Here is a 120,287-nt window from a genome sequence, read left to right on the forward strand (position 1 = left end):
CTGACACTGGCCTTCTGGGGGACAAAAGACTTGAGCAGCCTCCACTGTCTCCTACCCACAGCAAAGCCCAAACCAGCCAGAGTCTCCTGTGGGTGGAAACTCAAATATGCAGATGTTTTCCTGTCCCAGGTGCCACCTGAGAGTGAACAGGGGGGCAGGAGCAGTCTGAAGGAGCTGGGCAGAGTGTCCGTGCTCTGCCCCAACCTGATGGACATGTGCTCGCGGGGAAGCACTCCAAGTCCACCCTGGAGCCCTCAGATATAAAGTAAACCCAGCAACAAGGAGCTTCCCCACTTCTAATTTTGGCAGCTAGCACTGCCAGGAACAGAATACCAAAGAGATGAGTTTCACCTGCTTATTACACAGCTGAGTTAACCCCACATTTCTGTTTACCTCAACCCTGTCACCTGGGGCAGTTTCGAGGTTGCACTGATGCCTTTGCAAAGCTACTACTGGAACAGGCATGAAACCATTGTTTTATTTATTGTGTGGAGCGATGGAAGGGAGAACTCCCTGACGCACTGCAGCTTGGCCCACGCGCTCCTTGTGGTCCCTGTGGCTTGGGGCTGGCCCAAAGTCAGAGCCTGGCCCCAGCCCCGCCTTTCTCCTCTTTTTAAAGGTTGTAAAAAGCAGTCGCTGTCAGTTTGCTGCTCCTCTGCTTCCTCTTTTGACTCTTTGCAAAAGGAGAAAGCGCTTCATGTCTTGGCGTGAACTTCTTCCCCCCTGGATGGTGATTGCAGCGGGACTGACGGGCATCGTTCTCCTTTGTGTCTCCACTAAAGATGTGCCCATCACCCCTCCCAGGACTCAGGTAAGGGCACCCGCCTGCCTGAGGGGTGGCTAAACTGGGGGTCAAGTGGGGCAGTAAGCAGAGGACCTTCTCCTTGTCTGTGGGGCTGCCTCTTAAGGAGAACCTGCCTGATTCCTCATGCAAGCCAGGCATTTAAATTAAAAGCTGGTGTGTTTTACTGCTTTTTACATTAGTTGCACTACTGACTTGGTTACTAGCCTGAAACTGAGGAGGGGACTAGAACAAGACCATGAGGATGGGTTTGCATCCTTCAACATGCTGTACTTTTTCAAACCAAAAACAAGCCAGCCTCTTTGGCTGGTCAGGGAAATACAGGCTGGATATCATCCAGCAGAAATGCTCACCACAGGCTGAGAAGAGGCAGCTCATGTCAGGAGCTACCCCCAGAGCAGCAAGCGAGCAGTGGTGTCAACAGTGGGAAAGACCTAGGTCCCTCTTGAAAATCAGTAGGAATTTGGCCCTGAACTGCTGCTTCTGTCTTTTAAAAAAAGAAGTTATCTTCCATGCCTTTTCCCCTTCTGTCCTCTCTTGATTTTAACCAAAGAGATAACCTGTTCTACACAGTGGGGTCAGATCTACCCAGTGACAGGGAGGTTAATGCCCATCCGCTCTGCCTCCTGATGCATGGAGGCTGAGGTGACACCAGCGGCACTCTGTGGTTTACTCAAACAGAATTAGGTTAACCTGTGCATTTAGAGATATTACGCCTCCTCCATGCTCCTCCTGGAAACAAAATTGGATTAAAAAACACCCTTATCGCTCCATGCTCTGCCCAGCGAGCACTCTGCCCTTCCCTGGTGTTGAGCTGGGGCAGAAATGCAGTGATCCCTTCTCCTCCCCTGTGCTCCCAGCAGCAGCCTCTCATTGTGTGAAGGGGGAAAAAAATCCAGGTTTCTCCACCAATACCATTCGTTTCTTCCTATTCTGCGGTAGCCGACGTGTCCCTGAGAGAAATACGAGCTGCCACTCGTGTGGGAGGATGCCGGCAGGCTCAGGCAGGGAGCTCCATCCTCCTTCCGCATTTCTGCTCCAGCTCCAGTCCCACCAGCTCCTGGCCCAGGAGCTGTGTCTGGTGCAGCTGGGAGCGCCCAGGAAGGCAGCAGGCAGCCAGCTTTGCTCAGAGGCTGTAGCCAGACTCTGTCTTGTGCTAAAATCCTTCTGATAGTATTAGCTTCAACCTCTCATGAGGCTTCTCCTCCCACTCAGTCACAGCTACAACTATTTCTGTACAAGATACAGCTTAGACCATGCACTACCATGTACCTCCCAGTTTCTTTCCCATCTGTGTAGGAGATGCCCCAGTTTGGAGTTATGTAATAGCGGGGAGACCCTAGACTAGCATCAGGGCTATTTTGAGTGTGAGGACATCAAAACAGCCACAGAGCTCTGCTGCAGGGTACCCCAGTGGCCTCTCATTTCCTAACCCTGACATATGAGGTGCGGCTCAGCAAGGCTCCATCAGCAGCAAATAGACCAGACACTGGGCTGCAAAGAGACTAAGAAAGCCTTCAGCTTCATTGCTAGGCAATAGGAGGACTGTCAGTGACAAGGCGTTGAAAAATCTTGTGCTTGCCGCTGCTGTTTCTGCTAAGGCATTTTCTCAGTCTCCTCAGGGCTGCTGCACTGGACAGCGTTTGTGCTGGAGGGTCCCAGCATGCTGCAGCTCCCACAGGTCTGGCACACACCGGGGCAAACCCAGCCCGTGTCTCACCATCTCTGCAGCAAGGCATCAAACACACGTGGGAGTCTTGGGTTCTTCAGAAGCAGGAACAAGCTGCAGCCCTCCAACCTTTCTCTCTTTAGCATGAAACCCTTCTCTCTTTAGCAAACCAATTCAGCAGCAGTTTGAGTCTTAGAATCAGTCAAGAGCCTGTATCTCCCACTGCTTCAGAACCTGTTTTTCCTGAGCTCCAGGTGGCTCAGCTCTCAGTGGAAGTCCTCTACCTGGTTTCAGGAATAGCTACAGAGCATGTCACTGTCGGTCTGACATGCTTCTGGGTGTTTCTCCACTCCTCCTGCTCCTCATGTATATTCAGAAATGCAGATGGTTCCCTGCAAATCTACATCAGCTTCTGGCTTCACCTTTTCTTTGAATGCAAAAAGCTAACTCAAAAACTGCAGTGCAGGCCCATGGGTTACCCCGAATACCTATGTAATGCTGAGTAACCCTACAATAACAAATCAGCATCCATTCAGTGGTGTTTATCTAAAATGTTTTGGGGGTTTTACAGTATGGCATTGTTCTGGACACTGGCTCATCCCGCACCATCCTGTTTATCTACCAGTGGACCACCACCAAGGCAAACAAGACCGGGGTGATCAGGGAATGTAGTTCCTGTCCTGTACAAGGTAAGGTGCCTGATTCGTGCTCAGTGGTCTGTGGGACTGGCATGGGATGGATGGAAACCCAGAGATCTGTGCATGGACCATTGCTGCAATTTCCTTGGCTCCTGTATCATCTAGCTGTACACTGAAATTGTGGTGATAGTGAAGCACAAGGTGCTTATTTTCAGCATGAGTCTTCTTGACATGGGCAGATTTAGCCATACAGAGCTGGACGTTGGAGCACTTGGCAGTAGTAGGTGACAGTTTATTTGGCCTGCTGCAGGCAGGGAAACACATGGAGAGGATGGGGCTCATCCTGATGTCCACATGGATCAGTGGCAGAGCCAAAGTTGCTGAGCTTCTCAACCAGGTGAGATGGTGAGCAGCAACGGAGACAAATCTGGCTGCAGGGTGACTCCTGGTATCTTCTGCCTCCTTCTGACTGAACTCTGGTCGTTAAGTGGTCTAGCTTCAGGACAACAGAGGTGCAAAGACTCCAAGCCCCTGTGTGGGGTATGACAGCAAAAGCACGAGTTCAGCTTGTTTTTAGGTGTCACATTTTGGAGAATATTGGGATCTTCCTCACTAGTTTGCGTTTGGCCCTGCCAAAGCCAGCTGAAAGGGCTTCATGCATTATCACTTGGGGTTTTTCTTCCCTATCTCAATCTTGCTTTGATGTTGAAGCCTGATTACAGCAGGATGCTGGGAAACCCTGAACTCTCAGTAGCAGTATGCTGTGGGAGTGCAGCTGCACAACAAACAGGGAAGAGGGTTTGTGCCCTTGCAGACTGTAAGCAATACAAACCACATACAGAAGATGCACTAAGGGCTGCCTGAAACCTTGCATGTGTCCCTTGATGGCTGCCACGTTCACTGGCTGGGTTAAAAACAGCAAATGTAGCATGGTGCAGCAGTTTGTCAGCAGCAGCAAGAGGGCCAGGAAGGTCTCTTGCCCAGATATGAGGAGTAGTCCTCTGTCTGCATGGCAGTGTGGTCACAGCCTTTCAGTAGCCATAGGCAAGTGCAGCTCAGCCCTAATACAGGGCCCAGGAGAGCCAAACACGTGGTGAGGGAGTCATGCAGCCAGGAAGACGAGTGGGCCAGAGAATGGGGAAGTGAGGCTCTTTCTGGGTAGTAGTTCAAAACCAGCATTTAAGACCCCACTGGATCTTGCTGGAAAGATGAGTCAGGGCTTGCACACAGCTTCTCTCCACACAGCATCAGCTTCCTCTAGAGCAGAGGTGTCTTGCTTGCAGGCGCAGGGCTCGGAAGCCACCTCCACCAACACAAGAGGAAGTGGCTGGAGGAGAGGCGGCACATCAGCCCCAGAGCTGTCTACATGGCAGTGTGTCCTTTTGCTTATCTTTTATAGCAGATAAAGCCACACGTCTTCTTCTGTGGGCTGAGAAAGCCTCAGCTGATACAGTAGTCACGTGGCTGATATGTGGTCATTTACAGGTTGTCTCAGCAGCAGACCCAGGGCTCTCAGCGCAATTTGGGATTTACATGCACATGTGTTTTCCTCCCAGTACCATATTTTAGCAGGACAGCTACCTGGAGGAACTTCTTCATTCTGCCTGTGACAGGTCCTGTCTCTAATCATGCCCTAGGACAGCAACCTCTTGGGTAACAGCTCTCACACTTCTCTCCTACCTTTCCTTAGAAAATGTCATTCTTTCCCCTGGTCCTCAGGTCCAGGAGTCTCCAGCTACTCAGATTCTCCTCAGAAAGTAGGGAAGAGCTTGGAGCCATGTTTGAACTGGGCCCAGAAAGAGATCCCAGCAGAGCAGCACAGCCAAACCCCCCTCTACTTGGGAGCAACCGCCAGCATGAGGCAGCTGAAGTGAGTGAATGTTGCTAAACCCACACCCAGAGATCAGCACACATCATGCGGATCATTCTGTAAATGCATCTCACCCTGTCTGCTCTGCAGTGTTTCATCCCTAATCTGCTAGTCAGGTAAACCTTCCTCAGGTCCCGATGTACTCAAGTGGAGTACAGTACAACTGTGTCTCCACACTGTCCCCCTAAGGAGCCATGAGGATGAGAGTCTTGCTACTGCTACCAGTCTGTGTAGTCTCCTTCACAATTAGTGCTTGGGAAAACACCTGTCGGTCTGGGTGCTAAAGTGTTTTCAGTTTATGTGACAACCCGCATGGGCTTGGAGGGGTGCTTCTTGTCAGCAGATTGGGAACGGTGCTGAAGATCCACCATATCATACACACGTCTGTGGACCCTGTTCTCGGTCACCTCACTACTGGGACCTTTATCTCCTTTCAGACACTGGGGAAAAGTAAGGTCTGGAGGGGATCGGGTCAGTGGGGCAAGGCCACAGGACTCCCTCAGTGGCAGAGGGCACTAAACTGCCAAATTCGTGAATGGTGGCACAACTGCTAAATCATCCCTCTGCTGTTCTTGCTCCCAGAGCCATGCGAGGGAAGTAGCAGCAGGAGTGGGACTGTCATTGTGTCTCTGTGCTGCTACCCAAAGTGGGGAGCACAGCAGAAGCCCTTCAGCTGTGCCCCCAACTGCAGGCTCTCCTGGCAGGGTCCTGTAACAACAAATGTGCCTTTTTTTTCTTTTCTTTTCTGTTTAGCCTCACCCATCCCATACTCTCTGACAGTCTCCTTGCAGCCCTGACTGTGGCCCTGAAGTCATCCCCCTTCAACTTTCAGGGGGCACAAATCCTGTCCAGTCCAGAAGAGGAAGCATTCAATTGGGTTGCTGTCAACTATGTCCTGGAGAACTTCTTCAAGGTAAAGGACAATCCTGCCTGGGGAGTACGGAACTGAGCTGAACAACCCCCATTAACAAACAGCCACAGAGACACGTGGAGGGATCATTAAAATCCTGTACTTCAAACAATGCTCAAGCACAGCTTCCACTGCCTTTCAGAGGAGGCAGGTTATATCCAACACCAGCTGGTTGGGGGACATAATGTGAGACAGCTATAACTAGGTTGAAGGACCAAGCCTCTAATATAGCTTTTCATGGACATGGTTATGCAGTTGCCCTAACAGATGTGAGGCTTTCTGGACAACATATCCAGGATGCTCACATAGATAACCTTGCGTAGCCTGGCCCTGGGGTGTCAACAGGAACTCTGCTGAACTGGGTCGCTGTAGCTCTAGCTCAGCACCACTATTAAACAGAAATTGCTGCTACCTGTGGGGTGCTGTGGGATTGCCACTGGAGTCCAGCTGTCCCACAGGACATCCTGTGGATGGTGGACAGAGAAACAGACTCTTTTGCTGCCAGAGCAAAAGCCCATCAAATTTCCTCTCATTGAGATGCTAGTGTGAGTATAGATGGCTGTCTGCAGCATAGGGGCCTGGTCTGTATTCAGAATGCAATTACTAAACAAAAAGAATACATTTAAGTTTCCTTGCTCTACCCATGGCTTCTCAAGACAAAGGGTCTCAAGAACAACTCAAAGGGTAAGAGAAGTGTGGGTTAGACTGAGTTATTCCACAACGGAGCAGATAAAGGCAGTTCTGATAACAAGCATGCACTGGTTAGGGACTTGATAGCCCTGCTGGCAGCAACACAGCCTCCCCCAGCCAGGCACAGAGTGTAACACCCACATACTTTCCTGTACTGCTAACTTCAGCATTGCCAAAATCAGTGCTGTGAGACTGCGGAAGATGAAACCACGGAGTTCTTCTGACAGGAGGATCACTTTAGCATCAAGGCAGCATTTAAAGCCTGTATCTGCCCACCTGGAAACCTCCCTCCCATTCCCCACCACCACTCTCCCCTTTCTCCCCTGCTCCTACCTGCTGACACCACAGCCCTCAACAGCCATCTGGGATGGCGAGCCCTGTTTGCTCTCGTTGGCTGTGGGGAGCTCTCTGTGCAGATGGCAGCGCTTGTACCATGGCCCCTCTGTTCCCACCAAAGCCACTAATTCAGCATCCATATGTCCTGGGGTGTGTGTGTGTGTGTGTGTGTGTGTAAAATAGTTGGGCTGTACTGCATCAGAAAGCTGCTTTCCCTCTCTGTGCACTAATGTTTGCATTTAACTGCAACCCAGATGTAGAATTCTTAAGAACTGACCTCTCTGGTTCTTTCTGGGTCAGTACGACTGGCGAGGACAGTTGGTACCCTCCGGAAAGGGAATGGCAGGAGTCCTCTCCGTGGGAGGGACCTCAACACAGCTCACTTCTGAGGTGGAAGAAGAGAACCAGACCTCAAAAGAGGGTGTGAGGCTGCAGCTGTATGGGCAGACGCACAACGTGTACACTCGTCACTGCCCCTGCCATGGCACAGACCAGCTCCGCAGCAGGCTGCTCTCTATGCTCATTCAGGTGAGTATCTGACAGAAGGGCAATTGCTAGGTTCCTGGATACCACATCACTAAACAACAGTTGCATGATGTGTAGCTTCTAATGGGCAAAATGTCAAGCACTGGTTTTAGTAGAGAGCATTGGCATACATCTAAAAATGCCCAGTGCATTTGTAAAAATACTTAATGCCAGAATCAATGCCCTCCAAGGAGACACACAGGCACCCATTCAAGAGTTTCCTACTTGCAGGCTCTATTTGGCTCCTTACTTAATACACAGGAGCACACAATTGCTCTTCAGACATGTTAAGATCACCTTCATGCTGAAGAGAGGCAAAGACTTCCCTTGGCTCCTCTGAACTGCTCCTCCATCCTAGAAGGAGAGTCTAAACAACAGCACTCAGGAACCAACTGGGACCTTCCACTGGGGGTATTTCCTTTGATGAATTTAACCCTGAAGCATCTTTAAAAGAGCAATATTTCATTTTGAAAGGTGTTTTTTAAATTATTATTATTTTGCAGGTGTTTTGGTTCTTCCAAACTTTATTTCACTTGGGGACGGGCTGGGGTGGGATGCAAACTCAGGAAGCATTTTAGTCTCCACCAAAACTGAATTTTTCAGAAATAAACTACCCACTGCCAATCCATTTGCCTCCCTATGAATGACACCTCCCCATAACTGAGACTTGAATGTCCCACGTGGAGACCCACTTCACCACAGTTATATTAGGGAATTCCTAGAGATAAGAAACACAGATTCTTGTGGGGTTGAGCCATTTGGAAGGTAAATCAGAACAGCCTCTTTCTCGCAACTGGAAAGAGTACAGGATTAATTGAAATTTTATTTCTGGTCTAAGAGAGAGCAGGTAGGGCTGGGACTCCTCAGGTCCCACAGCAGGTCCTGCCATCGCAGCTCGCCCTGAACTCTGCAGGAGCTGGGAGCCAGCTGCGTTAGCCTGGGCCTTGCCGGTCACTAGCTGAGATAAGGCTTGGCAAACCTTTTGCTGCCAGCCTGCTCAATTACAGCACCGTGATGCCAAACTGCTCCTCACATTTTATCTTCCATCATGAAGCCTTGGGATGCCAACCTCCTCTCTTGCTGCCTCTTGTCCTTGTTTTATTCTGCCTCTAGGACCAGAGAAGTGCTAAAACCGTGTTTAATCCCTGCTGGCCACTCACCTATTCCCGGGAAGTGCAGTGGCAATCAGTGCATGCTGGGCCTTGTGCTGTCAGTGATGACACATCAGACATCCCTGGCCCTGAGGAGGTCTTCAACATCACTGGTTCCAGCAATCCCACCACCTGCAAGAGTCTTGTGCAAAGCCTGCTCAACTCTTCCTCTTCCTGCAGCTTCTTCAAGCATTCCCTCAGCAGTGTGTCCAAGTCTCGCCGGACCAGGTTTCTGGTGGGTTCTCATTTACACTGGGATAGGCAACTGGTGTGGAAAACCCATGAAATGGGACCAGTTTGATCATTAATAGATACAGTGGGAACAGCTATGCTGTGCCCTATGCTAGCCAAGAGAGCCAGTGCCCTGGCTAAGGCTGTACACATGCACTCCTGCCCTCTCCCCCTCGTTGGCACCCAGCTCATCAAATATGGACCACAAGCTTCCCACCAATGACTGTGGCAGGGCTTTCTTCACCCATGTCTCAGAAACGCCCGCTTGTGAGACAAACTTTGGGGCTCCACAGAGCCAGCAGCAATAGGACAGCCAGGAGTTGCATGCTGAGCAGGTCTTCTCACATGAAGTCTGTGGTAAAGCTGAAGATCCTCTGCCACTCCCTTAGCACATGTCTGGGGATGCTCCACCACAAGTATGCTTATTTCTGAGACCCTGGGTCCAGTGTCCAAAGTCATTGGGTTGTTAAGCCAGGACCAGCTCAGGATCCTCAGAAAAACTGAGTGCATTTCAGAGGGAGGAATTACAGCAATTTCCCCAGCTCCCTGCTCCTGAGAGCCTCGAATAGACAGGGTGCCAAGCAGCATAAGGACAAATCTACTTACCCAGAAAGGCTGCTGCTGCATGCAAGCTAGAAACAGTCCTGTTTCCATCTCCAGACAGTAACAGATATGCTTGTCTTCCCTGCACACATCAGAGGCACCATAACTACCAACACAGGCACAGACAGGGCACCCTGGCAATGCACCCCACAGCTACTGCCACTTACTTTCCTATAGGCACTCTATGCAGTGCAAGGACGCAGAGCACAGTCCAACCTGATGATTATTTCTGCTGCTGTTGTAGGTGATTTCTGAGGCCATGGACTTCATGAGAGAAGCTGTACCTTCTCCTGACTTGGGTCAGGCAGTCAACAGGCTTTGTGGGATGTCCGTTGAAGAGGTAACCGTGGAATAACTTAGTGTACAGGGTGAGAAGCAAGGAACAGCTTATTGTAAAAGCCAATGGGACTCAGACTGACAGAGCCATAACTTAATGGCTCCCTCACAGAAAACCTTGGATAGACCTGGTTTTTGGTTCTGTTTTTTTTTTTTTTTTTTTTTGGTTTGGTTTGGTCTTTTTGTTTTTTGTTTTTTTTTTTTTTACTTTGAGGAAACAGGCTCCACTTATTTTCATTCCTCTTAAATCACAGCTGGACTTAATTAAATGAAAATCCACAAGTACCTTTTACTGCATATTAAGGAGTAAACAGGAAGACCATTTACTGACTCCTGTAGATCACCTTGGTTTTCCTGTTATCCTCCTCTCCTTAAGTGCAAGGAACACATCCGCTCAGACTGCAGGGGCTTTCCCATTCCACCTGGGCCCATGGAGACCAATCCAGGGGCAATTTGTAAGTTCTTTCCCTGAGTTGGTGGCTTATGAGGTCACCCTCGTTTGCACTGATGCTGACCATGCATCCACAGTAACATTCAAATTGGATAATTCCTACAGGGTTTACTAATGGGATAGCAAAGCCCTTAAGCAGTTTCATAAAGCTTTCTCTTCTGGATAGAAGAAAACAATCTTGTTAATGTTCATATTGAGAGAAAGACTGCAGCATTAGCTCAACCTGATTAGAGAGCAGAGAATTATACCAAGCAAGGCAACTGTAGGAGACCTGGCTGTCAGTCCTGCTGCTTTTGGAACTGCCTGGTCTTTAATAATGTTAACCCAAAAGTAGGGTTCTTTCATTGGGTATGCAAGCCAATACACACAGGGTCAAGGTATTTCTTTTATTCCATGTCTGCGCAGAGTGGGATGCTAGGTGGTAATTTCACAAAGCTAGCACACCACACAAAAGAACTTCAGTGTGTTTATACACTTCAAACTACACGGATACACATTTACTCTAATGACCACAGGTTTGTTTCTTATCACTTTGTCCCTCACTGGCTAACAACACGCTTCATCTCGATTTAAAATTACAGTGTCTTTGAATTCTTCTGCGCAAACTCAAAGGGTGAGGGGGGACACATTTTCTTGCTCTTAAATTGAGTCAGTGGTCAAGGTCCCTCCCTGATGCCTTTACTTTTCCCCCAGCTGCCACCGATTTTTGCTGACTTCATGCATCTCAGGCAGTCAACCAGCCTTTGGCACCTTCTGGGGCAGGATGTTCCCCTCTTATCAATCTTTTAGCTCCTCTTCAAGGGTGCAGTGTTAGCAAGGCCTGCATCATCCTTTATACAAAGTATCAGGCTTACACAATAGAGCCAGTGATTAGTGATCCTCCTTAAGTGCCACTATAGCATAGGCATTAACCCAAACAGTAAGATGGGAACAAAGGCACAAAGAGATGACCCTGGTTCCCAGACCACAGCCCAGTGGGTGCAGGAAACAGTTTCAGTCCACACAGGACAGGAACACCTCCTCCAGTACCACCGTCAGTCTCAGAGAAGGAAAAGAGAGGTTATAGCAGGCATGAAATTCAGCTACTGAATATTTACTTTTCTTTTTTTTCCCCATTTTCTTTGGGAAATGACCCCAGCTGGTTAAGGAGTCCCAAGCAAGCCTGGATACGCTTGCTGACTACTGTGTTGTGTCTGCCTTCATCCTTCACCTCAGTACAAAGGGATACACATTTGACTTCGACAGGTCTGTTTGGAATGCATTCCAGAAGGTCAGTTACCTACACTGTGCTATTTCCAGTTAGGAGGGAGGGTTGGTTTCAGTAAAGCCAGCTTGTCCACACTCCTACAAGCCCTAACCAGCTAGGTTTCTCCAGCAAGATGCTTTTGCAAATTCACAATTGTGATAAGCAAGAAAACCAGTGTCAGAGATCTAGAGATTACACTTGTCCCCACTAAAAACCAGATGGGTCAAAAACCTTATCTGAAGCAATACCACCTTTAAGAGTCTGTGCACAATAGGGAAGGAAGTATGGTTTGATCACCACTTAATGCTGAGGTCAAACGGTTGATAATATTTCCTGAGCCAAAAGATACTGCCCTACCTCTCTGCAATTGCCTTTATACTAGTGAGGGTTTATAACTGGCTTATAAGGTCTGAAATTGCTTCAGGATCCGGAGTCCCTAAGGAAAGGGGGATTCAATTCAGGTCCTCCCCTTCACAAAAGAAAATGAAGCCTATTCCCAGACCTCTTCACAAGTCACCAGTAAGGCATGGTTGCATGGTCCCACTGAGCAGGGCTGCATCAGCAACAGCAGTCCGGGCAGCCATGTGGTGATCAGACTAAGGCAAGGTAATGGGGTAGATCCAGAGTCCCCCCAAGGAGCCCAGCCTGGAAACTAGAGACAAGCAACCTAAATATAGGTCTGGGGTTCAACCAGGCAACAGGGCCAGATACAGAGCTACCCACAATCTAGACCTGAGATCCACCTGGGAAGCCAGTCAGTGAGCAGGAGAAGGAAGAGCACACACCTGCAGCACAGCTCGGGAAAGAGGCAGCTCCCAGGCCCCTGGGCAGAGAGGGGGGTGGAAGTGCCGGGTGAGACTGGTCAATGCAATTAAGGCCTATTAGGGCACTGAGAGCGGGAGAGCTCCTCATTTCAAGCGTAATCCTTCCATCAGTCTCAAAGTATACGAGGCCTTGGGTCTGTGCACAGAAACACAGCTGGGGTCCAGACTGCCTGCTTCTCTTCTGACCTCTCCTCCTTTTTATTTCAATAGATGGGTGATGCATCATCTGGCTGGACCCTCGGGTACCTGCTGAGTCTGACCAACACCATCCCCCAGGACAGCCCAAGCTTCCTCAAGGGGATTGAACCAGGGGTCTGGTCTTTGCTCCTTATCCTCTTTGTGGTGCTGCTCACTGGCTCTTTCATGCGCATCTCATACCGAGTGATGGTCAAGGAAAACAGTTTCAGTAACAGGAACAGCAGTGTTTTTGATGACAACTGACAGTTATTCTGGGACTCGATACACTTGCCAGAGGGCAGTTAACAGGGTACGTACAGAAATCACACAGGTGTAAGTCACTGGAGGATGATGTTCCTGCAGGACTCCCAGAGCCTCAGTACCTTATTTCAACTTACTAGCACTACTGTACTTTGAGACAATGGATCCTGCTCTGCAGGAAACCCGTGATTCCCGGTGGATTGCAAGCTCTTCGCTCTCCAAATGAGAGCAGCCTGCACAGCTCTTGCTTGGGTTGCAGCTGAGATTACTCACATCAACCTAATGAAATGACGCCTCTGAGCAGGCAGGCCCTGAGCTATTGTAAAGTTAATATTGAATAATCCTGTCTAATCAGGAGAGGTGGTGTCTGAAAAAAGTCCTCTGCCCTCTGTGCCCACAAGAAAGACGATACCTGCAGTTGCCACTAGGGAAGACTGGAACAGCACTAAAATACAGTCAAAATATAAGACCCAACTTGCTTCCATGTTCTAGTGAAAAAGCAGGTATTTTCTGCTTGTTACTATGGATCTGTCAGTTCTTCCGTCTCAGTGATGGTATCCATGCATCCCTTCCAACAAATGCTCCTGGTGACCAAGAATCCTTCAAAAGCAATGCTTTTTAGACTTGGTCTCTACAAAATGTGCAGAGCATCAAAGGAAAAACAAGGGGCACAGACACGCAGCCGAGTTCCTGTCTCTCAGCTGAGTCATGGGAACTCAGTGTTAAAATTGTCAATTTAAACTCTTTAACGAGGACTTAGATTAGCACATTTAATGTCACATTGGCTAAAACTGGGTGTGTGCTGGGCTGAGGTTCACCAGTTTGTTTATTTGCACTGAACTGCTTCTTTCACTGACTCTGAAAGTGAAGTTATCTCATCCAGTATTGTCCTTTAGATGAGAGCAGACCCAGGAACAGCTTGTCTAGTTGTCAGTCCAAGGACTTTCATATTAGACTGTGACCAGGGTTACTTTATAATCCAATACTCAGGATTCCTCTGGGACTTGGCACTCATCCCAGCTCCTCTGCTCTTCTCTGCTCGTCTAAAAGATGAGGTGCTGTACAAATTCTGTGTTATTGTGAAGAAAAGGGATCGATTCAGACAAACACTGTCCTTTGACTAAAGCATTTAGAGTTCACTTGGATTGCTTCAGACGCTTAAACACACAACCTGTTAAAAGCCTAAGGGACGAGTGTCTCCAACTCACTTCAGACCACTTTAAACAGAAATGTAAATGTTCACAGATGCAGTGAAGTGCCTTGCAGGATTTTTAAAGCTACCATGGCACCCAAATCCTTTAAATCTGATTATTAAACCCTTGTGCTCCAACTCATATATAGGACACACACCCTCCCCCATAATATTGGGGTATTCATAAATTTTCAGGCCAATTAATGAAGGTTTGGAACCTGTCAGTCAAGTTTGGAGGGGTGTGGAAACAGATTTAAACAAGCTTCATATTAATTCCTTTGAGTTGCACGTTAGATATTTTTAATTATATCATGTTATTAAAGATGTATTAATAGACTGTCTGTGTTATTCTTGGCAAGAGATCAAAGTGGGGCTTTTATTGTGAATACAGAGTGTTTCAGTGAGGAGGATGGGGGGATGCTGATTTTGCCTCTGTTTACTCAAGAGCTGTTATGCTGTGTACTTCTGTGGTACACAATGAGAACACCTGAAGGCACTTTCTTCCCAGTGGCAGGCAGGCAGAAAATTACTTCAGATAACCTGGCTGCTGGTATTTAGTTGATGAGAGATGTGTCTACGTCTTTGATGTGTTCTTTGCTCAAACCACCTGAAGAAGGTAGGAGGGATTCAGGCAAGCCAGCATAGTAAAAAAAAAAAAAAAAGAGGTTGACAGGGAGTCAGCAGTATCGGGGAAATTCCTGAGAATTAATTCCTCCCAGATCTGAAAATGCAATCATTAAAGAGAGCTCTGGCTCTGTGACCTGTCAGCACATAGGAGAACTGTGAGATTCCTGGCTGAGGTTTACAACCTGCCCAAGAAGAATCTTACCACTGTCAGAAATGGAAATAAACCAGTGAGATGCCAGGAACCCCAGGACTCCAGGTCTTCTGGCCTGCTCAGTCATTACACCTTCTTGATTTTGAATACTAGATCACAGGGTCCAAGAGAAAAGGACATTGGATGGAACTTGCCCAAGCTCTTCTTTAGAAGCTTTGGGATTTCCATGCAGAAAATAAGGGAGCAATTAGGCAGGAAGCTCAGCATGTCCTCCTGACACTTTACTTTTGCCTCACACATGACACTGAGCTATACTGAGTGATGGCACGTACAGGTGGCTTATCCTGCCCTATCAAATCCATGACAATTGAGCCACCACTTGACATTGAGCCACCGCTCTGCGATGTGAAGACAACCCACAATGACTTGATTTAGAGCAGATTCTAAACTCTGCTGTTCTCATCAAAGGCAAAAGTGAGAATGGCTGAAGTTCTTCCCTCCGTGGTCCGCACACTGCAGGCGGCATCTCCGCTCCCTCCTTTCCCATCACTCTTTCCAAATATTGCCACTGCTGTCATCTCCTGCGGGCAGGTCATGGGGGCAGGCAGGCACAGGCATTTCTTCTCATATGACTGTGCTGCCCATCCCAAGCTGCAGCCCCCAGCAGCTAGGGTTACCAGGCGATCTGGGCTTGGAACAGGCATTATTGACAGTGCATATCATTCTCTTTCAATCTGGCAGAAAAAAAAAACAAACCACTTCTAGATGTATTTACTAAACAATGAGATATACTGGTATTTTAAAATCCCTGAAGTGTGCTTTTAGAAATAAAAAAATACAAAAAATAAAAAAATTGTGAACCTAGAAGAAGAATGGAAACTAATAAACATAACATATGTCAGCACCATGTAAATTTGCAGAATTAATCCCCAGATTACCTGACATCAGAAATCTACTTAAAAGGAGATTCTAGATTAACGCGTTCACTTTGAAACAAAGGTACATGCAGCCTTTTGGTTACAATGCAATTGTGGAAATTATTATTAATAATGAGGATTTTCTAACTGTCCATAAATTCTTCAAATTTATGCGTAGCTTCCTTGTTTCTCGTCCAGCCTGAAACATGAGAATGCTTTTCTGGCAGGTAATGTCTGCTCACATGTAACTGCAGTTCTGTTGCTGTCAGCAAGTATCATTAAGAAGGAAATCAAAAGTATTAGATATAAAAATTGACACCAGAAAGCACTTCCTCTGTTTTAGCTCCAGAAACCCAAGAGGTTAGCTGACCTGCTGCTGGCTAAAGTGGCCTAAATTTAATTTCAGCATATTTGTAGGAGTATGTTAGCTCCTGTCTTTCTTCGGTTTATACCACTTCCAAAGCATCATGGAGTCCCAAACAGTACATCACATCTGGGATTTACCAACAAATTCCTATGAAAAATAAGAGAAATAATGATTATTGCCTGCAGATCCATTCTGCAGTATGAAGTTCACCACCACGGGACCAGACGCACTGAGGCTCCCTGTGGTTGTAGAAGAGAGACCTAAGCTGAGTCCTAACCTCCCTCTCGGTACTGGCTGTACCTGAGGCAGGGCTGTTGAGAAGCGCTGCTTTTTGAGACACGGGTATTTCACAGGGCGCTTATGGATGAAGCAGTTCACCAGGCTTTCTCAGAGCTGGACTCTCTACCAGGTGCTGTCACAGACTTCCTAGCTTATCTTGGCAAGTCATGAGAAGGGCATGCATGCTTCAAGGATTTTGCAAAACTTCTCAGACAGCTGAGCTCCAGCTTCCTATTAGTAATACAGTGACTGTAGCTTCTCCTCTCCTTGAGATACTGTCCTGCCTGGGGACATACCCAGTTCAGTGGATAAGGGAAAGCCTCTGGAATAGCAAGTGTAGAACCAATGTACAGCACCAGGCACTGCAGTACTTGCACTCATTTCAGTTGTTTGGGGCTGCTATAAGAAACAATAAAGAAACAACTTCAAATCCACAACCGCTGGTGGAGCAAATCCAGCAGAACATGAGAGGAATGCCTTTTAGGAAGGCTGGATTTAGACACCAATCAGTCCATTTTTATTCTGTTCTTATGCCACACCTATGATCATGTATCTGAATATCTTCCAGAGAAGTAGGAAGCCATATGATGTTTATATCCTACTTTATGGATTGTCACTCCTACTTTAAGCGCTAATTCAGAACACACTGAAATAGACGGAAATGTTAGCAGAAGAACGAACCCAAATGAATACTGGGATCAGTAAAACCTCAATTTTTGCCATATCAATCCTAATATAAAAGTCCTTTCATAAAGTCATCAAATCCAGACAAGTCAAAGTTTTTGCTGTTTTGCAAGTGCAAACATCACTGTGTACTCGTACACAGTGGAGACCAGGAAGAAGAAGTGTCTTCCACCTGGTTTCCACCATGCCCTCGGTATGAGATATTCAGAGGCTTCTTGCAGTAGGATGCTTTTAGATCCCCAGTTCATGTCAGATAAACACAGAATGTTGCTCCTCTGAGTGTGTAATGACAGGGATTAGTCACAAGAGGGAGGCTGGCAGAACAGTGCCTTAAGCGTCAGGCTATCTCCAGCACAGCTAGTAGATGGTCCCATCACACATCAAATAAATTAGCAAGCAGGCTTGTCTGGAAACTTGTCAAGGAGATTCCTAATGTGGACATAGATGAAAGACACACTGCAGTATGGAAGCTCTCTATGTGTGGGATGTGAAAGCAGCTCTAATCAGTGACTTAAGAAGCTGTGACATCAGTGGAAGGAGGCTTCTATGCATGGAGATGGGCACTAGCATGGAGTACGGAAGATTTCCCTTTTTTTGAAACAAGAGGGAGAAAGAATAGGAAGAGGACGGCACTGGGAATGAAGAAGAGGTTTGAGAGAGACAGAGAAATGATAAAATCAACTTTTGTGTGAAAGAAAGCTTATTTTTGTTCACAGCAGGGGGTGTCACCATATGCGCACCTCATGATTTCATTAGTCACCACTTCTTGGTGGAAATTCTCTGGAGAAACAGATCTCCCAAGTGAAAGGCAGCAATACCTGTAGGTCTCATCATGGGACAATGTACAGCAGTGGAGCTATGGAACCGGAAGAGGGAAACTTTATGGGAACAGTGTTCAAAGTTCACTGGTTTTAAACCAGAAGGAGATACAAACTGCCAATTAATGCTGAACCTTAGGTCAATTAAAAGCTGGTTTAGCATTGCCTTCTGTTTCATGGTAATCAGTGTCAATGTTTAGGACTCTCTTGAGTGCAAGCTGTGAAGTGGCAGGCTCACGGCTGCCTTCTGAACTGAAGAGCTCAGTGGAAATCATCAAGCCAAATGGAAGAAGCTCTTCTTCCACACAGCTTGTGGTTAAACTGTGGGACTCATCATGACAGGAGGTTGTTTATGCCAAAAGTTTACATTGCTGCAATAGGTGATTAGATAAATTCATAATAACCCATTGGGGCTATTAAAAAGTTACTTGCTTGTGGCTAAAGAATTGCCCGAACCACCTGCCACATCCATGTATGTTTGCCCTGTTCTTCTTTGGCAGCTGCTGTTGAACATTAAAGAGAAGATACTGGCCTGGATGGATCTGTGGCTTGATCCCATCCAGCTGTTCCTACTTCTCTCAAGCAGGAATCCCACAACTGCACATCTCACTCGCCAGTCTCTGGAAGCAAGCCCTCACGTTCAGTAACTTCAATCTCTCAGGAGCACTAATCTCTAGAAAACAAAGTATTGTTTATCCTTAGAAGTAACAACCAGAAAGACTAGAATGACAAAAGGTCTGCACATACCCACGTCATACTTCAGTGTTACCATAAACCTGGAACCACCCCAATACCAAAAGCTTTTCAGTTCTGGAGGCAGGCTTTCACCCACATTCATTCTGCAGCGTCCCACTCTTGAAATCAGGGCTTCAGATTTTTACCTATATAAAAATAATCAGTTCCGTGATTTCTCTTTGGGCTCCTACCAGCCCCAACATCATTCCTGCCCCAATTATTAGGCTCAGTTTAGACTATGATGCTTTTTCAGAGACAGACTGCCATCTTGCTGGTTAGGCATCAGGAAGAGAATTATAGCCGTTGTGTGCCTGCCTGCCAAGGGGAGGGATCATATCTATATATCCCATAGCACAAAAAGAACACTGGTTCAGTAAAAGGGGAATGCAATATTCAAAATTTAAAGAAAGTATTTCCCCACTCTGCGCAAAACAACTGTATTCACAGTAAAATCTGTTTCCATGCTGACAGCAGCACAGATAGTTAAAAAAAACCAACCAACCAACCAAAAAACAACAAAACAAACAAAAAAACAAATTACAATAAAAAAGTTAAAAAATAACTAATATATTGTTCAACAAAACAGAAATACAATCTCCAATTTAGTTATAATTTCACTACCATGTCTTTCTTTGGATTATACCTAGAGACTTTGGCATCATAATAGTAGCCCCTAATGTTTTCTAGTATCCCTGTTACAGCCATTAATTGATCCAGCAAACTTACAGACAGGAAATTTAGAAGCACCTAAATGAGATGAAACCTCCTTGCTTGTCACTTGCAGCAGGGCTTGAGGGGAGCTTTCAAAGAAATCAAATACCAGATAAAACAGATGTCTTCAATGAAAACATGATGTGGGAGCTACCTACCTCCCCACCTTGGCAGAGCTGTTCTCCTTTCTGCTATCTCAATTGCTTTCTAACTGGCCCCTGCCCTGGGCATCTGCAGCAGGGTCTGTGCAGGCTGTCCACTAAACCAGTGACAACTGGAAATGTACTTAAACATCTTGCTCAGGCAGGACCATGGAACGTGCAATTTTCTTCTCCCAGAACTTGCCCAGTTGTCACTGTTTCATACAGAATTTTGCCTTTGAAGGAATGCTTCCTGAGACAAGGTTCTGGCAGAAACCTGCCTTGTTACTTGCCAGCTCACCTTCTGGTACACACTAATTAGGTTGCCGGGCTGACACAGTGTTAGAAGTGGCAGGGCTATGATAGTCAGCAGCTCCAGCAGCTCTCCATGGAGATTCCTGGCAGCTTGGCTGTGTTCCTCCTCACAGAGAGCTTAGAAGTACTGGCATTTTACTTTAATTTAAAAAATGCAAAAATATTTAAAATAGAATTGTCATTTCCTGTGGATCTGCATGTAGCTAAGAACAGAAGTACTAGCTGACTGGGAGAGAATTAGCAAAAATGAATGTTGCACGAATAATGTGAAATGCCTCCTAACCCATAGATCTTTAGGTGGCTGAATCTCCCAGGAAAACCTCTGGAAGCTCAAACACAGGAACAAAGTTTTAGCTACCTCACAAGGTACTATCCTCTGCTCTGCTGGGTGCGATCCTGCTAGCGTTTTGGAGATAGAGATCAGAAGTCTTAACTGAGCAGAGTATTTCCACTTTTTTGCTGCCACTGGGAACACTGGGGGTGGCTACCATTTCTCACTCAACACATACCAGAACAGCTTCCCAAATGTTAAATGCAGTGAGGGCTGAAGCACAAGCTGTGAGAAGCATCGGCTACAAAGGCTCATGATTTCCAACAAGTAAGAAAATAGATCTTTTTCACTGATGTGCCGTCCTTCGCTTTCTGGTCCTGGCTGAAAGAAAACCAACCTTTATCTGCAAAAACACAAAAAACAAACCTGTATCTGCAAAAATACACCAGAACTTGTACCAGCAAACCTCCTGCTAGCCCTGCAGCTCCATTTTAGGGATGGTTTTCTAAGGCTTATAAGTGCAGAAGCTTGCTAATGCTGTTCTGAGTGTGCCTTGATGAGAATTTATGTTGAGTGTACTTTCTTAGACAGCAGAACACAGGCAAGACATTCTACATTGTCTCTTTTAAATCAGAAAGAAGACAGTATTCATTTTTCATGTTACTTTAAAGAGATGACATCACATCCTGTAAGAAAAGCTGTTTTTACTGATTATTATGGCCTTGTATGAAATCTTGAGCAAGTTTAATTTGGATTCATCCCAGCTCCCTTTGATACTTAAATGATACTGAGATTTTGGATTGGGTCACTTCACAAACCTTTACAGAGAACAGAAAGGTGTCGTCAGAGGGCTATTCAGAGCTGGAGTGGGCCGAGCCATCCCTTTCCACTGACTCTAGTGTGAATGCAGCCCAGAGTTAGCTATTCAAATCAATGCCTATAATTAGGTGGGATAAATCTGGACCCTAAAGCCTTTGCATTACTCAGCTATCTCAAAGCTAGCTGCATATACCTCCTGCATTCTGGCTTCAAATGTGGAGGATGAGCTGTATGTGTGTCTTCCTAGTTGTGTCTGGGCACCTCTGGGGCTGATAAATGCCTTGCCCAGGGCCTCACGGAGCTGCCCAGGATCTTCTCAGGTCACTCCTGATGCTCTGGGGTTCCTCTCAGGGTCTCTGGGACTGTTCCTGGTGCTCCTGGGCTCCTTCCAGCATCTCTGAGGGAATGTTGTTTACATGCCAGAAATACCAATCACCATAACCTTTTTATTAAGCCAACTCCTACAGGCTATTTGATCTCCAGCAAAAGTCTTCACAGTGTTGATCCTCCCCCCGTCACCTCCTCACCTGAACTAGTCACAGCAGCAGTTGGATTATTGTCACGATATATATACAAACCATAATGTACCTCTGCCTTATATGAATGCCTGGATGACAGATCACTGGCCTGATGTGCTGTTTGTGTAGAAAGAATTGAGGTCACCTGCTGCTTTTGCCTCAGTCCACTCCCACATCAAGGCAACAGTTTGAGACCAGCTAGGTTTGGAGAACCCATTAGAAGCCTCTTTCAAGTTTTAGCTACCTTATGAAACAGGAAGAGATGCTAGGACTTGTAGACCTTGCTGGCATCCTAATGAATACGTATAATCATAAAAATACTCTGCTAAAACAACAAAGTATGCTCAGTAGAAGCTGTGATCAATGTACGAACTGGTGACCAATATACGAACTGTCTCTGCAAGAATGTGCTAACAACGTTAGATGGTGGATGGGAACAGTTTGACCTGCTAGGAGAGGGAGAAAAGGACCCCTCGCGCCCCCGCAGGCTCCGGGGGCCGCCCGTCCCCCGCGGCTGCCGCCGCAGGCCGGGCCGCGGCCTCCCCCCGGTCCGCCGCGGTTGCCATGACAACGGCCGCCCGGCCCCCCGCTGCCGGGGGCGGCTGCGCGCCAGAAAGTGCTAGAAACGCGCCGCAGCCCGCGCCTGCGCAGACGGGCTCCCTGCCAGCCCCCACCGCAGCGCTCTGGGGCCGGCGGAGGCGGCGGGAACGGGGGATGGCGGCGGGGCCGGGCGAGGGACGCCCGCCCGGAGGAGCGGGGGCGAGAGGCAGGGGGGCGCTGGGGACCCGCGGGGGAAGCGGCCCCGCCAGGTTTCCCCAGAAACCGCCCTCCCCCTCTCCCGCAGTAAGGAGGAGCCGCCGCCTACGCTGCGCAAAGTGCGCACACGGCTTCGGGAATAGGCGGCTGTGCAGAGCCACCGCCCAGGGCCGGCTGCGGAGTCATTGCGACGGTTACTAGGACACTTTGTTTTCATCCAATCAAATGACGTTAGCTCATCCCTGAGACCGGCAGCCAATCGTGCTCGACATCAATCATTCAATTAAGCCAATCGGGAGTGTTCTGAGCGAGTAAGGCGGGCGCTCGTCGGCCCCGGTTGCCTAACAGTAAAACCAACAGACAGCCGGGCGGAGCAAATAGGAGCCACGGATTTGAATGACAGTGCTCCGGCCAACCAGATTTTCTCATTTGTAGAGCCTCGTTATGAGTAGCCAAAAGCTGCTGTGGATGGCTGCCTGGGAGGGGAAAAGAAGGCTGCGCGCGCATTCCGCTGCTATATAAGGCTTGGCGGGTGCCTCACGCAGCCAGAGTCGGTTGGTGGAAGAGCGGGGTTGGGTGGGAGTGAGCTGATCCGCCGCCATCATGAGGGAGATCGTGCACCTGCAGGCCGGGCAGTGCGGAAACCAGATCGGGGCCAAGGTGTGGGCGGTGGGCAGGGGGCGGCGGGGTGGGGAGAAGGGGGGGCACGCCCGGCCCAGCCGCCCCCTGACGCGATTTTCTCCGGCAGTTCTGGGAGGTGATCAGCGACGAACATGGCATCGACCCAACCGGTACCTATCACGGAGACAGCGACCTGCAGCTGGAGCGTATTAACGTCTACTACAACGAGGCCACAGGTAGGGCCCGGCGCGCCGCCCGCCGCCTTCCCGGGCCGCCCCCGGCGCCGCAGTCACGGCTTCTCCCTGTCTTGCAGGTGGCAAGTACGTGCCCCGCGCCGTCCTGGTGGACCTGGAGCCCGGCACCATGGACTCTGTGCGCTCCGGGCCCTTCGGCCAGATATTCAGGCCAGACAACTTCGTGTTCGGTGAGTGCGCCGGGAGCGGGGGAGGGACGTGCCGTGTAGCCGGCTCGGGGCGGGGTGGGCAGGGCAGGGACGCTGCACTGCGGGCTGCCGCGCCGCACATGCTCGGGGGCGAGCGCGGCCCCGGGAGGGGGCTTAATCCTGCGCTTCGGGACGGGCACGAAACGCATACCGGGGATCTGCGGGTGGTGCGTGATGGCAGCTGCTGGGAGAGCGGGTCTGAGGAGGCACAAGAGGTCGTTGCTCTTCCGATTCTCGTTACCTCCTCCATACTATCAGAACATTAAATGGCTGCTGTGTCACTGATACCGAATGCTTTCCCTGTATCTGCTGAGCCATTTCAGAGGTGCTTGTGTGAAACCACAGCTCTGTGCTCGATAAAATGAAAGCTTGTCTGCTTCTCGGTAGCCTGATGCCCCTAAGCTTTGCTTGCAAGCAATAAGCAGGAAGCAGTGACCGTAATCTAACACGAAAATGGCTCTCTTCCAGGTCAGAGCGGAGCAGGAAACAACTGGGCAAAGGGCCATTATACGGAAGGTGCTGAATTAGTTGATTCCGTGTTAGATGTTGTAAGAAAGGAGGCAGAAAGCTGTGATTGTCTCCAGGGCTTTCAGCTTACTCACTCTCTTGGTGGTGGCACAGGCTCTGGTATGGGTACCCTCCTCATCAGCAAAATTCGTGAAGAGTACCCAGACCGAATTATGAATACTTTCAGTGTTGTGCCCTCCCCTAAAGTATCAGATACTGTAGTAGAGCCCTACAATGCCACACTCTCGGTTCACCAGCTCGTGGAGAACACAGATGAAACATACTGTATTGATAACGAAGCCCTCTATGACATATGCTTCAGAACACTGAAGTTAACTACTCCGACATACGGTGATCTGAACCATTTAGTGTCGGCAACCATGAGCGGTGTTACCACCTGCCTGCGATTCCCAGGCCAGCTTAATGCTGACCTGCGCAAGCTGGCGGTGAACATGGTTCCCTTTCCCCGTTTGCACTTTTTCATGCCTGGTTTTGCCCCACTCACGAGCCGTGGGAGCCAGCAGTATCGTGCGTTAACTGTGCCAGAGCTAACACAGCAGATGTTTGATGCAAAGAACATGATGGCTGCGTGTGACCCACGTCACGGCCGCTATCTGACCGTAGCTGCTGTTTTTAGAGGCCGTATGTCAATGAAAGAGGTTGATGAGCAAATGCTGAACGTTCAGAACAAAAACAGCAGCTATTTTGTTGAATGGATTCCTAATAATGTTAAAACAGCAGTCTGTGACATTCCACCTCGTGGCCTGAAAATGTCGGCCACCTTCATTGGTAACAGCACAGCCATCCAGGAGCTGTTCAAACGCATTTCTGAGCAGTTCACTGCCATGTTCCGCCGAAAGGCTTTCCTGCACTGGTACACTGGTGAGGGCATGGACGAGATGGAGTTCACAGAGGCTGAGAGCAACATGAACGACCTGGTGTCTGAGTATCAGCAGTACCAGGATGCTACAGCTGAGGAGGAGGGGGAGTTTGAGGAGGAGGCTGAGGAAGAGGCAGAGTAAAAGCTATGTGGATGAACACCTGTAAATTTTGTTTAAAGCTGTATGAACTCTTTCATTCAAAATTTCTCTGTCTGTGTTGTGTTCCTCTTCCTGTCTCAAAGTCACTTCAAATGCTGTACAGGCACCATTAAAGCATTTTTCACAGTGCACAGGCTTGTCTCCTTTGTTCCTTTTGGTAAGCTTTTCGGGTGCTGTTTCCAAAAGTAAGCGCGTAGGTGTGGCGGAGGTCTGGAAAAGAAAAATGGACGTGGTTTGAGCCTTGCCGCCTTGCCCATGGCAACCACACTTCTCTCCCTGCTGGCCAACAAGGTGGATGCCTGTTGGCTGTGTCACTGGCTGTGGTGGCAGTCCTTTATAACAAGTACTGGTGGAGGGGGCTGCGCTTCACACAGGGGATGGAATCCAGCTCCAAGCTGTGGCTAAATTTAGGTACCTGTGTGCGGGCTCCTGTTACAGGCTTGGCAGCAGAAGTCGGGCGGCTCTGGACCGTATAGGTTCAACTGTAGGTGTCTGTAAGCTATAGCTCACCCCAGCTGCCTGGGCAACAAAATAGGGCAGGCAAGTTGCCTTCCTGGTCCAGGTGGGTGTTCTGGCCCGTCCTGTGGCCCCTGGGGGTAGCCCTGGCTGCTCCCCGGAGCGCTGGGGGCAGCTGTGACAAGCTGTGCTGCCCCTGCTGCTGAGGGCGAACGCTGCTGAAGAGCTCCTGGGTGTGCAGCTTGGCTGGAGTCACTTCTTTTAAGAATCGGTATGTGTAGGTTTTAAAACTAAATCGGGTGTTACTGCAGCCTCTGCTTCTGAAGAGAGCTGAACACCTGATAGCAAATGACACTGGTTTGTTTCATGAAAACCCTATATTGGCAAAGCAAATTTTTACTGTGGAAACAGTAAGTTCAGTGTTACCTAAAGTGACAAACCTGTCACACAGTAGCTGGACAGGAGATAGCCGACTGCTTTCCTGCTGAAGCAATTCTGTTCAGTGTTCTCAATTGTAACTCATTTTGTGCTAAGTTTCTGTCTTAAAAATAATTTTTCTCCTTCCAGAGTTGAACTGGTTGGAGTAGTTAAAATTGCTCTGACTGGGGGGGCTCCAGGGCAGTGGAAATCTGTCTGTCTACAGAAACCGGCGGCTGTTCCAAACCTACCCAGGAGAATACTGTAGGTGAAAAGATGGCAACAGATTTTTAAAGCAACACTTGAAGCAGTTGATTTTTGTCCTTGATTTTTAGGGTGAGTTTTTTCTTCCTCCTTTTCATTACACTGAAGCTGGTGTGTTCCCTGGCTGGCCAGTCACCGGGGGCAGGGCAGCGGTGTCCCCCCAGCACCCTCCGTTACCCCCTCCGTGCGTCACCCTCCCCTGAAGAGCTCAGGCTGCCCCCCTGCTTGCTGCAGCTTGTGGAGAGGACAAAGCACATGCGTGAGTAGTGCCACCGGAGGCCGGTTTACCCTTAGGTCTGTAACAGCTTTTCCCCAGGGGCTTTAGCTTGCAGGCTGCAGCTTTGCAGCGTGCGACCGCAGCCCTCGGGTGCCGGGGCCTGGCTGCTGCGCTCGGCACCTCCTCCTCGGAGCAGTGTGGTGACAGAGGCCAAAACGAACATACTTCTCTCCACCTTCGATCAGAAGGCCTGTCCAGCCTCGCCTTTCTCCTTCGGGGTGTAAGACACTTCCAGCCCTTCCCTTAGACCGTCCCGCCAGCTCCTGCAGACAGGCCCTGTGTTGAAGTTTGCCTTTTCTGCACGGCTTTCCCAAGCCCCTCATACAAGTCTTGCTAGAGCCCCGTTCAGCACCTCAACATCCTCTCTGGGCAAAACCTTGATAGCAGCTATGATCCAACCCTGCCAGGATAGTTGTTTTCCCTCTGTGCTTTAATTTCTACCACCTCTTGTGTCTTTAACCATTTTGCTCCTCTGCATTGCATTAAGTATAAGCAGTAAGTTTGGTTCTTTCTAGCTTATCTCCAGGATTTCCTATCCCACATTACTGAGCTGTGGGCTCTTGACTTCGCTGTGGCAAAAGATAGCAATATTAGTTGCTGATTTGTTGAAATTTTAGCCTGATACCATAATGCTTTCAGGTGCATGGGCTAATCTTCTGCTTAACATACACAAAATTACTTCAGACCTCTTGTTTTAGTCAGTACCAATAGCTGACTAGGATTGGGCAGACAGTCCGGGGTAGCCACTACCTGTCCTGATGGCTAATACCATTTCACTGCTTTTTTTGTGCTTTCTCAACTCCTTTGTATCATCTACCTTTTGCTTTTTATTAGACTTTAAGCTTTTTAGAACAGAATCACTGTCCCCATGAAGAAATCTAACACACCTGTGTAACAAAGGGGCTGTTACTGAGCCTCCTCTGCTGTAGCAGGGGGCTGGAAACCAGAGGAGCCTTCTGCACAAGTCCGGGCTGGCCGCAAGGCGATGGGCTCTCCTACACCTTGGCACAGACCGAAAAAAAATCTACTACCCATGTGGAACATTTCAGTAATTGTTCACTTCTACAACACTACAGCTAATAACAGCACTACTTAATGACAGTAATTAGTGACTTTCATTCGGCTGATAAACTTACCTGGTACGAAGCCTGTGTAGTAAGGTATCAGTCCTGCACTGGTGTAAATTCTGTTGTTAGGCCAGTATGTTTGGGGAAATCTCTTGCCAAAGCTGCAAGCTGGGTTTCTCTCCATAAACTGTAAAACAAACAGACAAAAATAAAACACCACCACAGCACAGTTCATTTTAAACCATACTATTGTTACCCGTGTGCTTTGACTCCTATCAGAGAAAATATTTTAAGCCAATGTACAGCAATTCTCTTTCCAGTTCTGTTTTCTTCTAACTAGGAGCTACGTTGCATCTTCCCCTTTTTCCAGCGTGTAGTTTTTCTCCTGACAGATGTTGGCAGCAGCCCTTGACAGCTCTGCCTCTGCTACCTCGTACCCAGGTGCATGGAGCAGCTCCTGGCCTAAGCGTAGTCGTCAGGATCTCTACAGACTGGACTGTGTTCATCACCTCTGGGCATCATCTGCAAGTCCCAAATGCCTTGTGCTCCTACATTGGATACACCGTGAGCCAGCACTACCTGCTGGAGTTGGATACGTGCCGTGTCTGCTCCTGTGCTATGACTCTGCACATCTGTGTTTTGGTTTGACCCCTTCAACTGGTTTTGTTTTTCCATGAGTCCCATGGATGGTGATTAGCCCATAGTGCCCAGGCTTGGGGGAACGGGGAAACTTAGGGGGGTGTTAACTGAAGGGAGAGTGTAAATCATCTCCTGGATGTGTCCCTGCCCCCGCGGCCAGACCCAGGCAAGGGGCTGTGCTGGAGGATGGATATTGCAGCTCTCCACGTCTCTGCAGCAGCAAAACCCCCAAAGGTGTCACTAAAGCTGCGCTGCCCTCCTCTCTGGAGAAGGGATGGGATTCACAGAGCCGAGCAAACCGCGGGGCCACTGAACCCTTTTGTGAGTGGTGAGGGAGCGACTGCTGCAATTGCTCAAGTGCAGCACTGAAGCGAGAGGATTGCATTATTTGCCTGATGCAGACAGTAAGCAATGATCCATGGCACATCCCAGGATGTAACCTAGGGCAACAGAGATTTAGGGCAGAAGATTAGTGGCTTGAAGTCAGAAGGCATCTTAGACAGAAATGTGGTGTGATTTTTTTTTTTTTTTTTTCCCAGCGTGCTTATATTCCTTCAGTGCCTGATATGCTGCAGCTAACCTCTGCTGAATCCTGCGGCGCAGAAACACCTCCCTCGCCAATATACTGCACGGCAGGCGTTTCTTAAGAAATCAGGGGCAGAAAGGCTTTGCAAACAGCACATTTAGTTTTGATAATGCCTGTTTTTTTGTTCTGTTTGCTTCATTTCAGTTCCTATTAACAGCAGAAGAAAAGGATAAGGAAGCCAGCACAGGGAAATACATTTCAGCCGAAGCATGAGGCTGCCGTGAGCACTGTCAGCCCTGCTGCCCTCCCCGCTGAGCCACACCTTCCCGGCTGAGTTTCTCTGAGCTGGGGATCCTCAGTCTTGGACTTTTTTCTACATCAGACCCATAGACTCTGGGACAAAGGCACTGCAGTGAATCCTGGTGACCAGAAAGGGCTAGAAATGTGGTAGCCTGCTTTTAATGAACTGATCAGCTCTCACCGGTGCTGGACCAGCAAGACGGCTGCATCCCAGGGATCTCACTCCATCCTGGTAGCGGAAAAAAATGTGTAGTTTTGAATGCAAATGATAACTGCTGTGGGAGGGATCTCATTTTGCCGTGTGGGAGGATTACATGGCATTATATGGGAGATCTTACATCAAGGGGACAAAACAGTTTTTCAGCAGGGATATTTCTGCATCTTTTCCAAAAGGAGGAGAAAGAAGATCTAGATCCCTTTAAGACAAATTATGTTAGTAAAGGAGAAATCCTTACAACCAATTAAAAAGGAGAAATATCCATCCAAGAAGCCCAGGAAGCTGTCCAGCACTGCCATCCAGGTAGAGAAGATAGATATGTTGCATAAGGGAGGCGCAGATAGTCGCATCTGTGCTTCTGTACCCAGAGCAACATTTTTAATAGCCACCTTTGACCTAACCCTCAACAGATTTGCTTAATCCTTTTATGAACTAATTTATTCTCCCTTAATGTCCCAAGGAAACAAGTTACAGAATTTAATTGCTCGTGATTTTTTCAACATATTACCTAATAGCATTTTATTTTGCTTGTACTTATAACCCCAGTTCTAATCCTACTACTGTAAATGAAACCACTTTTGGTGTTGCAGATGATTCAACACCAACATTATATTGCTGAAATATGATTTGTGCATATAATCTACCTGCTGTCTGTCAAATTCGTTCATGGCTTTCTTCACAGCCTGGACGTAGTTCACGCCATTAATCCAGGTGAGGCGGGGAATGAACCCAGCATACCCTGTGGATGAAGACAAGAGAGAACATTTTCTGCTTGAGATCAACCAGTCTGGAAGTGGAAGAAGCTGGGATAAATATAAAACCTTAGTAGAGTATTGGAAGGAAAAATTCATCCATGTAAATTGTAAAATTAACTCTTACATGTGAAGTATCTTTTCTGAAAGAGTCTTTTTCATGAGTCACAAGGAAAACTCAATGGGCTGAACTGATCTTTGTTGGTCTCCATGAGATGGAAGAAACATTTCAATTTCTTATAGCCTTTTCTTAACAGCTCTACCATGTTCTCTCCCAGTTCAATACACATTCACGAGCTAACAACTGGGTATCCAACCTTTCTTCCTCTTTTGCCCTGCCCATCCAACCAGTTTTCACCAATTATAATACAAAAACTATATAAAGACTAAAACTACGTAAAACGGAGAGGTACAACCCTAAAGCAGCCAGAACTCCTTCTTCCCAAAGGGGTGCTTTGCAGAGAATGAAATTTGTCTTCTGCAACCTAAAACACTGATGCTCTTTCACTGAGTCTGAAATATTTTGACATGCAACTCCTGTATCCTCGGTGGTCTGCCACAGAGCGAAGCATCCTTCCTGCTGGTGTTGTACCCTTTAGGGGGGAGTCCAGGACATTGCCCCTCGTAGTTCTCCTACTTGCAGAGAAACACTCTTCTGCAAGTGGAGAAGTTACAGAATATAACTCCTTGCAAGAGTTATATGTTTCTGATGTTTCAGTACACCACTGTTTAGTGATGTGATGATTCAGAAAAGCATCTTATTTCTACAAGAGAAGCAACTACCTCAACGGTAACAGACTCATCAAGCTGCTGGAGTTGATCCAGAGCCCATGACCCAGCTCTCCTTGCTTTTGGAGCATTTTCTAGCCTGGAACCCAGCTGTGGGGAGCTGAGGTGGCTCCTGCATCCCTTCCACCTGCCCATGGGCACGTGTCCCTCAGCATGAGATCCACGGGGGTGTCAGCATCCCAAAGAAACATCCGTGCGTGGAGAGGAGCAGGGGCATTTTCCATCCCAAAGTGTGGAAACGAGCTGGAGCAACTGGCCAATGTCTCTGAGATTTCCCCAGGGCGAACAGGGTGACATAAGTTCTTCTGAGGTGGACTCATGCTGCGCATGACCTCTTTACCTGGAATGACCTTCTGTTGGATCACATTTGGTATATCCAGTTTTGGGAACCGATAATCTTGCTCCACATGTGTGGTTTCAGCCACTCCTGGCAGAGTCACACCAATTTCTACAGGCTCAAAATAAAAGCAGAAATAACACAAACACTGGTAAAACCCACTTCCTCCTTCGGCTCCATTGCTTAAATTGCTCCCGGAACCTGGGAATGGCAACTGCCATTTCCATTTCTTCCTGGCTTTACACTAAGAGCTACTCCAAGAATTTTTGGTAAAGTCAAATTACTAGATGAGCTCTCTGTACACAGAGGTTTTGCAAAACCGCCAGGGAGACCAAGGGGCCCTTTGGGCGCTGAGCTCCTTTGCAAATCTGTTTCTTAGAGCAAGGAGCAGGAATGCCCCTTCTTGGGATTTATATCCAAGCGAGCTTTTGACTCGATACGTTAACTCTCTAATCTCTGCCTTCAGGGGTTTTGCAGAGCCCTGGCTGGCTGTGATGTGACAAACACTGTCTCTGGTGCCGGAAGAAATAAGGGGGTCAGACACGCTGGTCTCGAGTGCCACCAGCAAGTGCCGTGCAAAGCAGCACCCAGCTCCATAGGCAAATCCCAATGCTTGCGCTCCGATGAGCATTAATGATGGTGGGAAATTCAGGTGAGCAGTGGGAGCAGTTAAGGGGTCAGAAACCCGACACGTAACCAAAGGTGCCAGGAGCGCGCTCTCTGCAGGAGGAGGAGGAGGGCAGCAGCAGGGCTCCCCCTTCACCCAAAGGAAACACAAGCCTGGCTGCATAGCACAGCATAACACAAAATCTAGTAACTGGGATTTGAAGCTAAAACTCAACCAAAAGAGAAGTTAAGCCTCTTTGATTAGGAATAGTAATTAATGTTTACAACAATTTCCTGAAGATGCGGTGGATTTGTTACTGCTAGGAATGTTGGTGTATTTGAGATTTCTCTATGGGACACGCTAAACGTCACCCTTGCCATCCACGCCCATATGAAATTCCCTCTTCACACACCAAGGAGATCCCTTCTATGTCCACCAGTCCCCAAACCCCCATCCCCCTGCTGCAGCATCCCTTATACCTTGTGCCTTTTCCACCCAACACCACTTACCAGTTTGCTTCCCACCAAGTCACCGCTGAGCTGGCCGGGTCCGCACCTTTTTCCCTGCCCGCAGGCCGGGGCTATCGTGGGCAATTGCCACTCTTGCCCCTCAGATGCGGGATGACATGAAATCCTCCGTTGGTACCCCTGAGGCAGATGTGTCCTCGGGGCGTACTCACCGGGGTGGTGCTGGGGCTTGGGGTCCATGGGCATCATCATCAGCTCTTCCTCCGGCAGCCCTGGCCCCAGCAGCGGAGGTTTTGGCCCAAGGACCGGTTCAGAAAAGCTTGTTGCAGCCCCAGGTTTCTCACAGGGAAAGCACCCTGCGGGACAGACACCGAGTTAAGGGAAAGGAGTGGCTGAACAAGGACGAGGGATTCCCATCGCACTGGACCTCGGCCCTCCCACGCCCCTCTGTAGGACTGTGACCACATCCTGCGAGTGCCACCAGCCCCATCCAATAGCTCGGCCTGCACAGAAAAAGTGCACAAATAGAAGTTCGGCGACTTAAAATTTATTCTGACACCTAAACTGTCAAATATCATCAGTCAAGCTATAAAGAAGGGGAAAAAACCCCCAAACCGTATCCTTTTCTCCACAGGGCTGCGTCACCACACCCTAAACACAGACCACCCTGAGGAATTCTTGCACTGGCATCATTGCTGCTCATCAAGGAAAGAGTTTGCTGTAACGCTGGCTGGAAAAAAATGATCTTACATCCAGTATATGCTGAATATCTGCACTGTCAACTAGGGACAGAGCCCTGCAGCTCAAGGGTTCACAGGGACAGCTGAGTTTAGCAACTTACGTCTGACTTTCCCTTAAAAATATCCCATGACGTGGCTCCCCAGGCTGCCCCGGCCCCGTACGACACCTCCAGCCCAGGCGCTTCCTCGTGCTCTGTGCCAGAAGTGAAGCCGATTTCTCCCTCCTTGGTGGTTACAGAGGATGATCACCCTTATGCCCTGCAACCACCTTTTCTTTATTGGAAAACTGTTACTATGTCACTCTTGTCTTTTTTAAACAAACCAAATTCCTCCCATTTTTGTTCTCATTGGTCATTTTTTCTCAGTCCTCTGGCCCTTACTGCCTTCCCCTGACCTCCTCATGTTTGGCGGACATCTGCATCACAGTGCAAAGCCCCACAGATGAGATCCCATCTTCCAGCTAAGGCTTCATCTACAGAGTCCTGGGAAATAACTACCTGTCCCAGCTTAAACAGCACAGAGCAAAATTTACCCCTTTCTGCAAGAGTACAAGACTTTTGATGGGAATTTAGGTTCGTAATCTTCTTATAAGTGTATTATAAAGTATATAAACAGGATATAACTCTAAAAGGTATGTACAGTCTCTGTAATTCTATTATCAAATGTTGATAGCTAGAGACAAAGACAAATCCTTGATGAAAGTGATTTTTCAATCCAGCGTGCAAATTTTAAAGCAGGTTTGCCTTAATATTTCCTTCATTATTAATGAAAACATTGCATCTACTCTTTTCTTTTTAACCCACAAACCAAAGGAAAAAGAAAAATGAAGTTGTTTTGTACTTGAGAAATCCATATGAGCTTTTTTTTATGACCCTGAGTTTTGCAAGCTTATTGATTCAGGAAGGTTGCACAGTAAGGTACTAAATCAAAAGCCAGGAAAGCATCGTGCATTTGATTTGAGTAAATACCCACGCAGTTTCAGCCCAGGTTCCCAGGGAGCAGGCACCTGCACACTTGGCCTGTGCCATAACCCCCCTCACTGCCAACACGGCCACCTCTGGAGATCCAGCATAGCCCTGGGTGCTATCCCCAACCAGCTGAGCTGGACCTCACTTCTAGGAAAAAAACCATTATGGGATTCAACTGATAGAAACCAGCAACATACTTGATGCCCACCAACAAGGCTTTATTCAAAATAGACCTTAAGAAAAGTCTTCAGACTGAGTTTGCTAAAGGCAGCCACACACTCCACCAGTGACATGTCCCTTTTTTAATCTCCATCATGTAAAATACCCAGAAGGATGCCAGGCAGTACTAATGAAGTTTACAATGTGGGGTTTTAGGGATTGCTCACCGACAGCTCGACAGCAGGAGCTGTTGATGAAGAGTTACCCACACAGCAAGGTGCTCCCTGTGGCCACGTTGTTCAGCATTTCACCGACAAGCAGCAAACATGATCTCCCAACTGCGAACGTTGGTGGATGACGTAAAGTTGGTGAGAAGAATAATGAAGACAGGATAATGAGAGCGCAACTAGGTCAACTGGTTGGTTGGGTCCATCCAAACTATATTTTAGTCTAAGGAAATGCAAATTTAAATGTCCAGAAATGAAGCCTGTAAACACCACCTGTGTGGTGGAGACCTGGATCCTGGAGAACAAGGCTAGGATGAGCAGACAGGCCAAAAGTTTGCAGGAAGCTACACAGGGTGAGTTCATGGTGTGAAATGGGAAAACGTCGCTTTGGTGTGGCCATGGCCAGGGAAATGAAGACCCACGTCCTGCCTGGGCACGTTACCCCTGCGTCCAGCCGGGAGAGGACTCGCTCCCACCGAACGGGGCATCTGCAACAGCTACAGCCGAGACACGGCCCCTGCGTCCCCCGAGGAGACGTCCCTGAGAGGGGCTGGTGCAGGGTCACGGTGCGGCTGCTGCTGGGGCCTGATGTGGGTCTGCTCAGCAGGGACCAGGCACTTTCCCAGAAGGGCTGGGACTCAGTAAAAGATTCCTGCAAATTCCCCACGTTGGGAATCTACGTGAGCACGCCTCAGTGTCTGATGGAGGAGATGGACCCAGTTAGCAGATGTGGGGAAGGTGGGAAGGGCAGGGCGCGCGAGCCCTTCTGCTGAGCTGAGGCAGGAGCAGCAAGATGCAAAGTGAACCACAAGCTGTGAGTAAGAGCTCTGAGCACAATGAGCTCTGCAGCAAGCGGGTCAGCCCAGGAAGGGTTGGAAGTGGCAGAGCCAACCTTCCCCAGAGATCTCCAAGGACTTTAGCCCTTGGAACCATGTTGGTTTTGACTGGGATAGGATTAATTTACTTCATAATATCTAGTATGGGGCTATTAGATTTGTGCTAAAAATAGTGTTGATAACACACTGATGTCTTCATCACTGCTGAGCATGCTCGCACAGTCCAGACCTTTTCTGCTCCTCATCCCACCCCACCAGCGATCAGGCTCAGGGTGCACAAGGAGCTGGGAGGGGACACAGCTGGGACAGCTGACCCCAACTGACCCCAGGGACATCCAAGACCATATGACATTGTGCTCAGCAATAAAACTAGAGGGGGAGAATTTGGCGGGGAGGGACACGACACAGGGACACACGGATGGGACACAGACCAGTGCTCAGTGACTGGCTGGGCATCCGTTGGTTGGTGGTGAGCTATTATTTTCATTTGCAATACTTGCCTGTCTTGGGTTTTATTTGTCCTTTTTTTTTTTTTTTATTTTCCTTTTTATTACAATTTATAATTATTTGATTTTATTTCCGTTACTAAACTGTTTTTATCTCAACCCATGAGTTTTCTCACTTTTACCCTTCCAATTCTCTCCCCTCATCCCACTGCAGGGCAGTGAACAAGCAGCTGTGTGGCGCTTAGTTGCTGGCTGGAGCTAAACCATGACAGGAATATGGAAGAACTGGGAAATGAGTTCATAATATGTCATGAAATCATTTATCTTCATCTACCCAAAGATAACCTGGGAACTAAAATTCTCTCTACTCTACCGGATGCCAATGTGAGGAGCCCCGTGCTCACCAGCTGAGGCCGAGGGCTCCAGCTCCACTCCGGTGCTGTTCTCCGGGTGCCTGTGCTCCTACACCAGAGCTATGATTGCTCCGTGGAAAATCTCCCATTTCATCCCAGGAGCCTGTTGAGGACAGGCACAGCCCCCGCTGCTCATGATTAACCCTGTGCTCGTTAGCAGAGCCTGTTCTGGCGAAGGGAAGGAGACCCAGGGTCTGCTCACCTGGACGCCCAGGGAGGTAACCCTGGACACCATCCTTCCTCCTGCCGAAGTCTTCAACGCACTTCTGCCTCTGCAGCGGCGCCAGCAAGGGGCGAGGGCTCTTTGCAACACCAGGGTCCGTCAGCAGATGGTAAGTGGTCTTGCCAAAAGTGTCTCCAACCTGATACTTGAACTGAGGGATGAAGCCCTCATAGCTGAGGAGGAAACCAAAAAAGAGCAGTCACCAAGATGGCATTGGGAGGTGTCCACTGGTAGAATAACCTGCTCTAGAGCTTTTGGATGCTGGAAAAGCCACGGCCAGGGGCACACATGGCTCGGAGCACACGAGCCCAGGCAAGCGCCTGCGAGCGTGGGTGAGGTGATGCCGGTGGAGCAGCAGCGCGCGGGGAGCGCGGAGCTGATGTGTGTGGCCACGCATGAAGCCAGGCGGGTGTCTGTCTCTGTGTGTTTGCACATGCAAGCATGAAAAAACTGGCTCATAGATTTACAGGTGTGCATGGGCACAGGCGCGTGCTTCAGTTCGTGGAGGAATACGGGACAAGGTCAGGTGTGGGGCTGGAGCAGCACCCTCAGAGGGAGAAACTTACAGCAGGAGCACAGTGTGCACTTTGACAGCATTGACAGTGACAGCCCTCCAGTTAAAAATATTATTTCCAGTTAAAAATGCTTGATTAAAATTTTGCAATCCTTCTCTGTTCTAAAACAGTGCGTTACTGAGAATTTCCCAGTGTCCCTGGTTCAATATCAAAACTGAAAAATCAGAAAAATTGTTTGCTTGTACCTGCTAAACCTCTCCACACCCTTTTAAAAACCCATCCAGGCACTGCATCTCCTGGGAGAGGCATGGGCAGGCAGGTGGCTGCTCAGCCCCAGTAACAAACATCACTCAATAATTTTGGGACCTTTCTGTGGAGCAAGATGCTGCTTCTCTGCTCCCTGTGTCCTGGGACGGGCAGTTTGACTTCTTGGTGGCTCGGGGAAGGGCAGGAGCTGGAACTCTGGCTCTGCTCTCAAGTCCACCGGAATGGATCAGGAACTTTAGCTATTCTCAGTATCAAATTTCCTAATGGTGATGTTATTCCACCACAGAAGAAAGGTAGAGCTGCCAGTTGCAATGTACAGACAAAAATATTCAATCAATGAGCCCACTGCGTACCTGGGGATAAAGCCGGATGATGCATGAGGATCATAAGATGATGAGTAAGTATTTTCCCTTCCAAATACTTTAAACAACAGTGAGCAGAGCCACGCATTTACATTTGGCAAGTTTTCCCACTTTGCATGCAGGATCTCTCACCAGCAGCTGCTAGAGGAGCTTGGTGGCTCGTCACCATTGATTTTCAATAAGTCTTGCAACACTGGGAAGCTACGCTGGGATGATGAAGCTGAGCAAGAGCACAAATGACATAACCTGAATAATTACAGGATGGCTGGAGGGATTTTGATCATGTACAAAATAATGGTAGGGCTGAGAAAGGATTCAATTCATGAGCAATTAAAAGCAAGGTAATCTGAGGAGCTCAGGCAAGTCAGTCTGGGTTTATGGAGAAGGGATCTGCTGCACAGTGAATTATGAGTGCTGCTGATAAAAGCTGTAGTGCTTGGGGAAGAGACTGGTCTCAGCAGGGCTGGTTTTGTCCTTCTCCTGTTTCATATTTTGATTAAGAAAGCAGAGGGATTCCCCTGTCTCTGTAGTTCATGCTGAGCCAGTGCAGTTGCTGATCTCAACTGCTGCTGGTGAGCAGTGAGTAACCTGCTTTCCCAAGGCTGAGCCCCATTTCACTTTTCTCTTACTCACCCATATCTCTTCGATCGCCACTCCCCAGACTTGCTCTGCTCCGCACCCTTCCCAGCTCTGCCAAGCCAGGATGGGGCGGGCAGGGCTGTGCCCAGGACTCATGAATTTACCCCTTCCCAGACCGTCCCAGACGTTGGGTTTGGCTTCCCAACACGCTCGAGCACTGCAGTGGCGTTTTCAAAGCCCTGTCCCTGGCCATAACCCAGCCCAAGTGACAGCAATCCGTTTCGATGCCTTCGTTGTGTTTGCAGGTTCACCAGCACAGCTGGGCACAGCCCACGGGACACCGGGTGAGACACTGTGACACGGCACCTTCCTCCTCCTCCTCCTCCTGCCAGCACCCCAGCGCTGGGTGCACTGTCTGCCAGCAGCAGGGCCTGGGCTCCGGCGATGCCCTTCAGGCAGCTCCTCCTCGCACTCAGGCACCCAAACCAGATGCAAACCAGCCCCCTCACCACCCACGGGGGCTTCCTCAGAGGCTCCAGGTGACGCTATGAGCCTGCACAGCATTGCAAAACACAGTAGCAGGATTTGGTTCCTCCTGCCTTCGATGACTGAAGCACCAGCCCGGAGAGGAGCAGCCCCAGCTGCTGTGTCAGTATTAGGGCTCGAAGCTGCTTTGAGGGGGGCTGTCGGCAGGCAGGCACGAGCAAGGGAAGGTTTTGAGGCTTTTGGAGGTGCGAGTCCGGCCGCAGCTCCCTCCTTGCTGCCACTTATCTTTCCCAAGCTGCTGTCAGCACACAGCCTTGACAGGGTGACAGCATGCACAGAGTAACACAGCACATCGTTCAGACAACCCCAGCAATGCACCAACGTGTTAAAACCCCCCAAACCCCAGAGCTTATGTAAGTTTGGAAGATCCGGAGATCAGTAATGGAAAAATCCCGCACGCTGCTCTGGTGGGAAGGACTGGCGTGATCGTCACCGCAGCAGCATCACTAAGGGAGGAAGCGTGTTCCACCCTTTTTCTGCCCTTGGGACCCGCCTGCCTCCTGCCCCTACCTGCACTGCACCTGCAGCCCTGCGGGGCACGGCTGGTTTTCTCTGCGCCAAGGCTTGCAGCCCCTCTGAGCTGGGAGGTTGTCCTCACGCCCTTTGGGGCTGCCCTCAGGCTGGACTAATCCCAGTGATTTTGTTCCAACAGAAGCTTGTTTTCCCGCGGTGGCTGTCCAGCCCTTCCCAGCCCATTTACACGGGTCCCCAGGGTACCCCTCGCACAGCTTCCCTTCTTCACCCCGAAGCCTACCCTCTTACTTCTGCCATTTGTGTCTTAACCTTTCAACCAATAACTCATTACCCCTTATTCATAACACCTTAATCTCTTCTTCCTAAGCCTCTGGAGGGGGAATGTTGCAAAAACCTTTGGAAAAAGTCTAACTACTTGTCAACTAGATCACCAGCATCCACTAACTTCTTCAAAGAGCTGAGATCTGGCGGCAGGACTGTGCTCCAGCCAATTTGACAAGAGCGTGTGATGTCTATGCAAATATTTATTCAAAGGAGATCTTCAAACATTCTTGATGAAAAAGTTATTATAGCTTGGAAGCCAAACCCTGCACAGCAGCCCTGATAACTTTTGGCATCTTAAAACAAATTTAAAAAAAGGGGGAAAAAAAAAAAAGAACAATTTTGTTTTTACCCTCAATGAGCTATAGCATTGTCTTTAATTATGCCCTGCTGTAAGGTGGTGTTTCTTATACTGGAGCCCTGTCTCTTTCAGAGCGCTGTTACATGGAATATTTAAGTGTCTTTAAAAAAACCCCCAAAATATCATGCATCATAACTACTATGTGATCCCAACCGGAGCTATTTGCGTTGGAAATGAACAGACATTTTGGATAAACTTCAGAACTTACCCAGGGATATAGTAGGGATTGCGAGGGAAGAGGCTATTTTCCTTTGGGGCTGCCATGGCAATGTGGCAGCTCTCGGGGCCGGGCGTGGGAGGAAGGAGATGCAGCGCGATGCAGTCGCCCGGGAAACCTCTGTGATGCTGCTGGGAGCGATGTCAGTACCCAGCAGCACTTCCAGCTGCAGCACACAGCCTGTCAGGTTTTTCTGGACGCATTTTTTTTTTTTTTCCCCCCCCCACCTGGAAATTTTGGATGAGCATGGGAGATTTTATAGTGTTTGTCAGGTTTCTTGAACGTTCATAGCCCTTGGGACAGTAGTGCCAGATGTTCCCCAAAAGCAGCCCCCAGCATAAATACGTGCTCGTGCTGCAGTTCATCTCCAACACGCCCACCTCGGGAGAGCCTGGCTGGGCGTGCCCCGGCCACCAGTGCAGCCCACGCATGGCCAGCCCAGCGCTGTGTGCACACATGGCCGCACACCCCCCCACCCCCCTTTTTCCTCGAGGAAACCCCAAGGCAGAAGTCAGGGGACTCACCGCGCTGTGGTGGGAGGCCCGGCGCTCCTCGTCACCCTCCCGGGCTGCCCGGCTGAGGATGCAAGCCTCCCCTGCCTCGCTCCACGCAGGATAAAGGCCGTTCCCGTTCCCAACACCGTGTGGTCACGTTGTCGTGTGCCGTGGGTGTCACCCCCCCCTTCAGCTGAAGGCAGGCCCAGGACTCGGGTCTCCTGTTTACTGAACAGCCCCCGGGGGTCTTCAGGTCAAAGACCACCCCGCCTGTTGGCACCAGCCTTGCCTCCATCAGACACCAGCAGCAAGCCTGCTTCCCTGCCAAAGTCCCTCTGCAGCCTGCAAGGGCTCGGCCACACGGACACGTCAGGGACACCAACCAGAAATCACAGATTATTCAAGGGTTCTTCTCATCCGTTTAGGTGTTTATACTCCACACAAAATTGTACCCTAGGAGATGAAAATGCTTCTTTGACTCTTGCCCTTAGTGCTTAAACACTTTGGGAGATCTGGAACTTTATATAAATATACTTGAGCTTGCCCAAATACCTGAGCTCTAATCAGGGGTCCACCCCTCCAGCAGCCCAGGTCTGCAGGGCAGGTGGGTCTGCGAGGTGTCTAATGGCCCTTCTCAGAGACGTGCAGTGAAAGACCAAGAGGTAACAGGCACAAGATGCAACAAGGGGAAGGCCCGCTGGCCACAAAGTTCTCCCCCACAGGAGAGGCACAGCCCTGGCACACGGTGGCATCTCCATTCTTGGAGATCTTCAACGCTCAGCTGGGGAACACCCAGAGCACCCCAAGGCAGCTTTGACGTGGACAATTGGATTAGAGACCTACAAAGGTCCCTCCCAGCCTAGATCATCTTCTAAGGTTTAATATGAGCGTGGAAAAAAATTGCTTACTGAAACACAGCACTGTATTCACAGCACAGAATAATGATCCCAGGACCCATCAGCCTCCTCGGCTCCTGAGGAGGCTCAGGCCAGCATCTTCCCAGCATTTTCAGAAACTCCCTGCAAAGCTCACTCCTTTAAACAACCACAGCCAGTGGCTGCTCTTTCCAAACCTGTGGGTCACACATGCACTAAAGAGCTACTGAATAATCAGACCAAAATGTTGGTCCTCAGTGCAGACACCCGGGTAAAAAAAAAAAAAAAAAAAAGTAGAAATTCACTTTTGTCAAGGTTATCATTAGAATTTATTGATACGAGAGAAACTTCGTATGTCAACATGTCAATGGAGGAACAGCACATCCTGACGTAACAGAAGTACAAAGCCCATCCAGGTGACGTTACAGCGCTCTGGTATCTCTAAACTCTGAAGTACAGGAGATCACGCACACAGCTGTGCATTACTTGGGTACATTTTCTGGGACAGGATAGAAATACTCCAGAAATACAATCGACGCGTGGTTTGCCAGCCACCAGTGCCCGACAGGCTGCAGCAGGGACCGCGCTGACTCCCATCGCCCAGCTCCAGACAGATGGTGCACCCGTGTAACGGCAGCTCACCCTGCGCCTCCCTTGGCAAAGGAGAAAAAAAAAAATACCTATTTGGGGGTGAGATTCACCCAAGCCCGTGTAGCCCTCGCAGGGAGATGAGCTGACTTGGGCCCGCTGGCTCCTTCGCACGTGGAGGGGGCTCAGGGGACCAGCTCGGATGCGGCCGCCTACACGCGGCCAGGTCTGCAGCGGGACAGCCCGGGCACAGTCCCACCGTGGGAGCTGCAACTGGGAAACTTCACGACAGAGTTTGCTCTGCCCGAGGGGCAGACACGGCCATGCTATGCTCCATCCTGGCAGCTGCCAATCCATAACATAAGTTATCCTCATATTATAACTGTTCTGACATTCCCTCTCTCAGCAGTGCCCTCTTAGAGAGCTCATAGCACAGACAGCCATTCACACTATGCTTGTGGCGAAGATAAAAATTATCTTTATAACCTTTACTGGAAATATATGCTATGCTGGATGCTGCTTAAAAAAAAGCCAAGTGCTGAGCTTTCATCTTCTCCCAGCTTATGCAATATTTGGTTTGGTCCCAAGTATCTTGCTAAATGATTAGAGAGGGAATAGCAGAGTATTCCCCAGGCACCTGGTAAATCCACAATGGATTTATTGTAGAAACTAGCTGCATTCTCTAACTCACTCCAAATGGATTGCAGAGCCCTCCGAAACCCTCCAGAGAATGAGCCGTTTGTGACACGACGAACAAAAACCAGCCTCAAGTTCAATGAGTAAATGGTCTTGCATTGTGCAGGGAGCATCCGAAATAAAACCCCAACCCAAACTAAGGAGATATGTCGGTCCCATCTCCCGACGGGAGAGCTGAGCACGGCAGCAAAGGAGCCCGGGCTGAAGGGGAACCGCTGGTGCCAGACACGCGTACGCGAGCGCGCGTGCCGGGGGACGACCCGTCCTCTGCTCCTTTTCCTCTCGCGTGAGCTGTGACAAGTGACATAGCGGGTTCCGCTCTCAGCCATTCGCCTTCACCAAGTCTAAGTTCCCTCTGCACATGTAACAGCATTGACTTAGAGATCTCATATTAATGGGTACTTATACAGGATTAATTGCACATCAGTCCATTGTGGCTACAAGTTCATTAGGCTAATAAATCTACATAGTGACAGTAGTACAGTATCAGCTACTTTTCAATACAAACTCCCTACCCTAGCCTTAATTTGTAGGTCAAAAGAAGATCTTCTACCGCAGTGACCTTCCTATGACCTTTAACATTCATTTTCAAAACTTTTTCTAGAAAAAAATCCAGTGTGGGGAAAACGCACATATATAACAAAAGCAGTGCTTAACAACCACAGGAAAAAAAAGAACATGATCTTGGACTCTTGTATCAGCATCCTCCGTAGACCCCGGTAGTGTTACTTCCAAAGGGCTGCTAAAGGCTCCATCAGTTCTCAAGTCCATTAAATCATTTCCTAGCTCTAGACATTTCTAGTCTCTCACTACACATATTGTCTGTAGCAAGAGCATACAGAAACACTTGCTAATGTGCACAAGACTTCCATTTGATTTCATGGAATAGTTTCAGAAGACTGAAGTCTTTACTTCTAAAAATCTGTTCTGGAGTGGTAGCGCTCGCACCGACTGGTAGCTTTCTATTCCACTCAAGAGAGAGCTCCAAGTCCCTTAAAGTTTTACTCATTTGTTTTGCCCAAAGGTGTACGGGTATCTAACAAAACCCCTCTCACAGTATTCCCAGGAAATGACTCAGAAGAGGAGATGATTTTTCAACCAAACGAGATCCTCTGGTCCTGTGTGTCAGACCATGGCCAATAGAATGAGCAGCTGCCATGGACGTCTCAACTTAAATACGGTACAGTCAAGGGAGGAGAGCAAGGTGGCCTGTGAGGGACAGGCAGAGACACCAAAGGTACTCTGTTCTCAACAGTTTGTCTCTTTCTGGAGTCAAATGTTTGATTCCATTTGTTCTAGCAGGAAGTGGTGAATCATGTCAAAAGTGGGACGATCTTTTATATCCCTGCTCCAACATTTCAGCATCAGGTCAAACACAGGGTTAGGACACAGAGGAGTCTGGGAGAGATAGATCTGAAAGGAAGAAAGGTACAGCTATTTCAGTGGGTTTTTTATAAAAGAACTGAATCTTTACTAAATTAACACCAAAAGGACAGTTTCATTCTAGGTTTACAAGACACAGCCATCATGCATTGTTTGAAATCCATTCAGCGTGAATCTGGCAGTGAAGTCTGGATGGAGCTTTGACGCCATCTCAGATGGCGCTGCGGACACTTTGCCAACTTGTTTGATGAGCTGGTCACAAAACAGTCCTTTGTGCCTCAGGAAACATGAATGCCTCAAAGAGACTGGTCTTCCAAGTGACAGCAAAACACAAACCAAAACCAAATTTACCACAATAAAATCCAAATACTTTCACTCACCGTAGACAACCCATGAGGCTTTCTAAGCATCGTGACAGCTTGTTAGCAGAGACAGAAAAAACACCTTTTAGAGCTTATCTAAAGCACAGCTTGGCAGATTTTTTTTTTTTTCCCCCTCTCATTTCAATACATACCTTTTAGGCTCTTCACTAAATCACTAGTATTTGGGAGACAGTGAATAAAACCTCCCATCACTGTATTTCCCTTAATCTTTTAACTTGTTTGGTGCTAAAGGTGAATTTTGGGAGAACAGCAAACTGTTCTGAACAGGCACTCCCACTTTTTGGGGTACAGTGATCCTCAGTACTGAGGATGTGGATTGTCCTGCATCATCACTGGTACCTGCTGAAGGCAGCAGCACTGGAGGGCACAGTCCTGCCTGGGAGTTAGTAAGAGAGGACAGAATGACACAGAAAAGCCCTTCAGCAATGAAAGGTGGCCAAGGGCTTCTCTGCATATGTGGAGATATTGGAGATTATCTAACCCCTGGGAACTAACAACTCCTCCTTTCCCACCTCAGTAAGTGCTTCCTCATCTTTCAGAGAAAATGCTAGTGGGATAGAGATCTGACCAAGAAAAAGAGCAAAAGGATTGTGTAGGAGAGCCCAGAAAAGCTGAGGACAGTGCAGACTGAAATAGAAGTGGCTTATAATAAGGAAGAAGCACTGGACAGAGCCAAGAGATTCTTCCAGTGGGACTCCAAGAGAGGAAAGCTGGTGCAACGAACCTAGATAAGGGGGAAGAGAGGCATGACAGATTTGAGAAGATGAATAACAGAAGCAGAGACTTCTGCAGATGAGAGAAGGCCAGCAGAAAGGCCCTGGGGAGACCCACCTGGATGTGACCAGGTCAAGGGAAGGAAGGAGAGGTCACATTTGCTTTCTTACCTGCCTGCCCTGGCTCCGGAAGAATTCTCCTGTGTTCTCGATGACTTGCTCATCTGAGAGGAGGCTGTAAGGTTGCTCCTTACACAGTATGAACATCTCCCAGAGGGTGACCCCAAAGGCCCAGACATCACTGGCTGTGGTGAACTTGCCCTGTGAACAGAAAGAATGTTGTAAGCCCAGGTTGCTCACAGTGCACATTCAGCAAAAAACATTTCAGTCTACACCTTCTGCAGCTAAACACGAGGATGTAGAGTTAGTACCTGGGAAAGTGCTCTGAAAAGAGACAGCAGAGCGGGTGACCTGCTCTCAGCAATGCACAAAGGGACCGAGGAATGACATGGCTGCTTTTTGGGGCAGGAGCAGCATGTCTATGGGACCCAGGGGACAGAGCTCTAAGACAGTGCAGTTTTCACTGAGGCAAACCTCTTGAAACAGAGAGCAAGTCTCAGGGAAAGCTAAAAGGAATACTGTGCCTCCTGAGAAAGTCTGTATTTGCAGCAGTAGAAAAATGGTCTGTGGCCAGGGGGCGGATAGCTGCTGCCTACCTCCACCCAAAACACAGCAGTGCAGCACAGAAAAACCTTTGAACAGGAAGCAAAACCCTCAGGGTGAAAGCAGAGCCGAAGCAGACTCCAGACTCTTAGAGAAAGGCCACAATAATTTTGATCTCCGCACATGTAAGAAGTCTGTGACAGCCTGCTTGCTGTCCCTGTTTTCTGTCTCTGAAAAATGTGCCCAAACTGGCTGTGTTTGGAACAATGTGTTTCCGAAGAAGTAAAAAGCAGCTAGACTGCTCAGAAAATAACATAAAACAATTGGGGGCTGGAGGGCCTGTTTGAACAGAAAACATCCAAGACCCAGATTGCCCAGGCTTATCTGGCAACCCTAGCAGTCTGTCAATGTTTGGAAGATGTTCACACAAGGAATATGGGAGTGACTTACAGTTTAGATGAAGCTGTAACCAAGAAAATAGGGTGAATTTAGAAAAGCTTAGGCCTATCAGCTTTTATAGCAGAGGTAATTACAATTTTTTTCTGGGTACTCCGAGAACATGTTGTAAGAAAGCATAACCAGGTGATCTCACCAACTAGCTTGAGAAAGAAATATTGGGCTGAATATTAAGGAACTTGCTCCAGACTGGATGTGTTACACATACACGTTACTGTTTCAAGTGCACAGTGAAAATCAGACAAAGGGATAATGTTTTTGTGCAGTCCCTACCAGGAGGATGCTTTCCCAGGCCATCCAACGTATGGGCAGTACGGCTCTTCCCTGGATACGGTAGTAATCCCCACTGTAAAGATTCCTGCTCATGCCAAAGTCTGCAATCTTAATGGTGTAGTTGTTCCCCACCAGGCAGTTACGAGTTGCCAGATCTCTGTGCACAAAATTCAGAGATGCTAAATACTTCATTCCAGAGGCAATCTGAGTGGCCATGTACAGCAGGTTAGAGTAGCTGCATTAAAAGAAACATAACAAAGAAAAATCAATAGAGTTCCCCACACTCAACTCTTTCTTGCATTTGATGTGTTACAGTGACCAGTCATTTTATTTTCTGCCATAACAGTGAAATTGAACTGTTTCATTTCAGGGCACTAACACCCCCACCTGCAAGGCTAAGCCACACTCCTGAGCTGACTAAGCAAGAACAGACAAGCTGTCCCTGAAATCCAGGGCCCTTAGAATTTGACATCCTTTAGATTTTTAATATCAAGCATTAATCTCAAGATTTTCAAAGAGTTTATGCATCAAAGCATGAATTTTTTGCAGAGACACATAAAAATTAAGCTGTACCATCTCAGAATCTCGTATCTTAAAACTGCTTAGCCTGGTATTTCAAACACTGCTACTACTGCATTAATATCAGTATGCCTCTTAACATTAAAGATAGATTACTTTTTTAAAAAAAAGTTTAATATCACTGGAAGTATAAACAGATGCATTTTCCACCTAATATAATTTTAATTCCTCATTAGTAAAATGAATATTAATAAAGTTGTATGATACACAGACAGAATTTGCACCATCTGACTCTCAGCATTCTTCACACACTATTATTCTGTGATGCTCACCTTGTTTCCCACTGTGTGCTTAAATGCTTCACACAACCAAGCATTTGTCACAACAAATCTAACAAACTGTTCACAGTATTTCTCTGATAAAGATCAGAAAAAGAAAGGATTAGTCTCCTCCTCTCTGTGTTCTGGCGGCAATGAGAAAAGCACTACCATGTTATCTAAATTACAGTAACATAATGCATCTAACAATAACAGATCCAATCTAGCTATTGTCATCAGCAGCTAAGCTCTCGCTACAGCGAGGGAGAGGCAGCCCCTCGCCCCGCAGAGCGCTGGGCACCACTGCCCTCCCAGCCTCTCAGCACAGCCAACACCCCAACTCAGCGAGGTCCCACCATCAGCTTCATGTTTCTCCTGATCTGGCTGGACCTGTTGTGCCTCCATCCAGAGAAGGGACTCTGCCACCCACTTGTACCTTGTTAACCTGGTTGTTGGCTTTTCACACAGGAGCAGGCAGGCATAGCCGCCAAGATCCCACATTCTCCCTTCCCCCTGCTCAGCTGCAGCTGTGTCCTCCCTGGGGCTGTTGCTCTTCCCAGTTGAGAGGCCCCGTCTCTCCTGTCCCTCCTGCACCCCGGCAGGGTCCCATCAGCAGCTACTTTCTGGCTCCCTGCCCCTCTGCTCAGCAAGCTCTGCAGGGCGTGATGCGTGCAGCTCTGCACAGAGAGGGGCAGGACAGGAGACACTCCTCAGACTCATCTTCAGGATTTGCTCGATAGCCAGACAGACAGTAGGGAGATGCATTTCAAATACCAAAAAGCCCTAAGGACTTAAAAACACGTGACCTCTCTGCAAGAAAGGGCTGATCACCCCATTTGGTGCACCGAATATTGGGCTTGAGAGACAGGTGGGATGGGTGGACCTTGCCCTGTCAGACACCCGCAGCACCCCAGAGACAAGCTGCGTGCTTTGGCAGGGGGATTCATTTCACTCTCAGTAAACAACTCCTATAGACAGCTATCTGAGCTAGTCATACCAGCTTCCTTTAATGTGAAATTGTATCTGACTGAAAGGGACAAAAGGAGAGGCTGAAGGATCAGCTGGAGAGAAACAAAAACTAGAGGTAGAGCCAAGTAATGGAAACCAAGGAAGAATAATGTGAGTGACAGTGCTTAAGTCAGGTGAGCGGAGAGGAGATAAAGAAGAAAGGACAGTTTGAGGCTTTGGCCAGGAAAAAAAAAGCCACAAGTCTGAAGGTGAAAACTGTTTCAGATGTGCAGAAAGGGCAGGAGACTGGAAAGAGCTGGAATATGGTTCTATTCAGATGCAAATCCTCTCCCATCCTAGAGTTCCTGTGTGTGATAACTGCAGGATGCCAGTTTAACACCCCAATGGGACTGATGACCACTGTCAGCAACACTGGTGTTGTCCTGACATGGTAAGACCCACCCATCTCCTGTTCAGTCCATCAGCAGAACTGGCTCTGCCTAACTACCTAGTTCTGGAACTATAAATAAATCTAAGCCTTTGGGGAGGTACATGCCGAAGGCCAAGCAATGCAGTGACTTCTGATGAGTGCAGGTTTCTGTATAAGTTAGAAGACCAGAATACTTTAGTCCTACACACAACTCTCCTCTGAGGAAAAGATTTCTGCAATAGTAGAGATGCTTTTATGTTAGATTTAATCCTTTCATTGAGGAGGGAGAGAAGTGCCACCACTGACAGAAAATGGCTTTCTTTACCAAATATTCTCTTTCTGTTGGCTGATGAAATTTTTCCTCAGAGAAGCTCCACACTCAACTCCACTCATGTAATATTTTAGACATCCAGAGAACATATGAACCTTCTTAAAAGCCTAAGAGACATTCTTGATTTTCATCCCAAAATTTTTGCTGTAATGCAACTGACTTCCTAAATTAATGAACTATTTGATGCAAGCCCACTAACATAAACAGATGGTCATATCAATAAATGATACACCCAAGATGGTCACTGTGACCAGAACAGGCCACAGTCAGTGACACTTCACAGGAACACAGACCTCCAGAGGCCTCAAGAACAGCCTCCCACACAAAGCAGCACTAGTGTCCACAGCATGTGCCGTGGCAGTGGCCGCGCTGCAGGAAAGTCACTGCCTGCAAGGCACAGCAGATGAAACCGGTAGCTCTGTACTGTTGATTCATCCCAATGACGGGCAGTTGCTCTTACCTGACACAGGGAATATTGTTTGAAATGGCAAATTTGCTGTAGATTTCCCTCTGTGACAGGAACTGATTGAGGTCTCCATTTTCCATGTACTCTGTTATCATGCACAGTGGGTCATCACGCACACACACCCCCAGAAGCCGGATAATATTTGGGTTCTTCAGCCGCGACATGATCTTGATCTCCTTCAGGAAATCATTTCTTGTAAAACACAAAACACACATTTGAATCCTAAACTATTCCTTTGTCTAAGGAAAGCAGAAGCAGCATGCAAGAAAATCTCAGTTCAGAGCCGTTTACATTTCCGCACACTCTAAGTCTGAAAGCTGGTTCTGTGCTTGTGTTCAACATTGATCCCTTCCTCAGCAAACAGGATTAATACAGCATTTTAGCTTGACATGGTGTCTATTCCTATCCCCCACTCCCTGCTTATGTCCTGTTCCTTACATGAACACATAGAACATACACCAGGGACACATGACACTCTCTTACAGAAGTCACCAGGGTTAACCTATGTGAAACTGTTGCTTGGAGAGTATTTGCTTTCCTTCTCAGATGGTCGGCATTAGGGATGATCTTACCTGGCTGTTTTGTTGACATCTGATCTCAGCATTTTCACTGCTACAAGAACTGGCTGGTGCGTGAATTCTGTAGATGAGACTCCCAGGAATTCCAGCAGGCCGTCAGCTTCACAAAGGTGCACCTGTGGGGCAGAAGGCAGAGGCAACTATGAGAGTATGCACAGGCAGAAAATCAGAGAAAGGCAGCACATTGAGGTCATCACTTTGGTCACCACCCAAGTGAATGACCTAATGAAGGTGACACTGTTCTGATCAGAAATAGCCCACAGGTTGGCCCTAGATACTGGACAAAATGCGTACGTACACTATATAGCCCATGGCATAGGAACATGCATGGATTGCAGCCTCATGTGTCCCCAACACACTGAATTTACTGCACGTGGGCAGACTGGTGCAGTAGCCTACCGGGCCAGTCCAATTTGCCCAGCAAGTAGTGGAGATGTTTAGGAAGGCTACTGTACCTGAAGTTGTCTGCTTTACTCTGCATGTGCATGCAAACAGCATGGCTGTGCCAGGTTTGGCATGTGCAGCACATCACACCAGCCATACAAGCCCAGAACTTCCCTGCAGCCTGGCTTGAGTCACTGCTTAAACTTAACTGAGAAGCATCCAGGAACTACAGGCAGCTACCCAAAGCCCTCTAATTCCAGGAAAATAAAAAGTGGGGGGAGAAAAGTGTGTACATGTGTCCATGAGGCAAACACCTCACCTGTGAATACACCCAGAGATGAATACTCCGAGTACACAGAACTCCAAGTTTCTTCAGATAAATAAATGAAGACATGAAATTACTGCCAGAGTTGTATAAGAGGGATAACAAGACACTTGCTTAAGAAGTTATTAAAATGCATATTCAAATCCAGAACCTGGCAAGAGATGCTGGGGTGGGGAAAGCAGACAGACCTGAGTGTGTGGAATAGGAAAAAGGACTGGAGGAGGGGAGCAGACTACATGTATCTGTCAGACTTGAAGCAGTGAGGGGAAGGTAATGGGAACTTAATGAATTTGATATGAAGAAAGCAGCAAGAACTTATGTGACAAGCATGGTGAAGAGAAAAAGGTGGCAGCGTAGAAAATGGGACAAACCCACAGAATGGAAACAAAATTGCAAAGGTGCTGCTGCAATTACACAGAGAACAAAATCTGCTGTGGTGAAAGTACAGTCATGAGACTAGGAATAGGAGAGAGCCACTACTAAGCGCATGTATTACAAGCTCAGGTAATGTGTCACTGAGTCCAGGGAATGGATGGTTAGGAACAAGGAAGAAAAAATTGAAAGGGAAGGAAGATCTGGTTGGAGAGGTGAAAAAAGCAGTGAGCCATGTTTCTAGAACCAAGACATCACACTAAGCCAGAGCAGTGGAGCACAGCATATGATGACGACCAGTTTGGTAAAGACTAAGGAGGTGAGAAGGAGTACAGGAGAACGCGATGAGGCACATGTGCAAAAGTGAGGGAAGAAGCCTGTGATGTGAGGAAAAGAACAGGCTCTGATTAATCTCCAAGAAAAATGGAGATGGGAGAGTCTGGCTGCTGCTGTTTGACAACAAAAAGGAGGAGGAGGAGAAAGCTTTGACAGTTATTAGAAGGACAGGAACGAGAGGGAAGGAGAAACCAGAAGCTAAACAATGAGGAAAAAAAGCCTCTCTCTCACTTTTGAAGCACAGCCCAAGACAGGGCAGGATCCAGGAAACAGCAAAAGAGGGTTCACTGACAGCCAGGTAAAGAGGCTGAGGATGTCAGCATCTTCCCAATACAGAGTGATACAGAAAGAATTGAGGGGGACAGGAAAGAGGCTGGGGTAGGGAAAGCGTGCTGTCAGAAGGGAGGAACTGTAAAGATGGGCACATCACAGAGGAGGAAGCAATCAGTAAAGGGCTGTGCTTTGCCAAAATGTAGTAGACAGGTAGAATTTAAGGCTCTAAGTAAAACCTGGAAGAGAAAAAAAGAGACAGTGGAAGAGTGGGAGCAGGAGAGGGGAAAACCCACTCAGTATGGAACTAGGGATAGTGCAGAAATGAAGTAGGGAGAGAAGAAAAGGCAAGGTGAAAACATTTACAGCTTGAAAGGAGCTCAAGGAGTAAAGAAAAAGCTTGGCAGATGACAGATGCATGTATCATGCTGCCTGAGGCTTCTGACACAAACTGGGGCTTGAGCAAGCAGCAATGCTAGAGAATATGAGGGCATCACAGTGCTTGGGAAATGTCTGTCTGCTTGCTCAGCATGCAGAGAGAACGGGAAAGCTGTTTTTATGGCTAAGATCAATCTGTCTTGGCTGGAGTTACTGCTAGAGTTTTCAAACTCACATGCCTAAAGGCAGGTGACAGCCATCACATTTGAGATGTCCTTTGAAGACCATGAAACAGTCTGAATTCCCACCCCCAGGACTTTTCTATAAGGTCATAAACAAGGATATAGGCAGCAAACAGAAAATGTTTGCAAAGTTAATCTGTTGAGAGACACTCATGTGGTACCAAGCAGCAGCCTCGTAAGTGCAGAATGGGGCTCTCTGAAGCCTATCCTAAGGTATACCAGCTTTCCTCAACAGCAGACACATATTAAGTAAAATACTGGAATGCAGAACCCTCAGCCCTCAATTATGAAGCAGTGACAGAGGCAGATCAGAAGATTCAGCTCTGCCAGGCATCTCCTTTCTGTTGGAAGGAAAATGGAAGGGAATGGCTGTACCTCTCCAAACTGTCCTTCTCCCAGCTTCTCCTTGAGCCGTAGCTGCTGTCGTGGGAATTCACCCACTGAGATGTCCTTCTTGGTAAGAGAATCCACAGTGAGGGCTGGGACTGCGTACATGTTGTTACCGGTCACACCTTGCAGGTGGACAATATCTGTTTCGGCATAGTGAGGAACATTGTTCTGAAAGCCTTGGTGAGGGGTGGACTTGGTCAGGTCAGGCTCGGCATAGTCCCCACTGCACACTGAGAGGAAACCAAAGACAGATGGAGTCACACACACACACTCCCTTAAAACCAGTATGGCCCAGCTTCCACTCCTCTTGTCCTGCAGAACTCTGGGAATTCAGCCTCACTGCACCCCTACCACCTCATACCAAGGTACACCCGGATAGAAGACACTGCTTTGTTTTAACCAGGGCTAAAACCAGAACAAGCCACGCTTCTGCAGACACCAGAATTACTTGTGAGGTGCCAGTGAATTTGTGTTAAACAGCTGCCTGCTCTATCCAATTATGAGAGCTAAAGTTCTTGCCCAGACATGGAGGCTCGAAGCTGAAGTGATTTCCTGTTTCTGATTCATCCTAAATACAATCTGTTCCCTTCACCTGACTCATATTGTTTGCAATGTCCAACTTGTTCTGGATTCCCTTCCGCAACAAGAACTGATCAAGGTTTCCATGCTACGCTACCTCTTACCGCTTATTCACATAAGTATCATGGGATAACAACTCTTTATAATTGTATGGTCAGTATTAAACAGAACATTTTTTCTACTTCAAATTCATATCCTGACTCATTCCAGTCTCCCTGTGTAGTATAATGCTGGATCTTAGCAACTTGTCAGTGCTTGAGGAATGCAGCACTGCCCCTTCCATCCACTAATCAGCACTGCCATCACAGAGTACCAAACACCGTTGGAAACATTTCCTTCTGCCTAAGTCCAAAAGCTCCCCAGGGGCTGGAAGCCAGGGCACCACTAATACTTCTCTGCTAAATTTCCCTTTGCTTTTGCTAAGGGATTTGCAAAGGGCCCTTGCTGCAGGAAAAGGTGCTAAAGGTCTTCTCCACCAGTCTGGACAGCCCAACAGTGCTGCAGGCAGTGACTCCACTGCCAAGAGGCCGATGAGACAATTGATGTGTGATTGCCTTGATCACCAAAACCAGCTCCTAAAAGATGATCTGGCTAATGTAAAAACAGTCTTCAAAGAGAACAATAAAAGGTCATCACCCTCTAATGGGGCTGGTGCTCCATCTGCCAAAGTTTCAGAGTTCCAGAATGTTGTCTTAGGTCCCTGGGCTAGTACTGTATTGCAGGGGAGTCAGAGATTACTTAGACACTGAAAAATGGCACATTTTAAAATCTGAGAGAAGTAAGAGGATAAATGTGTAACACCTGACAATTACATTACCTGAATCCTCTGCACTTTGGGAGAGCTCTGGAAGCTTTTGAAGCAGCGTAGCTGGCTGATGATATTCCAAATCCAGTGGGAAAGCACGTTCATAGGTAGGATTTGACTGGTGGATCTGGGTCTGGTTGTTGGCAATGGTGTAGCTGTAGAAGGAGAGGCGAACTGTGGCATCCTCCTCCAGGATTCGACGTGGGGCCTGCAAAAGAGAAAAAAAATGCTGAGGCAATGCTCACTTGTTAAGTAATGTATTGGCTGCAACTGCAGCAATTTCCAGTAACATCTTGGATAGGGCTGGCATCCTCCCCTGCTGTGAGAACAGCTTTAGCTACTCTATGGAGCTGGAGAAACCTTGTGCTTTCCACATAATTCTGAGCTCATTAGGGTTAATGCTTAGTACTGAACTTCCGTCAGTAAAATAGCGCCATTTTATTACCTTTTCCAACCTTTTCTGAACATATTGCTTCCAAAGAATAATGAATATAATCATCAAGAGCAGAAGAATAATAGCCACAAGGCAGCCCACGAGGATGGAGGTATTGGAGTCATCTGCTTTCTCTCCTATCCAGGTGCTGGTTACAGAAGATGTGGTTTCTGCAATCACAGAGGTATGAAGAAGAATCTGGAGTTAAAGCGTAGGTTGTTATCTGTGCTGGCTAGCTTCCTACACATCCCTTCCTACTGTCTGGTACAGAAAATCTTTGGCAGCTTCCTGAGCTTTCACATTAGCTGTGTTCACATTTTGCTCTTACCAGAAATTTTCATTTTGGAGACTCACAGCTAAGAATTGTGCAGAGGACTTCTGCAATCAAAGACTGTTCTTAGCATTGGAACAGATTCCTGCAATGGATCCATATTAGAGCAGACAGTTTTCAGAGTTTCACTGGCTGCACGTACGCCTTCAGCCCACTTGCTCTGAGGCAGCCTCAGCCAGCTGAGGGAAGAAGAAATAGCTGAGGCTCAGAGGCCTGTAAGATGCAGCCCTGTGCATGAGGGCAACAACCAGGCCATACCTAGATCTCCAGAAATGGAGGGAGAGACCACATTAACTGGGATGTTACTGTGAAGTCCCCCAACACCTGAGCCCTTGGCATGGCTAAGTGACAGAAATCCTTACCCCAGGTCCCCTCAGTAGCATTGCACTCTGTTTCCAGGAGATCCACTGTGCTTGTGGCTACCGTAACAAAATTAGGATTCACGCTCTCCATGTCTGTGGAAGGGAAGGGAAGGTATCAGTCCAACAAGCGACCTCCCAGCTCCTGCCAGCTGTCAGTGCAAACCCAACCACCACCCCGGCCTTCCCAAGCAGGACAGCGCCCAGACCTACACAGCAGGTCACGAACAGCGTGAGCAGATACCTGCTCACTCAGGACTTCCCAGCACACCTGCAGGAATGAGCCTCTGTTGAGCAGCTTGTACATCCTGATCACAGCAAACTGCCAGTGTGTGCGGGATCCTTCCCTGAGCCTGGCCAGAGCAACACCTTTTATTCCACTTCAGCATGATTATAAGAATCACCATGCCAGGCTAGACCAAGAGTCTGCCTAGCTCCACATGTGACAGAGGGTAGCCAAGAGGGGCTGCTATCAGCAAGATAAGCAACAAGCTACAATCAGAGTATTCCTTCCCCAGGAATGTCCTCTCGCTATAACTGATTGGGGAACTTCAAGTAGGAAGCTACAGTCACATCATTTCACTGTCAGTGCTGGCTGTTTTCTCCAAGACTCTTGTCCACACCTCATGGCACTGACTTCTGTGTCATAGTTAAGGCTTGAGGGGAAAAAAGTCAGCCTTTTATTTTTCATAATCTACTAACTTGATCATCATCTGTAGATAAATTATTCATAACTAAATACTTGATAAGGAGAAGTAAAAAAATCAACCCCATAACCAGCAGGCAACTGTCTCAAAAAGGAGAAATGCTATATAATCCAATGTTTGGTTGCCTTGGTTATGCTTCTGCACATGTGCATCAGTATCAGCCTGAAAAGCATCCACTGCAGACTGGACCCCTCCATCCCTGCACTGCCTTTCCAACCCCTTCAGTGCTACTATTACCTCCTCCTTCCCACTGTGCAGCCCCACGGTGCCGTACACTTGTGTTAACCCCACGTCCTGCACCTCCACACCATCTCTTTTACTCTCTGTTGCACCAGATCTGCTTGACTGGAGGAATACTCACCTGACTGGAAGGAAATCTCGCTCATCATCATCCAGGTGTCAGCAAAGTAGAAGCGGCAAAGTATGGCTTTACCTACACGCTGATTGAGGGGGACAGTCACAAACCTAGCACTGGGGTTTTTGTCATCTAAGACAGTTGCCACTCCAACGGGTTCAGACTCCCAGTCTGCAATCAGGCGTGGTTTGAACAGACACTCCACCTTTTGGAAGATCTTTACCCCCTTGGAAAACATGTTGTTACAATGTACCTAGGAAGAGAACAAATAAATCAGGCAGGAGGAAGATTTACTGAAGCCTTAATCAAGCCTCAGGGATTTTCTGTTCATGAAGATTTTCTATTTCAAATACCTCCCTGTATGAATACTCCCTACCCAGACTGAGTGACTTGTCCCAGCTATTTTCAGTGTGCAATGAGAACATTTGTGCAGTTATTCTGAAATAGTTCGTAACTTTACAGACAAAAGCTACATTAATGGTCAAGTTTTGGCATGCTCCTCAAAAGGCCCATATCAAAATCAGTCAAACAAACCCTATACTAATCTAAAACCTCACAGACAAATTATCCTTAAACATATAACCTAAGAGGAGAAAGAAAAACCACAACTGGGCTCTACCTTCTTTTAAAAAGCCTTCAGCATCTGCTGTCTAAACTAATTTATTTTTTTCTAAAATGGTAAAAACTCAAGAAGATATTCCCCTGACATACAGCAGCTCTTCTGCTGTGTTTGCACCTTGAAGACAACTGAGGATCTAAGTTTTAAGAGAACTATTGTGTAAGCCTGCATCCATCATTCTCTCCTGGTGGCTCATCATCAGGCTGTCCCCGCTGCAACAGCACCACTGGTTTAGCTAATGACCCTGGAATTTAAACTGCAGTCGCTATGCTGCCAGGCTAACATCTCACTAAAACAAAGGCATCCTCTCATCTGAGCTACAGGTCCACATAGTCCACTTTCAGACTAAGTGGTTCACAAACTGCTTTCAGGCCAACTTTACCCCTCTGTATTTGGGAGGTTTGGTTTACCCCCTCAAGAGCTGGTAGCAATTTTCTCCTTTCCTGCTCTTGAGCTGCACCCAAACCATGAGGCTCCAGCATAAAAGTGACACCTCCACCTTCCTGGGCTGTGGCATTGCAGCCCCATCAACACCAAACACCTGGCAGTCTCCCAGGCCTCCAGCACTTCCAAGGTAGCAGACTTTGAGAAGAGGGACAAGGCTCATAAGGATCATTTATGCTGTGCCACTGCCTGTCTTCAGCTCAAATCTTGCCCTGGGCCTTTTTAAACAAACATGACAGTTTAAGTTCTGCCATGCAGTCCTGAAGATCTGGACTATAGTATCTTGGCACTGCAGCCAGTGACCAGAAGGAATAAAGTGACCCTTAAAGTCTTCAGTATCCTTCAGTCTACTCCACTTTCATAGCCACGGTGGTCTGACCCTCCCCAGCAACTCTAGAAATTATTTCCTAATGACTGAGGAGCATTAGCAACTGTGGCAACAGCAGTTTCCAAACTAAGAGCAGCTCTGAGCCCTATTAATTGCTTGGCCTCTGTGAGGTCTTGCAGTGAACAGCAGTAATGAGGACGACAGGCCTGATGAGGAGTAAAAAGACAAAAGAATAGTATTTGCATATAATTAGGAACAGATGAAGCTCAGACAATGTTATTCAATAAGGAGAGATAGTCATCCATAACAAGGCAGAAAAGCCTGACGCCTGCAATATACAATTTGTGCTGTATTTGGATAGGAGTTGGATACGTTCACATCTTGGACTGATACAGAGACACTTTCCATTCCAAGCACCACCTAAAGTCCAATTTTATAATATGCAAGCCTAAGTAATTTGCAATACAGTTGCAATATTTGCTAACATTTCTTTTGAATACTTTCTTAGATACTGGAGACATTCAGACGACTGGGATAAAGCTAACAGGTATGAAGATAAAGAAGTATATACAGGCCACCTAGCCTGTACAAAAGAAATGCAAAGCTGAAACAGGCAACATTTAATAAATAATGAAGAATAATTTATGCTAATCAATACAGCTTTGTAATTAAATACTAAATGAAGTAGCTATTTTTGAGCTATGTGTTTTGTTGATCAGGATGGCTGTGTTTACATGACAGACTTTTCTAAGGAGTTTGATTTACTCATTATAACATCTGACTCCAATTAGCATAGTATGAACTCATGAATTATATTAATTTGATTAAAAATTGTCGAATAGTAAGTCTTACAAATTTTAAGACAAATTCTTCCCCAGGCATTTTTCTAACAAGAATGTATTCCTAGCTTAAGGTTATTTGCTTTTTCAATGATCTCAAAAAAAAAAAAGCAGAATCACTAGCAATAAAATCAATTAAATGGAGAGAAAAAAAATAATCAGTTTCCCAAAATAATCTGAGGTTTCCAGGACTGACTCATTTCAGGATAGTGAGTTTGGGAACAAAATATAAGTGATGCTTTCTACACTGGACTTTTATGCTGAACGCCAATAACTTTGAACTGACTTTTAGCATGATACTAAAGTTTTAATGAACACTGGCTCCTTGTGCATTGGCTAGGAGGACTAATGTGATCACAAGATTCATAAACAAAGAAGAATTGTCCAAAAGCATGAAATTGGTACCATTCTCTTATGCAGTTTGATGGAAAGCCTGCAATCAGTTCCAGTTTCTATACCTCCAAAAGTACTGGCAAATAAAGAAAGGATTGGAAGATAGCGATAAAAATTACCCTGGATCTCACAGGGAAGGCATCGAGAGGTTCAGCCAACTTAGTTTACTGAAGCAAAGACTAAGAGAGTGGTTTAATCAGAGTGTAGAAGCAAGAAAATTTTTGAGAAGGCAGGATTCTTATTTTTGCCAGCAAAAGCAGGCTAAGAGCCAATGGTTGCAAGTTAAAAATAGACAAAATAAAACTAGGGTAAGTAACCACCAAAACAATTTACTTAAGGATGTGGTAGGTTCCCCTTAATTTGAAAACTCTACAAGAAAAGCCACCAATCCTTTTTAAAAGATTCTGCTGTTTACTACAGATGCAAAGTTCACTCATCCTGCTGGGTGTTTATGTAATTTCCCACAGCACAAGCACAGACTGAGGCATCCAGAGAAATCTTTCATCAAAATGGAAGCGCAACCACATTCCTTTACCTCAAGGGTCAGGCAGCCCCTAGACAGTAGTAAGTAGCCTACATCCTAAATCCATCTCAGCTGCCTTACCACTGCTTCAGGTGTCTGCTTTTTATTCCTTTAAGCCAAATACAGAGAGTGTCTGAGCTCTGGAAAGGCAAGTGGTCCCCTGCTTCACCTCTCCACATTGGTAAACTTGGGATATCTCCTGCTCAAATTCTGCCTATGGTGAACGCTGCTGTCAGGCACTTTGCATCCTCCTGCTTTGGGAAGATGACCCAAAGGGGCAATCTGGAAGCACCCAGACCCAAAGCCTGCTCCAAGTTGCTGGAGAGGGACAACGCCGACTACCTTCATGGAGGTGAAGTTCCGTGGTCGGTCAAACTGGAACTCCATTTCAACAGAGCCCGTGCTGAAGCTCTCATTCTTCCAGCCAACATAGTCATAGCCTGGCCACACACGGTACTGGTGGCTCTGCGTGAAATCGTCCAGTCCCAGCACACCGTCCGTCAGTTGGCCCAGACCGCCGTACAAGTGCCTAGCAAGAAAGAACCAACAGTCAGGCAGAACACTGGCCAGGAGAGCTCAAAAGCGAAAGCACACAGGTCCTTTAACTGGCACCAGAAAAACATTAGTTTATTTGCCCTTCCCGGACAAGAACTCACTCCCTGTTCTCAAGCAACATCCCCTTTATTTTGTTCAGGCGGGGCTTTTAAAATCTTTCTCTGCTTGGGAAAAGGCAGAAGTTTTTGCATTGATATCAAGCACTGACAGCAAATCCAAGCTACAAGCAAAGTCTCTTGAGATCGAAAACTGAGACTACAGAAAATAACACTGTATGCTCTCCAGAGAGCTTTAATCGCAGCATTTCACCATGGAGCTCCATGGGAGGAACACTGCTCCATCCTGTCCTGGGGGAACCAGTGGGGAAAGATTTCAGGCAGGCACAGAAAAGCAGGAAAGGGAACAGTGAGACCAAGGGCAGCTCACCCAGCCACAGCCAGTTCTAACTGGGATCATTTCTGGCATTGCTCCTTCTGCAAGAGAAGAGCGTTATCAGCTCCTTTTCTGAGGCTGAACAGACACTTTGCCCAAGACCCTGACTCATTCCACTTCCTATCTGAGAGTGCAGAGCCCGCTGTAGTTTTTCAGCACTGTCCCAGAATAGAAGATGCCAGATGTGGTACTGATACAGGGCCTAGACTCCAGACCCACCTGGCTCCTGGGAGCCATCCCTGGCATGTCCCTTGTCCTGTAGCAGGGAAAGTGCAAACAGTTCATGTGTGTAAGTGCCTGAACTTGCTCCCTGGACCGGTTTCATTCAGCTGCCTCTAGGCAGTCTTTGTCACCCAGGCTGGGCTGCTGCTACATACACTGAGGCTCTGCAAGTCCATTCCAGGTGAGCCCTCCTGCCACTGGAATTCGCACAGGTATGCATGCCTTTGAACTCCAAAACAGGATTAACAGCTGGAAGAGGTAGACTCCTGCTTCCTGGCCAGCCAGGCACATGACCTAGAGGTTAAGTAGTTTGAAAGAGTCCTTGCTTAGCATGTTGGGTTTTGTGCCTACATCTGTAGCTCCCTGACACTCCCCAACAGCCCCAGCTTACTAAGCTAGTGCTGAGCAGCTAAGTGCAACACCTACACCTTTCTGCACATAAAAACTTTGTTTGATTTTTAAATATCCAATTCCTACCATACCAATGCAGCTCAAAAGCATCAGATAATAACTTATAAAGACATTGTTACCCAGTATCATGCAATATCCTACAACCATGAAGAATGTACTTTCCACACCATTATTTTAACCTCCAGCATGATAAAAGACAAGTAAATTCACAAAAATCATCTCTAAGCATAAAAAAATTGTAGGCAATGGTAAAAATTTTCAGGAGATTAATGACAACTGAAACAGGACATATAATAAAAGCACCTTAAGTCAGCAGATATCACCAGGTCACCAAAGAGATGCTGTCAGATCACTTATACATTCCTGCACAGGCAGGGATATGCTGCCTCAAAAGGATACCAATGTCCAGATTTGTCTACGGTTTCAAGCCACTGAAACACACTCAAATCTCTGTTTATAGCAAAGAAAGTGGCCACACTAAATGTCTGAAAGTTCAGCCAGTTATTTGACAGTTTCAATACAGACTGTTAATGAATTCTCCTTCCATGAGAGTCAACTATTGGGTAAGCCAGACACACCTCAACATGTCAGTAACATACCACCCTACCTATCCTCAATGATGTGAAAAATTAACAGACCTTGTAATGAGCTGTCAAAATCCAGTCACTTTAGGCTTTTTGACTCCAAATTGGAAAAGCATCATACCCAAGAAATCTTTACAGTGAGTAATCAGCCACCTTCCTCTCATACCACATTGGCAGTGGGGCCTCTGCTGACCTGGAGCTTCTCATAGGGAGTGATGCAGTTTTCCAAGTTGTTTCAAGTCCATCAGAGCTTTGTTTTCAAAAACAATATCTCAAATCTGTCCAGAAGCTCACAGGTATCAAGTGCAGGCCTAGAGTTCAGGTGTTGCGCACTTTCTCGGATGCCCAGTTTACCCTGGAGACCTCCTGCAACAGTTTAAGATGCAGTCTGCTAGAGAATGCACTTCAGATATCAAACTGCAGAAGCAACAAAGGCAATGAAGAGGGGAAGGACCTTCATCTGCTCCAGGGACACTGGGACTGCAGAGGTAGAAGGTCCAGCCAGCTCTCCCACTCCAATCTGGGGCAACAGAAGAGTAGCAGCACCTATTGATCTGCAATAACTATGACAGCTTAAGGCTATACCTGAACTAACAAAGAAATCAGTGCAATGGATATTGTCACAATTAGAGACCAAGAGCAATGAGGACTTTAAGGCAATCAGATACACCAGGACTATGTCATCACATCATGTAAAGATGGCATCTGTGAACAAAGACAGCACTTAGCTGTATAAAGTCACACTCTTCTCTTTAAAGAGAAGCAGCAACAACTTCCATTAACAAAACAAGTATTTCTTTCCTGCCAGCCTTTGTCAGCTGGGGGAAATGAGTCTTATGCATCCTGAGCCCATGCCCTCCTTTAAAGGAGCAACTAACAACATGTCAAAGGGCCTGGAATAACAAAGCCATGATGCTTTGGAGAACTAGTAGACTAGCTTGCAGCTCTGGAGGTCTCAACGAAGTGTTTGGGATACTAGATACTAGTGAGAGGGTAAGTAGAAAAGAAGAGATAATTTGCATAGTGACCGAGAGAACAGGACGCCTTCTCCCACCTGCGCTCCTGGTAGCCATCATAGGTCGAGTCATTCAGATAAACGATGGGGAAGCCAGGAGCCGCTATTGTCCCTCCTTCGGGGATGCTATAGGATGCCAAACCATCTAAAAAAGAAGGCCATATACCTCAGAAATACAGCAGCAGCAGCCTTCCATCATCTCTGTCCGTATGATCCTTTTATTTATGATGTGGACCAACAGAAGCAGTTCCATGGGCCTGGGATTCCCTCTGCACACGTGGGGACGCAGGTGAGTCCCAGTCAGCATTGTGTAAGGACTACTTTCCAGTGACAAGCATGGAAATTGCTACTTACCATACCAGACACAGCCATAGAGCTCCACTCTCATACAGACAGTCATTGGCATCTCCGTCACAGGAATCACCCGGATAAAACGTGCAATGATGGGAGGCCGAAGATCTTTCAAGACCACATCGTAAGTATCAATGTTGCCTTGGATCACCTGGAGAAAGAGAGCGCCTTAGCAGCAACTTCTCCCTATCGTGCTGTTCATTTGTTCAGTGGTGTACTTGTATCCTATCATTTGAGACTGGGGTGGCTTTCCCCATGCAGTTTCTGCAGAGGTTAGATGCTGCTGCTCCCCTCCTCCTACCTGGCAAATGGCTTACAGGGCGAGGGGTGCTGCCATCTCACCTCCTGTCCACTGCAGACCCATACCAGGCAGTACTCCAAGGGAGCACAAAAAGACAGGTGGGAGATGAACGTACGTGTGAACCATACATTGCAGAGAGCTCCAGTTACTAGTACGTAAACTCTTTCAAGTGAGTCTCCATGTACATTCTAACAACAGGTAACTAGGCACTTGACCTCATCACTAGTTTCCTGGAGGGTCCTGATGTCCTTTCTCTAGAAGCCAACAAAATTCCAGAGGTGTTGCAGTGTTTGGGGTCTGAAGGTGCAAGCAGCTGCACAGCAGATATCTTGAACTGAAGTGATCAGCACAGTCACCCCATCCTGATGAAGTGCAGCCTGATTTGGCAGGGGCTTTCAGCCTCCCCTTCCCCCCAGTTTCACTTTGGTTTTGGGAACCATCCACTTTGACAGTCTGTGGAAACAGCTGAAGCTGTCAATCCCTCAGCAGAGGACACAAAGTGCCTAAGATATTTTTTTGAAAGGATATTGACCTAGGGAAACAATAACACTTTTGACATCAGAAGTCTGAATTACAAGTGTGAGGGCTCCTGCTCAAAGATACTATTGGTGGGAAGGATGAATCAGAGGCTGAGGTTACCCCAAAACAACACATCGGTTGCAACTGTTGATGTATAGGCAATTTAAAGATGAGGGAGGCCAACAAGGGAGCAGAAAGGTGGCTTTCCTCTTCATGGCAGCAGGGAAGATCTCCACAGATTGTGTGGCTGGAATGTCCATTGAGAAGTGAAAGACCTTATTGTATCACAAAAAGGAAACCACTCAGAAGACTGCATCTCCCTGAACAGCCAGCTACATCTGGTTGTCTACTGGACTGCACCAGGATAGCTGTAAACGTTTCCTGCACCTGGTCGGACAGCTCTACAAAGGCTGTCCCGGGAGTTGATCAAAGAAAACAGAAGGAACAACAAAAAGTAAGATCACTTCCTCATCCTCTGCAGATTAAAAGCCTGTTGAGGAGCTGAAACCTCTTAATATCTCTCTTACTAGGAAAACCACACATGAGTTCTTCCAACAAAGTAGGAACACATAAGTAATCCTTGTCTTCTGGAACAAAGTGGCAGTAATTAACCCTTTCAGCTGTCAGAAGGCCTAAAACAGAAGACCTGGAAGCCACCTAGGCTGGCTCCACAACACCTTGCTGATAGGAGATAAAACCTAAGAGGAGACAGCACATGGCAGACTATCCCACATCATCATCACAGAAGTTGGACAGATCCTCTGGAGCTGACTGTTTGTCAGGGCATCTCTGAGATCACAGATACATCAAGCCAAAAAGTCCTAGACAAACACAGTGCTGGACAGAGGAAGAAAGCTGCAGCCATCCCCCTCAGAAAAAGCTCCATAGTGGAAGAACTGAGTTTTGTCTGTCCTGTACAGACCTCAGAGGCAAAAGAGAAGATGCACTTTGCGTAGCACTTCCACAAGGTGGGGTTGCTGCTATTGAGTTTGTCAGGGACAAAAAACCCAAAGTGAATCAGCTGTGTGTGGAACAAACTCAGCACCAGTTTCCAGTCCCAGCCATTACTGATGCCAATGTTCCCAACATCGAGAATGATGTGGAGCTGCTGACAAAATGCTGCAAGTGATTGACGCCAGAAGCTGATGAGGGAACAGGACTTAACAACACTGTGCCATGCAACATTAGTGCCAATGGAGAGGACTGTCCTTAGCTGGTGTCAGAAACATGGGGACAGCAAATTGACTCTGCCTTCACTGGGCAAATTCAAGCTGGAGATGACTTCCCTGGTGAGGACCAGCATGCGCTACATGTTTGAAACTCAGCGGCACAGTGAAGGGATTGGTTTGACTGAAACCATTTGTGTGATCCCCTTGGACAGAGACATGCCAAGATGGGCTCACATAGTCACGCTCAGAAATATCAGTGATTGGGCATCTGTCAACTGCAGGACCGGAAGAGGCCTTCCTAATGCATACAAATAAGTAGATTAGGATCTTGCACTTCATTCCAAGATTTGTATGATTTTACAGAACATTTTTACCAAATTATTTGACCAGACAGCAGTGCTTCTGAAATATGGACTCACTAATGGAATATGCCCCTTACTGGTGACACATTCCAAAGAACGTGTTTTATGGAAAGCCATTTCTCAGAGAAGCTGAAATGGCAGGAATTGCACCCATTGTGTATATCCAGAGCTGCAGGAACAGAGGAACAGAGGCATCTTCTCTAAGGATACCAGGAAGGAAAACTTTTTGGTCTCATGTGATGGGGAACAGGTACACACACTGACAGAATATATGTGGACTTCCACATACACAGAACAGAATAAAGGATGGCTCAAATTACAGCATCATACACAGCTGAATATATACTTATTATGGCCTAAAAAGGAGATCTTGCAAAAACTGACCCATACTAAATTATAACATCTGACACTAATACAGTCCTGAGTGCCTGAGAGCACTGCTCTGCACAGGACTGGGATGGGAGACAAAAAAGCACTTAGCTGCTTGTGGACAGTGTAACCAATTGAATTCTGGTGTAGCTCAAGATGCAGACAGACTTCACCTAAGAAAATACTGATAATGAACAGTTAGGTCCATGGAGTTTAAACTTCTCCTCCCATCCTGCAAATAGTGTTTGTAGCACACACCAGAATGTAAGGGATGGGCAAAATAATAGTAACGGCCAAATAGCTGATCAAAGCTCTGAGTGAGCAAATCATTCGTTCATAAGCTAGAAGCTATTACCTAATACTGCAATACAGACCGCACTGCGACTTCCAAAGCAAGAGAACACCACCACACCCAGTACCCTTCTAATCTGGCTTAGGTCTTCAGACTCCACAAGCCAGGCTGAGGCAGGGTGATCAGGTCAGATGAGCTGCAGATGAGAGAAGGGGACTCCTTCCGAGGGGAAGTTTAACAAAGGCTTGTGAACAAAGCCCATCCAGTACTGAGCTGCATGCTCAAGTCTGAAGATAGCAGGAGATAGCTGTGGTGAGCTGGGAAGCCTCTTTGAGCATGTGTACTCAGCACATTTCCTACCCTCTAAACTCCTTCCTCCTCAATGCTCCAACACTGCACAATGCTATCAGACATCCAGAAGCTCATCTTCATTCCCTGCCACCCCCTCCCTTTTTTTTAATCACAAAGCAGGCATCTGCTTTGCAACTTCCAATTTAGAAGTAAGTGTCTGGCTGGCAGAGGGACATGTTTTGACCATGTACAGAAAGGTAGTGAAGAGCCAGAGTTTTCAATCATGGCAATGGCTGAGATTTGGGGGATCAGGTCAGGGGAATAATAGTCCAAGATCACAGCAAACACAGGACTAAGGCAGAGGATGCCGAGTGCCTGAAAGGGAAGAGTCAGGATAAAGTACGATGCACTAGGCAGTACGTAGAGGACGTACCTTTTACAGTCTAGTTCTCTATGACTTGACTTGTGGTCTGCTCTATGATTCTATTCCTACTACACTCACCTTCCTGCCCTGACGATCTTTCCAGGAGATCCAGCGCTCTCCATTGCGGCTATAGTCAAGTCGGTAAGCACGAGCAAATTCTTTGCCTGTGGCACGGGCATGCCGTCCCTGAGTCCCAATCAAGGTGATGAAAAAGAGCTTGTGCAGGTCAATTTGAAGGAACTGTACATCTTCGGGTTGCAACAAGCCAGCCGGACACCAGGCTCCATCCCCCTCTTCCCTTTGTAGCCTGATGGGAAAACCACACACATTAAAAAATGTCACTTCCAAGCATCCAACCTTCCCAGCAACTGAGGAAACACCTTGAAATTGAGAATTGTGAGAAAGAAACAAAATCAGCAAGTGAGACCTGATAGCAGACTACCAAATACCTCTCCCTCTCAGGGTGATGGTCAACTGAGTCTTAAGTCCTGTAGCCAGTTTTGCCCTGTTCTGAACAACTCCCTCAGTTTCAGATAACTTTCATTAACTGTTAGAAGTAACTTCTTTCCCAGTCAACATACTTTCATGTTGATCAGAAACAACTATGCTACTCAGTAGGTAATTGCATACTACAGGCTTTTTAGCACCTTGCTGGTATAGTGCATACTCACTTCTAAACCCCATACACTAATTTCTGAGCCTCTGCCTGACCACCTCCTACAGCTCTAAGAAGCACAAAGAGGAGCTATCTTAAAAATACATTTTAGAAAGAAAAGCTCTGCTCACCTACAAATTATTCTGGGTCATCTTAACACACCTTTCACATTTCCTTAATTCAGAGTTGCTTGTGCAGACACTGCTGGGTGTACAATATGAAGATCTCTGCTCCAAAGTTGAACATTGTGGCACCAGCTGCAAAGGTTAAGGCTTTTATCCTCAGAGATTGCATGCCCAGCAGAGTGCTACAGATATCAGCAGGTGGAGCCACTCAAGGAAGCACTGCCTTACCTAGGCTTCTGAGCCTCAGCTCGGCTAGCCACAGGGTAGTGAGCTTTAAACGTGAAAAATTTATCCAGACACAAAAAGACCACGTGGACCTTTTAGCAACAGGGACTTCTTAGCAAGCAGCAAGCCCTTGAAGTGCTCTCGTCTGTCAGATAGCTATCCTGTCTCTAATTGATGGGATCAGTGAGTGCCAAACTCTGTTCATCAAGGAAGGCAGCACCCACAAGACAACAGTGAAGGTCAAGGCACAGGCTACAGATTTTTGTCTCAGGTTGGTCACCTGTTTGTGTAAGACATTCTTACAGCGAAGTAGTAAGCAAAAGAAGTTATTAGAAAGGCAGGAAGGGTGACAGAAAGAAGAGGGACAGAAATCTGCATAGGACAATTATGACCTCTAACCAAATGCAATCAGCTAGAGGGTGCCTTTGTGTCTTCACCCTGTGGACATCCAGCTGCCCTAGCAAAGGGATGATGGTAACAGATGGTAAGTGATGCCTGAAATATTTGCAGAACTAGAGATAAGCCATACCTTGGAGAACAAAGTCTCCCAGCTTTCAGATCCACAGGCTTGTTCAAACTCCATTAAAACACATGACACTCAGCATCTTTGCTCTACCACAGACTGAAATTTTTTAAAAAAAAAATCGAGCAGTAGGAGCATTATGATTTTGGACTGCCCAAATCCATCATAAACATATATGTAACAGTTAACCTGAAATTCATATCTGACTTGCACCAAAACTGTAGGACTGTTTGATATCATCATTATAAACAATTCTAAGGGAACTTACGTTTGTAAGTATTTTGTGAATCATCAGTTAGGAGTTTTGAGTGAAATGACAAAAAAGAGAAGTCAACCTTATGAAAAAGACTGTAGAACTACTGTTTCACATTGAAAGAAAATCCTTTAGCTGCTTTTTAACAACTCCTTAACTCTGCTATTTCCAGTATTTTGAGTCAAAGTGGACACAGCCCATTTCCTCAATAAGATGCTGTTGAAAATCTCATCCTCATAAATGATTTCCTACGATTTATTTTAAAGCACTCTACAAGAATCCCAGGGGCACTGTACCTGGCGGACCTGTAAGTCACAAATCCATTAGAGATTTATTCACAGAACTACAGGAAGATGAGGGTTGGAAGCAACCTCTGGAAGTCTCTAGTCCAACCTCCTGCTCACAGCAGGGCTAACTCTAAAGTGACAATGTGTTGCTCAAGGCCTTGTACAGCCAAGTCCTGAAAGCCTCCAAACACTGAGATGTCAGCACCTCTCTGGGTACCTGTCCCACCACTTCATTCTCATGGGGAAGGATATTTTTTTTTCTTAATATGGAATCAGAATTTCCTGTATTACAGCTTGTGATCATGACCACTGTTCTCTTGATCTTTCACTATGCACTAGTTAGATTTAATACAGAAGCAGTGAACAAGCTAAGTAAACAGGTTTCTTCAAGGGTGAAGGAACTTACTCCTTAATCACATACTGGATATCTAGAAGAAAAAAGGATTATATTTTTTGCCAGAGATGAACCTACCGTGCATACTGGGGTCCTGTGGAATCGTACCACTGGCTGGAAGCAGTGATGTCTTCATCTCGTATCGTCCCTTCATGCATACCCAAAGGGTAACGGCATATGGCTGAAAATGGAAACAAACAAGTAAAAAAAAAAGGAAATATCAGTACCAATTCTTTCTAAAACACCAGGTAAGTTTTAATTAAAAGGCTATCATGCATAGGGAATAAACAAAGTAATGATAAAATAGAGAATGCAAATAAAAAGGATGAAGTACTTCATAATTACCATAAACTGAAAATGCAAGTAATGAAATACACTCAGTATCAGAGTCCTGACGAGTCAAAAAAACCTTTTAAAGAAACATTTTAAGAACATGAAATCCAAAACCATACTAGTGTTACTGGTTGCATGGATCTATTTTACAATGAAAAAATATTTATCAACAATGATGCTACATAAAAAGGAAGAATTTGTTAGATGATTTTTCTTCTGGAATAAAATGAATGCTTGACTTCCATTCAAACAGGAACAACTTATTTTCACCAGTCCAGTGGCAAGAAGTTAAACAGCTTCTATGACAGGTGACTAGACTAGTTTATGAAACATCTGCTCTGTCACTGCAGGTTAGAGCTTATATTTGAGCACAAGCCCCTGCCCAGCCACACTGCCCCATCCTGGTCTGTTCCCTGCCTACAGCCTCAAGCAGAGCAAGCATCTCCCTCCAGGCACAAGAAGACTCTCAAACTTGGTGCCTCCAGGGACTACAGACACAACTGGCTCAAGCCACAGAGCTCTGCAAGCTCAATACAACTCAATGCACCAAAGACAGTGCAGGTATATCTTACAAATCCAAGCTGGACAAGCTTTCTCCCCTGACAAGTTTTAAACATGTTTTGGAATATTAGAGATGTTTCAGAAAACTCAAAATCTTAACATGTTCATTAAGACTAAGTACTCAAAACAGGCAAGATATTTTTGTCAGACTGACATCAACAGCAGATTAAAAAGAAAGTTATATGGGATTAAATCATTAAACAATTAAAAGACAAAAAACATGGTCAATGGTAAGTCCCAGAAAAAAAGGAAGTGGACTTCCCTATAGATTTTTGGTCTGTGTTCTGAGCTCCCAGACTCCCCGCCATAAGAGCCCCAGCTCCTCCCCTGCCCGCAGTGACACAGGCAAGTGCCAGCACATGCTCCAGTCCCCCCAGTGTCGCGCGTCCCGGCTGGCATCCTCACCACCATGCTGCCGTACCAGCAGGTCTGCCTGCCTTTCCCTCAGCGAGGGCCATGCCTTCCCTGTCTTCCTCATTTCTGTATCTCAGGACTGTCACCCCTGTACCAAACCTGAATAAAGCTGTTTGCCAGGTTCAGAAACTACAAGAAAAGACAGAGGCGTGAAACCCACCTTGTTACCACCACAGAGAATAAACCACCTCAGGCCGAATAACTGCCTGCAGCTTTCAATGTAGCACCATTTGCAAATCGAAGTTGTTTCAATAGGGTTTGGCTGCAGATGTTCTCAAGTACAGTATCAAATGAATATGTGATGTTCTGTATTCCTAAATAATCTTGTAAAGGAGATGAGTGGTGAGGTGACAGTGTTTGCTGATGATACCAGAAAAAAGCAGTTATGGAAACATACAAAACAAACTAGAAAGCACCATTACACCACTGTGTGTATTAATGGTCAGACACCAGTCAGATATGGAATAGAGCTCTTTATCCCATCAGAAGGCAGAGAAGGCAACACAGATTATGCAAAAGGACAGTAACAGCCTCGTTACAAAAGAGATTACTGAAGTATGATAGATTTATATCCTGAACAATTACTCACTATCTCTCAAAATACAAGAACCAGGAGGCATCAAAAGATCAGGTAGCTGAGTTCAAAAACAATATATGCATCCTTAATCTATTAAACACTCTACATGCCAAAGGTTCACATGGATTCAAAAATCAGATAGACAACTCACAGCTACCACAAGCAAATACACAAGTGCTAGCTCAGAAAGCTCCTGAGCAGCAGACTGCAGCGAGCTGAGAGCATACCTGGGGTAAAGCACTGCTGGGTGCCTGTCCATCTGTGCATTCTTCCAGAACCAACAAGGATGGGACCCTGCTGGAGCCACCACACCAAGCTGGATGGGCCTCAGATCTCACCCTGAACATTCATTCATACATCTGAGGTTTCTTAAGAGGCCTGTTTACAGAAGAATTCACCAGGAGGCAACTGGTGTCTGGCTAGGATCAAGCATGATGATTGTGGCTGCTGAAAGCCAACCACGAGATCTAATCCTGCTCTGATTCTGAACAAGCTTAGTAATCTAAACTAGCCTCAACTAGTCTTCACTCTTACCTGTCCCACCACAGACCAGTACATTCTGATTATTGCTGGAAAGAGAATAAAAACACTGCAATATCTGAAGATTTTCCAACAGGGTGGGGTCATCATCTGAAAGCAACAAGTGTTTCTGCAGTGGAGTCCTGTCTGGTCACACCTTATTTAAAGGTCAAGTGCAAACTCTACAGCAATCCCAGATGGTGAGCTAGCTGGTTGGGAAGGACTCTAGGGGACCAGGACTTACTGCAGACCTTAACAAAACTCATTTATTCACAAAACCAGGGCTGGCAGATAGACACCAGAGTGTCCCTGGCACCAAGGGATGCACTCTGGGTGGCTGTTGCTTTCACCAAAACAAGCAGCATGAGGCTCTCACCAAAATGCACATCTTTTCAAGCAAAGCCATCCTTGGGTTCTGTTTTGATGCCACCAGGACTCCTCCTTAGATATCTCTGACCCTTTACTACGCATTCAGGGGACACACTCACCTGCCAGGCAGACAGGATACATTGAGGCTGAAAAAAATGTCACAGCTCATCTCTGTTAGTGAGGTCAAACAACTGATGCCAGGCAGGACTCCACAGGATCCTTCTGACATAGGTCTGAAATCATCCATAAATCAGCCCCTTTGGTTTAGAAGGCAATGCAGAAGGTGCTTCAGACCACTCCTGGAACAGATCAGGAGGTCAAGATAATCCATTGAGCCCGTGGGCATTGCTGCCAAGGAGCATCAGCTGGGCTATGGGTGTGCTAGAGTCTGGGTGGGAACAACAGGGCACAGACCCCTGGGACAGAGAGACAGCTGAGCTGTGGGACCTGGGAACGAAAACTGCTTGAGGAAGTCACAGGCAGAACTGAGAAGCATGAGCAAAGCTACATGCTTACTTCTTGGTGGAAAAGACTACTGCAGGAGGGTGGGACCACGGCCCTGTGCTCAGAGCCCAGCCCACCTCCCCGGATCTGGTGACCAGGGAGCTATTCCTGCTCCTTTGAGTGTGCTAACCTCTGTGCTTACCACCACCACCAAAAGGAATCTGGGTGACTGACCCTCTATCCACTGTCTTCCCTCTTCTTCCACTAGGTTTTGATATCCTGAACCAGATGGCAACCCCAGCTCAAAGTTGGACGTGTAGGGGACACGCAGTGCAGAGAACAGCTGAGTAACAAGGGGGCCCAAGAGTGCCTGCTGAGCTTCCCCACGGGCCTCGCTTCACCCCAGGCTGGCTGCAGCACCACCTCAAACCTCTGAAAAGACCCACAGGCCAGTGCAGGGTCAGAGCCAGACCCAGCCAAATGGCTCCAGAGCCAGACCCAGCAGAGCAAACGAAGGCCCTCAGGCTGCTTCACCACACCTTCAGCCAAGCTGGAAAAGGATTAGTCTCATTTATTTCACAGACTGTCTCCAGCACAAACCATCTCGCTATGGGGACTTTTGCAATATATTGCAGACCATTATCTCACTCATCTCCATCATGATTATAACTTGCCAAATCCTGTAGGATAAGACGTCATGCCCTCCACAGGGACTCATAGGCTCATATCCCTGTCTCCACCCCAGCTTTGGGCCAGGTAGAGTTTTCTACCTTTCCTTCCACACTTCTCTCTCCAGAACCCCTCTTGCTGGCTGGAGAGCTGTGGCTTATTCTTTGCTGACTAGTAATTTGCTTTCCAGAGTGAGCACAGTATCTCTGAGCCAGTCTAGACCCAGGTTTGTTCTGCAGGCCACATGGTCAAAGTGATGAAGGAATAATCAGAGCTCAAAACAGACCTGCTGAAAGCACAGACCTTCTGAGTGGGCAGAGAAAGGAGTATATCCATGTGCCTGAGCCCTTCTGGGACTGTCAGGAGAGGTATCCCACCCCAGCACACCTTTCAAGGAAGACTGACCATCTCAGCGCAGAGGAAGGCATTCAGGAACTACATTAGTGATTATATTTATGTACATTCATATGCATTCACCATGAGAGTCAAAGAAAGGCTGAGAACAAGCATATGAAAGTTGGGCAACCAGATTCCTCTCCCAGCCTGGCAGCTCCCTACCAGGGTTGACTTCGGTGCCAGATGGCTCAGGCAGTGAGGCCAACAGCAGCATGCAGAAGATCATGGTAGCAGTCGGAGGTGCTGCGCAGGGTCAGATGGGTGCGAGTCCTTCAAAGACAGTGGCTGCCATCTACATTTCTGAAAGACAAAGCAAAGAGAGAACATGAGAGTCCCCCAAAGACAGGACTTCTCGGTGCTGCAGACTTGCTATACTGTCATTGCTTTGTGATGGGTTAGGCAATCTTCCATGCCTTCAAGAGTGTCTTTACCTCAGCCCTACTCTGACCCATTCCCCTGATCAGAGGCTTAGTGAAGAACTAATGATTGCCTGACTACCCATACCATCTCTACAGCTATTAATGAAATTCAGCTTTTAGGAGCTCAGCTACCATGACTACTGTGCGGACATACTCTCTTAACTGCTCTTAAACAAGTCCACTGCAAAGTAATCTCTCCCCCCACTGATTCTTCATTTTCCTTATTATATTAACAAGTACTGAAGCTGTGCCTACAGCTGGACAGTCCAAGCAGACTCCCCAAGTGGGGCTTATCCACCCAACACACACCTCTCTCTGCATGAGCTGCTTACTCCAAGTAGCCAAGGGGGCACTCTGTAACTTGTCACGCAACCTTAAGATAAGTGTCTAAAACAGGGTGAAAATAATCTCTACCGACATGTCCACATTTCTGCCAAAAGACCATGTGCACTCACATGCAAGCACACTTAATTTCCTGTTTGGAAACAAGGAAAATAGCAAAGGGCTTAAACATTGGCAATTTCAGTGGAAAGCCATGATAACACCTAAAGGGACACAAGGTCATATCAGCAGTTATGTGAATTCTTTGTGTCCTACAAAGAGCCTTGGGAGGTTCCCATCCTGGAAGATAGCTTTACAGAAAGCAGGTTAGAGGCTCTGTCTCATATCAAAATGTCAGAGGAAAAGAAAACAGAACAAATCAGTAAATGACAAGTTGCCAGGACCAGAGGGTGTTTGCTCAAGAATCCTCAGAGTTGTAGTAATAAAGGCAAAATTGAACGTTAGGATTTGTTAGTAAAGGAAGAGAAGATAAAAAAGGGACGATCACTATGCCAATGCGCACATGCGTAGAAGAGCATCAGATGCCATTATCTCAGAGATCTGTAACAAAAGGCTGTATTTTTTTCCACCCAACATAATTAAATTGTACAAGTCACAGCCGTGAGTTGCCATGGATACCAAAACAACTGACTACATTCACAGCAGAAAGATACACCATGGCTTCTTAAATCTGAAGGTAAAACCTTTGGCTCAGGAAATCCCCCAGCCACAGATTGCTAGACACCCAGAAGCTAAATCGGGGTTAGAATCACTGAGGCTTGCCCTGTTTTTATTCTCTTTCCTAAAGATTTGCTACTGGCCATTGTCCCTGCCGGATTCCATCAGAACAGATGGCTCTGAGCCTGAAAAACAACTAAGTGCCTTCTTGGGAAAAGAGCCAAATACACATGCAGGAGGGGAAACTAATGATGAGTGGATGGTGCCCAGCTGTGCTGTGCCCAGCCATGCAACAATGCAAGCAAAACAAAAAAGACCTTAAAATTACCAGAACCCTTCCCTGCTTCAGTCACTTCTTGTGCCCCATGTGAGCACCTCAACCAAGGCTGGGAGGAAGGAGACCGCAAGGTTCTGTGATTTTGTGGCACCTCAGGCACTGCGTACGCAAACACAAAGCACTGGAGAGAAAAGGCAGCCCATATCTCAGCAGGAGGGTCTGGCAATCAGAGGTTTTGCCCAAGCACTCTCAAGCTATGTGTGTATCCAAGGTTGTCTTTCACCCCTGAAATGGGGGGGGGGTGTGTGTGTGAGTGATCTCAGATACAAACATACCAATTCCCACCATCCCATGATAGACTGCAAGTACCATGGTGCAGAGAATTCTTGCAGCCATGCAGAAGGACATTTTGTAAAGACATTTTTGCAGCAGAATCTGAAAACAGGCCTGGTGGATGTTAATCTATACAGGTGATTTGTTAGGGTGCCCTGGAGGCTCCCAAAGCAGGACTGACAAGGGGAACTGCAGAGGGTCCAGTACAAGAGGAGACTGTCCTCCCACAGGACATGAGAAAGTGCCACGCACATCAAGGCTTTAACTTTAACCACATTCCTGGAGGAGGTAATGGGAACAGAGAGCTGTTTGGTGGTATATGGAGTGCCCTGACCATGACCCAGGTGTCTGCCCAGATCAGCTGGGCTATGTGGGTGTAACCTGGGCTGGAGAAGATCCTTGCCTTGGGTTCCCATGCCGGACCAGCCACTGAACAGAGCTGCAAGTTGCTGAGGAGACCCTGGCAGGAGAACAGCAGCTTGGAGACATCTCCCAGGTGGCTTCTCAGCTGGAGGTTTAAAAGCTGCCAGCTGTACTGGAGGCCTCAGATGGCAAAGGGCAAGCACACATACAGTCCACACCCTTGTCACCCCGGCAGGGCCTAGTACAGAGCCTGGCAAACAGGGAGGGAGGATCAGGCATCTGTAAAAGCACAGGCTAGCTCCCACCAAAACACACACTCAGATTTCCCTCTAACTTGGCCAGGGTTAAGGGAAAGGGTGGCCAGAGAGTACTGAAAGTGCAATCATACATGGCTAGGTGAGGACCAGAGCCCGCTACTGAAGCGGAAAAAAAAAAAAAAAAACATGAGAGCAACCCTAGACATCACTAAGTGTTCAAATGCTCTGGCTTCCCATTTGATCCAAAAGCCCAGCAAAGAAGGATCAACAGCAGCGAGGCAGACACCTGCAGCAGAGCACTGGGATGAAGGAGCACCCATCCTCTGCCATCAGCACAGAGCTCACAGGCCAGCTTAGATCAGCAACTGCCCTGAGTGAAAAGCACTAAGCTGAGTCTTAAGTGTAAGGACTTTGTCTTTTGACATGGGTAGTTGTGGTAAGTTTATCATGCTCTCAAAATGACATGCAAGTTATGACAACAGACACCAATGTCACAGCAATATAATAATGTGATGTGTAACACAAAGAGCAACATTATCTCATTCAACCAGGTACAGACCAAATACCATAATTTAAGTACCTATTTGCTTTATACAAAGCTCACACCATGTTCTAAATCACACCGATTGTATTGCCACACAGCCAGTCACATCACCTAACTGCTTGAATACAGCGATCAGAATGTAAAAGATAACAGGAGGGAAGAGGGAATGAGGTGGGGACATGGAGAATCACACAGAAATGCCCCAAGTACCACATCAGCTCCTGCCACTGAGCCAGCAACCAGCACTGGAGGAAAGCCATGGGCTGGGGTAACACCCTGCTGCAGCCAGCACCCTGTGAACCCAGGGCTTCTCAGGGCTTGATGGGCATGTGGAGCTCAGCAGGTCAAGCAGCAGTGGTGCAGCTTGTGGGAACTGCAAGCCAAAACTGGAAAATGTGACCAGAGACCAGCCTGACCTGCAAGAAAGACAAGGAAACCTTCAGTGCTGGCTCTAGAGCTCGCCTGGCTGCAGCTCTATGCTGACAAAAACTGGCTTTCAATTTGGCCCTTGCCTAAATAGCATCCGTGATGAGCCGGATGAAGCCTCTCAAAACGTGTCTATCTTCGCTGATGACAGAGGGAACCTAAATGACTGGTCTGGACTAGCATCAGTTCCATGTAGCCACAGCTTGGCAACACAAATCTCACCTCTGTATGTGAGAGTGGATAAATATTTACAGCAGTTCAGCCCTATACAGGGACCCCAGAAGCTGGGTTCAGACTGTGCTGGGCTTGTTCCTCCTACCCCGCTTGGTTCCTGGTCCTAGACCACCAAAGTGCATGTTTGTGACTCCCAAGAGAAGGGCTGCACACAGGGAGCAAATAGTGTCATTTCTCATCTAGTACTCTGCAGCAGCTGTTATTCCCTTGAGCAAGGTCACCATGAGTGTTTTTCACTCATCTCAATCTAGAGGAGCCTCAGCTCTGCTCAGGAGCTTGTACTACTGGAAATCACTGTTTGAAGAACTACTGATGTTGATTTCTGCTGAGTCTAAATCTCAGCTAGTAGTAGATTGGATTTCCAAACTCAACACTTCCCAGTGCTAGAACACACTGGAACATACTACTAGATAGAAGCCTCTGCACAAACTGCTTGGAAATCATCATCTTAATGTTTTTTTCTGGGTAGACAACTTGGTAACTTTTCTTTGTAGCTCTTTCAGTTGCATTAAGTCCCTTGCTGTACTCACACCCTTCTTCCTGACCTGCCCACACATACACAGAAAGTGCCAAAACTACAGCACAAGCCCAAAACCAGCAAAAACAGGATTAGCAACATCCTCACAGAGGCAAGAAAGTGTTAAACTCTGTTCTCAGGACTGAATGGATCAAGTTGCTAATTGCTAACAGCTGGCTGCAGGAGAATAAAATCCTGTTACAATCATTGTAAGAGTGGAAAAAAAAAATCTACTTGCTGAAAAACTCACTAAGAAATGCAAAAGAGGGCAGTTTTTCCCAATATACCCAGTAGATACCATGTCTAAAAAGTCAATCCATCTCTCTGCAGAGAAACAGCTTGCTGTGACCCAGCACTGTCCCCAGCACAGCATGGGGCCTGCGAGCAAAAGCACAGTGGGCACAGGAGGGAGCTATTCTTTAGTGATGTGCATGAAGAAGGTGGGACTTGGAGCTCCTCCAGGTACTGTTCTCCCTCCAGAGATCCATTATGGAGGTCTGGCATGTTTGCAAGCCTCTCTAGATCCCAACTGAAACAGGCATTTGTTTTAACTGGTTCCTTCGCAGATCATTACCCTGGAGTGGGACCTTAGGGTTTGCTGCTGGAATCCCATTACAGATGCCCAGCACTGCGCCAAGAAACTCCAGTCATGATCAAGACTCACAGCTGTATGATGCACTCTATGTATTACAACAGGATCTACCCTAAATCAAAGTATCCTCAGAAGAGGTTCAGGAATGGTCAGGAGGACTGGACTGTATCTCCTAGCATTCCTAAAGGAATTCAAGGAGGAAAGAGCAAAGCAACTAATCGAGACAATATCTGAAGTAATAAAGGCTGGAAAGCATGATTTCCATTTCTGTGGCTCCACACCGATGGTGGAACATTTCTTTGCCTCAGAATAAATCTGCAATACCCCAAATGCAGCAGTCTTCCTCTGCAGCACACGCTTACAGCCCATGCAGCTCCAGTTTGGGCCAAAAAATTTCCTGATGAAAACACTCAGCAGAAAGGATTCCGATCACATCTTCAAACATTTTGCTTAGTTTACAATTCAAATACTTCTTTGCTGCTGGTATCAATTTTGTTTTAAGTGGGCTTTGAAGCCCCAGTCATCTCCTCCCTGTACATTCCTATTTACCAGTAACAGATTCTGCCATTGCAACTCAGCTGGCATCATGCTAAGAGTGCATGGGGACAACAATCTTAAGGACAAGCAGTAGCTTCTAATGAAGCCAACTTTCATAAGACGGGAAAAAGCAGAGCAGGGATGCTAGCCTGACAAGACAGCTACCCACTCTCGGGTGAACAGATGGGACCAGTATCAGAACAGCTATGCTGCCTGTGCGGGAGCCTTCAGAGAAGGCAGCAAGTTTTCCCTTTGGTGAACTCCGAGCGTGGTCTCTGTGGCCTTCACTAGACTCAAGTCAACCAGGTAGCATGGGGAGAGGTCTCTGCATGCCACACAGGTGGCACCTGGACAAACCAAGTGCAAACACCGACACCAAAAAAATCAGCACACTAACCAGTAACAGGGGAGCTGAGCAGCCCCAGCAAGATCCTGGCAATGAAGCACGAGGCTGCAACTGGAGATCTTGGATATGGGCACCAGCAGAGATGGCTTGAAAGTTCAAAACCCCATGGCACTGTCAGGAATGTGGTGGGGGATGTAGAGAAGGAACAGTGACACCACAAGCAATAGCCAGAGCAGCAACATGGCTGGACAGATAAAAGCAACCAGATTTTAGATGAAAAGGTTAGGTTAATCACGATGCATGTGAGAAGACAGAGACAGCAACAGGAAAAGTGAGACAGGAATAGGCTCCAATGTGATCTTTGAGGTGGTATTAGGGGACTTGTCACCACAAGAGACAAAAAAGAACACATGGGATTAAGAAAGGGACCGCAAGGCAAGGGAGTGGCACATGGGATGGGCACAGGGACACCACGGAGCTGGGTCTGAGGCAGTGGCAGAAGAATGGGAACACTGAGTTACTTTGTGGTCACCCTCTTGAGGTGTGGGTAATAGGATTGCCCTGAGGCTGAGGAAGGTTTGAACCTTGTTTTCCATGTTGTAGCCAAACATCCAATTTAATAGTGCTATTCTGAAAAAAAGTGACACCTCAGTCTTGCTGCATTTTAGGAGAAAAATAGCATTGCAGTCACCTATGACACAGCCATTTAACACTGGGAGAAGGTTCAGCCCATGGACTCAAACATGAAATGCCTTACCTACAGCCCAGAGAAAGGTGTGGGTGTTTTTGCAAATGAGTTGGAGACCCACAAATCTTCCAGCATTTTCCCACTGCTTGTTGGCCAGTCCCACAGGAGTGGAGTGCCCTTGGTTTGTGAAACTGCACAGAGCACTTGTGTCACAAAATCAGATTTAGGGATAAATGAACAAATGTAATTTAATCCATCAAAGTAACGAGGCCAAAATTAGAAGCCATTAGAAAGGCAAAGCTAAAGATAAGGAAATGCAATTAATTGTACTAACAATGGGTGGTTCTTAGATAATCCAGAAACATAGCTACCCTTCCCCACCAACCCTAGGGCAAGGCACTTCCCAAGACCCAGGCAGACCTGCCAGGCATGTCCCAACTCTACACAGGGCATGAACACACCTGTGCCCAGGAACCCTAAACCCAGCAGCAGGCGAAAGCAGAGCCTCATGCATTTCAGCAAGCCCTCCAAAACACAGGTCCCCTCAAGTCAGGAGCAGCCTCCAGGCTCCAGTCACGCTGTTTCTGTATGACAGATGATTCAGGGAAGGCAGAAGTGGCAGGAGAACAGATGTGCACAAACAAAAAGCTCTGATTATCCTTCTTGCCCAAGCAGCAGTGATCACTGTCCCTTACCAGAGCTTCCTTCCCATGCAGAACAGGCACCCGAGAGTATGTGATAAATAGATGTTTTCACTCTATTCCTTACACTGGCATCTCTCTTCAGCTTTTGAAGAGGTTGCTTACGCTTTTTTTTAAAACTGTCCTTAAAACATATCAACTACAAGTTAGCAATAGTCCTCTCAAGACCTACAATCTTCCACTGTGAGGGTCTCGCATAGCAACCATATATATGACATGTTAACCACACAGATGACAGATGGAGTATTAAGAGCACTCAATCTAAACCACCTTCCTCCCTCCCCATTCTCAAGGGGCTCCGCCATAACCTATTACTTAACTATACTCAAACTTGCATTCAAAAGGAGATCAGGTTACTGAGTCATAGAATTATTTGGGCTAGAAGAGATCCTCAGGAGAGTATCTAATCCCACCTCCTGCTCCAAGCAGGGTTAGCACCAATTTCAGAGCAGCCTGCACAGGACTTTGCCCAGCTGGGTCTTACAAACATTCAAGGACAGACACTCCCCCACCTCTCTGGACAACCCCTTCTACTGCTTGACTGTCCACAGAGGGAAAATTTCACCCCTCCTTATGCCAAGGCAGGACCTCCTGTTATTTCAGTCAGCAATCACTTTCACTCTTCCTGCTATGCATCTTAGTAAAGAGCCTGTTTCTGTCTTGATAATCTGCTCTTTGGTATCCCAAAGACTTATCCTGTCCCAACTAAACCACTCTGGCTCCATCAACTTCCTCAGTGAAGCTAAATTTCAGTATTAAGTTACTTAATATTTTCTCCCAAGTCACCACTGGTGAGACCAAGGCTCTGTCCAGGCAGTGGGACAGCTCTGATCAGATTTTGCTACAACTCTTGGCTTCTTCATGGGCAAACTTGGGAATAACCAAGTTTATCCCATACTGATGCCAGAGCATGGCTGGATCACTACTCCATGGTCCTCTGTTTAGGGACTGTGTGGATCAAATTCCCACTGGTAACTATTTTTGAGGTATCAGGTGGCACTTGTTTTAAAACAACTTATTCAACACAGTACTGATCAGCAGAACGGAAACTGAGACAGTGCCACCTTAGCACAGCAAGAGAGCAGGGACTGGTTAAACTAACAGCAAATAAAGACCAGATAACACCAAAACTGCTCAAGAGGGTGTTTCTCAGTTCAGTGCCCACCAGCAGTGGTGAGGCACCCTAGTAGAACATGAAGGACACGCCAGACATCAGACCCTGCCCAGGGCAAGGGGGAGCCAACACACTCTGCTGCCACAGCAGAGCCTCTTCTGCCTCCCGGGAGCAGCAGCCTTGGGTGAACAGCAGGGAACTTAGTCAGGATCCAGGTATATGATGTCACCACACTTACTTTTGGCAACCGATACAGGAATCTCATTAAAAACCACAATCTGAAGACTTTTCGGACATGATCTGCTTCCCATCAGAGCACACGGATCACTGAGCATGTTCTTTCTTTAATTTGACACCGATTTACAAATGCACCAGCTTCCCCAGATCTTGCTCTGGATGGAGGCTAGTCTCAACTGCCTGTTGGTTATGTGCTCCCCACTCTATTTTAAAACACTGCTACAACATTTGTGTTTTCCCAAACTTCTGGAACTCTTTCGCTCTTCCCAGATTTGTTACACATCGGCAGCCAGGATTCAGAAAGTTGTTTTGCCAATTTGTTTTAAACAAACAGGTTCCAATCTTGCTCAAGTTTCAAAGACTTTAAAATGTTATCTTTTGTTTAACACCCTCCCTCGTTACCAGTGCAACAGAAGGTATTTAGATGTCCTCATAAATGAGAGTACATCATCTAGCTTCTCCCCAAACACAGGAAATGTTTTACTTCTCTGTATTGTTATTAGCAATCAGTTGGGGGTTTTTTTAAACCTCTTAACAATATAAACACCAGCGATTAAATTTGTTATACATATATTAAAATATTTCTTACTGCTCTGAGATATATTTGCCATGTTTTTTCAATCATCTTTAGCTTTCCTTACTAATTGCCTACCTTTCAAAATACCTACTTTACAGTAACAGCTACTTATCCACAAGGTTTTTTGCAAATTGCTCCTAGTGAACTCTTTAAAAGATAAAACATGATTACTGAGACAGACTCTGAAAAACCAGAAGGGAAGCAAAGTCACATACAGCAGCAAATAGTATCCAGCACCAAGCTGAGAAGCTGCTGTTTTTTGCAAGGGTAGAAGCCAAACTCTAAGAGATGGTTCAGTGAAAAATCAAACCAGAAACACTATTTTGGAACATCCACTAATTTAGCTGGCCATCTAGTTTCCATCAAACCACCACAGAAATGCTGATACTACCAAAAGCTACATTTTATGAGTTTTGTAAAATGTCTCTTCACGTTCATAAAACAAAAATTCAGTGCACCTGTCACTGGCACAGATCTTGCCCTTAGCTTGAGGAGCACTACTGGCTCTGCTATAGTCTTACCAAAAAATGTTTATAAATGAAAAGCCATAAAGATACAAAACTTGAAGCTTTTCCAGTATCAGAAAGAAGCAAAAATTATCACTTACAGCATTCCACAGATTGAAATAACTCCAAATACCAAAATGCAGTAAGTGGAAAGTGTTACTGCCCTCCCACAGCACACTGGCCTGAATCAGAGGGCACAGGCCAGGTCGTGTCCTCGGTGGGTATCATTTCTTCAGAGGCCGAGTAGAATGTGCATCAGTGCATCTAACCAAGAACGCAAAGCCTTGGTACACACAGCTGTTACATTCTGCTTGAGCAAACTTTGTTTACTACACAAAGTGGTTTTAAAGTTTAATTTATGAAGTGCCTGGCAAAGATGGGAGCAGTGAGTGGCAACACTGAGGGATCAGCTGAAATTGCTACATCAAGCCTGGAGACTCCAGCGAGGATTTCCAGGCAGGTCTAACCATATTCTGCTGGGTTTACTATTTACTAGAACAACTCTACAAGATAAATTTTAACTTCTCATGTACAGAGATGAAATTTCAATTAACTAAATGCTCCAGCAAAATACCTAACATGACTATAGACAGTTCAGAGAAGATCTTTGCTTACCACAATGCATTTCAAGCAATCAAAGCAAATGTTTTGCTTATAAACAAATGAAAAAGACAGGAACACTGAAAAAGCTCTAGCAGGATTTCACAGCTATGGAAAGACAGAACAGCCGATTCTGATAAAATTTTCTCAGGACAGAACAGAAAACAGGAGCCCAAAGAGAATAAGTAAGATTTAGCAATTACACAGAAGGCAGGTAGCCAAAGAAAAATCCTGGGACTGTTTGAGGCAAAGAGGAAAGACACAGGAGAGATGAGGGGAAAAAAAGAAATACATAAAATAATGATGCTTAGACCAAAAAAAAGCGTCCCATTTAGTTCCTTCTCCATACTGAAAAGGAACTTAAATTAAAAAACAACAAATTAAAACTGAGGAAATTAAATTCCATAGCATACCATGCACATTAAGCCTCTGGGACATGCTGCCAGAGAGCAATGTGGGAGTAATTCAATAAAATATTGGAAGTGGATCTACATAATAAGAACATCTGCGATTTCATTAGCAGAGTAGAAGAGTACACTGGATATAAATTTTCATCTAGCCAGGCATAAGCAAACCAATAATTAATGTGACCAGAAAGTTCTCCTACACGGGCAGGTTATTCCACATTTGTCTGCATTCGAGCTCTTGGGCTTTCATGCGTGATGTGCCAAGCAGCCGCTGCCTGAGATAAGATGGGTGCCTGAGTAGGTGGGCTGTGATCTAATCCAGTTTGGCAAGCTTTGCATCTGTGTATAGAGATCGCATTTCAGTTTTCAGCAGCTTATTGTGCAGCCTCTCAAGAAGAGAAACAACATTACCCACCTTTTTTTATTAGCAAAAATTATCCTCTGACACACAAAAAGAGGAGATGAAATTTCAGCCAAACCTATTAAGTACCGGAGGAGCAGTGAGCGACCCTGGAACACTCCAGTGCAAATGGCTATTTTAGAAAGTTCTCAGCACCTGGAACGAGGGGTTTACCAGGGAAAATAATTCTATTTTATCTGGAGGGACTGCTACTGGAGAGCCCCGTGGTTAACCCTAACAACAAGGATTCTCAGGAACAGCTTCCTGCATATTCATACTCTTGTGTTTTGGGCTAATTGCAGCTTGAGAAAGTTTGACAGTGACAAAAATTGCAGTAGGTGCATCAGGAGGGGACGGTGCACCTCCTCGGAAAGAGAGGTGAGGGAACACAGGCGATGCACAGCCACAGAACTCACACAGGGCAGGAGCATGTCCCCCCCTCCACCTTCCCACCATCCACAAGTAACTCGCTGCCAGCCCCAGTTTTTGTGTATCTGACTCAGCCTTAGCCCTGAAACATTTCAGGCAAGCATGTCAGAGATCAGACACCATGGGCTTTCCCGGAGAGCCACAGCCCCAGAAACCACTTCTGTCCAGGAGAATTACACCAGCCAGCTTCACATTTCTACCCAACAACAGATCCCGCAGGTCCCAGAGGGCCCCGGGCATGCAGCGCTGCGGGAATATCCATGATTTGTCAACCCTCCCACAGCCGTGGGATGAAAAACAATGTACAAAGAGCCACCATCTCCCTCCTACTCGCCCAGGGAGAAAAGTCTTCACCTCTCAGCACTGCCACCTCTACAAACCCCCTCCACTTCCAGCAAGTCTCCGACGGCATTTGTGCTTTAGCCAACACCAGAAACGCGCGGGGGGCGAGCTGATCGCAAGCTGAAAGCAGAGTTAAGCTGGAAGGACCCTACCTGCCTTGCCCGGGGCCTGCTGAGCACAGGGAACAACTGCCATGTCTCTTTTGAACTCCATAGGTTGAGCCAGGCTGTAGTTTCGACATTCCTTGCAACTTTCCACCAGCACACATGATATGTTCAAACTTGAGTAACTCCTCCCTCCTCCCTCCCTCCGCACACACAGACAGGCCCAGGAGATGGCCCTGCCTCTATCATCCCAGTTCCTATAGCAACTCCTGACCCAGCAGATGGAAACAGAGCTGTTTTCTAGGCAAATCTGCCTTCTTGGATTCCTCTGCTCTTCCCTGCTGTTGGCCCCTCCTTGCTCCAGTGCTCTCCCTAGGGGCTGCTCCGCTGGCACTTGGCCCAGACTTCGCCTGGAGGAAGGCCAAGCTTTGAATTCATTTAGTAAAACCACAACATAAAGCAGCTCTCCTGCTCAGGAAGCAGGGCCCATGTAGTCCCAGGGGCAAGCCAGGCCCCGGCACAGCACCACAGAGCCAGCTTGCACCTTCTTGTTTAACACGGCGGCCTGTGCTCACAGGAAAAATCCCGGTAAAGGAATCGCCACGCCATGCTCCTCACATTCACTCTTCACCAGTCTGTGTTGTCCATGGGGGAAAGGTAAAAAGCAAAGATAGAACTAGTCATTTATTAAGCAATTCCAGCCAAAGGGATTATTTCAACCAGAGAGCAGAGCAGGGCACTTCTCAGTTGTCTGGACTTTCCAAGTCTTTCCTGGATGAGGGAGAGACCAGCAGTGACAGTGGGGCTCAACACATGTTCATCGCAACATCTGACCCCTGTTAGTTTTCCTCATGTTGGGGTCCCACAGGAGTGAAGCTCACTACTGCAACTTTCAGACAGCTGCATGACATCACGTTCACTTCCTTTTCACTTAAAAATATAGAAATAGAAGGAAAATGCAAAACTCAATACCAGAATGTGGCACTTGTGGGGAGGTAATTACCCGGGGTGACAGTGGGAACCTCACAGGCAGGTGACATTGCTAAGGCTCTATAGTGGCAGGACAAGCAGGACCACTGCAGATGGAGCCACAGGGGCCGCTGACATAGTCACAGGTGGCACCACCCACACATGCCAGTAAGGCACCTCCGCAGGGCACAGCCACAGGGCTGCAAAGCTGTTCTTGAGCTGCACAGCCCTGCAAAGCCCTTCCACACCCAGCACCGGCTGCCGCCCCTGCCCGCGGCTGGGCTCTGCTGCAAAGCTACTGCTGTGGCCACTGGAGAGCCCTGGAGTGGGGCAGCCTGGGGCCACACTCACCTGGTGACAAGGCTACTGGCATTTGGGAAGAATGTCACCTGGGGTCACCAGTATAAAGCCCCAGTTAGGGGACCAGCACAAGGAACACAAAGAAGGAGACTGAAGAGCAGAAGCACTTTGCTGACTTGCCAGTTGGGAAACGCAAGTGCTGGCCTGCCTGCTGCAAGAAGGATGCTTGGCAAAGGAAGCGCTGCGATATCCCATTCGGACATCGAAGCATCCTCCTGGGGCCAGCAGTGCACGGCTGCGAAGCAGTGCCGGGGTAGGAAGTGGATGCCAGTGTTGTACAGGAGTGACACTCATGGGGACTCTGCAGCAGGAGGCTGAGAAGTGGGGACAGCAGCAATTCAGCCCATTCTTCAGACTCCCATATGCTACACCAGACTTCAAGCAGGAATCACAGCAAAGCATCAACAGAAGCAGCAGGTATTTTGGGTGTTCACAAGAAAAAAGGAAGCAGACATGAACCACACTGTGCCCACACTAAGTCCCAACTAGAAAATACAGCTGTAAGCTCTAAAATACGGTCATATGTGCATGTCAGATGCTACCTTGCTCCCATCTTCCTCCCTGCCTCTGTACCCAATCTCAGCCACACAGCTCACCTCTGTACCAAGAACAGAAAACTATTTACTTTTCTCCCCCTTGAGTAATTTTTCCACGTTTAAGTGTGTTAATCAGCTCAGAGGGATGGGGCAATCCCTAAAGCTAGTATATGGTTTGGGACAGAAACATGACTAGCAGTAGGGTGGAGGTGGAAAGACATGAGACCTCTTCCTGCGTGGGAAGCCCCACTCCAAGAGAATGTTACCAATTCAGATAACATAAGGTATTCTCCTGCCAAAAAAAGGATGCCTGCTCTGTCAGCATAATGGTGCTCAGGGACCAAACTGGATACAAGCCCCTGGGTAAGCTGTGATCAAAACGATTTCCTTTGGAGGACACAGGGCAGTTTGGGGCAGAAGGTACCTGTCGACATCCAGGAACAGGGAGTCCAGGGGGGACATCAATAAAAGCATCAAAGATGCACATCACAGAAGCAACATTAAGGGTCTAGAGAAAGCCCCCCATTCCCCCATGGCACTGGGAAGAGCAGTGGCCCAACTCAAACAGATTTGAGAAGCTCCTTTCCCTGGGGAAAGACGGTGCCATGGAGGCACAAAGCACTGCTAGAAAACTGCTGATCTTGCAGTTAGACTCACTGTTGCCTTCAGCACTTCAACACAGAAATAGGCTCTCTGCTGGATGCCCTCTGAAATGTAACTTGATCCCACGGTATACATTCACTAATCAATCTAGGGATAAAGCAAAGCAGAAAACAGTCCTTTTCTCACTGGAATGAGCCCAAGTATGCACAATAACAGATCCCACTCAGAGCTATTACAAACTACAGTACTTGAGAGAGTTTTGCGTCTCACATCGCAGAGGGAGCATACTTCTGCAATAGCATCATCAGTTCTCAAATTGTGTATTTGAGAGACATCCTAATGACCTCATAGCAGCACATGTGACCAGTAAGTCATCTTCTCAGAGGACTAGAAATAACATCAACAGACCCTGTTTTGGTTTTGCACACAACAGCTTTCTGCAGCATGAGCAGGTTTCCAAACAGCAAGCAGAACCAGCTCAGGGCAGGGCTGGCATTTTTACAGTTTCTCCAAGAGACTGTGTTCAGCTTTGGAAAATTTCAGGCCAATTAACAGATGAAGTCCCATTAGCAGATACTAAATTCCATCTAAAAATTTAGACATAAAAGTTTGTTTATCCCAGTGCAGGATAATTCAGCTGTTTTTAAGGCGTCCATCATGAATCTCAGAAGTATTTCAAAAGCATTCTAAGAAGACATAAGAGGTGGTCTCAGAAAATAGAAAATAATACCTTGAAAGTGTTTCAACAGGCTTAAAAGCAGGGCTTTTTTTCTTCCAGTGCTTAAAAAACAACCTGCTATGCTGAGCAGCAAAGCAGAAATTTTAAATTTGTGGGTGAAAAACTGGTGAGCTGTTTGTACTGGAATCAGGAAGTTGCCTTTTGCTGTCCCAGAGCCCCTGCCTGATCAGGTGGCACTGGGAGAAATAAATGAACACCAGTGAGCATGTTGATGCTAAAGTGAAGGCAACTAGACAAACAGCTGAAGACACACTGATGGCCTTGACCACCTGAGCAGATACCTCCTCAGCACCGAGCACAAGGTTCTTTACAGAGGAAAAGCTACATAATCCCACTGTAGAAATTAATGCCAAAAGACATGCACCAGACCTGCCACCTGAGACCAGAGAACTGTCTGTTATCCAGTGAGATGGGGATACACTTCTGAGTGAGAATAAGGAAAACACTAATTAGAACAGCACCTAAAAGCTGCTTCTCCCAGGCCTCTCCTGCACAACAAGCTGCTCCAGACACACCTCCAGGCCACCCATCCTACAGCAGCTCTGCTCCACAATCCTTACACCCCTTGTCTTCCAGCCACCCACCGAGCCCAGCTATGGCAGGACCTCTACCTGTGTCTATTCGAGGAGGCCACGAGAGCACCCGATGATCCCAGTAAGCACCAATGTCTCATGTCAGACAGGACCCAGATACCACCTGAGCCTTTGGTTACACAGGGACAAAGGGGTTGAACACAGCAGACAGTCCCACTAAGGAGGCTGGACCTGTACAACATTCAAGCTTTTCAGTCTTTCAGTGAGAGGCAGTAAAAGCCAGTTCCCACCTTCACCTTTTCAGGGACTTTTGATTCAACAGAGAAGCCTGCTGTAAAAGTGCTTTGTTTATACCCTACAGCCGTCTTCTGCCCTGACCCACAGTGTAAGAGCATGTTCACCCTACCCCAGCTGAAACATCTGCTCAGCCTAGCTCTGCTGGTACCATCCTCCCACTGCAAAGAAATCCACTTCCAGCCACACACCTGGGAGAAGGAAGCAAAGCAGAGCTTGGCATGGCAAGGAGGGCAAGTTTGGGACACGTGTGGCATCCTCCAAGAAATACTTTACTGTGAGGGTGGTGAGACACTGGACCAGGTTTTCCAGAGAAGCTGTGGCTGCCCCCTCCATGGAAGGGTTCAAGGCCAGGTTGGACAGGGCTTTGAGCAACCTGGGCTGGGGAATGTGTCCCTGCCTGTGGCGGGGTGGGACTAGGTGACCTTTAAGGTCCCTTCCAACCCAAACCTTTCTGTGAAATACTGAAAAATCAGCCCTACATACAAGGTCCTGACTAGGACTATTCTGCAGAATAAGGGAAGAGGGCTCAGAGGGGACAAGATAGTGCATGCAGTGGTGTATACAGACACCTGATGTGAGACAAGCCCTCCCCAAGCAGTGTAGGAGACAACAGGGCACAAGGGAAGCACTCACACTCCACTACACACCTCCCACTCCATGCCAAGGAAGCCTTTCCTGCTCTGAAAAGACATGACAGAGTCCTGAACAGCTAATACCATAGCAGTATGGGGTCTCCCTTGCCCCTCAGTGTCTTCTTAAATCACCAAAATAAGCACAACCTTTGGGTCAGCCATGGGATAGATACATCCTCATGTCCCCAACAGATAAAGTTCTGCAGCTGAGCCAAGCTACTTGTTTCTGGGTGCACAGGCAGCTACCCAATGAAGCTCTGTCCTGCTGGGACACAGGAGCAGAGGAGGCCTCAGCACCACTCTACCACCACAGCTCCTTCACCCAGGGATGAGAATGGCTGGGGAGGTGACAGCAAAGGAATAAGAACTCCTTTGCAGCCCTGCAAATCTTGCACAGACCTTTAATACAACCAGGAAAGATCCAAACAGCAGCAGCCTCCTACTTGCTCTGGCTTTTAAACAAACATGGTCCCCAGCTGCTATATCCTGGGCTGCTTCAAATATGGGAATGAGAGAATAGAGAAGTAGTACTTATACGCCCAGGTAAGAACAAGTGGAGTGAGATCAATTTAGCTGTAGTTGTTGTAATGACAAAGCCCCAGTGAATACGTCATCCAAAGAGTAAATTCCTGGCATAGAGCAGCGCTCAGCAAGGACACACTTGTAAACACTCTCCCTGGCCATCTTTGCTGACACAGCTGTGAGCAAGGGGCAGAGAAAACCATTATCTGCAGACATCCCTCCCTATCCCTGGACACCGGGACCAGCCCAAGCAGGCCATCCCCAGCCTCTCTGCCTTGCTCTCATCTGCACAATGAGCCAAGTACCCTCTGGTGTCCTGCAACAGCAAGCGCTGCAGATGAGAATCGCTGCCACTCCAAGGAAGGGCTCAACACACATGAGCTAGTAAGCCTCTGCTCTGGGCTTCTGACATCTAATCCCTGGAAGCAGTTGAAATATTCAGCAGGCACAAGGCCTCTTTCAAAGCTGACCTTTCTTCTTGAAGTACTAGATAGTATCTAATGTCCTGTGCACTGTCCTCCACACGTTCCTCCCACACCACTGCAACAGACCAGCTCTCTGCCCTCCATCCCTGCAACGCATTTGGTGCAAGGGAGGCAGCGTAAGGAGAGTTCTGGTGAGCAGAGAGCTGCAGTCCCAGGACTGCTGGGGACAAAACCCTGCTACCTCATCTGCAGTGATACTACCCAATGTCTGTTCCTCTCTCCCAGAAGTTTCCCAGGTGAAATCTGTGTTGGCATATTTCACCTCAAAAACTACATGCTGTGAGGACCTGAGCAGACCAACGTTTGAGTATGAATTCCTAATCCACCTCAGAGAAAATCTAATCAGCTTCCTTCACTGGAGATTTTATTCCAGAGGCGTGAAGAATATGAACAGAAAGCCAAAGGAAACCATAAGCACTGTCTATAAGCTTCAGCGAAGAGGAACAGCACATGGCAAGCAAGGTATTTGGCACCAGCCATTTGCTTTTCCCAGCAAGGGACACCAAACCAACTGATCCACCAAACAGGCAGAGCTCAGCTTATGGCAGCGATGCTGTTACTGCTCCTCCACCCGCATTGCAAAGACCCATACAAAAATAAGTGGTGCATGGAAGAACTGGTGTTAAAACACAAGCTGTCAGCCAAAGTCAGCCTCTAGCTGACATCCCTGAAGCCCTGTACATCTCTTGCTCCATGACCCTCTGGCCATACAACCCCAAACCTGACCTCTGCACTTTTATCCGAAGCTAGCATGCAGAGAGCAGCTGACAGCAGTAGTCACCACATTTCTGTGATTCCTCAGCAAGGACTATCATCTTCAAACAACCAGAAGAATGCAGAAGCCCACGGTCCCAGCTCTTCTTGCTGGCTCTGGTATGGCAACAAAAGGCAGGAGTGTGTTCTTGGGTGCACAGCTCAGATGGGCAGGATACCAAAGGTCTCCTCTGCACTGCCTGAGTGAGAATTTGTAACCCACCCAAGGACACTGCTGCTTTCTCCACACCACCAGACTCATTCGATACAATGGCTGGTTTACACTCAAGCAGGAATACAACATGAATCTCCAGAGCAGAAAGTAGTGCCAAGCAAGATCACAACCAGCCCACAGGAGCTCTCATTTTCAGTGCCAGTGAAGCGTGCACTTTATTTCTGAACCTCCCCATTACATGAGGGGATGTAGAGTCCAGGGTTGCAGCCAGATTTGAGTCTAGCAAAGAGGCCTTGGCTAGGGAAGCTTCCACCTCCTCAGCAGCTCCTTCCATCTCAGCTGTTTCCCTTCCAAGCAAGGCCTCCTGGCCTAAGTAAGCATAAGGGTGTTGCAATCTGCAGTTTTGTCTGAAGAAATCCAGCCCAGCCCAGAAGCAGCAGCAGGCCTCTGGTCTGGCCTGACTACGTGCCATTCATGGACACCCACTGCGTCCAGAAGCATGTGGCATTTCTGAAGGCAAGCTTACTTCTCAGATGTAGAGAGCTGTTCTGCTCCCATTAATACTCAGGACCATGATGGGCAACTTAGATGTGCACTCCAACAGGCACACTCATCTAATGACCTGGTATTTTTTTCTGAAATAAATGCAGCAGACGCTGGGGAAAATCCTCTCCTTCCATTGCAAGGGGCTAAGGAGGGTAGATAAAAGGCAACAGCATGCCTAGTGTATGTGAGGCCTCAGCCTGGGCACACAGCTGGCCAGCACCGATCCCACACTCGGCCTCAGGGTGAAGGATGCTCGCAGTGCTCATCCTGTGCCTCCTGACAAGCCCAGCTCGTATCTCGGCAAACACCACAGCTAATGCCGAGAGGAACACACCCATATTCTCATTCCAACAACAGGATATGTCCTACAAGCACTGCTTCACCTGTAATGCCCTGTGCAAACATGAGAAAACCACCTAACAGGATCCCTGCCTCTTCCTGCAGAAACAGCACTGGGGTCTGCTCATATTTCCCACACTACCACAGGAAAGACAGAAGGATTCAGATACATTAAACATTCCATTACTAGCCCTACTGGAACATTTCCTAACAGTTCACTTAAATGTTTTTAAACCTGCAGTATGAGGTCATTCAAACCTAAATGCATAACCCACACTATAAGGTGGTTCACTAGGTACAACTCTCAAGAGAAAGCAAACAAAAGCTGATCCGGCACGGTACACTGCTCCATCCCTGGACATTTTCAAGACTTGGACAGACAAAGCCATGGCTGAGGCAACCACATGCTGGAGACAGTCCCACTTGAAGCAGGTCAGGCTGAAGACCTCCAGATGTCCTTTCCAACCGGTATTTCCATCATTCTGAGATAGCAAATGAGAAGAGGAAGACTAATTATTGCCAACAGTTTCACGAAAGGCTTGCATCAAGTTTCTCTGAAGAAATCTTTCTAGATCATATGAAAAGCTTGGTTAACAAAGATGTTGGCACTGACACAATCAGGGCTACTTCTGTACTGGCAGGGATATCGAAGTATCAATATCCATGCCTTGACGTACTACACAGGTCTCAAACAGGGCCAGTACAGTGCATCAGACTGTCCTTGCACAAATTAACACCCACCATAAGAGATTTATTTTTGGCATGGTATTCAAATTTGGCTATGTAATAAAATACAAAAGCTTGCAATAATTCCAAGAATACAGGTTAAAAGCAAGACAGCAAATAGCTCTCAAGATGTTAGAATCAACTAGAAAAATCCCACTATAAGTCTTTACTCTAGGGAGGTCTCAGAAGCACTGCTGCTATTTGGTGTTCTTCCAGTGCTGGGAGGAGACAAAAATGCCATAGCAGAGACAGAACCACATCTAGTCACTGGTGGGTTTAGTCCTTGGGAAGAATGCAGCATGTCTACACAAGGTGCTGTCTGGAGGGAGATGAGGAAGGAGCAGCAGGCCCTGAGATGAAAGAGGGTCTCTGGCCACCAGAGAAATTGCCATCAGTGCCACTCCTGCCAGCCATCTGCTCATGGTGCTGCCAGGATTGAGCCATGGTATCTGCACATGGCACTGGCCAGCAAAGCTCATTTTCTCAGCATAAAGCACCATCTAGGTTGTCCCAAAATATGAAAGAAAATGTAAGATTGCTGCTAGCTAAGTATGTAGATGGATGGCATCAAACTGATGGAAAGAGGAAGGACACTTTGGGAAGATGGGTTATTTGAATAATATCCATCGCAATCCGGACAAATGCAAAACACGTGCACTTAAAAACAAAGTCCATGAGATGAATTTACAGCATTGGGACCCTTGTCCAGGGAAACAGTGAGGGAGCTCACTGCATGGCTAGCTCTGTTAGTCTGCTGATTTGTTCTCTTCAGCAGCTGAATCATAGCGCACATGGCCAACACCTCATCCCAAACAATAACATGGCGTTGGAGGCTCACACTGCACATGTTCTCACAAGCACCCCCAGCTCAGCTCCACTATAAATTCAGAAATGAAAGATAAACATTCCTGGAAGATCACGTTATCCAGCATGAAGATGTGACAGCTTGTCAGGAACAGTAGAAACAGCCTGAGCTTAGTGAAAAGTACTCATTATAGGCCGAAATCTTCATATTGGAGAATACTGGTACTCCAGCTATTTCTGCCTTATTTTTTTTAACACTTTTTGACAGGCAGAAACAAACAAGCACAAGTGAAATAACAGAGCAGTAATACAGATGGACAACAAAACCTGACACTTGGTTAGTTTAGCTCTCCATAAGAAGGGAACACAAATGACTGATACCACTACCAAATGATACATGCAACAAAAACATATCCAGATTCTCATCCTTCAAAGAAAAAGAAGAGCTGCAAACAAACAGTGTGCTCCACAGGCTCTGTCTCTGTATTTGCTCGATCTTCAGCAGCTCTTTGTTACTGATGGGTGGGACCTTTTTACACCTTAAATGCTATTCCCAAAGAAACTGAACTAACTTCTCATTTTCACTGCATAAATTCATCTGGTTGGAAGAAAATACCCCACCCTATTCTTCTGGCCTTCAAATTGCAGCTGGCAGACTCAGGACATGCGACAGTCCTGGGGAAGAAACACAACTGTGTACTTTGTTTGTTTGTCCCTCCTCTTGTCCTCTCGCCCTCTCCTCCATTCCCCATGGCACATACGAGCAGATCATCTCTCTACCACCTCTGGACAGGAGCTGACTTGTTTCAGCTTCATCAGGCATCAGAGCTCTGCACTGCACAGCGCTGCCGACAGATCTGGGCAGAGTACCCAAGCATCAAGAAAGAAAAGTCAAATCAGGTCAGGAGAGCATCATCCACGCTGGGAGCCCTTCCAAGCAAACACCCAGAGCTGCTGCATTAGGAGCGGACAGGCCCCAAATCCAAATTTTGGAATAACTCCACCCAGTTTAATTCCTTGCTCATGCATTCTGCAAGCATTAGTTCTGAGTGGGCTGGTGTTTTAACAGCTCCATACTTGAAATTTCATGGACAGAAAGTTTAGGCAACACTCTTCAGGGTACAGATCATCACCTCCCATGTGTACACACTGCTCAATCCAGCCAGTGGCCCCAGGACCATCATCAGCCAGTCTCCAGGTGGATAGACAGCCCGTGAACAGACCCAGCAGAATCCCATCCAGGGGCAGGGAGCAGTGTGAAGAATTAAATGGTTGAGCTGCTACAAAAAATATACAACCTCACTGCAATCCATCAGAGCAACAAGTGTTTTACCAGTGCTTTTCGTTCAGAGAAGGATCCTGGGATTATCAGCCAATGAGTAAGGGCATGGAACCAAGGCAACTTATGTTCACAACTAGTTTACCTAGGGGATAAAATACTACAACATAGAAAGATATTTTAACTTGCATTACAAAGTTTGATAAGCCTGCATATACGTGTTTTCCACTTTCATGTACTTGACTTTCCACCTCTATAAAATACCTGTGTGAATTTATGCACTAGAAAGAGCTTCTGATAAACTCCCATCGAGCAGACATGCTTATGTGATAGGCAGCAGAGTGAAAGGAAAAAAAACAATACCACCAAGCCTGTGCTTCCTTTCAACTATTTGTTTCAGAAAGCAAGCTCACAGGAGGGACCCACAATTAAACTCCCCTAGAGGCAGGACACTGACATGCAGTGGCAGAAGGTTTAACACATCTTGCTTTGTACATTCCTGTCTTCAATTTACATAAAATGTTGGTACATTTCAAGTTTGAGGTTTGAAATTTGCCCCACCTATTCTGACTCCAATTTTTATTTTTTAAAAAGAGAGAACAAGTGGCTCCTCGGCTCCTATCTCCATAATCAATATTAGTAAAACCTCCCCCCGCATCTGTTCTTGTGTAACTAACGCCTTCTTGATTTGGAATAAGTAATTTTAAGCAGAAAGCAGCCCTGGCATCAGGAAGGTTCCTTTCTACCTCACCTGCAACAACAGGCTGTACTTTAAAGCTACTGGCAACAGAAGTTTTTAGCTTGCTTCCCTACACTGGGAACACCACCCAACATCACCTTAGAACAGCTCTGCTTAATTTTCAACATTCTTAAATGATGGCTGTGATTATTTTGGAAGAGGCCTTTCTATTAAGGACACTGTAACCCAACAGCCATTAAGAGAAATAGAAAACAGCATCCCTTTTGAGAGGGACCAGAGATCAGTGGGATCCTCTGCAGCAGAACATTAGCATCCAGTCTTCCCTGCTCAGAATGTTCTCAGGCATTAACAGAAAAAATATCATCAATTCTACATAAATTCCTTTGCTGAAGCCAGCAGAAAAACGTCTGTGGAATTAAGGCAGATGAGAGCCTTCTCTCACTTGGGCTTATCCCAACACCGCACACACTGAAGAGAGAAACAGAGCTAAGGAAAGATGAAATACTTCCTTACTATCTCCTGTTGCTGTCCAAGCAACAGGACCCAGCACTCGAGAGCATCCCTTGGTATTCTGTACATTCAGAGAGCTCTTGTTGGAGCACAGAGCCGCCCCAAAGACGGATGCTTTCACAGTCTCTAGTGTTTTGTATGTGCCATGAGGACACTGGGCATGTGACTTGTATGTTAAAACTTTCTGGCTCACCAGTCTAAGTTCAGATTCTTTCCCTGCAAAACACACTGCATGATCTCATCTGCAAGCAATCAGCCTGAGAAATCAGCTTGTTAAAGGAAGCTTCTAGGAAAGGAGAGCTGTCTCTGGAGAATTTGGGGGCCTATATAATTTTAACCAGTTTGTTAAACCCCAGCTGCTCTTCTCCCCATTTGGGTCAAACAACCACGAAATTGTTACTCTCCTACACAATCCCAGACAGCAGGACAGTTTGCCAACACCTAACTGGAGCATCACATTTTAATTCCCCACAGCCTGAAAGCACTCACATTTTCATTCAAACTAATTTTAAGCAGGCACCGGAATAGGACAAGAACAAACTCAGAGCTGCAAGTTGAGTAGCATCCGGAAAAGCAATCCATTAAACATGTAATAGTGGTGACCTGAATGCATAAAACTGAATAATTTCTTTATTTCTGGATATGTATTTCAGTGTTTCCCCACAATTAGCACTTAGACCCTAGACACAGACACAATGAGAGAAATAATCAGTACAGCAGGAACTCTGAAGAGGAGTAAGGGAACATACAATAAGCTCCCTGGAAAGCCAGCGTTACACTGAGATTGCTTAAAGTGATGTAACAGAATTTTACCCAAGTTTCTGGTGATGCTGCAGGAGTATCCAGAAGCCCCACGCTCCTCCCTGTGCTACATCCCCACAAGGCAACATCCTTTCCTTCCTGGTGAAATCCTTGGGGAAGCCTGAGCACTGCAAAGAGTGTAGGAAATGAAGTGCAGCATTTGATCCCCAGATTACACTCTCAGTTTGTTTTTGCAGGTCCAGCTGCACCTTATTCCTTTAGAAGGAACACTGTGGTGAGTAGACCAAGCAGCACAACTCTTGTGCCCACAAACTCAGTCACATTTGCATCCCCTGAGCTTTCAGAAGGACCACCACTCTTGCACCCCAAAGGGGAGGTAGGGAATCCTGCCCTTCTTCACTTTCTTCTGTGTAAGCTGTCACACTCTGCATTAGCTGCTCTCAAAAGCATCTCCCAGGCAACGCTTTCTTAGCTGCCCCTAGTTGGTCATTCAAGTACTTTGAAAGACTCTTGCATAGAAATCACTGTTTAATATTCACCACAGGACACAGCAGGGAGAAAAAAAAGCTAGCCTGACTCTAACAAAAGAGATCAGGAGGACTGAACCCTTGGCTCTTCCCGGCCATGGTTTATTCCAAGTGAAGTGATTATTCATCACTTCCAGCACCTATTTTCAGTTCAACTTGCAAAAGTAACTGTTATGAAACAAACAGAAGGAAGCAAAGATCAGAGTGGAAAGGCAAAACACATTTATTACCATAAGAGCAGAGGATCAAGTTAACCGCACTGGGTTCTCCCTCAATTTGTATCTAGACACTACTTTTTAAAAAAATTACCTACACCTCAACTCATAGTTCCTGAACCCACTATGAGAATCACCGTGAGGGACTTTGCCCTGTACAATGCTGGATGAGAGACTCACGAAAAAAACTGTTTTGGTCAACAGTGGCACCTCCTAGCTCAAAGTGTGACTCTGAACCTCACAGCAATTTTAAATACTGTCCTAAAGAAGCTTTTTGCTCTGTGTCTTTAAGAAGCACATAGCTCTGTGACTGCAAACGTTCAGGCTAAACAAAATGTTATGAGAAAAAGAAGTTTCCTTCAAGCTTTTTACTCCCTAGCCAAGTTCCTAATTTTACTAGATTAAGAGCAGACACCCCCCTAAACATATGTCCACTACTAAAATCAAGGTATAGGACAACTGCCCCTGAATCCCTGGGAAACCACATCTCAGAAAATTCAAAGCATAAGGGGGGAGCAGTATTGAAGGGCTCAGCCGCTACCTCCTATGGTGCAGCTTCTCAACCAAATCATGAAGAGGAAGAAGAAAAAGGAGACTTTCCAGCTCAAGTTCCAACTCCTTTTTAAAAATCAGTTTATAACCACTAAAATAAACACAGTAAGAACAACTGTGCAGTAACTGGGAACCTGCAAAAACAGCTGCAGTTTAAGAGCAGCTCAGGCAATGTCTGGGAAACACCAGCAGATACAAATGGCCCAAGGGGATGGCAGGACATTTGGGGAATGAAACAGTGAATTCCAACCATGGGCTCCTCAAGAAAACTCCCTAAAGTTGATCCAGCCAGGACATGCCAGGCAGAAGCAGTTATTCTGTCTGTGCTGTGGTGGGCTCCCTGCTAGAGCTGCCTCTCTCCTCCTGGATGTCCAGGTCTCTCCCAAGCCCCTAACTTTGAGCCCAGCCGAGAGCATCCCAGTGCGTCTGGCTCGCCATGGGGAAGAGAGTCAGAGCACAGTGCACCTTTCCCAGGTATGTCCCTTGGGTGGGCATGCTGCTCTCTGCACCAGGGGCTCGAGGCTACTGCTCTGTTACCCAAAAGCCTTCTCACAGGACACTGCTGGTCCCTTCCAGGGCACAGACCCCCACTGCAGCCAAACTCCCCAGGAAACAACCACCTCAAAGGGAAGGAAGGGCAGGAAACCTGCAACAAGCGGAGTACTCCAAGACACTCGTTCTTGAATATTTCAACTGTTTTGAAGCCACTCTAGGACATCTTCAGAAGAACAGCAACCATATCACATGGTACAGAACTGCAACAGCAAGTAGCACCTCTGAAAAGCCACCCAGAGTCCGACTGCCATTTCACCTATGGACTCCAGCCAAGATAACTCCCCAGTATTTTGACACTCTGAAGACTTTTCAACACTTTCTCCTCAATAACTGCTTAGAAGTGGAAGATCCAAATCTCCACTCAGTGTTATCCAAGTAGCTACCTCATGCCTTGATATGCAGCCACATACTCTGAACATCTTCCTTCGCTGAAAAGTTGACAGTTTTCAATTACACCCAGTTCTGGTTGTTCTTGGCTCTCTTTTCCTCACCACAGACCTGTGCTCTCCGTGGCCAGGCTTGTCATTGTGCACAAAAACCAAAATCAGGAAAGATGCAACAAATAGAAGTTTTTCTGGACAGTTGACTGAATGAGAAAGATGAGTGCTTCTGGGAAGGGCAAGGAGCCAACTTTGGGGGAGGAGGCAGGTCACCTGGGCAACTCCAGGGAAGGGACAAAGCCTCTCGGTCCCGCATGGACCACTCCTGAAAGTTTAAGATGCTGCAATTTCCAGACTGTAGCCTACAACCATCAGGAGGCCACACATCACTTCCCAGCAGCAAAAGAAAGTTCACACACCCTGACATCTGCCCAGGGGAGAACAACACACCTGGGTAATAGATTTAAGTCTTCTTAAAATACAATTACTTTCCTCAATTATACACCAGAGGCCAGAACCCACAGGCTGAGCAAGCCACAAGCGGCATGGCAGCTAATTCACAAAAAGCTTCTCTTGATTTCGACGGCCCACATTGCCCAGACAATTAGACTAAACGGACATCAGAGCCTTTCTAATTTTATGGTCCACAGAGAGAAGGCAGGAATGGCTGATGGAAGAGCAACAAGGCCTCCCTGCCCACACATGCCACTACTTCTGGCTCCACAACTGAAGAACTGCTGCTACATTTTTAAAAACTTTTTTTTTTTTTTTTAAATGGAGTCACAGTTGAAGAGAAAAAGAAGAGCTTGGCATTTTAAACTGAAGCATTTCAAAATGTTGGTTTATCTTTCAACCTCAAAAGAAGAGAAATAAGTGAAACAAAATCTCAGTCTCTCCTTCATAACAATTTTCCCTTTCTGCCTCCAACAAAGCAAATCACCCTGAGCTCCACTTGATCACTTTTTCTCTTCTTTCCTCTTCCCCTTTGGCTTACAAGATTCCACTAGAGAAACTGACACAAAATAGTCCCAGATTCTCATGTCTTATCTTTTCCCAATTCCCACCCCCTCAAAGAAAATTTAGCCAGACCAGCCAAAGAAGCAGAAAGCCAGCTCATCCAGCACAAAAAGGGAAATGCACCAATGAATAAGAAATTGAAATACTGAGTATCAACCAGAAAAGGCCAAAATAAAAGTTTAAAAGCAAAGCTTTCCCACAGAGGTCTGCCAAAAAAAAAAAAAAAAAACCCAAACAAAACAAACAAACCCAAACAAATGAAACCATCAACCAGTACATGTGTCTGACGCCCAAGCTTGTGAGGAAAAACTGGATCTCAAGACCTGAACATAAGGAACACCATTGTTCCACACCGTAGCTGCGCAGTTTACTCCCTCCTGCCTGCTTACTCCTACCTGGCCCAGCCCCAGCAGCTGCTGGCAGGGCCACGAAGAACCTGCCCAAAACCTGACCCAGCTGCTGGGGAGAAACAGAGCAACAAAAAGGCTCGGTGGGCTTGCAGGTGGCCACTGCCCCTGCTGCGGGCCGGAGCTTGGCCACAGGGACAGCGGTGCTGGTGGCCCCGAGGAGCCGAGGCAAAACCCAGCCTCGGCTTCTACCTGCGGAGAAACCCTCGAGCGGAGCGGTGCTGCAGCCTGCCCTGACCACGGCTGGCAAAATCGCCTCATAAAGAAAGTAAATCCCGTAAGTGCTACTGGCAGCGTTAATTCGAAAGGTGCCTCGCTGCGTGTCACTGCCCCCAAACACCCCACTGTCCCGAGCAGCGTTTGAACGCGCGTCCAGACTCCTGCACAGACCACCGAGCAAAACCAAGTGCTGCAGCTCGCAGCGGTAAATGCAACCAAGCGCCAAGCGGGGTGTCCCGCTTTTGGGGGGGGGGGGGGGGGGGGGCTGGGGGGAGCCTCGGCGACCCGGTCGCACCTCCCTGCCCACCGCGGGCTGCCCCGGGCCGCAGGAGCGGGGGGGGGGGGGCGGCCCGGCCCCGGCGGCGAGCGGCGCCTGGGCCCCAGCGACCCCGCCGAGCCCTCCTCGCCCGGACGCCGCCCCCCAACGCCCGCGGGAGGCCGAAAGCCCCGCGGCGTTTACCGCGAGGCGCCCCGGGAGCGGCCCCCACAGCTCCTTCCCGCACCTGCGCCCGAGCGCCGCGCGGAACCGCGGCAGCGCCCCGCCGCCCCCAGCCCCGCCGAGCCGCCGGCCGGGCCCGCGGGCGCCCGGCGGGGCGGGGCCGGCGCCCCGGGCAGCGCCTCCCCCGGTGGCGGCGGCGGGCGGGGTGGGGCCGGGCGAGCGGCCGCGCTTACCTGAGAGCCCGGGCGGCGGCGGCGGGCGCGGGCGGCCGGGCGCGCTGCATCACGGCCCCCTTCCGGCCGCCGGGCGGGCGGGGGCGGGGGCGGCCGCGGCCTCGGCGCTCTTAAAGCGACAGCTCGCCGGGGGGACGGGGCTTTGGGCGGGGGGGCGGCCGCCGCTGCGGGGCCCGGCGGGCGCCGTCGCTATAGCAACGCGGCGCGGAGGGCGGGAGCGGCGGCGCGGCGGGCGCTGGGGCCCGGCACTGGGGAGCGGCGAGGCGGGCTGCGGTCAGCGCCCCGGCCCCGCGTGCTCCGTGCGCCTCAGTGCCCCGCCATGTCACCTGTGCCTCAGTGCCCCAGTGCCCCGCCACTTGCCTCAGTGCCCCACCATGTCCCCTGTACCTCAGTGCCCCGCCATGTCACCTGTGCCTCAGTGCTCCGCCGTGTGCCTCAGTGCCCCGCCATGTCACCTGTGCCTCAGTGCTCCGTGTGCCTCAGTGCCCCGCCATGTCACCTGTGCCTCAGTGCTCCGCCATGGGCCTCAGTGCCCCACCATGTCCCCTGTACCTCAGTGCCCCACCATGTAACCTGTGCCTCAGTGCTCCGCCGTGTGCCTCAGTGCCCCGCCATGTCACCTGTGCCTCAGTGCTCCGTGTGCCTCAGTGCCCCGCCATGTCACCTGTGCCTCAGTGCTCCGTGTGCCTCAGTGCCCCGCCATGTCACCTGTGCCTCAGTGCTCCGTGTGCCTCAGTGCCCCGCCATGTCACCTGTGCCTCAGTGCTCCGCCATGGGCCTCAGTGCCCCACCATGTCCCCTGTACCTCAGTGCCCCACCATGTAACCTGTGCCTCAGTGCTCCGCCGTGTGCCTCAGTGCCCCGCCATGTCACCTGTGCCTCAGTGCTCCGTGTGCCTCAGTGCCCCGCCATGTCACCTGTGCCTCAGTGCTCCGTGTGCCTCAGTGCCCCGCCATGTCACCTGTGCCTCAGTGCTCCGTGTGCCTCAGTGCCCCGCAATGTCACCTGTGCCTCAGTGCCCCGCCACTTGCCTCAGTGCCCCACCATGTCCCCTGTATCTCAGTGCCCCGCCATGTCACCTGTGCCTCAGTGCCCCGCCACTTGCCTCAGTGCCTCGCCACGTCCTGTGTTCCTCTGCCCTGCCATGTCCCCTGTACCTCAGTGCCCCGCCATGTCCCGTGTGCCTCAGGGCTGAGCCATGTCCCCATGTACCTCAGTGCCCCGCCATGTCCCCATGTGCCTCAGGGCTGAGCCATGTCCCCCATGTACAACAGGGCCCCACCATGTTCCCAAGTGACCCCACATGCTTCATGGCCGTGCTGTGTCCCCATGTCCCCCCGCTATATCTCATGGCTCTGACACTTTCCCAGGTTACCTCCTGTACCTCAGGGCCCTCCCATGTCCCCGGGTGCCTCCCTGCACCCCAGGCTGCCACCATGTTCCTGGGCCACCACGGCACACCCCATGCTCCCCAGTCACTGCTGCCCACCCCAGGCCCCCACCATGTCCCCTAAGGTCTCATCACAGCGACGTTGGCCACAGTGGCACTTGGTGGTGTTGGGCCACCGGCCAGCGTGCGCTGGTGGTTGCCTCTGAGGACACATGGAGGCTCACTTACAACTGCCTCTCCCACTCATGCCTCTTTTTAACAAACTTGGCATCGTTTCAGCTGCTTTTTAGGATGATGTCAATGAAGATGGGTGCTTCCTTAGGGCTGTCCAGACACATGGCCACAAACAAGATGAAGAAAGTGAAGGCAAGTGGGAAGGAAACTCTCCTAAGCGGAAGGAAGGAAAACACTGGTTAAGAGGGAAGGGTGTGCTCAGGGGAGATTTTCAATACACCAGGCGAAAGCACAGGCAAAACACTAGACTAACTACCAGCTGGACAGAGCTACACAGTCTCTGGGTGTAAAGTAGATGGACATTTTGAAGATATTTTTTAAGAGCAAATAATGGTGAAGAACATTGCTTTGCTCCAGGAAGCAGAAATTCTGGGTGTTAGGGTAATCCCATGATCCTTATAATCAAACTTTCTGTCTCCTGTAAAGAATTTTCAGTCGTATTTTTCAGTGTGAGGGAACATAAATCAGTTTTCAATTTCACGTCTTTGAGCTCTGTTGAGTGACTCTTTAATACTGTGAGGCAAGGATGGCTACAGCCCCTGACATGTCTTCACCAGATGGATCATTGATTTATTGATTTCTTATCATTTCCCCTGATTTTTGTCTTCATTTTAAGTCTTATTTACAGTAGTCTTTTCAGGCTCCCAGTTCAGACATCCAGTTGTGCAATGGAGTTGTGCAGAACATAATATCTAGGTGAGGCAGTGCAACAAAAAAACATTTTAATATTTTCTTCATTATGGTCCTGAGACACCATCAATCCAACTTGGAGTGAGCCAGAGGGTGAATAATGCGCCTAATGAAAGCAGCTGTGTTTACAATTCCCATGGCACGCCTCCACAGGGAGCAGCATCGGTGCCCTTTGCGTCGCAGCGAGGGGAAATGGTGCCGGCTCCTACATTTGCTGGAGAGTTGAAAAGCTGTGGCAGAGCTTGCTGTTACAGTGTGGGAGAGCAGATCTCTGCTAGTGAGGTTATAAGCAGTCTTCTATGGCTGCCTCAGAAAAATACTGAGCAGCTCTGTGTCTTCTCTGGATGAGCATAGGGACAGGGGGTCAATAGGGTGTTCACGTGGTAGGATCGGGGAAATATGGCAAGAGATTCCCCTTTACAAGCATCTTTGGAGTGCTGCATCTCTCAGTGTGCCTGGTCCCATAGGACAAATCTTTAGTACTAAATTAAGCAGCTCCTGGGGACACTGCTGGGTACAGGAATGTGATCATGTGTAACAACAAACTGCCAGAACAGCTCCTGGCCTGGGTTTGGGGTAGTGCATTCGTCACACTCCCCAGGGACTGTTCCCAGGAAGGTGACATGGTGGGAATGTCCCAGGGGCTGCTCCCAGTCCAGCAGCAGGGCTGGGGGACTCTGGGGCAGGAGGAAGGATGGGCTGAGATGCCCAAGGAGACTTGGATAAGGACAGCAGTTAGAAGGAGGGGTGGTATGAGGAAAGAAGGGGCTGAAGCTGTAGCGTGGATCTGGAAGGCTCTGAGTGGACAGAGCAGGGAACTGGGAGCTCTGGAAGAAGAAGGAGTGAGACACAGGCTCTGGCCCCAGGACTTCAAGTGACAGTAGAGGCCTCTGGGGCAATAGAGCTGGGGTACAAGGGGCTCCCCCCACAGAAAAGGCAGCTACTAGCAGCAGCCACAAGCCCTGTGTGGGGGTGGAAATGCAAGTGCAGGACTGGGTCCTGGCATGCCCCAGCTACAGAGCCTGTCTAGATACGTTGCTCTGCCAACTGTGGTATACAACAGATATATTATCCCTCTGGGGCACCACAGGGCTCCCAAAACCATCCTGCCAGGCTGCCTTGTGCCCTGTGAGCTCAGCTGGAGCTGGTGCACATACCTCTATGCTCTGGTAATGCACAGTCCTGGGGGTAGCTACAACAGGGCTGGGGGAGGGCTGGCTGTGGGACATCACTTAGAGTGCCATGCTGTGGAGCAGGGACATGCGCTCCTAGCAGTATCCTTCCCTCCTTCCTCAGCCAGAGCTGGTGCTGTCCGTGTTACATCCTGCCAAAAGCAACCATTGCAGCAAACAGGAACATAACAGACAGGAGTAGGGGCTGACCACATCATGAAATGGTGGACTTCATGCAACAGACTGATTGTAATGGTCCTTTTTGTATTTAGCTTGTTCAAGCCACCAAGTCTGAAAGGAATTGTCAGTGGTTGCATTGGTTTAGGCTGTCAGTGTCTGGCTTGGATGTTGGTTGATGGTGGCTTCTCTTACATTTGCATTACCATATATCTCAGCTTGCTGTCCCGCACCATATGGAACAATAAAACGTCTCACCTGTAAGACTCGGTGGTGGTTTCTTCTATATTGAAGGCATCTCTGTATACATTTTGATGGGTTATGCCCCAGCACGCTAGTTTGTTTTGATAGATTCTGTTTTCCCACCATATCAGCTCTCTGCAAGGTACTCACAGCATCCTCAGCAATTTATTGCATATGCGCCATTGCGGTTTCGTATTTGGGTGTCTGAAACACTGCAAGCTGGCTGCCGTTTAGGTCCCGCTCAGATTCCGTCTCTGGTGCCCTCTCCTGATGACTTTGGGAGATGCTGGGCTTTGAGAAAGTCACTGATTACCAAGTTTACAATCAACTGAAAGATTTCAACACCAACACCACCACTGTTGAAAGATCCTTTTATTTTAAACGATCTTTATAATTACAGAATTTTTCAAAAATTCACACCCAGTTATTCCTTGTGACTGCATGTCCTCCCCTGCCTACACAAGGGATGTAGAGACCCTCTGAGGGGCTTATCCTGGACCACTCACAGAAGTCATATCCCAACTGCTCCTTACTCCTGACAGTTCCCTGGCTGCACACAGACAGATTGCTCAGGTTTTTTTCAGTAGAAATCAAGTAGCTAAATTCTGTTAGTGATTCAGCTTTTCCAGCTCCATTTTTTTTTTAAGTGAGTTTCTGTAGTTGCCGTGGGCTGCAGTTCCCTGCTCTTCTCTGTTGTGGCCTGCAGTGCTGCACTTGGCTTTTCCACACCTCTTCTGCAATCACTGCATGTGCAATCCAGCTTCCTTCCATCCTTGGGTCATGTGCGGCTGCTCTAGGTCATTATGAGACATCTGAGTTTTGCTCTTATCAGGGCCTGAGGAACTAATTGATGTTGCCATGAAAAGACCTGCTTTCTGAGACACATTGCTCAGTGGACAGCTATGCGAGGCACATCAGCTGACTGTCATGATGTGGCATGGAAAAGATCTGAATTAAGTCCCAGGCAAGTGTAAGGGGTTGGCCAAGGAGGTGGTGAAATCTCCGAGCTTGGAGATTTTAAAAGTTGGGCTGGACACAGCTGTAAGCAATCCAGCAAAAGTTTGAAGTTGTTCTGCAGAATGGGAGGGTAGACTGGAGAGCTGAAGGGCAAAGCTGGGAGCTGCAGAGGCATAGCATGGCCTTTTGGGACTGGCCCTCATGGCGAGGAGCCCTGATACATGAGATACATGAGGCCAGAGTGTGGGACACGGCTTGGAGAAGGTTTTCCAGGTGGCCTTTCCCCTGGCACGCTTGTCGCAGAGCGATGCGCTGGGGAAATCCTGGTCAGACTTACTCAGACTTTCCTCAGAATGCCTAAATTAGGGCAACTGAATCCCAACCTCAGGGACTAGGTGATAAAACATCCTAAGAAATTCAGTAAACTCAAAATATCATCCACTGAAAATCCTGGACTCTGTTTTCAGCAAGGAGCCATGAGTGGTTCTGTGCAATAAGCCCCATAGCTGGAAAAGCAGCAAAAGCAGGTCCTGAGCCATATTTCTTTATTCCTAACTCAGGAAGCCTTCTCATGTCTGGGAGGCAGCAGCCCCGCTCTGAGCTGCACCTTGCTATGTAGTTCCCAGACATCATCACATTCACTCTGTTCAAAAAAGCCCTACAAACATACTGCCTTGGACCAGTGGCTAATCCCATATTTCAGGCACAGAACACAAAGTGCTACTAAAATCCCAGTAACCCCCAATAAACATAGAAAGGGTAGAAGGTGTTGGTTAGAAGGGACCACTGATGATCTCTAATTCAGCCTTCCCCTTGACAAACCCTCTTTCACAGCATGTCCCATGGTTTCCTTTAGGGGCCTCCCAACTTTTTCCCAAGAAGATACCTTAGCCCGGTGCTGTGGCTCATGTTGTGTCCCATCCCACGCCTGACCCAGGTCCTTGAACCCTTTCCCCATGCTGGGCACCAGCGTGTCGGTGTCCGGGTCCTGCTGTGGCCCTGACCCCACTATTCTTGCTGGTTGGACAGTTTTATTTCCCCAGGACTGTCAGCACTTTTCATCATGCAGCAGAGTAGAAAACATTAATTTTAAAATCTTAGATGAAACACATTGTGAAAGTCTGATCTTAGCAGTTTTATTCTTATAGTGTTACAGCAGGAGAAAAGTGCACAAGGATCTTTGCACTCTCCTCGGTTTAAAAGGTAAGCTACTTTCTTCTAATTTGTGAGAACTGACAGTAAATTACAACATGCAGATGGAGCCACTGCAAAAAGTTATGCAACAGTGACAGATAGGTTATCACAGTACAAACACGACCCAGGAGTGTAAATCTAATTCCTGCAGCCTTTTGTTACAGCTCTTGGAAACCCAATCTCTAATCACAGTCACAAATGAATCAGCACAGCTCTTGCAGAAGCCCTGGGCTTTCTTCAATGCTTCTGGCCACCGCTGACCCCACATCACCATCCAGAGTCCTCGTGTCCCCTCAGTGGGTCACAGGAGCTCACAGGCCACCTCTGCTCTGATGATGTCCAAGAGCAGGAGTAGGAGGGCAGCTTCTCACACACAGTTTAGTGCTCTGCACGGGAGAAACTGGTCAAGCATTGCCTGCAGAAGGCGTGCGGTTGTCTCCTTGCTTGTTGTGGCACATCTGCTGTGGTTCGCCCAAGAGGTTGGTGCCCATAAGTTGATGAGAAAATTATTGCCGGGGCCTCTGAGATAGCTCTGTCTTCTCTGGAGCGGTTCCCTGCAGCCCCGAGCCATGCAGCCGTCAGTGATGCTGGTGCACAGAGCGGCTGCTCTCTAAGGCTTTTTCCCCCAGCCAGTCTCTCTTGCTCAGGATCCTCAGTGAAGACCTGCATGAGGATGATGCCGGCAAAGAAGAGCAGCCACCGCTTGACTAGGTCTTTCTCCTGACGTGGCAAGTATTTTCTCACCTGGGCTGGGTACAGCACCTTCCTGGCTTTCCTGCTTCGCTTTGTTGGAAGGCCTGGAGGTCTCCTGACAGTTCGGACAGCAAACATCGGCCTGGACAGACTTTCTGCATTGTTTTTCAGCAGATCTGTGCTGGAGAAAATATTTTCTCCAGCGCAAGACAGCATGTCCTTAGCAGCCTGCTAGAGTAGCTCTGAAAGCTGGGAGGACTCTATGGAAATATCTCTTTGCTCAAAGATGGTCTTAATTAAAAAATCAGACTGATGAAATAATATTAAGAAATATTAGTAATAACAACAGCATTTTTATTCATTCTTGTTAAAGCAAAAAATGCAGAACCCCAGAGCTGAACTCTTGGAGTGATTTATGCATCTTTCTGGGGAGCTATTCTTTGATTTCTCTCCCTACTCCTACCTGTGCTATAAATACTTGCTTTGATGAGTGAAGTTGTGATGGGAGGAGCTCAGCTGACTCACAAACTGCTCTGGAATGTCTCTACCCCCAGCACCACTTATCTGCCCACGGGCACTCTCTGCTAACAGGAGTGTAAGAGCATGCTGCAAATTTTCTCCTCCTCAGTTCTGTTTTCCTTTATTACAGTTGTCTATCACAAGACCGCCTTGAGACATTTCAGTGCTTTGCAGAGTGTATCCTTCATTAAAATTCACCTATCTGCTATAAAAACCAGAAACGGCGGCTGAGGACAGGCGTGCTCTCACCTTCCTCCCCTGCCCTCCCATCCCACCTGCCAGTAACTCTGGCCTTGAGCTGGAGGGATGGAGGTGGGAGACCCCAGTTTCTGTTATGACACTGTGCAATCTCAGCACTATGCCCCAGAAAATGAGCAACCTCAGCACTTGCTGTGGCAAGCTCAATCTCAGATATGCCCAGAAAAGGAAAAAGCAACACTCATGTTCAAATTCTTTGGGCCTTATGATGACTAAACAGAGCCTGAAAGGGCTGAGTGCCCACAAATCTGCAGGAGACGTCTCCAGCTCTCTGGGATCTTTGTCATGAATTTAGATGATTTAGCTGCAAACTTCACGTATCTTTGTCAGTGTTTGGCCCTGCACACCTGCACCAAGCAGGTGAGAATGAAAGATGGACTTCTGTAAAAAGGCCTTTGGCAACCAGCTCTGGATGGCTGATGTAAAATCAAATATAATTTGATCTCTCCTAAGTCTTCTCAGGCAGCCTTTAACCACCACAAAGCAGCAAAGGGCAAAAATTCAAACTTTAAAAGTATTATTTAACATCTCCTCTTGCCCTTTTGGCTCCCTAACATTGCTTGCTTTCTGCTTTTGAAAGAACTCAATGATGTTGGCATTAAGTCACAAGGCATCAAACTTCTGTGCTTTCAGCATTGTAAATCACCTTCATGTCACCTGCTGTCACAATGTGAAAACTCTCAGTCATCAGGCTTATTCCACTGGAAACTAAGGTTTGGGCAAAACCAAACTTTAGCTACTAACACAGTGACTACAATACATGGAGTCCCACTCCTAGGTATGTACCACCCAGCCCCTCCAAGGTGATGGGTCATTAATTCAAAGCGGCAACGCCGCTTATGGCTTTTGCAATCATCCCTAATCCCCATTTAAACCAAGTGCTGGCGCCAGTGGCTCACCTCAAGACACTTGCTGCTGAAAAACACCTTCCTCAGGGCAGTCTCTTATGCTGCACAGATGAATGCTTAAACCTGAGACACAGCCAGGGCTTAAGACAGAACTTTAGGGTTCATGTTTTTCCTCCACTACAAGGCAAAGTCCAGAGGGCTAGGAGACAAATTCCTGCTTCCAAAATCACCTACTCATTGCCAACTCATGGCAAAGCAACTCCTAAGGTGTAAGGAATTGGCTCAAGCAGCCTTTTTAGTTCCCATCTCTCACAGAAACAAGTCAGAGTGGGGTAAAATGGCCCGTCCCTTAACCCTGATGGCTAAAGCTGTGCTCAGTGGCAGTGTCCCAGCTGCACTCCCTGCTGGGCACCCACCTCTTGTGACTGGTGAGATATTGTTAGGCAGCACCTAAATCACATAAATGGTTTAAAAGAAGCATGTGATAAGAAAATATTTCATGTGGATTGGTGCTGTTTGCCCTGTGGTGTCTGAGCCCTCAGACCCGCCCTGGTCCCAACACGCAAATGAGTCAGGCTGGGGATTAGCAACGAAACCTCCCACTCCCAGGCCATGGGTTTCAGGCCAGCTCAGCTCAGCTTATAGGCAACTGCCTGAACTGGACACCAAATACACCTGGATGTTGAGTGAACAGTGGATGTTAAGGACCAAAAATCAAACATTCAGTATTACATTCAACTATCGGCTTTATTTCATCCAGGATCATGCTCAAAGAGAGAGACAGATCAATTTAGTTTCTTCCAGCTGTCCCATCATATGAGCTGTGTTTATCTCGGTGCAGTTAACGGGTGGCTCCCAATGGACAGGAACGCAGCCTGTCCAGAAGCTGACTCCAGCTCTGGCACCAATGGCACCACTGATATTAACCACGTGGAGGTTTCTCAGTGAAGTTCCGCATCTTGCACCTCTCTTGCACCTAATCCATTGCACCAGCACTGCCCAACACCCAGATGTAGGGAGGTGAGTAATAACTCAACCTCAAAACGAGCCCCATGGAGAAGGGTGTCTACCTGTAGGGACAAATCCTGCTCTTATTGGCAATCATCATTACCCATTAGCTTATTGTCATGTGAGTATTACACAGGGATGTATTTATAACTCCCAGGTGAGCTTGTCCAAGCAGGTCATTGGATCATCCTTAAGTGAGAACTAAAATGAATCAGCACTGCAAGAAGCAAATCTTTTGCCCACCAGGTGCAAGGAGAGGAAAAACAATTTCTGTTGAGATGGATCCAAAAAACTGCATTTCATCAACCCCCCTCTAACCCAGAGACTTCAGCGTGTTTCACCAAGGGATCATCAAAGCCAAAAAATGAACCTTGGATGTATCAGGAACAACATTTGGAGGTGGAGGTGCTGGATCTTTGTCATAACAGTGCAACCTGAAATGCCTTGGCGTGGGTCACGGAAGTAAAAGAACCAGCATAAAAAGAACCAGTGCCATAGCACTGAGGGAGCTGAGGACACTGGGTCGCGGCAGGCCAAGGTGCTCTGCAACATCCAGTACCGTGTTCTGACCTCGAGACATCCAAGAATCACAGTGCAGTTTGTGCTAAAGAAATCTGCAGGGAGGGGCAGAAATGCTCATTACATCATCTGAAATAGTTGGAGCAAACCCAAGGCGCACAAGCCCTTTCTCATGTTGGAGAGAGAAGCAACAACCTCGAAGCCAAGGACCAGCTTATGTTCAAAGCAAAAGCTTAGAACTGACTTTCCAAGGCCCACGCAGCACCTAGAGAGATGACAGGACCTTGTCAGAGGCAAAGCAAACCTGTGACTACAGAAACTTTGATCCCACAGGGGGAATATATGAAGTCATCTCAGGAAGAACTGGGAAGTTTTCTGTGATGTATCAGAAATAGCATGTGGTAGTAATGCCAAGTTGTGCAGGCTAAGAGAGGTACATACCTCTTCAGTTGCAGCCTTGGAAAAGCTACAGGGAAACTGAGAGCCACGTTGTGAAAATATGGAAGCTGAGGAAGGATGGGTGGGAATGCAGCTCCAGATTCTCCAATTCCAGACAGTCATGCCTGCAACTCTTTTTGTACCTGCACACAGCTCATGTTGGGTGGCTCAGAGAATTTAAAAGGAAACTATAAACTCTGGGACTATCTTTCTCTGGGATTTTTTTTTTTTTTTGGCTCGGAAGAACAGCCAAGATATCACATGGCCCTGGTTTGAGTGAGAGCATTTGGATAGTGCAGCACATTGATTATAGGAGCAAGAGAGGGACAAAAGTACAGGTAAAAACAGGTTTTGGCTGCAGTTAATACTTTACTTTCTTTCACATATCACTTGCTGGCTACAAAAATGTACACACATCTCATGGGGGTCAGGTGCCAGGATCTGGTGAAGGATGAGCTCCTTAGGACTGGATCCTTTATGCCCCTCTGGGGAAGCTGGAGCTGATACCAAAAGTTAACAAAAACTGTGGGGAGCTGGTGAGGTGCCCTAGGTTGGAGCAGCGAGGCTGGGAGATGGAGATGGGAAGAACATGGTGGTCCCTCCAGGCACATCCCCAGGGTAAATCTCCAACAGGAAGATGCACCATTAACAATGAAAGCCAAGTGCAGGACAAGATGTGCCCACAAAGATGTCCTGTAGCTCAGGGCAGCGGTGATGGTTTCCACAGTTGTAGTAGCAAACTAAACAGGGCCTGGCCCACAGCTGCTGCTCGGCATGAGTTTGGCCTGCAGGAACTCGCTCTGTCCTAAACAGAAGATTTTGGGTGAGGATGGCTGGGTATCATGGTGGGGTAGCCAGGGGTGGGATGCAGTGGTGGGAGCTCCCATCAGCATGATGCTGTTGCATTAAGGAGTACAGAGCTGCAACGGGCTGGAATAACCTGGGGACTGCACGGGCGCCATGTGGCCCCAGGGGTCCGATCCTGCCCAGGCAGTCCAGAGCATGAGCTGGGGCTCAGGGAAGGTTTTCCAGGTGGCCTTTTCCCAGGCCTGAGTTCCTGGCTCCTTCCAGGAGGCAGGGATGGGGAAATCCCGGGCAGACTTACTCAGACTTCCTCAAGATGCTGCAATTAGGGCAGCTGAATCCCAGCCTGAGGGACTGGTTGATAAAACAGCACAGGAAGCACTGTGCCGGTAAACTCAAAATAGCACCCACAGAAGATCCTGGACTGTGTGTATCCTTCACGAAGCCATGAGTGGCTCCTTGCGGTGATCTCCACAGCTGGAGGAGGAGCAGGAGCCGATGCCGAGTCCCAAGCTGCAGAGCTCTGCTCCTTCACAGTGACACAGGGAGCCACCGACCAGCACCACATCTGTAACTGGAGCATGTTGAACCGTGCTGGGGAGGTCTGCCCCTTCTGCAGGTGCTTCCTGGAGATGGCTCTAGATGGAGACCCTAACATCATATCTGATATATAGTAATAAACTGAATCAACAAGAGAGAAGTGTCGAGAGGAATTAAATGGGGTTCTAGACTAGGTTAGTTATAAGATTAACTCTTCTGCACACTCTAGTTTCAATGCTGTATGTTTCCTTTGTCCTTCTAACTCATCCCACCTGGGAAATCAATCCATCTGGGGAGCTACTTGATGATCTCACCACACTTTCCCAGGCTGGCAGTTTTCAGATGCAGGTGCCTGAAACTTTGCACTTAAATCCAGGCATTTTAGTAACCGAAACAAATCTGTTACAGAGGAGTAATATTAAATCGGTGTGAGCTCTGTGAAGGCTAAGCACTGCAAGACCAGCTGTTTGCTGGGCACAGAAAGTTACAGCTGAACCCTTGACGGCCACCAAGGGGTGACAAAAAACAGGCAAAATGGGACCTTGTGAGACTACTAAGGCAGAGTCCTGTGGCTCTGGCTAAACCATCCTCCTCTGTCCCTAGGTTCAGTGGCAGAAATTCTGCAGTCACCCTAATCAGCCCATTTTGGTGCTTCACTTCTGCAGCTACAGCAACTTTCCTGAAGTTTAACCTGAATCTCACTCTCTGGAGCCAACTCCACACCCTGCCCAAGGAGCATGGGGTGAACTAAGCGCCGCTGTCTCCTTTCTGCCAATCTTTTGCCTGTTTGAAACCTCCTATCATGCTTCACCTGAAACTTCTCCCCCGGCTGCATCAGCCCCCTCGCCCGCTCCCCTCCCGCGGCTGGCGTTTGGAGGCAGAGGGCTGGTGCGGCACCGCGCCGGGGGCTGCCTCCCCAGGAGGGTGCCCAAATATGGCCACAGTGCTCCAGCCAGGCACCGCGCATGGCCCCACATTACTTCATCCCTTGTATATGCAACACACCTATTTATACATTTTAATGGGATGTTTGCCTTTCTCGCAACCCCGTGGTGTTATTCCTCGTGCGGAGCGTGAGCGCTGTGATCCCCCCCACCTTGTTTTCCTTCCAGCCCTTCACCCTCCCTGTCTTGGAACGTGCATTTGCTCACTCCCACCCTCCTCTGCAGCACCTTCTTTCAGACCTTTCTTCCAATTTACACTTCTCATCCCAAGCCTGTCTTCTGAAATGCTTGAATGCCTCCCAGCATCCCATCCCCTCAAAATTCAACAGGCAGTCAAGCTCCCACCTCTGTGCCCCCCACCGTTCGGGGAATATGGAATTTTCCCAGCTCTGGAAAACTCCCTTTAGTTCATCCCAGCTATTTTTTGAATATCCTGTCAGAGGAGGAAATCAGACCCTATGGTCACAACTTAACTTGGAAAATATTGGAGTGCTTGTCCTCCCTTTACATTTCAGAGGCTCATTCCATCTCCTTGTGGTCTAAAAAAACATTGTAGACAGTTCCCTCTGCACCCCCAGATGAATTGCATCATTCACAGTTATTGTGAAACTTTTAACTTACTTGAGCTGTCCCTGTGCATTTCTCCCCTACTGCAGCCCATGATGTTCCCCTGCTGTCACTGATGTTAAATTTTGCTTTCCTGATTGCAGCTCATCTGTTTATTGGAGACTACAGGACTTGGGGAAAAAAAAAAAAAAAAGCAACAAAGCACTTAACCTTCTAGAGCTCATCAGTAGCTTTTCCTTGCCCTGTGTTTAAGGGCATATTATTAGTGTATGTGGAGATGGGCTTACTGTTGCCCTTGCACCTCAATTTGCATCTATCTGCAAACACTGTTCAGGTGCCCCAGGCCAATGTCACACAACCTCAGCAGTTCTCGGTAGAGCCATCATGGCCAGAGGCACCAGCCAGCAAGGACAAGATTCCACTGGATGGGCACATGGTAGTAGGAGCAGCACCAGAAGCACTTTGGCTTGCTCAGGGTCCGGGCAAGCCCAGCAAGGCTGGCACGATGCTGTGGTGTGTAAAAGAGCAGCTCTTGGCAGCACTGTGTCATCACTGCAGCATCTTCCCTTGGTGTAAAGGGAGGTCTCGGCCTCGTGGCTGGGATGGCCACATCAGCCAGCATCCACCTCTGGGGGCAGCTTTAGACAGGCTCGCTTTGATTAATGGAGGCATCTGGGATTAGCTCCATTTTGGGAACATTTAAATATAAACCTCTTTCCCTGGAGGCAGCTGAAGTTAGCCAGAGCTCACGCAGAACGTGTGTGTGCACCTGCCTTCCTCTGGCTGGAGCCAGGCTGGGTCCGTGCGGAAACCCAGGGCGCATCCCACTCATACTCCCACAGCTCCGGGCTGCACGGAGGAGGCAGCCACATCCCTGGTACGGGAGTGCCCTGGGAACCCCGGCCACGGCTCTGCTGCTTGGAGCACCACGAGCCCACGAGTGTGGTGAAAGCAGTTCATTATCACTGTCTGTATAGAAGAAAAACCTCCCCACTCACGTGTAGGAGCAATTTAAGGGTCAAATGGTCTCCAGCTTTCAGCCCTTTCTCAGGAACCACTAAAGATCCTCCTGCAACTGGAAAATGGAAGAGCCTGGCTGGGAGGTTATCCCTGATGATGCTCCTACAGGCAACCAGGGCCACGGGCCCTGCCCCGAAGGCTGACTGCAAAATGATGGAGCCCTGCAGCTGAGTAGGGACTTGGGCAGCACCCACGGGCACCAGGAGAGACACCAGCAAAGGCACCATGTGCGTCAGGGCCGATGTCAGCAGGGATGGGTTTGCTATTTCCATATCTTGGCAGCTCACACTTTGTCCAGGTATTGGGGTTCCTGCACCTGACATCCGACCTCAGCACCCACAGACACAACTCCCCCTGGGCCACCTGCTGCTGGCTGATGTGGCAGGGACAAGCATGTGGCCGGTGGCCCCCTGAGGCTGGGTGGGAGGGAGCAGCTTCAGCCCATGCATGGGTGCAAGGTGCGGTGGTGGGTGACCTGTCCGGAGCCACACACAGCTCACGAGAGGCATCTCCAACACCAGCACGGGAGAGAGATGACACTGGGATGGAACATGGGCCAGGTAGCCAGGGGTAGGTCTGCAAGAGCATGCTGGAGTGCACACCCACCCCAGGGTACGCCACGGGTCACATCTTCGCCAGCCAGGTTGCTGACATGCTGCATCACCCCAGGCTGCTCCCTTCCCCGGGCAGCACCAGCAATTTGTCCTGCAACCCAAAGCAAGGCTGCTTTGTCAGGGACAGGAGTTCAGGTGTTGGGAACCGTGGGTGCCCCAGCACAGCGGGCTCTTCTGGTGCCATGAGGGGGTTCTGCCAACATGGATCATGCCCTGGAAACAGCTGGCACCAAAGGGAGGGATGTCACCTTCCATTCTAGCTTTAGGCACCCATGGGGAAAAGGCAGTTGGTGCCTTGGCCACAAAGTCCCCTCCAGTGGTCCCCACCAGCAGCACATTTGGCCTGCTGGCCTTTCCTGGCCCCCGACGCCAAGGTGCCCCCATACCAGGGGTCAGCAAGAGTCGAGCTGCTCCCTCAGGGATGAGGGAACAAGTGAGACCCCGGGTCCAGCAGGGACCATCCCACAGTACCTGCGTGGAAGACTGAGGCAGGTATGAGATGGTGGCCGGGTCTAACCAAGAGTCCAGAGCAACCCAGAAGTCCAGATCCAGCAACATCATGGTGATGAGATGGGTCCAGTGTGAAGCCAGGAAGACAAGCCACAGATCAGAGCCATGTCCAGCAAGGCCCAGGCAGGTCCATGATGATGGGGCAAGGCAAAATGTCAGGCTGAGGCTCTGGATCAGCAGAGCCCATAGCCAGACACAGATGGAGCTGAGCTGGATACCAGCACTCCTCCAACACAGCTCACACAGGGACTGATGGCTCCAACTGAGCTTAAATAGGGTTCCTGAGAATGCAGGGAAGGCTCCTGGGTGTGAGACTGATATGGGGAAGACTAATTAGTCCCTTCAAACATGACTCTAACTGATGCATCAACTGCATTAGGATGTGGTCCTGGAGGTGACACAGGTTCTGACAGTGCCACGTGTGATGGGAATGCGGCTCGTGCCCAGAAGCTGTGAGGCCCTTTGGCCTGAGCCCAGCCCCAGGGAAGCCTTCAGCACAGACCAGGCCAATGTGGTCACAATTTCCATCCTGTGCAAGACATGCACTATTTCATATTTACTTTTACCCTCTTTTACCATTGCCGTGCTCTCATGGGCAGGACTGGAAGCTGTTCCCACATCCTCACTATACACCTATTTGGAATCACTCTGCACTTTCCCCAGGGTAAATGCAAAAAGGGAATTTGCCCCAAACACCACACTGGCTTTGGGATGCAGCTGCGGGGTGCAGAGTACCTGCTGGTCTCCCCGTGAGCCCCAACCAGCCTGTGACAGGGAACAGTTATCCCAGTGCTGCTTCAGTGAACCAGCTGTGCTTTGCTTGAGGCCAAATGCAGTGCCATGCTCACAGTGGAGCAGGAGCTGCTTTCCATAAGTCACTGCTCCAAGCATGACAGGAAGGTGTGCCTGACTGGGGAAGAGCTCTTGCTGACTGAGGAAGCCTTCCCAGTGCCACCTACAGCCACCTCTGTAGCAGATATATGTGGCAGATCCCATACGCCAGGCAGCCCCCATTCACCTGGGGGATCCAGAGCAGCTGGATGAAGGCACAGGAGAGACATGCAGCCACAGCAATTCTTTTTATCCCTAGCAATATCTCCTACAAAGTTGTACTTCTAGATCTTTTGATTACAAAGAAACTATTGAGAGTAAAGAAGGGCTGAAGAGATACCTTACAGATGGATGAGGCTATGGACAACGCAGCATGGTACTTTCTACAAATCCTTACTCCCTTGGGTGTTGTACCCACTTCTGAGCACACAGTGCATTAGGAAACAAGAGTTGGCAACAGGAGGGTGCCCTGTCCCAGTGACTTGGGCCCATGGGGCCAGTTGTCCTGGCATCCCGTGACACCGTGGCCCCGTGCTAATGGAAGAAAACTATCGCTTCACCAGGTGAAGGGAGCCGACAGCGCGGGGGAGGCCTGTGGGATGCTTTCAGAGTGAGGGAGTCCAGGCTGTCTACCAGCCCTTCAATTCACAGCTCGCTGTGTAGGGGGAGATCAAGACCAGCAGTCCAAGTGCCACAGCCCAAGGGGTTCTCTCCATCCTTCCAATTCAATCCCATCCCTCCAGCTCAACCAGCAATTCCCTAGAAAATGCAATTGGGTAAAGAAATCCACATCAAGCTAAGGAGGACAAAGTCTATGGCAAAGGGACATTACTACACATCTGGCATCTCAGCCATACCCATTGAGTAAAATATCTCCAGGAGAGCCTTGAATGCTGTGCCAGGAGTGTCTGAGCCTCCAAGAGACAGAGTGGGACCACGGTCAGGCCACTGTGCTCTTTGTGCTTTGGTCCCCAGATTCCAGCCTTGGATGGGCTGCACGAGGAGCTGTTTACTTCTCAAGCCAGGCTCATCTCCCCGGCCCTTCAGCAGGTGTGCTGCGGTGTGGGCTTGGCCAGGTGTGCGTGGGAGTAGCTACAGCAATGAGCAACTCCTTGGAGAGGTTCTCCTGGCTCTGAGGCAGCATGAGAGTTCTCCTGTGCTGAGCAAAGGCAGAGAACCTCAGCGGTCCTGGCACAGCCGTTGTGGGAGACTACAAGATTTAAGAGTCCTTAGCTGTTCCTTTCCCTTAGACCTTTGCAGACAGCACTGAGAAATGAGCCGTTGGGGTCCTGATGCTCAGTACTGTGGATTGCTCATGTGCCAGCTCTGCTGCCTTGAAAGTGCCTGGCAGGGCTTGTGGCTTTGCAGAGGAACTCAGGGCAGCTTGGGGCTGAAGACAGTCTGGGCAGATGTCTAAGCTGGGATCCTGGGGGAGATTGGGGTTGGGGACAATCTGAAGAGCCATTTGAGCCGGGAACTGGGTCCTGTGTCCTAGGGTGAGTTGGGACTGGGGACAACCCAGCCAGACATCCTTATCTTCTGTCACGGAAAGGCCTCTCCATGGTCTGGAGGTTCCCATGCTTTCTGATGAAAGCCTCCAGAGGTACAAGCTGCCATCTGGACTGGAAGCATGGGGAGGCACATGTGCAGCACTGGCCAGCTTGTCCTCTCCAGCACTGGACAAGGGATGAGGTGGTCTTCATGCAGCAGAAAGCTGAGCCCCATTTTTTAGCACTGAGAGGAGCTTCATGGGAGGCAAATGCCTTGGCAAATCTTCAAGGTGCACAGGGCACATGTGCACCCCATGCCTTTTGCAAAATAGTCAGGCCAGCTTTGCTTGGGGAGAGAGTTGATGTGCAGAAGTGGGGTGAGGTGGAGGGGGAGGCAAGACAGCACAATATGTCCCCGAGCTCCCTGAGCAGAGGCATGAGGGGCCCTATGCTGCTGAGCCTAAGGGTGCTGAGCTGCTCGTGGTGAGCCCAGAGCCACCCAGCATGCAGCTCATGGGGGATATGAAGGCATGGGCTGGTGCCTCGGCAAAGCTCAGGCAGCTTGCTTGGGGCAGGTTTGGGACCCCTGGTTTAGGGCAGGTGAATCTCAGAGGGATGAAAACAAGCTCTGCAGATGCTCAGCTCCACTCAAAGTCATCCTCCCCTCTTGCACAGGGTGATGGTTTGTGCAGAAGCACCCAGGAACCTCTGGCACAACTGAACACCCTGCGGATGGCCTGCAAGTGCCAACATCCAAAAACAAGTCTTATTCCCCTCCAAAACAACTCAGGCGTCCCCACAGTACCTACAGCCCCTTGCATAGCCCTTGGAAGCCTGAAATCCTCCCCTGTGAAGGCAGCACTGCCAGCAGCACTGCTACCTGTCTTGACACCGTGACA

At 48.0% G+C, this 120,287-nt stretch overlaps 4 protein-coding genes and 1 long non-coding RNA gene across 8 annotated transcripts; 3 read left to right on the forward strand and 2 right to left on the reverse strand.

Annotated features, from left to right (window-relative positions):
* The first annotated feature begins 632 nt into the window (after nt 1-632).
* LOC104359531 (ectonucleoside triphosphate diphosphohydrolase 2) lies at nt 633-14,240 on the forward strand. Its single transcript, XM_009965297.3, has 9 exons — nt 633-811; nt 3,043-3,160; nt 4,829-4,979; nt 5,733-5,892; nt 7,216-7,443; nt 8,554-8,826; nt 9,670-9,765; nt 11,351-11,482; nt 12,493-14,240. The coding sequence occupies exons 1-9, from the start codon at nt 698-700 to the stop codon at nt 12,721-12,723; spliced, it is 1,503 nt and encodes a 500-aa protein (XP_009963599.3). The 5' UTR covers nt 633-697; the 3' UTR covers nt 12,724-14,240.
* An 8,083-nt stretch (nt 14,241-22,323) lies between these two features.
* Nucleotides 22,324-24,761, forward strand: TUBB4B (tubulin beta 4B class IVb). Its single transcript, XM_042786427.1, has 4 exons — nt 22,324-22,680; nt 22,769-22,877; nt 22,955-23,065; nt 23,552-24,761. Exons 1-4 carry the CDS (start codon nt 22,624-22,626, stop codon nt 24,610-24,612), a joined length of 1,338 nt encoding a protein of 445 aa, XP_042642361.1. The 5' UTR covers nt 22,324-22,623; the 3' UTR covers nt 24,613-24,761.
* FAM166A (family with sequence similarity 166 member A) lies at nt 24,663-39,446 on the reverse strand. The gene is made up of 7 exons (XM_032999772.2): nt 39,391-39,446; nt 35,737-35,930; nt 31,788-32,101; nt 30,675-30,789; nt 29,438-29,532; nt 27,181-27,298; nt 24,663-24,840 (listed from the first exon to the last, which is right to left on the reverse strand). The coding sequence occupies exons 1-7, from the start codon at nt 39,444-39,446 to the stop codon at nt 24,752-24,754; spliced, it is 981 nt and encodes a 326-aa protein (XP_032855663.2). The 3' UTR covers nt 24,663-24,751.
* On the forward strand, nt 25,738-29,432 carry LOC116963360. Its single transcript, XR_004408108.2, has 2 exons — nt 25,738-26,026; nt 28,481-29,432. It is a non-coding gene; the product is annotated as an uncharacterized LOC116963360 (long non-coding RNA).
* A 1,632-nt stretch (nt 39,447-41,078) lies between the features above and the next one.
* On the reverse strand, nt 41,079-101,802 carry LOC104367169 (discoidin domain-containing receptor 2). 4 transcript variants are annotated; one of them, XM_032999812.2, is made up of 18 exons: nt 84,963-85,097; nt 73,128-73,265; nt 68,762-68,864; nt 66,300-66,528; nt 62,498-62,645; nt 62,183-62,288; nt 59,267-59,453; nt 55,785-56,031; nt 54,720-54,812; nt 54,039-54,196; nt 53,606-53,801; nt 52,195-52,439; nt 49,507-49,628; nt 48,929-49,126; nt 45,924-46,158; nt 44,703-44,852; nt 43,816-43,853; nt 41,079-43,465 (listed from the first exon to the last, which is right to left on the reverse strand). In XM_032999812.2, exons 2-18 carry the CDS (start codon nt 73,189-73,191, stop codon nt 43,417-43,419), a joined length of 2,568 nt encoding a protein of 855 aa, XP_032855703.1. In that variant the 5' UTR covers nt 73,192-73,265; nt 84,963-85,097; the 3' UTR covers nt 41,079-43,416. The 4 variants fall into 4 exon arrangements, with proteins under 4 accessions (XP_032855703.1, XP_042642769.1, XP_042642770.1 ...); XM_042786835.1 differs by lacking the exons at nt 43,816-43,853; nt 84,963-85,097 and adding an exon at nt 101,729-101,802; XM_042786836.1 differs by lacking the exons at nt 43,816-43,853; nt 84,963-85,097 and adding an exon at nt 101,560-101,579.
* Between the last annotated feature and the right edge of the window lie 18,485 nt (nt 101,803-120,287).

This window comes from Tyto alba, unplaced genomic scaffold, assembly GCF_018691265.1.
Source record: "Tyto alba isolate M040663 unplaced genomic scaffold, T.alba_DEE_v4.0 Super-Scaffold_11, whole genome shotgun sequence".
Classification (NCBI taxonomy): Eukaryota; Metazoa; Chordata; class Aves; order Strigiformes; family Tytonidae; genus Tyto; species Tyto alba.

Bases quoted from the DNA above. Each gene is read 5' to 3' on its own strand.
- LOC104367169 (XM_042786835.1), bottom strand. From the start codon at position 73,191: ATGATCTTCTGCATGCTGCTGTTGGCCTCACTGCCTGAGCCATCTGGC. The intron at 62,289-62,497 runs GTAAGTAGCAAT...CTTCTTTTTTAG, and splicing joins CTATGGCTGTGTCTGGTATG to ATGGTTTGGCATCCTATAGC. The intron at 52,440-53,605 runs GTAATGTAATTG...GTTTCCTCTCAG, and splicing joins CCAAAGTGCAGAGGATTCAG to TGTGCAGTGGGGACTATGCC.
- FAM166A (XM_032999772.2), bottom strand. From the start codon at position 39,446: ATGGCAGCCCCAAAGGAAAATAGCCTCTTCCCTCGCAATCCCTACTAT. The intron at 29,533-30,674 runs GTAAAGAGGTCA...CTTCATCCACAG, and splicing joins CCAACAGAAGGTCATTCCAG to GGTATGCTGGGTTCATTCCC. The intron at 24,841-27,180 runs GTAAGTTTATCA...TTTCTTTTCCAG, and splicing joins CTACACAGGCTTCGTACCAG to ACCTCCGCCACACCTACGCG.
- LOC104359531 (XM_009965297.3), top strand. From the start codon at position 698: ATGTCTTGGCGTGAACTTCTTCCCCCCTGGATGGTGATTGCAGCGGGA. The intron at 3,161-4,828 runs GTAAGGTGCCTG...CCTGGTCCTCAG, and splicing joins TAGTTCCTGTCCTGTACAAG to GTCCAGGAGTCTCCAGCTAC. The intron at 9,766-11,350 runs GTAACCGTGGAA...AAATGACCCCAG, and splicing joins GTGGGATGTCCGTTGAAGAG to CTGGTTAAGGAGTCCCAAGC.
- TUBB4B (XM_042786427.1), top strand. From the start codon at position 22,624: ATGAGGGAGATCGTGCACCTGCAGGCCGGGCAGTGCGGAAACCAGATC. The intron at 22,681-22,768 runs GTGTGGGCGGTG...TTTCTCCGGCAG, and splicing joins GAAACCAGATCGGGGCCAAG to TTCTGGGAGGTGATCAGCGA. The intron at 23,066-23,551 runs GTGAGTGCGCCG...GCTCTCTTCCAG, and splicing joins GCCAGACAACTTCGTGTTCG to GTCAGAGCGGAGCAGGAAAC.